At 37.1% G+C, this 144,179-nt stretch overlaps 1 protein-coding gene across 1 annotated transcript; it reads left to right on the top strand.

Annotated features, from left to right (window-relative positions):
- The first annotated feature begins 40,612 nt into the window (after positions 1–40,612).
- On the top strand, positions 40,613–117,627 carry LOC107847306 (mediator of RNA polymerase II transcription subunit 25). The gene is made up of 15 exons (XM_047411975.1): positions 40,613–40,888; positions 43,533–43,563; positions 44,774–44,837; positions 45,571–45,701; positions 52,859–53,065; positions 53,152–53,217; positions 67,984–68,194; positions 68,715–68,782; positions 68,857–69,669; positions 76,278–76,331; positions 76,552–76,580; positions 91,026–91,094; positions 91,215–91,299; positions 116,747–116,833; positions 116,948–117,627. The coding sequence occupies exons 1-15, from the start codon at positions 40,794–40,796 to the stop codon at positions 117,374–117,376; spliced, it is 2,439 nt and encodes an 812-aa protein (XP_047267931.1). The 5' UTR covers positions 40,613–40,793; the 3' UTR covers positions 117,377–117,627.
- The last annotated feature ends 26,552 nt before the right edge of the window (positions 117,628–144,179 follow it).

The raw sequence follows: 144,179 nt of genomic DNA, 5'->3' as shown, positions 1-144,179 counted from the left end.
TAACTCGAACATGATGATTTTTACTTCTTCACATAACGGTCTCTTGGTATTATATTTACCAATAGCTAGCAGCCCATTATGGTAAATCTTGGGTGCCTCTTTTACTTTCCATCTTATATTATCCTGAATACTAGGATTTTTGCTCTTCATTATATCTCCTATCATTGAAGATTGCTCTTCCTCAGGCTGCTCAGAAAAACAAAAGTCTACTTCTTTAGAACTCTCATCTACCACCCTCTCTTCAGACTGGAGGGTTTGTTCCACTATACAAAGACTACCTCATACAGTATCTTTGTTGTTTCGCTCCCTCTTGTTTATTTTAAGCATCATAGAATAGTCTCCAAGTCGATATTGTTTTGGTTACTCTCTTGTTGGTCCTTTTCGGTTGACCTTTTTTAGGCATGGTTATATCTATATCAGTGAACAAATAATCAATTTGTATAAAAGAAAGAAAACGTAAACTTATTGTCTTCTCTACAAGCTCAACTTCAACTTAGCATCCTATGTACCAACTTAGTTTACAAATCAATGTCTTAAGTAAGCTTTGTTGACAAATCATCATCTTCATTATCATTCTTGAAAAGGATTAATCAAAACTTATAAGAATGTAGGTAATGACTCGGTTGATTAGTCGTCACTTAGATAGCGGTTTATAATCATTGTTGTCACCCTTGGGAAGAATCTAAACAGCTTTCTTGACTTAGGTAATGACTTAGTTGACAAGTTTTCACTTTGATGGCGTCTTGTCAACATAGGTGTCACCCTAAAACAGAATCCTCAGCAATTTTTGTGCTCAAGTGACAACTAAGTTGACAAGTCATCACTTAGTTGATAACTTGTCAACATAGTCATCAACTTAAAACAGATCATGAAGCACTTTAACTCATCAATTTTAGTCCTCAGCTCTTATCCATGATATACCATCAATTCAATCATCAACTTGGAAGATTTTTGTATAGGCAATTACCAATTTCCCACTAAATTAGTAAAGTACAATATTTCATAACAAGAATTACTCCATAAATCTAGTGGGAATTTGTCCATGACTAATTTTTGACAATACAATTTTGGTTGGGTTAGAAGACCTAATCAACTTAGTATTGATCAAATTTGTTCATGAATTCTTAATAATCTTTTACACTCAAAGGTGAATCGAATATATCACTCATCATAATAAAAAAAGAAGACTTCGAACATACCTTGAAGATAAACCGATGTGACTTTTACTAACTACAAAATTGATCTTGTTCAAGAGAACGCAACCACTTACTCTATAATTTGAGTGAGTTAAGAGAGTTTACACAAAATAAGAGTTCTACTATCAAAAGGGATTAGCTTTGAAAAGTTCAAAAGAAAACTAATGTTGAAGAAGTTGAAAAGAAAATGGAAGGGAAATCAAAGAGTTTGAGCTGATATGGACTTCTTTTTCTCTTTAATTTTCCATTTTTTTATCAAATAAAACAAAGATTAAAATCTACAAAAATAAAAGAGACAAAGTTTTGAGCGGGAGTTGGAAAGCTAATGGTTATAAGTAATTGGAGCGGGTTAGGGTTTTGGATTGGGCTAAATTAGCTTACCTAGGCCAAAATTTGGCTGATGGGTCATCAGTGGGTTGATATCCCATTACGAAACTCATCAACCTAAGATAGAATGTTTCTTGATCTTACTTGAACTGATGATAAGGAGTGATAACTCATCACTTTGTTGACGGCTTGTCAACCTTGTCGTCACCTTTGTCCAGATTGTATCCTTTGTTTGCTCCAATTGACGACTAAAGTTGATAGGTCATCACTTTATTGATATTCTATCAGCCTTTTCGTCAACTCTATCTAGTGTATACATTTCCCTAAGCTATAGTTGACAACTTAAGTGATAGGTCATCACTTTGTTAATGGCCTATCTGCTTTGTCCTTAACTCCATCTAGATTTAACACTAATCCCAATTCTGTTCCTGCACATCTTAGCAAACACATTACCCATAATGAAATCTTAAAACAAACAAAATAATTACAACACAAAAGTTGGGTTTCCTCCCAATAGTGCCTGATTTAATGTTGCGGCATAACCCGATTATCTTGACTACTCAGAATTCACCAAGATACACTTTGAAAAACAAATTAACTTCACCTATTGGGACAATATAACTCTTGATTCTTTGCCTATTAACTTTAAACAAATTCCCTTCTTTGTTTTCAAGTTCCACTATACCCGATGGAAACACCTAAATTATTTTGAAGGGTACTTCTTCATTCCTTCCTTGTATAGATCATCTCTCTCATATGTATGGAGTCAGAACTCATATACCATATTTAGATTATCTATCCTCAATTCAGTTGCCTCTTTTCAATTCAAATTTAATCTCGTAAGTGCCCATAACTCTTTATGTTCCAGTTCAACTAGCAGATGACAAGTTTTACAAAAAATAGGCTGATATGGCGACATTTCTATTGGCATTTTGAAGGTTGTTTGGTAAGCCCAAAGGGCATCATCAAGTTTTCTTGACCAATAACTTTTGTTTGCATTTAAAGTCTTGGCTAAAATAGACTTGATCTCTCTATTCGATACCTCTACTTTCCTACTAGTTTACGGGTGATAAAGAGTGGCTACCTTGGGTTGTTTCCAAATTTCAAAAGCGCATCTCAAAATATCTTGTTACAAAAATATGACCCCCCTATCACTTATGATAGTTCTTGGAATGCCAAAATAGGAGAAGATATTCTTTCGTAAGAATGCCACTACTTTTTTCCCTTTATTATTTTCCAAAGCCACGGCTTCTACCTACTTGGACACGTAGTCCATAGCAACCAAGATATATTTGTTACCACAATATCTCACAAGCAATCACATAACGTTTGTGCCCCAAACATCAAATAATTCCATATCTATCATCTTAGTCATAGGCATTGCATGATGCCTAGTAATCGAATCCTGTCGTTGGCACTGATCACACTTCTTCAAAAATTTGTAAGCATCCTTATGGACTGAAGGCCAACAATATCCACTTTGTAGAATCTTCCTTGCAATATGATTACCTACATGATGTCCCCTAATTGGGGAAGAATGGGCAAGCCTCTAAAATACCCTACATCTTGATCTTTGGTATACATCTTCTTTTGATGTTATCAGCACATCATCTAAATAGATAAGGTTCTTTCCAGAAATACCTAGTGACATCATGTAGAAACTTCTTCTTCTGATGAAATGATAGGTTTTATAGAATGATGTCACTGACCATAAAGTTAGCAAAGTCTGCATACAATGGCACCAACTCAAAGTAGCAGCTAGAATCTACTCATCCGGGAATGAATCATCAATTTCCAACTTCTTCATATTCGTTTGGTTATTTTCTAACCTGGACATATGATCTGCTACTTAATTTTCACATCTCTTCCGGTCTTTGACCTCAAAGTCAAACTCCTAAAGTAATAGCACCCATCGTATAAGTCTTGGCTTGGCATCTTTCTTTGCCAGTAAATATTTCAATGTTACATGATTAGTGTGAACTACTACCTTATTTCCCAATAGATACACTTGAAATTTCTCAAACGCATACACTACATCCAAGAGTTCTTGTTCTATCACAGTGTAATTCTTTTGTGCAACATTTAAAGCCTTACTGCATCATAAATGGGGTGAAATAGTTTCTCCTTCTTTTGCCCCAGAACAGCTCTGAGTGCAACCCACTTGCATCACTCTTCACTTCAAATGGCTTAGATCAATCTGGAGAAATCATGATAGGTGTAGCAACCTGATACAAGAATAATGGTTGCCTTAGCTTTTGACGGCATCATTCAAAGTCACTATGTGAAGAATCAAGCTTTGGTCGCATGGAGGGCATGGGATCATACTTGGAGGGGATGTTTTTAGCCTACCATTGATCAAACCCAAGGGTGGAATATTTCTTGAAGCCTTGAAGACTTAAGGACTCTCGAGTTTGGACCACCTTTGTTGGTTCACGATTTTGGTTCCCCTTACTAAGGGCATTTTGGTCACTTAGCTTTAAGGGCATTTTGGATAATTCATAATGTCTTCCAACACACCAAGGCCACCCTTGGTCATTAAGGGTAATGTGGTCTTTTTGTACACTTTTGTAATATATTATAAGTAGTGTATTTTAGGTCTTTTCTCTTTAGTTTATGAAAGATGAAATACTGAAACACTTAAAATCCTCTCTCTTGAGAGTAGACCAACTTAGTGTAGTTCTACTATAGGGTTTGGAAAAGCTAACATTGTTCTTTGCTTGGAAACGGTGGATCTTGAGGTGAGTTGATTCCCTTGGCAGTCACTGTAAGAGTGCGGTTTTGATTATTACATTCACTAGGGGTTTTTGAGTTTAATACACTCTTTAGTTCTTAAACTTGTAATAATCTTGGTCTCACTATCTATCCTTTACTTTTGTTGTTGTTACCTTATATAGTGGACTATTTTGGGTCATTTATTAAATTATTGTTGATATTGTTCATCATGAGTTATAGCTGATATGACACAAAATTTGACATGGGATAGTTGGTGACTTTTCTTACCCCTTTACATTTTCTTCAATTTCACCTTAGCTTTTGTTTTGATTACATAATTTCTTAAATATGTCTGGACTTTTTCGGTCGATTTTGGTCAAAGAACCCAAAATTGATTGACCAAATCGGTTACAAATCCCACACACCCATGTCATGTCGACACGAGTGCGGCACCAAAATTGAAGAGTTCGAGTAACTTAGACTTCGGTAAGGTGCCTATTTTTTCTCTCCGCTACTTCATTTTGTTGGGGTGTATCGGGACATGAACTTTGGTGAACTATTCCCTTAAAAGTGCAAATCTCTTAGGTGGTCATTAAAAAACTCTCTCCCATTATCACTCCTAAATATTTGAATCTTCTCATAAAATTGTATCTTAACCATAACAGAAAAAAGCTCCAATATATATTTTAGTTCCCCCTTGTCTTTCAATAGGTACACCCAAATTAGTCTAGTGTGATCATCTATAAAACACACAAACCACCTTTATCCATTTACGATTGCTATCCTAGAAGGTCCCCAAACATCACTATAGATTAACTTAAAGGGTTTTTGTAACACCCCGTATTCAAGTACGTGTATTGGCGTATTCAAGTACGTGTATTGGTCTTATTTATATGGAATTAATTTATTTATTTTATTTATACCAGAATTTGCCCGTCGATGGATCCATGCGAAGGTTATTGAATAAGCTTTCCAACCATATAAAGATTTCCAAAAACGGATAGGTTTCGGATAAAATTGAGGACGTTCGAAACTATAAAACGGTGGCCGGGATATTTGGGAATAGTAAATGTGCAAGAAAATTTTCTGCACACAAACTACTGAGGCCAGCTGAATTTTTGGGTCAACTTCGAATGATCATAATTCCCTTAATATAATGAACTGGGAGAGCTACGACCTATGAAAAGAAAGATCTTTGAGTCTTCTTTCCAATTCAATTGATTTCATCCAAATCCAACGTCTGAGTAAGGAGTTATACTCATTTTACTTCAGCCTATCAAAAAAGAGTTTTAGGGTCAACTTCAAACGACCATAACTCCTTGTACAGGACGAACTGAGTGGCCTACTTTATATGAAATGAAATCCCTTTAAATTATCCTTCCAAATAACAATTTCACCCAAATCCGATAACGAAGCAAAGAGTTATGGTTGATCTACTTTAGCTTATCAAAACAGTCCACCAAAGGACAGATTTGACATTATTTAAATTTTTTAAAGGCATTTTGGTCATTTCCTATTATATTATGGACAGGAATATGTGTATATATACATGTATATGAGTTCAAAAACTCATTTTCATCATCAATCATTGAGAAAGAACAAACCCTAGCAAAATTTGACCTTTAAATTATTTTTTATTCAACCGTAGAAATTCTAAAGTAATCCGATAACTGTGTTTGTCATCTTGAGAGCTTCGAACGGCACCGATTATTTGTGCAAACAGGATTGCATAATCAAGAGGTGAATTCTAAGGTATGAATATTGTTTTCCTTTGTTCTTTTCCATATGTATATGTGTGATAGAGGATTATATGTATTGGTTGTTATTGAAAGGTGATGAAAATAGGGTTATGGACTATTTTGCATGGTTTGGTTATATTGAATTGTGAAAGGTGGATATGGTAATTGAGTTATGGAAGGTGGATATGGTGATATACTATTGAATTGATAATTATTTATATCTATGGCTCAATTTGGTTTAATGGATTGGTTGGAAGGATAAATGAATCCAAACTTGATATTGGAGGGTGTTGTATGAATATGCATGGCATGTGAATGTAATTGGAGAATAAGAGGGTTAAAGTGACACCCTTTATGGTGTAGTTAAGGCTTACTACCTAACCACTAGTTTGGTGAATTCAAATAATTGAATTGTGACGTTTGGTCGCTAATACTAGATTGCTATATATGTTCGTTGTAGATAAGTAATATGAAAAGACGGGAAGTCCATTTGGGACTAGTATTGAAGGTTGACAGTCAGGTATGTAAAGCATACTCTATACCATATCTTTGGCATGAAAGTGAACAATTGTTCTATTAAGAAAGTTTCCAAAGTTATTCAGTAACATGTGATCCATAATGGTTTTGTATGATGTCCTACGTTACCAATGAACTTGTTTCCACCCTACAAGATGTCAATACATTCCAATACTTACTTGTTTTCCAAATCTTACATGTTTATTGCACTAATGAATGTCAGAAGGTATTTGGTTACTCAAACAAGTTCCATGTGCTATTAATGATTCTAAAATGTTTCATTGATATATCAATAAGTTCCTACATCATTGTTATGGCATTGATGACTCCAAAACACTTCATTGATGTGCCAATGAGTTCTTACTTCATTGTTATCACATTGACGGACTATTTATATGTCTCTTATTAATGTATCATTGTTTCAAAGTATCAAAAATACGGTGGCGACCGAAATAACAATCTCAAAGATTAATTAAACTAAGTGATGAAAGTTCTCTCTTATCGGGTGGTATCCCAGGGGAATAAGCCTATTATGGGTCGATCTCTATTTAGGTGTTTATGGGTGGTATCCCAGGGGCATAAGCCTATCATGGGTCGATCCCAGTTGATATGTACTGGAGGCAGCCTAATGGTCACAGTACAATATAGTAATGATAACAAAGATGATAAGAACGAAGGTAAAGTGATTGAATAAATACAATGTACAGGTTGTCACAAGTTCTAGTAAGTGTGGTCCACTCCTATTACGATTTATTCACTTGTTTCTGATTTCTATTGAGCTTCTATATCATATGTGATTATCTACAGCTTTACATACTCAGTACATATTTCGTACTGACGTCCCCCACGGGGGACCTGCATTTCATGCTGCAGGCACAGGTACCTCAGCTCATATACCGCACAAGTAAGAGCCAGGATATCCAGCTGCTTTTGGTGAGCTCCAGTTTGCTTCGAGGCTTTCCGTGTCATATCCAGTCACTTTTGGTATTGTATAGAAGTTAGTTATATGGCAGGGTGTGTCCCGACCTTAGTTAAACTCTGTGTATTATCTAGAGGCTTTGTAGACCTAATGTATAGTCAAGGTGGTGTTTTGTTAATAGACATGATGGCTCCAACGGCCAAGTATTGTATATACATATATATATGTGTGCTCGATCTTATACAGGTTATTATTTCCTTTTATATGCGACATGATGTTGTCCGAATTTCAGGTTGTTATAGAGGTATGAATGGGAAGTATAAGGTTATGTGATGGTTCTCCCGGGCCTCCTCGATTACGGGTGCCAGTCCGCCCCAATAGGATTTGAGGCGTGACAAAAGTGGTATCAGAGCAGTTCGTCCTAGTGAGTCTACAAAGTCGTGTCTACGTAGAGTTTTGTTTATCAGTGTGTCGTGCACCGCATCTATAAACAAGAGGCTATGGAAATTTAGGAATTGTCTCTTTTCTTCATGTATTAGATCATGCGATAGAGCCTATATTGTATATGAAGTCATAATTGACCACTGAATCCGTTTGTTCTCTTATTATAGTAATGATGCCGGTTACCAGAAGCAAGAATACCAGTAAGCAAGTAGATGTGGCTACCGGAGAGGGGACTAGTAAGTCACCCATTATACCAGCTAATCAAAGTGAGGCTCCAGCTGAGCATGCATCAAAAACTTCCTCCACTCTAGAAGAAATAAGAGGGAGGAGAACTATATCCCCAGAGCTACCTATTAATGCTGTTGATCAAGATCTTAGAAATGCAGTGCAACTTTTAACTCGTATAGTTGCTGGGCAAGCTCAAGGGCAAGCGATTCCTACCACGGTCCTAGTGGTACAAATAGGGCGGCTAGCCTTCGAACATAGGATTTTCTTACGATGGATCCTCCCACTTTTACTGGATCAGATCTTAACGAGGACCCATAGGAATTTATTGATCAAATTCAAAGGGCCTTAGATGTTATGCATGTAACGGGTAGAGAGACAGTGGAGTTAGCAGCGTATAGATTTAAAGGGGAGGCTATATATTGGTACGAGGACTGAAAACTATCTAGGGGTATTGATGCACCCTCAGCTCCCGGGAAAGAGTTCAAAGAGGTATTTCTTGATCATTATCTTCCATTCAAGATTCGTCAGGCCCGTCTAGATCAGTTTTTAAATCTTCGTCAGGGGAATATAAGCGTGAGGGAGTACAATCTCCGACTTAATTCCTTGTTGAGATATACTCCTAATGTTGTAGCTACTATGGATGACAGAGTTCATTAATATGTGGATAGGCTAGATCCATATCTGGTTAGAGATTGTACTATTGCTACTTTGAACAAAGATATGGGCATTGCGAGGATCCAAGCTTTTTCACAGAAAATGGAAGATCAGAGGCAAAAGAGAAGAACACAGTAATTAGAAAGAGGATATTCCAAGAGGGCCAGATCTACAGGGCAGTTCATGGCATCCTAAAAAGGGTTCAAACCACAGTTTTCTGCTAGACCACCTAGGCCATTATCCTCTTATTCTACAACTAGCACCCCACCATATTTCCAAGGGTTCACAGGAAATCAATTTGGGCATAGAAGTGAGAGTCAGAGTTCCCAGACAGTGGGGTACCAAGGGTAAGGGAATATAATCCAATCGATACCTCCTTGAGAGCCATGTAATAAATGTGAAAGATACCATTTGGGCGCATGTCGGTTGGGTACCAATGTTTGCTTTTGGTGCAGTATGTCAGGGCATATGATGAGAGAATGCCCACGAAGAGGCATAGGGGATATGGCATGACCTACGGGGTCATTTGTTGCATCATCATTATCGATGCCTTATTCAGGAAGGGGTGCACAACCAATGGGTCATATTAGAGATGATAGAGGAGCCACGAGTTTTAGCGGGGCTCAAAATCGTACGTATGCTCTAGCATATCGACAGAATTTAGAGGCTTCCCCAGTGTGGTTACGGGTACGTTGTCTATCTTTTTATGCGATGTATATGCCTTAATTGATCTCGGTTCTACATTATCTTATGTTACTCCATTGGTTGCTTGAAAGTTCGAAAGAATACCCGAACTGTTAGTTAACCCATTTGAAGTGTCCGCACCGGTTGGGGAATCTATTATAGCTAGAAAGGTTTACCAAAACTACATAGTAACTGTTTGTGGTCGTGATACGATGGCTGATCTTGTAGAGTTAGAAATGGTAGATTTTGATGCTATAATGGGTATGGACTGGTTGGTGTCTTGTTATGCCATAATTGATTGCTGCACAAAAAAGGTATATTTCCATTTTCCAAATGAATCAGTCCTTGAATGGAAAGGTGAAATTGGCACACCAAGAGGTAGATTTATTTCTTATTTTAAGGCAAGAAGAATGATTTCCAAGGGATACATATATCATTTAGTTAGAGTAAGGGATACAGAAGCGGATCCACCAACTCTTTACATTGTTCTGGTGGTAAATGAATTTTCTGATGTATTTCCTGAAGATCTTCTAGGTTTGCCTCTTGAACGAGAAGTAGAGTTTGGTATTGATGTAATACTAGGCACCCAACCAATCTCCATTCCTCTATATAGAATGGCCCAAGCAGAATTACGAGAATTGAAAGAGCAATTGAAAGAATTGCTAGAGAAGGGATTCATAAGGCCTAGTATGTCTCCCTGGGGAGCACCAGTATTATTTGTGCACAAAAAGGATGGCTCACTGAGGATGTGTATTGATACTCGGCAATTGAATAAGGTGACTATTAAGAATAAATATCCTCTCCTAAGAATTGATGATTTATTTGATCAGTTACAGGGCGCCAAGTGCTTTTCTAAGATTGATTTGAGGTCAAGTTACCACCAAGTGAGGGTCAAAGAGAAGGATATACCCAAGACAGCTTTCCGAACACGGTATGGTCATTATGAGTTTCTAGTTATGTCATTTGGGCTAACAAATGCACCCGCAAATTTTATGGATTTGATGAATAGGGTGTTTAAGCCATTCCTGGATGTATTTGTGATAGTTTTTATAGATGATATTCTAGTTTATTCTATATCAGAAGAGGAGCATGTCAATCACTTACGACAGGCATTGCAGACTCTTCGTGATTGTAAGCTTTATCCAAAGTTCTCTAAATGTGAGTTTTGGTTAAAGTCGGTGGCATTTTTGGGTCATATTATATCTAGTGAAGGGATAAAGGTTGATGCTCAAAAGATAGAAGCTGTGAAGAACTGGCCAAGGCCCACAACGCCTACAAAGATTCGTAGTTTTCTCGGGTTGGCCGGTTATTATAGAAGGTTTGTTAAAGGCTTTTCTTCCATTTCAGCACCCTTAACCAAGCTAACCCATAAAGCATCCAAATTCCAATGGAATGATGCCTGTGAGAAGAGTTTTCAAGATTTAAAGAACAAGTTGATTTCTACACCCGTGTTGGTACTTCCAGAAGGCACCGAAGGGTATACAGTGTATTGTGATGCTTCTAGAATTGGTTTAGGATATGTATTGATGCAGCATGGTAAGGTAATAGCATATGCTTCTAGACAATTGCCGCCATATGAGAAAAATTATCCTACACACAATCTTGAGCAGGCAGCAGTTATTTTTGCTTTAAAGATATGGCGCCACTACTTATATGGGGTTCATGTTGATATATATACTGACCATAAGAGCTTGCAATATATTTTTAATCAGAAGGATCTAAATTTAAGGCAGCGGAGATGGCTTGAATTATTAAAGGACGATGATGTTGATATCTTGTACCATCTAGGGAAAGCAAATGTGGTAGCTGATGCGTTAAGTCGTAAGGCTATGATGGCACCTATAGAAAGGCAGGGATGATTAAAGATCTTCACCAGTTAGCTAGTTTGGGAGTTCTCCTTCTTGAAACTCCGGATAAAGAGCTTATCGTACATAATGCTGCGGAATCTTCATTAGTAGCTGAAGTGAAAGAGAAGCAATATGCAGATCCTATTTTATTACAGCTTAAGGAGAACGTTCAGAGTGGTGCGACCAAGGCATTTGACCTTACGCAAGAAGGAGTACTTCAGTGCCAAAACCGATTGTGTGTGCTGGATGTGGACGGTCTAAGAAAGAAGATTATGACAGAGGCACATTGTTCAAGGTATTCCATTCATCCAGGATCAACCAAAATATATCAAGATTTGAAAGATATGTATTGGTGGAATGACATGAAGAAGAGCATTGCAGAATTTGTAGCTGCATGTCTAAATTATCAAAGAGTTAAAGTTGAGCACCAAAACCCCAGAGGTTATATGCAATGCATTGATCTTCCAAGCTGGAAGTGGTACATGATCAACATGGATTTCGTTATTGGTTTTCCTCGTACATCCCGGAAGTTTGATTCTATATGGGTGATTGTTGATAGGCTTACTAAATCCGCACATTTCCTACCAGTTAGGACCACTTACATAGTTGAAGAATATGCGAAGCTATACATTAAAGAGATAGTCCGATTACATGGAGTGCCAATCTTTATTATATCAGATAGTGGAACCCAATTTACCGCAAACTTTTGGAAGTCTTTTCAGAGGTGTTTGGGAACACAAATGAAGTTGAGTACAGGTTTTCACCCTCAAACAGATGGACAAGCAGAACGTACCATCCAAACATTTGAAGATATGCTACGAGCTTATGTAATAGATTTTAAGGGCAACTAGGATGATCATTTACCTCTTATTGAGTTTGCCTACAATAATAGCTATCATTCAAGTATCAAAATGGCACCATATGAAGCTTTATATGAAAGGAAGTGTAGATCACCAATAGGATGGTACGAAGTGGGTGAAACTCTTTTGTTCGGACTGGATCTTGTTTATCAAGCCATAGAGAAGGTTAAATTAATTCAGCAACGACTAAAAATAGCCCAAAGTCGACACAAGTCATATGCGGATAGTAGAAGAAAAGGGCTAGAGTTTTCTATAGGTGATTGGGTATTTTTGAAGGTATCACCAATAAAAGGGGTAATGAGATTTGGCAAGAAAGGTAAGTTGAGTCCACGTTATATAGGCCCGTAAAAGATCACTCGAAGGTTTGGACAAGTTGCATATGAATTAGAGCTACCCCAAGAGCTCTCATCAGTACATCCGGTATTTCATGTGTCAATGCTTCGAAAGTGCATCGGAGATCCATCACATATCGCTTTTACTGAGGATGTGCAAGTTGTGGAAGATCTTACCTATAAGGAAGTTCCTATTGCTATTCTAGATCGCCAAGTTTAGAAGATGAGAAATAAAGAGATAGCATCGGTGAAAGTACGTTGGAGAAATCATCATAGGGAAGAGATTACATGGGAAGCTGAGGAAGCAATGAAATCTAAGTACCCTCATTTGTTCAAAGATGAAGAGGAAACGGAGTTAGAACATTAACAAGTAAGTTTCTTTTTATATATACATAGTATTTATGTGGTGATGTGAATGTTAATGATGGACTTGAACTTGTTTCAATTGAATAACAACGCTAACATTTGAGGACGAATGTCCTAAAGGGGGGAAGGATGTAACACCCTATATTAAAGTACGTGTATTGGCGTATTCAAGCACGTGTATTGGTCTTATTTATATGGAATTAATTATTTTATTTTATTTATACCAGAATTTGCCCGTCGATGGTTCCATGCGAAGGTTATTGAATAAGCTTTCCAACCATATAAAGATTTCCAAAAACGGATAAATTTTGGATATAATCGAGGACGTTCGAAACTATAAAACGGTGGCCGGGATATTTGGGAATAGTAAATGTGCAGGAAAATTTCCTGCACACAAACTACTGAGGCCAGCCGAATTTTTGGGTCAACTTCAAACGACCATAACTCCTTGTACAGGACGAACTGGGTGGCCTACTTTATATGAAATGAAATCCCTTTGAATTATCCTTCCAACGATACCAATTTCACCCAAATTCGATATCGGAGCAAGGATTTATGGTCGATCTACTTTAGCTTATCAAAACAGTTCACCAAAGGATAGATTTGACATTATTTAAATTTTAAAGGCATTTTGGTCATTTCCTATTATATTATAGACGGGAATATGTGTATATATACATGTATATGAGTTCAAAAACTCATTTTCATCATTAATCATTGAGAAAGAACAAACCCTAGCCAAATTTGACCTTTAAATTATTTTTGATTCAACCGTAGAAATTCCAACGTAATCCGATAACTGCGTTTGTCATCTCGAGAGCTTCGAACATCACCTATTATTTGTGCAAACAAGATTGCATAATCAGGAGGTGAATTCTAAGGTATAAATATTGTTTTTCTTTGTTCTTTTCCATTTGTATATGTGTGATATAGGAGTATATGTATTGGTTGTTATTGAAAGGTGATGAAAATAGGGTTATGGACTATTTTGCATAGTTTGATTGTATTAAATTGTGAAAGGTGGATATGGTAATTGATTTATGGAAGGTGGATATGGTAATTGAGTTATGGAAGGTAGATATGGTGATATACTATTGAATTGATGATTATTTATGTCTATGGCTCAATTTGGTTTAATGGATTGGTTGGAAGGATAAATGAATCCAAACTTGATATTGGAGGATGTTGTATGAATATCTATGGTATGTGAATGTAATTGGAGTATAAGAGGTTTAAAGTGACACCCTTTCTGGTGTAATTAAGGCTTACTACTTAACCACTAGTTTGGTGAATTCAAATAATTGAATTGTGACGTTTGGACACTAATACTAGATTGCTATATATGTTCGTTGCAGATAAGTAATCCGAAAAGACGGGAAGTCCATTTGGGACTAGTATTGAAGGTTGACAGTCAGGTATGTAAAGCATACTCTATACCATATCTTTGGCATGAAAGTGAACAATTGTTCTATTAAGAAAGTTTCCAAAGTTATTCAATAACATGTGATCCATAATAGTTTTGTATGATGTCCTACATTACCAATGAACTTGTTTTCACCCTACATGATGTCAAGACATTCCAATACTTACTTGTTTTCCAAATCTTACATGTTTATTAGACTAATGAATGTCAGAAGGTATTCGATTACTCAAACAAGATCCATGTGCTATTAATGACTCCAAAATGTTTCATTGATATACCAATAAGTTCCTACTTCATTGTTATGGTATTGATGACTCCAAAACACTTCATTGATGTGCCAATGAGTTCTTACTTCATTGTTATCGCATTGATGGTCTATTTATATGTCTCTTATTGATGTATCATTGTTTCAAAGTATCAAAAATGCGGTGAAGACCGAAATAACAATCTCAAATATTAATTGAACTAAGTGATGGAAGTTTTCTCTTATCGGGTGGTATCCCAGGGGCATAAGCCTATCATTGGTCGATCCCTATTTATGTGTTTATGGGTGGTATCCCAGGGGCATAAGCCTATCATGGGTCGATCCCAGTTGATATGTACTGGAGGCAGCCTAATGGTCACAGTACAATACAGTAATGATTAGAAAGATGATAAGAACGAAGGTAAAGTGATTGAATCAATACAATGTACAGGTTGTCACAAGTTCTAGTAAGTGTGGTCCATTCCTATTATGATTTATTCACTTGTTTCTGATTTCTATTGAGCTCCTATATCATATGTGATTATCTACAGCTTTACATACTCAGTACATATTTCGTACTGACGTCCCCCACTAGGGACTTGTATTTCATGCTGCTGGCACAGGTACCTCAGCTCATACACCACACAAGTAGGAGCCAGGATATCCAGCTACTTTTGGTGAGCTCCAGTTTGCTTTGGGGCTTTTCATGTCATATCCAGTCACTTTTGGTATTGTATAGAAGTTAGTTATATGGCGGGGTATGTCCCGACCTTAGTTAAACTCTGTGTATTATCTAGAGGCTTTGTAGACCTAATGTATAGTCAAGGCGGTGTTTTGTTAATAGACGTGATGGCTCCAACAGCTAAGTGTTTTATATACATATATATGTGTGGTCGAGCTTATACAGGTGATTATTTCCTTTTCTATGCGACATGATGCTGTCCGAATTTCGGGTTGTCATAGAGGTTTGCATGGGAAGTATAAGGGTATGAGCTGGTTCTCCCGGGCCTCCTCGATTACGGGATTGAAAAGAGGATATAGTTTTATTCATAAACAACTGTGGTAACAAGAGTTTCAAATAATGAAAACTAGGATGACAAGGCAATAGTGCCATAACATGACTTTATTATCAACTAAAACAGAGTTCAAACAAGCTGAACTATAATTTATTGAATTACCGCATCTTTAAGAAAATAGAGACCTTCAGACTCTCTTGCATTGCCAATCATTCTCCCTGAGACCTTGTCCTGAAATGCATATGAAATATCATCAAAGATAGCACGATAATTAAGTTTTTGAGTCAACTTGCAGATGGACAAAAGATTATGTGACAATTTTGGAACATGAAGGACATCAAAAAGAGTCATAAAAGGGTAGTTTGACCATCTCTTTCCCCGCAATTGTTGAGAAGGAACCATAAACAACTTTGACTTTTTTATTTCCTGCTAAAGGATTATAAGTCAAGAAAAAATGGGAGTTCTCTGTCATGTGATCACTACCCCCTGAATCTATTATCCAAGAACTTATACTAGTAGAATCTGTACTCAAAGAAACACGTGGCACATTCCCTGTTTGGGTAAAAGAACAAGTGGGAGTAGAAGGACTAGGTTTACTGGAATGGAGTTAAGATTGGAGAAGTGCAGTAGCTCTAGTTGTTCCTTGGTGAATGGTGGCATTTCTAAAGAGGATTTCAGCCTAGTTATTCGCTGGTACATCGAAAGGCTTGATTGTCATGGTTTTCTACCCTTTTTTGTTCGAGATGGGCAGTTTTCCATGGATCTTCCAGCTAGTCTCACGAGTGTGCCAGTATTTTTTGTAAAAATACACCACGGCTTCCTTTTCTTATTTTTCTCATGTTTCGCAGCAACTAAAGCAGATGACTCTTAATTTTTTGATTCCAGATTGAATTCTTTTTTAGCATAACATTCCTCCTTGTTTCTTCACGCCTAATTTCAGAAAATGTTTCCCTCAAAGTGGGAAGCGAATTTTTTCCAAAAAGTCGAGAACGAAGTTCGTCAAAATCTTGGTTCAACCCTTCTAAAAATAGATATACCCTCTCACTTTCTTCCTTTTTCATTGCTTTTACGCTATCCTTCGAACATTTCTATTCATCATTATAGCACTGATCTAATTCTTGCAACAGGGAAACCATCTCATTATAGAAAAGAGTAACACTTCTCTCTCCCTGCCTCGCTTTCCACAGTTTAATTTTTAATTCAAAAATATGAGAGGCATTTTCTACATCAGAATAGGTTTCTCTAACCGCCTCCCAGACTAGTGGGAAGAAATAAATATGGTTTACCTATGGTAGGTTCCATAGAGTTTAGTAGCCAAGCAATTACCATCGAGTTTTCTGAGCTCCAGGCATTCATTTTTAGGTCTCCTGGTTCAGGCTTTCTCGTTTCTCCAGTCAAGTGCCCAAGTTCTCCTCAACCATCAATTGCCAAATGCCAAATGGACAGATTGTGCCCATTCCAAATAGTTCTTTCCATTCAACTTGTGAGAAGTAAGCCGAAAGGAAATATGAGAAGAATCGTTGCCTTGGTTCATTGTTGTCTCGGTTGAGACTTGTTAACAAAACTCTCGGCTTCTGTTAATGACGCTGGGTGACGTAGCCCAGTAAATGTTGTTTTAGTCATCAACAACACAAGAATAAAGCTGCTCTTATACCATGTAAGATTGGTATCAAAAGTGTACATTTTATTCATCTGAGAGCTACAGATTTATAGTACAGGAAAGCAAACATAACAGAATCAAATCGCGTGATTCTAGCAGATATGACAATCAACATGTGATCTTTTTTATCTAATTACCTAAACTATCTACAACAAATCAGATATGGATTTATCAGATCAATTAAGATCCTACAAAATCAAATCTTAAATATTCACAAATCCACAAATACAAATCACGTTTGGTGAATAATCACCAATTCATGTACATAGCTCACTTAGTTACTCTGAGAGCCCATTTTGAAATAATAATATCTACCTTATAAAAAGAAAAGCCCATCTTGAAATAATACTGCAGGCAACCCTCTCCAGTTGCCTTACAAAAGTTGTCTGTCTTTCTCGCTTCTAGAGGAAACACATCCATCTTGTTTTACACTCTCTTGGGTCTCACGACACTCCCCTTTCCTTTTCCCCTTAATTTTCCTCCGTCAAAGTACTTCTCAGAGCTCCATCAGACGCTACCATGGCATCTCTTTTCTCCATGATTCTATATAATTCACGTGCTTTCCCTATTAGTGCTGACTTTGTGTTTCCAATTCTCCCAAAGATAAATTTTGTATTTAAGCTCTTCATCCAACTCCATGGAGAGTAGGAGCCTGTCAATTCTAGATGTTGCATGATTCTTGTTCCCTCTTTTCAAATAAAAGTTCTTCCGATAAGAGTGAGTGAATCAACCTCACTTCTTTGATGCACTCTGAACTGTATCATGTCTTCAGTATTTGAAGTCGTCGTTACTTTTTTGGGCTAATCCAATAGCTTTTCGTATCTAATAATTTTTGCCCTCCACATCTCCTTTCTTTTCTATAATTTGGGCCCAAATCGTAACAAGCTTGATTTGCACTTAAAGCTATTTAACTCTTTTCTCGACTTAATAGTCCGACCAATTTATTTAAAATATCAGGCTTTTGCTTACCAATGTGGGCATTCACACGTAGCTTTGTTGACGAATAGGAACATAACACAATATAAGGCTCCAACCTCTTGGAGATTTGCCCATAGAAAAGGACTATTGGCGACTGTACGAGCATAAGAGATTTCAAATTTCGTTTTCCCACCTTTAAATCCACTTTTCTTTGAAGTTCAATGTCCCTGTAATAGGTACAAATGCAAGTCCATAGAAGGGGGGAATTCCTTTTAGTGTCCTCATCAGTCCCGACACAACCCTACTTAACCTCAAATGAAACCTTTCAAGACAGGGAAAGTTTGACCTCCATGTTTATTTCCGAGTCAGTACTAAAAGAGACCAAGAGTGACTACTCGATAGAAAAAGGGTTGCCCCTGTGAGTCAGGGAAGTGACTAGCTTTATTTCTTGGGCCAAGGAAGGGAAGCAAAATAAAAATAGCAGGAGATGACAGCGGTTGGGGAGAAGGAAAAGCTATCGAACATCAATCCAATGAAGAGACAAAATGGCTTGGCCAAAGGGTCTGGAGGAGGGAATGACTATACTTTCTTAGTTATATCAACTGGAACCTTGCACCCAAGAAAGTAGCCAAAACAGTTGTGAAGATCAAAGTGGGATTGTAAGCCACTTGACTGCAAGGAGAGGGGTTTAGCGAGAAAATTAGCTCACACCTATCATTGGTGAAAGAAGCCACAAGTTTAGGTAGAAAGAGCAACTAGTGTCGGAGAAATGACTTCTATTGACTCTTTCTTCACATGAAGGAATGAATGGCTTAATGGAATAGAATCCGGGATCCAAGTAGATTAGGTTAAGGCAAATATGAGTTCAATCATCTTCTCATCGGGCCAGGGTTGATAGCCATTCGACTCAAGGAAAGTGCAGTTAGATTGGCATCGATAAATTTTAGGGGTGTCCAAAGACTACACTCAGAGGAATATTACACCCCTAATCCATCTGTGTTCGGACCTTTTGATAGAAACTAGGATAAAGAAGATATGAGAATGAAACTTTACTGGCTAAATAAAGTGCAAGGATCTTAAACACTATATTAATCAATACAAAGGACAAATCTCCAAATACAAAGATAATGATAATACTTTTTTTCTCCTTTCCAGAATTCTATAGATACATCTATTTAAACTAAGACAAAGATAACTTCTAGACAAACATTTACAACTGTAGATAACTACTATAGTTAACTACGGATAACTACTAATAGATAACTGCTTCTATCTTATCTGAAACTAATAAACTAAGATACATTATCTCCACATGCTAAAGGAGCAGTCCTATCAGATGCATCCCCTCCGAAAAGTCGCCTTGTCCACAAGCCGAAAAGAAGGAAATTGCGCATTCTCCTCTTGCATTAACTCCAAATATGCAAAATTTCCAGGTTTGCAGCGATGACCAGGGGCAAACTTGTCTCCACAACGGTAGCATAGGCCCTTTTCTCGGCGAATTTGTTGTTCAGAATTTAGTGGGTGAATGTTTGAAAGCGATGATTGTTGAACAGAGTGTGTAACTGGTTGACGGGGTGATTGAAAATTAAAGGATTGAGCTGCTGGAGAGGAAGTCCCAATTAATAAAGGCCATGATATAGAAAGCCAATCAGTTACCTTACTGGACTAATTTGGTCCATGTTTTCCTTAATATTCTAAAGCCAGATTCATTGTCTTATACACAGATCGAGGCTTGTGAATCCTAACGTCTACACGAAGTTCTTCTTTGAGCCCATTTAAGGAAAACTCCAAGCAAACAGTGTTCTGGCTAGTTTTGCACACGCGATTTCCGTTTTGTAAATTCTTGCATATACTCAAACACAGATCCAATTTGTTGAATACCACATAGGTGTTCATTTGGATTTTGTAACTCAACAGGTCTAATTTTCTTGCATAACTATTTTGTGCTTTTAATACAACCACATCAGCAGCCAAAGAGTCCAAGGTTCCTAATTTTGCTGCTATAATGGTCAATTGTTGTCCAATTTGATCAGGATTCGGCGCATGATGGGTTCGCTATGGCAAGCATTGGTTCGTGTATTAACCATGGCAGGTCTTACTGCTCTAATACCAATAATAGAAACTAGGATAAAAAAGAGACGAGAATGAAACTTTACTGGCTAAATAAAGTGCAAGGATCTTAAACACTATATTAACCAATAAACAAGTCCGTAAGAGCAGTGTTCGGGGACGCGTGATCCGGGAAAAAGCGACAAGGCTCTGTATCACACATTGCGCGAAGTGTGAAGCGTTGCAAGCGCATCATAAAATAAAGCGCAATTTAAAAGAAAAAAGACTAAATAGAGCACCCAAATAGTAAGACAGAATTGAAAAGGCCACAACAATTATATAATCAACAATATAGACAATATATGTAAGCAAAAGTTTAAATCAAACAAGCAAAACAACACATACCACAATAGCAAAACAGTTCAACAAAATAGAAAAACAAAATCAGAAAAAAGAAAAACCAAATCTAAATTAAAAATGTTTCAACATTTGATCTTGTTCTTCTAAAGAACCAAGTCTAAATTAATAATGTTTCAACAGCTAATTCTTATTTTTCTAAGGCTCATTTACTTTATCAAGATTGTCCAAATCTTGTATTCCTTCATTATCATCATCATATTGATCATCATCTTCAACTTCCTCATCTTCTTTAACTCGGCTTGAAGTAGTAACTTCATTTCCCTTTTTATGTAAGCTTGAAGTATTCCTCCTTAAACCATAAAGTCAACACGAAGCAACTCTTTTTTTAAATTTAAAACTGGCCCTAAAATAAAATCAACCTGATGCGCGTTAAAATTGGCCCTAAAATGAAATCAACTTGATGCACTCGCATCGGATTAATTCTTGCATCGGCTCGCATCTCGCATAACCTTGTGATGCGCCCGCTTCTGTAAGGTTGGCTCGCATCAGCCACATGCAGTGAGAGAGGCTCGCATCACTTCGCATCATTGCATTATGCGATGATGTGAGCGTATTCCTGAACACTGCGTAAGAGTGGACAAATCTCAAAATACAAGATAATGATAATACTTTTCTTCTCCCTTCCAGAATTCTACAGATACATCTATTTAAACTAAGACAAAGATAACTTCTAGACAAAAAATTACTGTTGTAGATAACTACTATAGGTAACTACTGATAACTGCTTATAGATAACTGCATCTATCTTATCTACAACAACAACAACAAACCTAGTATATTCCCACATCGTGGGGTCTGGGGAGGGTAGAGTGTACGCAGTCCATACCACTACCTCTAAAGAAGTAGAGAGGCTGCTTCCGATAGACCCGCGGCTCAAGTCAAAGGACAAAATATATAGAAAGAAAAAAAATGCATGGAACATAATAAAATAACATAGGTATGATATCCACCAAAAATATTGAACACTGCCAAACAAGGACACCAAAGCCCTCCTACCTACTGCCTACGACTCATCCACACACCTTAGCCCTCTATCCTAATGTTTTTCCTCCATACCTTCCTATCCTGGATCATGTCCTCAGTCAGCTGCATTATCTAAAACCAATAAACTAAGATACATTATCTCCACATGCTAAAGGAGCAGTCCTATCAGATGCATTATCTCCACATGCTAAAGGAGTAGTCCTATCACCTTTCCTCAGTTATCTCTGAACCATCAACTACTAATCTAGTGTTAGCATTGCTCCATTCCAAAACCATTTTCCCGCCTCAACTCTCTCTACCTCTCGTCTTAATGGGAGCTCGAAAAGAAATTGATTGTGAGCAAGTGATGACATAGTGAGAGCAGCCTTGATTTTCCATCTGTTAAGACCATTTTTGTATAGTCTTGACTGTTGGGGTCCGGACTAAAGGGATCATTGAAGGTTTCAATAAGACACCAGGATAGGATTCTGTGGGGATATCTCAGATCATTTCGGTTTTCTCAGCTACTGTTTCATAGGACTTGTTTTCCTCTTTGAAACGATGGAGAATCGGATTGAATGGGTTACCCATGAACCTGGATTTTTGTTAACAATATCATACTAAGCCACATTGTACGTTGTCTCTGGAATAACAATAGAAGATTTTCTGCCCCCAAGCCATGATTGAATCCTTGCAAAGCACCCATAGATGTTGAAATTATGATAAACCCTGAATCTGTACCCTGTATTTTCCTGCCTCATCTTCTACATGCATCCCCCGTGAGCCTTGACACTGCCTTAATTGCCTTGCATACCCGTCTGAGATTCTGATTCATCTATTTCAATGTTGCTAGTGAATCTGTGACCGTGTTCTATGATTGTGGAACAGCGGCTGTGGGTTTCATTGTCTTCAATTAGTGCGAATAATTTATCACCATATGTGAAGAAGGTTCTCTTTTCTATTGGAATTAAAACTAAAAAGATGTCGGATAAGACGACATCCAAAAAAGTTCTGATTATTTGTAAAATTCCCAAGAGTGAGCTTCGTTCTCTTCCCTTTGCCCACCTTTGTTTAAAGAAACCAACAGCTGCCTCAAGGAGATAAATTTTATCCTCCACATTCCTCACCAACTTCCTCAAAGAACTTCTCAGACCAGAGATGTACTGACAACTCTAGTAGTTGTATCCATATCCAATTTGGTTCAAAACTGGCCAAAAAGCATTCTGCAGCTGGTAACCGCTTAACCAAAGTTCCAGGCTTTTCCATTGTCATTCTCTAACTTTATTCTGACTGCTTCTCCTTTTGAAGGGAGCTTGAAAAGAAACTATGCACCGTTCATCATGTGCACTTGTATCTCGCCTGATACCTTTCATATGCTTTGCACATATCTTCTATTTTCTGAGCTATTTCATCATGGCTATTTCTTAGTGATTTCCTTCAAACTTCCAGACCAGGCAGTTGTCAATTTTGTAGGAGCTCTTCCTTTTGTTCTGTATCGTGATAATCTGGACCATCTTTTTGCTTTTGGTGCTTCCGCATATCATTGTTTTTACTTAATTGGGTCCATTCCATCTCTCAATTAGCTTTTTCTAGATCGCTGAATCTTTACTGCATTGTTTTTCAATTCGATTTCATATTAGAACTCTGATACAATTATGCTGCTTCTCTAGAACCCCTTGCTTTGCAGTATCTGTGATCTTCTCCTCTCTACCCATTCCTGCTGACTTTCTGAATCACTTGTGTCTATTATGCCAAAAGACTTGTTCCCAGCAATTTTTATGAAGACTTGTTTCCGGCACTATAATATGTTTATCTTTCGAGGATGTTGATTCAGTTTGATCCACTCATTTCCCAAGAGCAATTGTCTCAAAACTTAGTTTGATTGGATTGCTTGAGTCCTGCAGGAAAGGTAGAGTGAGGGAAACCTCTCTCGATTTACATGTGGGCAATGATAAGTTAGTATTTTATCTTTTCGTTCCTGATGTTAAGGTGTACTTGAAGTTCCTCTAATCTGCTCTTAAGCTGTTCAGCATCATATGGTGCACACAATAGTATTAGGGTGTGTTGAATCGCAATAAAAAATGAGTTGCTCCTGGTTTGCTTTAATAACTTGCCTACAGAATATGTACTGTGTTTCTTTTGTACTTCTTTAACATATATATGCAACTAAACTGATGCTTCATTCAGATGTTTTCATCACTAAATGGTAACCAAAGTCGACAAAACATAGAAGGGAAAAGACATTGCATACTTATTTCTGCAAGCAACCCTTATCCGTTGCCTACACCAGTTTATCGACCACAGATGCAGAAGCTGCAGCAGAACGAAAATATTGAAGCACAAACAGATAGTCGACTGTCTGATGCTGAAACAGTTGCAAAGGCATTCCCTCAGGTAAGCCTTTTACGTTGTAAAATCCTGGCCTTCCCCTCACATATTCTGCTTCATCCTTCTCTGACAAGTTACTCATTCCCTTGCAGTGTTCCATTTCCCTGTCAGTTATATGCCCAAAAAAGCTTCCAAAACTAAGAGCAACATATGATGCGGTAACAGTGGTCAACTTCATTGATCTCTTTTTTATTTATTATGTTCAAAGCTTGTTTGTATTGTATCGAAACTTTGACTCTTCTTTGTTCCAGACACCTACATTGTTTACCCTCTTCAACTGCTCCTAGTTGCTGATTGATTTCCTACATGTTCTTTCTGACCTCTATAGAAATAATATTATTACTCTCTCTTGAACTGAAAAGTTGCTAATTCTGTACCTCATTTACCATGATAATACGCTGAGATTGGGGCACGTTGCATGATTATAAATTATTTGCTTAGTACATATTATATATTATTGGATGTCACTAATGGAGCAATCATTGGAGCTTTTCTCACTCGCATTTCACTAGTTAAGACTACGTTACTCGGATTTTCCACTTTCTGTGCCGCATCTGTGTCGACACAATATGGGTGTGGGTGTGGAATCTGTACCCGCTTTGGTCAACTGATTTTGGGTAAAGATTTAATGGTTTCTGTAATCAAACCGAAAGTTGAGGTGAAATTGAAGAAAATGAAATACTTTGCATATAGAAATTTCTATGTTACTGCTTTTCCTTTCAGGATTCTCCTATTGATCAATATTTTCTCCTCAAGTTTTCCACATAGTATCACATAATTTAGGTTTGATAACTTTGTTTTTAGGTATTTGAATTATTTTTAACTGAATCCTTGCATCCGTATCCAAGCTTAGATCCTTGTCCCTGAATCTTAAAATTGAGATCATGGCAGATTCGACCTCTAGATCCGCACCCGTATCGAACACCCGCACCCGACTCCGAGCAACTTAGTAGTCTTTTGGCCATGAAATTTTTTTCACTTTTTTCCTAAAAATTATTTCACTTAGTGGAAAAAGTGAATATAGTAGTGTTTGGCCGTAAAAATTATTTCACTTTAGTACAAAATTGTTTTTGGAAAGGTGAAAACAAGTAAAAAGTTAAAACTCCAATTTATATTCATGGCCAGCACACCATCAAGTCCAACTTCAACTCCAACTCTGGAAAATTATTATTTTCATGGCCAAACGGCGCCTTAGAGTTAAAACTTATGAATTTATGATGAAATCACATGACATTATCACTTAGTCTTTAAAAAGAGAAAGGTGTTGCAAGTGGACTTTATAGTTCCATTTTTTTCAAACTCTATGCCTGTTCATTAGAAGTATATCCATGGACAGATTTGGAGGAGGAGCCTTTACCAGTAAAAAGCTCTCAGGCACATATCCCAATAAACCCACCTAAAAGGCCCTTAATTGCCCTTTAGCTTTTTTCTCCGGTAGCCTTGTTCACCGGATTTCTCTCTTTCTTCACCATCTTCACTTCTTTCTTTTAGCCTTTCCTCGACTATAGAAGATCGTATTTATTTAGGTCTGGGGGGAGCATTGAAGCTAAGTCTATTTCTGAGACGTGGTACGAATGGGTGTAAAGATCAACGATGCATATTAGGAGAATAATACTCTCCAAAGAAGCAATAGGATGGCTATGTAGAAGACTTAGGAAGGCTACCACAATATAAGGAGAGGGGGGTGGGGGGAGAACATTTAAGTCTTGCCGTGGCAAAGATCTCTCGACCAACATTTATTGCACTTCTAAGTACAACAAATATGGCAGATTCATTTCCATCATTACTGTTAATGGACTGGCTGGAGCAGTCCTAATTGTACCTGAAGATAAATTTAATAAAGGATGGGAAGAGGTAACGGATCGCATTGAAAGATTCATTAATAGAGGATCAATAGTACTACAAACGAATTCAAGGACTTTAAAGGAAGGGGAATTGATGACCCATTATTACAATGACAAAGAAAAGTATTCAGAAGCTGTCACTAAGAGTAGATGGTCCCAAAAGAGTGCAGGCAGAGATCCAAAGCAGAGCACTAAATGTAATGACACACAAAAGAACGATCTTCCCTATAGATGTCTAGTAGGTAGCGTCCAAGAAAGTGATGAAATTCCAATGCAAAATGATGTAAGAAGTTGGGTTCACCAGAACTGGTAGGGCATCTTCAGCATACAGGTTTTTGGTAAAAAATAGAATTGAGTTCGTATTTGAGTACCAAGATAAGAAAGATGCTGAGCACATCATTCAAGGAGGGTGGATAAGGAAAGAAAGCAGGCTGAAACTCTAATGGTGGATCCCTAAAGTAGGGACTTTCCGCTCCCAGGTCAGATTCAACTGGTTTTGGGTTAGGGCTATTGGTCTACCACTTAATCTTTGGAATTCGAGAGTCACGAAGGAAATCTGAGATATATTTGGCAGTTGGCTGGAAACGGAAGAAGAGACTGACCTGAAAAACCATTTACGATTGGCAAGAATTAGAGTTAAAGGACCTTCTGATGAGATTCTGACAACGATGGAAATTTTCGACGAAACCCTAATCTTCACTTCGCCTATATGGTTTGAGGCACTAGTGAGATATAGGCGTACAACCTTAGATGTGCATGGCAATTAAAACTGCAGTACTAGGCTTGGCACTGATTGTGATTTACAGAGAATTACCTCCGGGAAAGCTGATATCTGTCACCAAGTGTACACAGTACGCAAAAGGAAGTGGTTTATTCACTGGGTCATAATGTAATAACAAAAGAGTATGTGGGTCCACCAAATGACAACATGGAAAGTGCAGAGGTGATAAATTCTTTAGTGGACCAACTGGCAAAGAAATAGGGGTATCTCTAATTAAAACATATGGGCCTAAAAATTCAGAGCCCAAAAGCTTTCAAAAGACTCGGTCCAGGACTAGAATATTTTTTTGACAATTAGTACTAGTGTATTCATCAACATTTAGGGAATACTGGCCACCACCAAAACAATGTACAAGGAACTAAATTTTAGTTTTACAGGGCTCCTAAGAAGTCAATTAACTCATCTACTTCTTCTAAGCAGTGCCATTTCACATCATGAACTAACTTAGTCTCATCTTCAAAGCATTTGCCATTCCTCTTTGTCCGCACTGTCCACCATATGAATGAGGGTATTATCCTCTACTATTTTTTCCAGCTCTTGCTTCCTCTTTTTCTACTCCAGCAGCTCATCAAATCAGCTATGTGCTCAGGCATTGTCCACTCGATCTTTGTAAGATTGAAAAACAAATTCCATAGTTGTGAAGTAAACTTTTAACGCAGAAATAAATGATTATTTGTCTCTCCAGTCTCATTGCTCGAAAAAATTTAGCCACTGCTACGTTTTCGTTCTTTTGCAAAACTTCATGAGTTAGGCATGCCTTCTTTACTACTAGCCAAGTGACGCATTTCACCTTAATAGGAGCCATGTTTTTCCATATATTCTTCCATATCCTTAAGCTATCCTCTTGTATAAAACTGTTCCCCTCTTTTATACGTTTTGTTCACTTAGAATTTACCATCCACCTAGTGTCTCCATCTCAGTATATCAGATGACTAATTATGGCGTCATCTACATATAAGAGATGACAAATTTCTAAATCACCTCCCCCTATTTTGAAGTGGCTCAATCAGTTATTTTGGAGTGCAATTCTCACCATGTTTCTAGAATATATTCAGAGCCTTTATTAGACTTTATTTTCTCATGCAAGTCAAATAGCAATCTTTGTGAAGTTTTACTCCTTGAGGAACACAGAGGAAGCATGATGGAGCCAGGGGAAAGAAAAGACATAAAAGGTGTAAGCATGTAATAATCTGGAGATGTCAACCATCATGAGATGGAGGAAGATAATACGAGGGACAATATACGGGACAATCAAGATCTCCAATCCCAAATGGAGATAATAATAGTAGAACAAAGCAATTCTTCTCAAAATAAGGAGGTGGGAGAGATTGATTTTCAGAATCACTAGCAGTGATATATTCTGAACCTGAACCTCTGTAGATAGACAATAGTGTGTAGGAGGAGAATTTAAACTCAACTACAACTTGGGTCTAAGCAAACATGATAAAGCTTGGTCAACAGTTTGGAGTAAACTTCAAGGAGTGCAAGGAAAAAGCTATTCTTTTGATGACAAAACTAGATCAAGGTGGGGAAAAGTAGAAGGACGGGGGGATAGAAAGTAGTTAAGACAAACATTGTAATACCAAAGGAGGTTAGAAATTCACTCTTTGATGTGAAATTCAAGGATGGGGAGCCAAGGTCTAGTGAGAAGATTTTAGCCCTATCAAATCAATGAAAAATCAAATCTTATCATGGAATGTTAAGGTACGTAATGGGGAAAGTAAAAGAGACATGGTCAGGAAGCTGTTACACCAATGATGTTTATGTTTTGGTATGAACTAAGCTAGATGAATTACTTGATAGTATATTAAGTATAGGATGATAGGTATAAGGGAGAGATTCACAAAAAGCTAAGGGGAGTAGTAGGGGAATTGTAATTTTGTGGGATTAAATAGTATACAGTGGGGAATTAGTGGAGATAGGAAATCAATGCATCTCTGAAAAGTTCACAGGTGTTAACGATAATTTGCAGATTGTAACAAGAGAATTAAGAAAATGTCATGGGAGGAGCTACATGTCATTAAAACAGGATTGATGGTCCTTAGATAGTATGTGGAGATTTTAATATGACAAGATATCCTAATGAGAGATTCAACTTCCACAGGATCAACAAAACCATAACAACTTTTATTGAGGATTTAGAGCTAGTAGATCCCCCGTTATTTGGGGGAGCATTTACATGGAGAAGAGGGAAGAGCATAAAAGTGCATCAAGAATAAATAGATTTTTGCATTGCGTACGGGAAAGGGGGGAGTTTTGCTTATATCAAGCAGAATGTACCACTTAAACTAGTATCTGGTCATAATCAAATAACTCTTGACTTGAAGGGATTTAGAGTGGGAAAAATCCTATTTTGAGAGCTCGTATGTGGCTTTAGAGGGGAAAGGCGGGGATAAGAAGTTGTATAGGTTTGCCAAGGTTAGGGAGCAGAGGGCCCGTGGCCTTAACCAAGTGAAGTGCATCAAGAGAGAGCATGGCAAAGTGTTGGTAGATGATGCCCTCATTAGGAGGAGGTGACAGTCTTATTTCAATGGACTTTTAAACGATGAGGGATCAAATATTTAGAGTTGTGGCTGAAGAGGATCGTGACTATTTTCAAGAATTAGTTCAATTTCATACCAGATCGCTAGACTATTGAGGCCATTCACCTCATAAGGAGATTCTTAGAGCAGTATAGGGAGAGAAACACATGGTGTTCATCGATCTTGAGAAGACGTCCGACAAAGTCTCCTGGAAGGTTCTGCGGAGGTTCTTAGAGGTTAGAGGTGGGCGTACACTAGGTCGATTTGGGATATGTATGATAGAGGGAAGACTCATGTGAGGGTAAAAGGAGGAGATTCAGATAAATTTCTTATTTTAACAAAGTTGCACTAGGGTTCAATCGAAAACAACCTCTCTATCTCTTTAGGGGTAGTGGTATGGACTGCGTACACTCTACCCTCCCCAGACCCCACTTTGTAGTAATATAATGGGTTGTTGTTGTTGTTGTTGCACTAGGGTTCAACTCTTAGTTCATTTTTTATTCGCCTAGCTGATGGATGTATTGACGCGGCGTATTCAAGGAGAGATGCCTTGGTGTATGTTGTTTAATGATGGAGTCGTTATTTATGACACCCGAGGAGAAGTTAATGATAAGTGGGAGGTTTGGAGACAGACCCTAGAGGGTTTAAGTTGAGCAGGATCAAGACAGTGTACTTAGAGTATAAGTTTAGTGATTTGATGCATGAGTCTGACGTGGTAGTGAAGCTGGATTTAGGCCATTTGGAGGAGAGAGAGTTTCAAGTATCTTAGATCTATGATTCAGGGAAATAGAGAGATTGACGAGGATGCCATGCACCGTATTAGTGCTAGGTGGTTGAAATGGAGGCTCGCTTCGAGATTCTTGTGTGATAAGAAGGCGCCTTTTAAGTTTTGAAGGTAAGTTCTATAGAGTGACAGTCCAATCAGCTATGTTATATAGAATAAAGCATTGGCCAGTTAAGAACTTTCACATCAAAAATTTGAAAGTGGCGGAGATGAAGATGTTGAGATGAATGTGTGGACTTACTAAGAGGGGTAGGGTTAGAAATAAGATTATTCGAGAGAGGTGGGAATGACTTTGTTGGAAGACTAGATGCGGAAAGCGAGCTTGAGATGGTTTGGTCATGTGATGAGAAGGTGCATAGATGCCCAGTACAAAGGTGTGAGAGTGGGCTATTAATGATTTCTGGTAGGGTAGAGGTAAGCCGAAGAAATATTAAAGGGAAGTGATTAGGCATGACATAAAGCAGTTATAGCTTTCGGAGTATATGACCCTAAAAAGAAAGGTGTGGGGGACGTGGATTAGGATAATAGGAGTGCTTTTTTACTAGTATGGTTTATAGTTGATTTTGTAGACATAGTGTTATGCATGTGTTGTAGTTTCTTGTTTGCGGTGTTTTGGTGATGTTTGTGATTTCGGATAGATAGTTCATAGTATTATTTTGTGGGTGTTTTTTTTTTTTATTATCTAGTGGTGTGTTACCAATTTTGTTGTTTGTTTTTATGTATTTTTCTTGATATACTGTTATCTGTCCTGAGCTGGAGATCTATCGGAAAAAACCTATACTTCAACTGGGGTTCTATCAGAAATAACCTCTACTTTAGCTGAGGTAGTGGTATGGACTGCATATACTTTACTCTCCCCAGACACCACTTTATCGGAATATACTGGGTATGTTGTTGTTGGTAGTGGAGAGGTTTAAATATAGGGCCAGGGAGTCGTGGTTGTCATTCAGTGTTGAGAACACAACAGGGTATGTACTAGCCAAAAAATTGAAATTGATGAAAGGGAAATTAAAGGAATAGAGTAAAAACATTGTTGAAAGGGAAATTGAAGGAATGGAGTAAAAACAACAAAGGAATCTGCTGGAAATAGAGGAAAGAAGATACTCTTAACCAGAAAGCAAGTTGGGAGAGGATACATGAAGAAAGGTTTCTCACTGATGATGAGATTCTTTAAAAGACAAACTTGGGTATGGAGTTTGAAGAATTAGCAAAGAATGAGGAGATAGAATAGAGACAAAGATTTAGAGTGTAATGGTTAGAGCAAGGGGACCAAAATGCAAAATTTTTCCACTAGATTGCAACCTCTCATAATAGGTTCAATTCAATGGAACAATGAATCACTGTCAAGGATCCAGAATTGATAAAGGATTTTTCCTTAAATTTCCATTTGAAGTTATTCAAAGAAGTAGAAGTGTGGAGGCCTGAATTTATATAAGAAACTATAGGAATGATATCCATTGAAGAACAAATATGGTTGCAAGGATCCTTTATAGAAAAGGAAATACAAGACAACATTAATATGTATGGTAAGGAGAAAGTACCTAGGCCTGATGGTTTTCCTATGATTTTCTTTTAGACCTTTTGGGATGTTTTAAAGGAAGACATCATGAATAAACTGGACCATTTTACTCTAATCAGACATTTGAAAGAAGCTTTAATGCAACTTTCATTGCATTGATTCTAAAAAAATAGGAGCTTTAGAATTGAAATACTTTAGGCCTATTAGTTTGGTGGGATGTGTGTACAACATTATTACCAATCTATTGGCAGAAATGCTTACGAAGGTGGTTAGTAAGCTAATCAACAAAAATCAAATGGCCATCATACAAGGTAGGCAAATTATGGATGCTGAATTGATAGCCAATGAATGCATAGACTCTAGGTTGGAAGGGGAGATGCCTAGATTATTGTGCGACATGGAGATCCATTATCACCTTTTGTGTTTACACTAGCTATGGAGGGTTTTGACAGCCTAATGAGAGTTGCATTACAAAAAAGGTGGATCGGGGGCTTTGAGATTGGTAGCAGTCAGGGGCGGACCAACGTGTTTTTTGGGGGTGCTCCGGCACCCACTAAACTCAACGTAGAATAGGTATTATTATATAAGAAACACTGAAAAATGGTATAATAAACTTGGAGTTTACTTGTATAGAAGTTCATAAATTAACATGAAAGACTGCAACATCCCAAATATGTGCACAGTAAGTATTAAACATATATTGAAGAACTAGAAAATTCTTCATGAACTTTTAATGTTGCTTGTTCTCATGATAAGTTTTTTGGACCAACTAATGTTGGGATTTGATCCCTCAAAATCTAAAAAGTATAAAAGGTGAATAAGGGCTCGCTCGCCTATCATGTGATATGTTCAAAAGATGTATTAATAAGATGATCACATATAAATTTACTGTCAATCTTCAGTTTGACATTCATCAAGTTGCTAGCTCAATATAAATTGAGTTAAGAGCATAATTTTCACATTATGTAATCAAGATAATTTATCTTGATAATGTTGATTTGGCATAGAATATCTTTGATAAATTGATAAACCATTACTAATGAGAACAAAAACTTCATTTGTTGGTTTAAAATATTATATACAAATGTACTTGTATGCATCAAACAAATAAATTATAATTAATTTCTTCTCAAAGTTGGCTCTGAGTTAGGAACCAAACGTTGTCCATCTAATAATTTTGATATGTTGTATACGTTTAATGAATATAACATGATGCACAAAGATGGATTTCTCAAAGAAGATGGAGGACATATGTTAGTTTTCCTAACATAGGGGGAAGATTATAAGCAGCTATGAAATATGATAGAAATTATTATCAGACCCCCATTCAAAAGATAATTCAAATCAAATGCCGAAAGCATATATTAAGCTACAAGTCCTCCTACTTGATGTCCCTAAAGGATAAAGTCTATGCATGCGTGAAACATGGTTGATACGAGCTAAATGGACTTCGTAGCTTTTGATGACATCATTTGAGGTCAATATATGAAGACTCAAATTTTGGTCACATTGAGGGTAAAAGGGCATGCATGGAGGACTCATTTTGAGTATTCAATAAAGAAATTCCATGTTTGGAAGATTGCTTGGGATTTTACTTTTTGAAGTATGAAGAAGGGGCGACCTTAGAGAGTTATAAGAGGCGCCTATGGAGTGTAAATATTCATTAATGGCATTTTAGTAATTTACCCCTTTATGTAATAGTATAAATAGCCATTACTTAGATCATTTTCCCTTAGTTTTGGATAACGATATTTGGACAAGAAACACTCGTGAACTCCATTAGGAGGAAACTTAGTATAGGACTTAGAAAAGTCAAATAGTCTAGGGCTTGGAAAAGCCATTATTGATCTTTGCTTAGAAACGGTAGTTGTAAGGTGAATTTGATTCCCTTAGTAGTGACCATAAGAGATTAGTGTTGTTATTACGGGCCTTAGTGGTCTTATCGTTTGATACACAATTTGGTTCCTATTTCTTGTAACCTCGTATATCAAGTTATCTGTCTTTACTTTACTGCATTTGTTTGTTATCTTTTCTCTCTTAGTCTTCATCTCTTTAGGCTGATTCTTGTATCATTTGGTATCAACTTAAATCTAGACCCTATTAGTGTTAGATTCTTGTTCCCTAACACTAATAGGGTCTAGATCTAAGATTTGAGCTTAATCCAGGTTGTTTTGAGTTATTCACCATTATTAAGCTTGAAGGTTGAAGAAACTTAAATGGTGGATCTCAAAATTTATTAAGATTTATGGATTGATCATGTATGGGTTGTGATTAGGATCTCAACGTGACCACAAAAACCAAAAATCATTCAATTTGGAGGTCATTTGTTTAAGCGTCAACTTGGGTCAAACTTTTGAATGTTCTTGGCGTTTTTCATGTTTTTCATATATTGTTGAAGAAGAACATTCAAAAAGTGTTGTTTGATCCAAAAATGAGGAGACAAAGAGTATGGTCCTTGTTTGTACAAAGAATATTCCAAGCATATTCTAAGTCTTCCAAAGGAAGAAAGAATTCAAAAAGCATCAAAAAGGAATATTCTCAAAGAAGGGGAAAGGACACGTACAAAGGAAAGTACAAGGGAGGGACCATCACAAATTCTAACTTTTGAGCTTCAAAAAGGCTCTAATTCTTGTAATTTTCCCTCCCATAGCCGAAACTACTCCTCCTAGTTGAAGAATTAAATTTCAAATTGGAACAAGTCAACTCTAAAAACATTGACCAAAATTAAGTTGCCACATCATCACTTCCCTAAAATATGCTTAAGCTCAAATTTTAGGTTCTAAGTTTCTTTTCTTTGATTCTTAGTTTCATTTCTTGATCCTAGCACTAATTAGAACTAGTAATCACCTACTTAGATGTAAATTAGTTATTGAATCTATTTTTATTTCGTGTCTTTATTTTTTTGTGTGTTTTTCTCATTTATGATTCGTTGAACTTCTTTTTTTCAAGTTCATAAGTAGATTTTGTTTTGTGTCTTGAGTCGATCAAACAAGAATCTATTTCGGTCATAAAGTAGTGATTGACACCTTATCGACTATCAGAGTATAAACAACTTTTAATATTCATCGATTCAATTGTAAGGATCATAAAGGTGAGTGCATACGAGTATTAGTAAGGTGTTTTACTACTAATCTTGTTTGTTCATTTTGTTGGTACAAGGTAATATAAGGAGAACATGTATCGACAGCCTCGGATTATTATGACTATGCCATAGAAGACTATGATTGTAGTTAGGGATTTTATGTCTACATTGATGATGGAGATTGTGGGGGCTATGAATATAGCCATGATCAAGGGCAAAATTGAGGGTTACAGGTTTGAATGAGAAAATAAGGTGAATGAAGTGCCTAGTGCTTATAGTGAATATGAAGATGATGTAGGGCCTTTTGATGGTTCTTATGATGAAGTTAGGGCATTTGGGAAGTCTTACATTTCCCACTCCGAACCTAGAATTAGTGTAAGGTATAACCCCTTTATTCACAAAGTTTATGAGAGCTATGGTGAAAGTGCACGTATGGAGTATGAAGATTTATATTCTTCACCTTGTAGTATATCTTATCAAGGTTGAGGTAGTGTGAAATGTTATACTAGCTATAGTGTAGGTTTTCCCATGAGAAGAAGAGGGCATACATCTCCAAAGCCGGGTACTCAATACTAAGCCTTACAATGTTGATCCAAGAAGGATTGTTCACTCCATAAAGGTAATCATTTATGGGGTTCCGGGCTGCCTCATTGTTCTAGATGATAGGTGCTATAGAAACTACATCATTCCACCTATGGTTGATTATGTGGGGCTGTTTTAAGAACGTTTACTTGTTCCATATTCCTTGGATGGGTATAAGGTTACCGAGATAGTGAAGGTTGTCTTCACCCTATTTGAATACCATGAGGAGGTGTGGTGCAATATCTTCTTCTTGGAATAAGGTCATATATATTTAGGTACCGATTGGTTTGCACAACATAAAGTTCCAAATATGCAAAATTAGCCTAAAGTTGTAAGAGACCGATGAGGAAACCATCTCATTACGTCCATTCTTCCCAAGCCTTAAAGAGAAGTGATCACTTACTCCAATCCAAATGAAAATGAGAGATAAAAGATTGATAGGAGTAAGGGTGTACAAAGTGGCAATCTGAGAGTAGAAAAATAAGAAGTTGTGAGGAGTGTAGTGAGAGGGTTGCCACCAAACCGAGCTAACTTTATTTGTTCTTCTATCTCTAAGGACATTTGTGTAGGTACCAACATGGCAAGCGGAGGAGAACAAGTGCTAAAGGAGAAAATTCTCTTTGAAGACTTGACTAGGGAAATCATAGATGTTGTCGAAGCTTATGGAGGACTTTCACACCAAGGTAAAGAAGAATGTGCTCAAAAACCTCAAGGTAAAATAGCAAACTTTTACATTTTTGTGCATGTGAATGATGCTTGTATGGCTAGTAGCCCATTGAGTGTGAGTAGTAGCTTACCTATTTGTGAGTCTATTAATTCTTTTCTTTTTGTTGATAATGTACATATTATGAGTATGGATACACTAGTTGATCTTATTGATGACCGAATTGACTCTTTTTGTAAGATCAATTTATGTCCACCTAGTGTTAAAGCCATTATGTTAAATGATAGTACATTGTCTAATGATTCTTTGCCTCTTGATAATGTACATATTATGAGTATGGATACACTAGTTGATCCTATTGATGACCGAATTGACTTTTCTTGTAAGATCAATTTATATCCACCTAGTGCTGAAGCCATTGTGCTAAATAATAGTACATCATCTTGTGGGAATTGTGTCGATCAACTTGTGTGCGGAACTAGTCCACCACTTGAGGTTATGTGTAGTATGATTAAAGAACCTCAAGTGAATGAAGAACTTAAAAGTGTTGGTTAATGAGATAGGAGTGACCCCTTGAGCATGTTTCCTAAAGAAGATCTTATGGATTTCCTTTATCATAGGGATGATTATGTGTTTGAAACTTCTGTGGAACTTGATGGTTGCCTTTTAGAAAGTGAACTTGCATGTTCTTAATCTTCCTTCGAGATAGATCCTTCTCTCTTTAGGTATAATATTTTGTTCGAAGATGGTACAATCGCTCCTAATGAACCTAGTGGTGAGAATAAAATTGAAGGTATAGCTTGTCTTGAAAGCTATAACATATATGCTAACCCACTATGGTGTAACAATATTCCTCCTAGAGATGTAAATCTCTTCTTGGAAGATGAGAGTACTCTTAGGGAAAAGGAGTGTGAGGTCTTGGAAAGAAATAATCAGTTAGGTGATATTAATTTTGACTTGCTTGAATCGTCAAGAAACCCAGTAGGTAATTGTCCTTGAAAATTGATTGTGGTTGTGATCCTTTGTATAATACCCCACCCATGTTTGATGACTATGATGACGAATAGATCGCTTTTTGTGAATACTTAAGTAATAATCCCTTTGATTTTGATGGTGGTATATGTCTACTTGAGGGTTCTTCCATAAAAGGAGAAAGTGTCCATTGCTTGGAAATTACTTCTTCTTCTACTTTGTGTGACCTTATTGTTGAGAGTACTCATGGTGATGATTTTGAAACTAGTAGTGAGTACATATATAGGGACACCTTAGTTGAAGTTGTCTTGAGTGATACCTTTCTCTACTCTCTATTTAATTTGCTTTTGATGATGTGTATGCTATTGTAGAGAGTATGTCTTTTAGATTGGGTGAAGCTTATGGGGAAAAAAAGTGTTGTCTAGACCCATGTCTATGGCCATTCTTTCTATTTGACCCCGATGCCAAATGTGGATATGATGATGTTGGCACACCCAACTTGTTGCTTGGCCTACATGACAAGCAAAGTGTTATTCTTGAAAATCCAAGGGCAAAAGTGTCATTATCTCCTTGGGGTAATGCTTCTAAATGTGTATCCTTGCTTGACACACTTATGCTTAAGTTGTATGATTCCAAACTTATGGATGCCAAGTTGATACCTTACTTGAAAAGAAGAAGTCATATATGCTTAAGTGCCTTAATTCCATCCTTGTGTGTCTTATGTGCTATATCTTTTGGGCCAAATAGCATTTTTATAGATGATAGCACCTTGGATGATGCCTTTACACTTGATTCCTTTCTATACTACCTCTTTGCCTATGATGACATCCATGCTAGTTTTGGATTTGTATTGTGTAGAGATAAGGAACTTGTTTGTTGGTCCACTTGTTTAGATGACAATGCTATGTGGGTTTGGTGGACTTTAAGACCAATAATGGCCCTACGTTTGATGAGGTCACTTGAAGAGGTAATGAAACAATTATGTCTTATGGTTCCTAAGATAAAGGTAGTCTTACCTTTTGGATTTAGTGATACCATTAAAACCTTTATAGTTTTTTTATCTCTTGGTACTTATCATAGCCATTTACTATGTGACATTTTTACTAAGTTTTTCATGACTAAAACAAAGGATTCATGGTTATATTTCAAGTATGTACCCCTTGGAATGATGATGTTATTTGTTGTACTAACCCTAACCCTCATGCCATGAGAATGTTGTGCTTGTTTGTCCTTTCTTTGGTTTTGGAAGGTGTGGTCGAGGTTTAATCTTTTTCATGAAGGGGAGGATGATACGAGCCAAATGGCCTTCATAGCTTTTGATGACATCATTCGATGCCAATACATGAAAACTCGAGCTTTGGTCACATTGAGGGCATGCATGGAGGCCTCATTTTGAGCATTCAATGAAGCAATTCCATGTTTGAAAGATTATTTGGGATTTCATTTTTTGAAGTATGAAGAAGGGGCGGCCTTGGAGAGTTAGAAGAGACGTCGATAGTGTGTAAATATTCATTAATGACATTTTATTAATTTTACCCTTTTATGTAATGGTATAAACAATCATTAGTTAGGTCATTTTCCCTTAGTTTTTTATGATGATATTTTCACAAGAAACACTCTTGAACTCCATTGGGAGGAAATTTAGTGTAGGGCTTGGAAAAGCCAAGTTGTGTAGGGGTTGAAAAAACCATTATTGATCTTTGCTTAAAATGGTGGTTGGAAGGTAGAGTTGATTCCCTTAGCGGTCATCGTAAGAGTTTGATATTGTTATTGCGGGTCTTAGGGGTCTTATCATTTGATACATGATTAGGTTTCTATTTCTTGTAATCTCGTATTTTAAGCTATTTATCTTTACTTTATTGCATTTGTTTGTTATCTTGTTTGTCTTAGTCTTCATCTTTTTAGGCCGATTCTTATCTCAATGGTAGACCAATTGATTCCAAATGAAATAATCTTTGAAAAAGATAAGGAGAAAAAAATCATAATAAGAAGGCAATGTGCTCTTGAAAAGCCTACGACATAACACTTCATGAAACGTTATGAGAGGTTCAGGTACTTGAAAATAATGAAGTGATGAGATCTTAAAATGTTATGTCACACTGTGAACTGATACGAAATAATATATCATCAATATCTTTGATACAATATTGGCGCAATATTGTGTAAGATCATGAGGATCTGAATTCTACGTTTATTTAAGCATGTTGACGTAGAAATAATTATCAGGTGACGTGAAAGGATGCATATTGATAATCATAAAACTTATTTGATTTGCAATCCCAGATACTTGAAGATGTCACTTATGAGATGTTGAATATTGTCACTTGACAAAATTTATATGAAAATTTTTTAAGGATTAAAAATGTTTGAAGCATATAAAATTTCTAGAAAACTTATTTATAATCCTTATGTTGTATATGCTTATAGCTTGAAAATCATTGAAACTCTTGGAGAGTTTTCAAAAACAATAAATTATTTTAATATTTAAAAATTAAAAATTAATTAAATATAAATATATTTATGATAAAACATTTTCTTATTATAACTCCAAATTGTTAATATTAAGGAAACAATAAAAATAGCCATTAATATTAATGTTATAAATGGACAAAATAGTGGGAAGAGTCCAAAACTTATTTGGAGACCTTATTGGTCAAAAAGACACGTATATATTTTTCAAAAATTCAAAACAGTCGACTTATTTTCTAGGAAATATATTTTTTTTAATATATTGATTAAAGTATTGATTCCATATATTTTGGGAATTAATAATTTGAAAGTAATTAATAATAATAATAATAATAATAATAATAATAATAATAATAATAATAACAATAATAATAAATTGAGAAAAAAAGTAAAAAATAATATTATCTATTGCGAAGTCTTTTAATAAAGGACAAAATTAAAATTTCTGGTGGTAAAATATATATATGCTTAGAATAAAATATAAGTTATGTTTACATTATCTATATATATACATATATGTATATATGTATCTATAATCTATAATCTATATCTATAACATATTATAAGTGTGAAGGGCCTTGGAAATGTCATTTGAACTTTTTACTCTTCATTAAAAGTCTTTACTTTAGACAAAATTGTCTTTTCATTATCTTATCTAATATTTAAAAATTAAAAATTAAAAATTAATTAAATATATTTATGGTAAAAATTTTCCTTATCAGAAGTCATCGGAATTAATGACAACTAATATTTTTCCATTAGTTTAAGAATTTCAGATCAACTAAATTTGATTTAATGAAGATTTAAAAAGTCTATAAATGTACATCTATATCTACAATATATTAAATTCATTAACCATTTGAAACTTGTGGTGGTAAATATGTATATGCTTACAATAAAGTATATGTTTAGGACTTTTTATACTTCATTAAAAATCTTCGTAATATATAAAGTCATATAATTTTAAATAATCAAAAGTTATACGTGCGAGACATGTGCGACTAAACTAGTATATATATATATATATATATACATATATATATATATATATATTAAATTATATATTAATTTTAATTTGAATTATTTTACAAATAAAAATTAATAATAATCAACTTTATCTATTGTTAACAGTTTTAAGGGTATTTCAGACATTTTAATTAAAAAATGCTTAAAACTACTTATTTACCAAACACATCAATAATTTTTTTCAGTTTCAATGACATTTTTATCCAAACATATAAAAATTAATAATAATCAACTTTATATATTGTTAATAATTTTAAAGGTATTTTAGACATTTTAATCAAAAAAATGCTTAAAAACACTTATTTACCAAAACATCAATAACTTTTTTTAATTTAAACACTTTTATCTAAACACGTAATTACTTATTTTTAAAATAAGTTCGTCACTTTCAAAAACTCTTTTAATAAACTTTTTAAAAATCATTTTTTTTAAGCATATCCAAACGAGTCTTTTGACCATTTAAGCAAACATCCCACAAGTAGTACGCACAGAAAAGCTTAGTGAGTGGAAAGAAAAGTACACAGCTGTCATCGAAAATTGAAGTTAGATCCGTTAGCAATTCCTTAACAAACTCGTTCGGATTGATAGAATAGAATAGATGGGAAGAAGTTTTTGATAAGAACCAGCAGCAGCAGCAGCACACATGGTGGACAAACTGATCGTCGCCGTTGAAGGCACCGCTGCCTTGGGCCCTTATTGGAAAACTATCCTTTCCGATTACCTTGATAAAATAATTCGGTATTGATACAGTCCACTTATTTATCAACTTAAATTCATTTTTATTTTGTTTTGGCATTTCATGTTTTTCGACCAGAATTCTGCTGTTTGCCCCCATTAATTTTGTTTGATTCAGTTATCTCGCCCATTCGTAAATCGTCCAGTTTACTAGAAACTGCTGAGTGCTTTCCCTAGTTTAGGATGGGAATTGAAACCTCAACCTGTGCAACTGTACAAGTGTTCTCAAATTTGGTTCACAAAAATAAGGTAAGAAGGGATCGAACTCCACTCCTCTTTTAGGGTGAGAACTGAACAGCCGAGGGTGGACTCGTCTATTTAAATCAAAATGTATCTTCAATGAGTCTATTATGAATTACATTTCAGAAAGTGAATATTCGTCGAGTTGAGTCGTAGTAATGTACTTGGATTATGTTCTATTATTGTGATCTGATTTTTTCTTGAAATACAAGATCGTCACACTGATTTGTTTGTTTGTTCAATTTGTAAATATTGACAACGCTTATTAAAAATCCTTCTCACATCATTGATTTCAATGCTAGAGCATCATTGAGAAATTGCCATTCTAGGGTAATACCACTTCTCTATGTGATAATCATGTGCACACAACATTTGAGTTTCTTTGAAAACCGACTAATTTCGGAAACTTTGAAGCCTTGATACCAAAGTTTAACTTTGAAAAAAGAACATAACCCTGCACCCAAGGGTAGCCATCCTAAGTAGTCAATGAAGTGGGTCGACAATCTTAGGTCTCAGTTCAAAATCCCAACAGAGACAAAAAACACTAGGTGATTCTTCCCACCTGTCCTAGCCTTGGTGGACAGAGTTACCTCATATCTGTTGCTAATAGGAGGTGGAAGGTATCCCTGGATTTAGTTGAGGTGCTCGAAAGCTAGCCCGGACACAACAATTATCCAAAAAAAAAAAAAAGAAAAGAAAAAGAACATTACTCTCTGTAGGGAGGTGAGGGTTAAAGAACTCGTATTTATTTGCAACGACTAGAATTCAAACTGTTCACTACACCCACCCCTCCCTTATAAGATCTTTTGTTTACATGGTTCTCTCAAACCCTAAAACTATGTAAATCCCACTTGCCATCTTGTCCACACAATACGATTTCTCCATGAATTCTCTTGCAAGCTTCACGATTCCGTTTCTCTGTCATCTTCCAATTATTAGGGCTCTCAGTTAGTGATTCTACCATTCAAGTTTCAACTGCCTTGATCGTTGTTTAATTTCAGTAATTTGGTTACTTAAACTGGTAGTCTCCCGTTAGTTGAATTGCCTGCTCACTACATTCCATTCTTAGTGAGATATATAAATTTTGGAGAAGTGTTAAATGCAGATTTTAGTTTTAAAACTTAAGATTAACTATTGGGAAATCTTAAATGCATATCTAAATTTGAAAATTTGGGCACAATTCCAATGAAGGATCTACTAAGATGTTTTAAAGATATTGGATGTTTAAATGGGAGTATCATCTTTCCAATATTACCAGGCAAAATCTTCTAGCCATATGGTGTGGATGCAACTCAGCATTTAGGTTGCGAAGGTGAGCTGCGTGCAATAGATCCGTGTGGTCGGACCCTACCCCGGACCCTGCGCATAGCGGTATGCGGGGGCTTAGTGCACCGGGCTGCCCTTTTTAACTATATAACCTTGTCCATGACAAGATATATGCCTCTTGAGGTCATGTATATGTTTCCCTACTGAGCATAGTCAGCGTTAATGAGAAAAACATGGTCAAGGAAAATTGTGGTCATAGAAGGTACATGAATTGGGTTTCTTTTGGTTAATAATTCTTGTCGACTTCTGTGAGAGATATAGACATATTTCTAACCTTCTATCGCTGGTCTAGATGTCTATCAGTTTGCAGTTACGTTTCTTCATTTGAGATGCTTATTAGTTCTTTCTTGCACTGTATTTTTGGAAGGTGAGATCATCCAATTTTAAATTGGTATCAGTTTGGGTTTCTATTCAAATATGCAGTGCTGCAAACATGCAAGCAATAACACATGTGTTGTTGAGCAAATGGCTGAGAATTCATCCTTCTTCATCTACTCTGCTTTTCCTTTGTTCTAGCTTTACTGTGGCTATTTATTTTTTGGCTTCCTGAGCTTTTAGCTGAACTGTTGCATATACCTCTGCCTTGTGGTTCTTTTAAAATTTGATGTTTGCTTAGACTTTGAATCAACACATGCTGGATTTTTTTTCATTTGCCAATGTGTTGTTATAGAATTTGTTAATGCATGTTCCATCCTTTCAATGGGATGAAATTGTCTTAAAACTTTATATAATGATTGTACGCTTTTAACTGGTCATCCATTTCATTCTTCTTTGATATTCTTATTTCAATGTTTTTCCTAGAAGATTTTTTGGTTAAGATCCCTCCGATACCTACTTATGAAACTTTAAAGCGCTAAATCAAGAGCATCACTCCTGCAGCCACCAATCAAAGAAAATTAAACCGCTTTCTGTTTCCCTTAATATTTGGGTTGATAAATTGCAGCTGTATATGTAACCTAATATGTCTCAAAGCTGTTATTAATTTATTGATCTCATGTTTTGTAAGTTGGTCATATTAAACCTTGCAAGTAGTATTCAGGATGAAGTTCGCCGAGTAATAGCCTTTTGGTAATTTGTGCAGGAGCTTTTTTGGAGCTGAGTTAACTTCACAGGTTCACATATTCTAAATGGCTATTTGTATACTGGTTATTCATTTCTAATATTTATGTGCTGACAATTCTATGCGAGTAAAGTTAATATCTTAATATTCATCATGACCAAACCAACATAATTTATAACTCATATAAGCATACCATTTTCCATATACAAGGATAAACCAAAAGGTAAAGAATCTACAAAATCTGATTGTCTACTAAATCCGCCCATTGTTCTATACAACAAGAAACTTTATGGGTGCATCAAAAGAAAATAAGTGATCGGAGGCTATTCCTCACCTGGGAAAAACTCAACTCTCCCCCGTCAAAAGCTATCCGATTTTTCTCTTTCCAATTAACCCGCATCAACGCAAGAGGGACCAAGTTCCATGCCCTACACTGACTCCTTCTTTTCCTGCTATTCCAACAAAGCATCAACTCTTTCACGGTTTTGGCATTACCAAAGAAACTCTGAACCACTGTAGCATGTCCCACCATAATCTCATGGTAAAGACATAATGAATAAGAAGATGATCCACTTCTTCCCCTGTCTCCTTATACATGTAATACCAGTTGACACAACCACCTTCTGCTTTCTAAGATTTTCCGCCATCAACATTTTCCCTCTAGTTGGTGGAAAAGATAAAAATCACACCTTTCTCGGCACCTGCGCTATCCAAATTGCATCACATGGAAGTACACCCTCCTCCCTGGTTAGAAGGTTCTCATAGAAAGATTTAACCGAGAAAACTCCATTACTCCCCAAACCCCACCACAAAGATCAGTGTTTTCCACCGGCCCGACTTTCATGTGAAGGAGGGCCATCCTTTGGAGCTCGGTCGTGTCCCAATCGTGGAAATGCCTTCCAAATCTCGAATTGCAAAAATCTCTCCTCCATGTGTCTCCCTAATTTGTCGGACCTTCAAATCTCCTTGGCGTGACATTTTATACAAAATCTGAAAATCTTCTTTCAGCAAGTTATCTCCACACCGCCTATGTCGCCACAAATAACTCCCCTCCCATTTCCAACCTTGAATGAGATATTTACGTAGAAATCATCCCGTCCCTCCATCATATTCCTCCACAAACCACAACCGGAAGGCGTAGTGACACGTAGATAAGCTGATAAAAAGAAAGCAGTATAATCCATACTATCTGACTTGAAAGCAATTAATTGTACGATCTTCTACTAGATAAGCTAATTTTACCTTCCATTTTGAAATTCCAGAAATCGTCTGCAGCTGATGTGGAGGTCTCCTTGGTCGTGTTTAACACTCATGGTTCTTATAGTGGTGTGTATTTTTCTTGTTCATAAATCCTATCTGATTTAGTTACAATATCAAACATGAGGTTTGTTGAGTCATGCTCTTAAAACCACTTTCTAGCCCTATCTCAAATCTCAACCAGGGGAAACAAAATTTTCAGTACTGATATTATTGCATGTTCAGATGAAATCTGCATGATTCCATGATTTTAGGAATGTTTTCTACTTGATGCTTACAATCTCCTTGATGTAGAGAATTATCTATAATGTAATTCTTGCATGCCAAATCTATCTATTCAGCATAAAGTTTAGTTAAGTTAATTGCACCTCTCTTGATCCATATTTATGAATTGTCATAGTCCCTTTCCAGGAGTCTATCAATGCACATAGGATTGATAAATCCTCTTTGACGACGGGTTACAGTCGATTTCAGTTTCTTATTTAAATTTCCTAACTTCCAAATTGATTTATTTCAGTTATATTCCAGTGAATTTGATGGTCTGTTGTAATTTCAGTGATATTGCCCTCTCTATTCCCCTCCTCCGCTAATAAAGAAAAAAGGATAAATGAAATTGTGGCCTTAACAACAGAAGACTTTGAATGGGATTATTCAATCTTGATCTTGTATTAGAAAAATCTTGTTTTTTTTAAGGCTGTCTTACTTCTCTTCTTTGTCATGACACATATTTTGTCTTTTTTTTTCCGTTTCTGCTTGACATTTTATTTTTTTTTCTTCTTCCATTTTACTATCTCTTATGCAGCTTGCCTGGTTCAGAGGAGTGGCTGGACAAGAGACATGGATACCTTTTTTCAGTGGCTTTCAGCTATACCTTTCTCAGGAGGTGGTTTCAATGATGCTGCAGTTGCAGAAGGACTTGCTGAAGCATTAATGGTGCGTTTTACTGATTCTAAGATGTTCTAAAACAAACTTTGCATCTCTATTGCTGTCAAATTGTGATAATATCACTAATCGAAATGACCTTTATGAATCACATGTTAATGTGTTAGACATAGAATAATACTGTAAGATTGGTACCAAAAGTGTACATTTTATTTATCTGGGAGCTACAAATTTATAGTACAGGAAAGTAAACATAACAGAATCAAATCACGTGATTCTAGCAGATATGACAATCAAGATGTGATCTTTTTGATCTAATTACCTAAATTATCTACAATTGTTAGAATATGAGTAGGAATAGGAATAACATATAGAATCCTATTAGAAAAAGGATTGTAACGTAGTATCCTATTAGAAAAGGATTGGAATGTAATGTCTATAAATAGGGCCTCAATGTAATAATGTAGTTACAACAATTCAATAATATTTTTCTCCAATATTTCTCACATGGTATCAGAGCTTCCATGATCTTGGTAAAGAATCAAAGAATTTCCGTTGCCGGCGGACGGTTATAATCCATATATGCTGCCCGTCTGGCCAATGATTATGTTAGCAAAAGTTGGGTCACTGACTCACTGTGTATCTTTCTAGTGACTATTTCTCATATCTTTGCGTAGCACCATGCATCCGTCCGATGACTACTTTTTCATATTTATTTTTCTTAGCACCGTACTTCTTTTCGATAACTATTTTCTCATATCTGATTTGCGTAGCACCGTGCATCTTTTCGGATTACTGTCTCATATCTGAGTTGCATAGCACCATGCATCTTTCTGGTGACTCCTCAGATTTAATTTACTTAGTTCCGTACGTCTTTCCGGTGACTCCTTAGATCTTTTTCTGTAGGGTCGTACCATCATTCTGACCCTACCCATATAATTTCTCTTTTCCAGTAGTATCGTGCCGTCATTCCGACCCTACTCATATAATTTCTATTTCTCAATAGGGTCGTGCCATCATTCCGACCCTACACATATTTCTCTTTTTCAGTAGGGTAGTGTCATCATTCCGACCCTACCCTTATACTTTTTTTCCTCAGATTGTAGTCACTTTTCATCCATCAAATCTAATAATCCGGCATGTGAGCATGTTTCGGCTAAGTTTCCAGTGACTTTCGTGTTCAAGATCTACTCGTCTCTTGATTTCGAGATGATCCGTGTATTTTATACCAGTTTTCGGCAATTTTCCAGCGACACATCGACTTTACGACAATATTTACTACTTTTCGGATCATTTTTTCAGTTTGTTCCGTTTCAATTGAGGTCTCCCAGATGTCCAAAGCAGTCCTTATTAGTTTTCTTGCAGATATTTCACCAAGTCCCTCACCCATCCTCGTGTTAATTACATCCATAACAAGCTTGGAACATATGTTTCTATGCACCGTGTTAGAATATGAGTAGGAATAGAAATAGCATATAGAATCCTATTAGAAAAAGGATTGTAACGTAGTATCCTATTAGGAAAAGGATTGTAACGTAGTATCCTATTAAGAAAAGGATTGGAATGTAGTGTCTATAAATAGGGGCTCAATGTAATAATGTAGTTACAGCAATTCAATAATATTTTTCTCCAATATTTCTCACAACAACAAAACAAATCAGATATTATTTTATTAGATCAATTAAGATCCTACAAAATCAAATCTTAAATATTCACAAATCAACACCTCCTCAAGTTGGCATGTAAATATCTGTCATGCCTAACTTGCTGACAAGAATTTCAAATTTTGATTTAAACAAGCCTTTTGTGAAAATATATGCAATTTGCTAATTCTGTTGGGACGAAAGGCATGCACACACTTCCTACTTCAATTTCTCTTTTATGAAGGGCCTATCCACTTCGACATGTTTTGTTCTATCATGTTGAATTGGATTGTGAGCAATACTGATGGCCGCTTTATTGTCACAATACAACTTCATTGGTAAACCAAACGTTTTTTTGAGTTCTTCCATCATCTTCTTGAGCCAAATCATTTCACAAATCCCATGGGCCATAGATTGGTTTTCAGATTCAGCACTGCTGCGGGCTACAACATTCTGCGTTTTACTCCTCCATGGCACAAGATTTCCCCAGATAAATGTACAATATCCAGATGTAGACCTCCTATCAGTAGTAGAACCTGCCCAGTCTGCATCTGTAAAACTTTCAATGCCCCTATGTTGACTTTTTCTGAAAAACAATCCTTTCCCCGGAGAACTTTTAAGATATCTTAGGATCCTATAGATCGCTTCTTGGTGCTCTTTCTTTGGAGAGTGCATAAACTGACTGACTAAGCTTACAGAAAAAGCTACATCAGGTCGAGTATGTGACAAGTAGATTAACTTCCCTACTATTCTTTGATATTGACTGTGGTAACTGAATTTCCTTCTTTATTTTTGAATTTTATATTCGGATCAATGGGTGTTTTAGCTGGACGACAACCACTCATTCCCGTCTCTCTTAGAAGATCTAGTACATACTTCCTTTGTGACACCATAATGCCTTCTTTTGATCTCGTTACTTCCATGCCAAGAAAATATTTCAACTGGCCCAGATCTGTAATCTCAAACTCCAAGGCCAACTGTTTCTTTAAATTCTCCATTTCGGACAAGTCATCTCCTATAAGTATAATATCATCAACATACACTATCAGAATAGTTGTCATTCCCTCAAGAGAATGATAATACTTTTTTTCTCCTATCCAGAATTCTATAGATACATCTATTTAAACTAAGACAAAGATAACTTCTAGACAAACATTTACAACTGTAGATAACTACTATAGTTAACTACGGAGAACTACTAATAGATAACTGCTTCTATCTTATCTGAAACTAATAAACTAAGATACATTATCTCCACATGCTAAAGGAGCAGTCCTATCAGATGCATCCCCTCCGAAAAGTCGCCTTGTCCACAAGCCGAAAAGAAGGAAATTGCGCATTCTCCTCTTGCATTAACTCCAAATATGCAAAATTTCCAGGTTTGCAGCGATGACCAGGGGCAAACTTGTCTCCACAACGGTAGCATAGGCCCTTTTCTCGGCGAATTTGTTGTTCAGAATTTAGTGGGTGAATGTTTGAAAGCGATGATTGTTGAACAGAGCGTGTAACTGGTTGACGGGGTGATTGAAAATTAAAGGATTGAGCTGCTGGAGAGGAAGTCCCAATTAATAAAGGCCATGATATAGAAGGCCAATCAGTTACCTTACTGGACTAATTTGGTCCATGTTTTCCTTAATATTCTAAAGCCAGATTCATTGCCTTATACACAGATCGAGGCTTGTGAATCCTAACGTCTACACGAAGTTCTTCTTTGAGCCCATTTAAGGAAAACTCCAAGCAAACAGTGTTCTGGCTAGTTTTGCACACGCGCTTCCCGTTTTGTAAATTCTTGCATATACTCAAACACAGATCCAATTTGTTGAATACCACACAGGTGTTCATTTGGATTTTGAAACTCAACAGGTCTAATTTTCTTGCATAACTATTTTGTGCTTTTAATACAACCACATCAGCAGCCAAAGAGTCCAAGGTTCCTAATTTTGCTGCTATAATGGTCAATTGTTGTCCAATTTGATCAGGATTCGGCGCATGATGGGTTCGCTATGGCAAGCATTGGTTCGTGTATTATCCATGGCAGGTCTTACTGCTCTGATACCAATAATAGAAACTAGGATAAAGAAGAGACGAGAATGAAACTTTACTGGCTAAATAAAGTGCAAGGATCTTAAACACTATATTAACCAATAAACAAGTCCGTAAGAGCAGTGTTCGGGGACGCGTGATGCGGGAAAAAGCGACAAGGCTCTGTATCACACATTGCGCGAAGTGTGAAGCGTTGCAAGCGCATCATAAAATGAAGCGCAATTTAAAAGAAAAAAGACTAAATAGAGCACCCAAATAGTAAGACAGAATTGAAAAGGCCACAACAATTATATAATCAACAATATAGACAATATATGTAAGCAAAAGTTTAAATCAAACAAGCAAAACAACACATACCACAATAGCAAAACAGTTCAACAAAATAGAAAAACAAAATCAGAAAAAAGAAAAACCAAATCTAAATTAAAAATGTTTCAACATTTGATCTTGTTCTTCTAAAGAACCAAGTCTAAATTAATAATGTTTCAACAGCTAATTCTTATTTTTCTAAGGCTCATTTACTTCATCAAGATTGTCCAAATCTTGTATTCCTTCATTATCATCATCATATTGATCATCATCTTCAACTTCCTCATCTTCTTTAACTCGGCTTGAAGTAGTAACTTCATTTCCCTTTTTATGTAAGCTTGAAGTATTCCTCCTTAAACCATAAAGTCAACACGAAGCAACTCTTTTTTTAAATTTAAAACTGGCCCTAAAATAAAATCAACCTGATGCGCGTTAAAATTGGCCCTAAAATGAAATCAACTTGATGCACTCGCATCGGATTAATTCTTGCATCGGCTCGCATCTCGCATAACCTTGTGATGCGCCCGCTTCTGTAAGGTTGGCTCGCATCAGCCACATGCAGTGAGAGGGGCTCGCATCACTTCGCATCATTGCATTATGCGATGATGTGAGCGTATTCCTGAACACTGCGTAAGAGTGGACAAATCTCCAAATACAAGATAATGATAATACTTTTCTTCTCCCTTCCAGAATTCTATAGATACATCTATTTAAACTAAGACAAAGATAACTTCTAGACAAACAATTACTGCTGTAGATAACTACTATAGGTAACTACTGATAACTGCTTATAGATAACTGCGTCTATCTTATCTACAACAACAATAACAAACCTAGTATATTCCCACATTGTGGGGTCTGGGGAGGGTAGAGTGTACGCAGTCCATACCACTACCTCTAAAGAAGTAGAGAAGCTGTTTCCAATAGACCCGCGGCTCAAGTCAAAGGACAGAATATATAGAAAGAAAAAAAATGCATGGAACATAATAAAATAACATAGGTATGATATCCACCAAAATTATTGAACACCGCCAAACAAGGACACCAAAGCCCTCCTACCTACTGCCTACGACTCATCCACACACCTTAGCCCTCTATCCTAATGTTTTTCCTCCATACCTTCCTATCCTGGATCATGTCCTCAGTCAGCTGCATTATCTAAAACCAATAAACTAAGATACATTATCTCCACATGCTAAAGGAGCAGTCCTATCAGATGCATTATCTCCACATGCTAAAGGAGTAGTCCTATCACCTTTCCTCAGTTATCTCTGAACCATCAACTACTAATCTAGTGTTAGCATTGCTCCATTCCAAAACCATTTTCCCGCCTCAACTCTCTCTACCTCTCGTCTTAATGGGAGCTCGAAAAGAAATTGATTGTGAGCAAGTGATGACATGGTGAGAGCAGCCTTGATTTTCCATCTGTTAAGACCATTTTTGTATAGTCTTGACTGTTGGGGTCCGGACTAAAGGGATCATTGAAGGTTTCAATAAGACACCAGGATAGGATTCTGTGGGGATATCTCAGATCATTTCGGTTTTCTCAGCTACTGTTTCATAGGACTTGTTTTCCTCTTTGAAACGATGGAGAATCGGATTGAATGGGTTACCCATGAACCTGGATTTTTGTTAACAATATCATACTAAGCCACATTGTACGTTGTCTCTGGAATAACAATAGAAGATTTTCTGCCCCCAAGCCATGATTGAATCCTTGCAAAGCACCCATAGATGTTGAAATTATGATAAACCCTGAATCTGTACCCTGTATTTTCCTGCCTCATCTTCTACATGCATCCCCCGTGAGCCTTGACACTGCCTTAATTGCCTTGCATACCCGTCTGAGATTCTGATTCATCTATTTCAATGTTGCTAGTGAATCTGTGACCGTGTTCTATGATTGTGGAACAGCGGCTGTGGGTTTCATTGTCTTCAATTAGTGCGAATAATTTATCACCATATGTGAAGAAGGTTCTCTTTTCTATTGGAATTAAAACTAAAAAGATGTCGGATAAGACGACATCCAAAAAAGTTCTGATTATTTGTAAAATTCCCAAGAGTGAGCTTCGTTCTCTTCCCTTTGCCCACCTTTGTTTAAAGAAACCAACAGCTGCCTCAAGGAGATAAATTTTATCCTCCACATTCCTCACCAACTTCCTCAAAGAACTTCTCAGACCAGAGATGTACTGACAACTCTAGTAGTTGTATCCATATCCAATTTGGTTCAAAACTGGCCAAAAAGCATTCTGCAGCTGGTAACCGCTTAACCAAAGTTCCAGGCTTTTCCATTGTCATTCTCTAACTTTATTCTGACTGCTTCTCCTTTTGAAGGGAGCTTGAAAAGAAACTATGCACCGTTCATCATGTGCACTTGTATCTCGCCTGATACCTTTCATATGCTTTGCACATATCTTCTATTTTCTGAGCTATTTCATCATGGCTATTTCTTAGCGATTTCCTTCAAACTTCCAGACCAGGCAGTTGTCAATTTTGTAGGAGCTCTTCCTTTTGTTCTGTATCGTGATAATCTGGACCATCTTTTTGCTTTTGGTGCTTCCGCATATCATTGTTTTTACTTAATTGGGTCCATTCCATCTCTCAATTAGCTTTTTCTAGATCGCTGAATCTTTACTGCATTGTTTTTCAATTCGATTTCATATTAGAACTCTGATACAATTATGCTGCTTCTCTAGAACCCCTTGCTTTGCAGTATCTGTGATCTTCTCCTCTCTACCCATTCCTGCTGACTTTCTGAATCACTTGTGTCTATTATGCCAAAAGACTTGTTCCCAGCAATTTTTATGAAGACTTGTTTCCGGCACTATAATATGTTTATCTTTCGAGGATGTTGATTCAGTTTGATCCACTCATTTCCCAAGAGCAATTGTCTCAAAACTTAGTTTGATTGGATTGCTTGAGTCCTGCAGGAAAGGTAGAGTGAGGGAAACCTCTCTCGATTTACATGTGGGCAATGATAAGTTAGTATTTTATCTTTTCGTTCCTGATGTTAAGGTGTACTTGAAGTTCCTCTAATCTGCTCTTAAGCTGTTCAGCATCATATGGTGCACACAATAGTATTAGGGTGTGTTGAATCGCAATAAAAAATGAGTTGCTCCTGGTTTGCTTTAATAACTTGCCTACAGAATATGTACTGTGTTTCTTTTGTACTTCTTTAACATATATATGCAACTAAACTGATGCTTCATTCAGATGTTTTCATCACTAAATGGTAACCAAAGTCGACAAAACATGGAAGGGAAAAGACATTGCATACTTATTTCTGCAAGCAACCCTTATCCATTGCCTACACCAGTTTATCGACCACAGATGCAGAAGCTGGAGCAGAACGAAAATATTGAAGCACAAACTGATAGTCGACTGTCTGATGCTGAAACAGTTGCAAAGGCATTACCTCAGGTAAGCCTTTTACGTTGTAAAATCCTGGCCTTCCCCTCACATATTCTGCTTCATCCTTCTCTGACAAGTTACTCATTCCCTTGCAGTGTTCCATTTCCCTGTCAGTTATATGCCCAAAAAAGCTTCCAAAACTAAGAGCAATATATGATGCGGTAACTGTGGTCAACTTCATTGATCTCTTTTTTATTTATTATGTTCAAAGCCTGTTTGTATTGTATTGAAACTTTGACTCTTCTTTGTTCCAGAGACCTACACTGTTTACCCTCTTCAACTGCTCCTAGTTGCTGATTGATTTCCTACATGTTCTTTCTGACCTCTATAGAAATAATATTATTACTCTCTCTTGAACTGAAAAGTTGCTAATTCTGTACCTCATTTACCATGATAATACGCTGAGATTGGGGCACGTTGCATGATTATAAATTATTTGCTTACTACATATTATATATTATTGGATGTCACTAATGGAGCAATCATTGGAGCTCTTCTCAATCTTTTGATACATATGTCATGGAGAGCATTTCACTAGTTAAGACTACGTTACTCGGATTTTCCACTTTCAGTGCCACATCTGTGTCGACACAACATGGGTGTGGGTGTGGGATCTGTACCCGCTTTGGTCAACTGATTTTGGGTAAAGATTTAATGGTTTCTGTAATCAAACCGAAAGTTGAGGTGAAATTGAAGAAAATGAAATACCTTGCATATAGAAATTTCTATGTTACTGCTTTTCCTTTTAGGATTCTCCTATTGATCAATATTTTCTCCTCAAGTTTTCCACATAGTATCACATAATTTAGGTTTGATAACTCTGTTTTTAGGTATTTGAATTATTTTTAACTAAATCCTTGCATCCGTATCCAAGCTTAGATCCTTGTCCCTGAATCTGAAAATTGAGATCATGGCAGATTTGACCTCTAGATCCGCACCCGTATCGAACACCCGCACCCGACTCCGAGCAACTTAGTAGTCTTTTGGCCATGAAATTTTTCACTTTTTTTCGAAAAATTATTTCACTTGGTGGAAAAAGTGAATATAGTAGTGTTTGGCCGTAAAAATTATTTCACTTTAGTGAAAATTGTTTTTGGAAAGGTGAAAACAAGTAAAAAGTTAAAACTCCAATTTATATTCATGGCCAGCACACCATCAAGTCCAACTTCAACTCCAACTCATGAAAATTATTATTTTCATGGCCTAACGGCGCCTTAGAGTTAAAACTTATGAATTTATGATGGAATCACATGACATTATCACTTAGTCTTTAAATAGAGAAAGGTGATGCAAGTGGACTTTATAGTTCCATTTTTTTCAAACTCTATGCTTGTTCATTAGAAGTATATCCATGAATAGATTTGGAGGAGGAGCCTTTACCGGTAAAAAGCTCTCAGGCACATATCCCAATAAACCCACCTAAAAGGCCCTTAATTGCCCTTTAGCTTTCTTCTCCGGTAGCCTTGTTCACCGGATTTCTCTCTTTCTTCACCAGCTTCACTTCTTTCTTTTAGCCTTTCCTCGACTATAGAAGATCGTATTTATTTAGGTCTGGGGGGAGCATTGAAGCTAAGTCTATTTCTGAGACGTGGTACGGATGGGTGTAAAGATCAAAGATGCATATTAGGAGAATAATACTCTCCAAAGGAGCAATAGGATGGCTATGTAGAAGACTTAGGGAGGCTACCACAATAAAAGGGGAGGGGGGTGGGGGGGAGAACATTTAAGTCTTGCCGTGGCAAAGATCTCTCGACCAACATTTATTGCACTTCTAAGTAAAATAAATATGGCAGATTCATTTCCGTCATTACTGTTAATGTACTGGCTGGAGCAGTCCTAATTGTACCTGAAGATAAATTCAATGAAGGACGGGAAGAGGTAACGGATCGCATTGAAAGATTCATTAATAGAGGATCAATGGTACTACAAACAATTTCTAGGACTTTAAAGGAAGGGGAACTGATGGCCCATCATTACAATGACAAAGGAAAGTATTCAGAAGCTGTCACTAAGAGTAGATGGTCCCAAAAGGGTGCGGGCAGAGATCCAAAGCAGAGCACTAAATGTAATGACACACAAAAGAACGATCTTCCCCACAGATGTCTAGTAGGTAGCGTCCCAGAAAGTGATGAAATTCCAATGTGAAACGATGTAAGAAGTTGGGTTCACCAGAACTGGTAGGGCATCTTCAGCATACAGGTTTTCGGTATGAACAGAATTGAGTTCTTATTTGAGTACCAAGATAAGAAAGATGCTGAGCACATCATGCAAGGAGGGTGGATAAGGAAAGGAAGCAGGCTGAAACTCAAATGGTGGATACCTAAAGCAGGGACCTTCCGCTCCCAGGTCAGATTCAACTGGTTTTGGGTTAGGGCTATTGTCTACCACTTAATCTTTGGAATTCGAGAGTCACGAAGGAAATCGGAGACAGATTTGGAGGTTGGCTGGAAACAGAAGAAGAGACTGACCTGAAAAACCATTTACGATGGGCAAGAATTAGAGTTGAAGGACCTTCTGATGAGATTCTGACGACGATGGAAATTTCCGACGAAACCCTAATCTTCACTTCGCCTATATGGTTTGAGGCGCCAGTGAGATGCAGGCGTACAACCTTAGATGTGCATGGCAATTGAAACTGCAGTACTAGGCTTGGCACTGATTGTGATTTACTGAGAATTACCTCCGGGAAAGCTGATATGTGTCACCAAGAAGTACAGAGCACGCAAAAGGAAGAGGTTTATTCACTGGGTCATAATTTAACAACAAAAGAGGATGTGAGTCCACCAAATGACAACATGGAAAGTGCAGAGGTGATGAAGTCTTTAGTGGACCACCTGGCAAAGAAATAGGGGCAGCTCTGATTAAAACATATGGGCCTAAAAATTCAGAGTCCAAAAGCTTTCAAAAGACTCGGTCCAGGACTAGAATATTTTTTTGACAATTAGTACTAGTGTATTCATCAACATTTAGGGAATGCTGGCCATCACCAAAACAATGTACAAGGAACTAAATTCTAGTTTTACAGGGCTCCTAAGAAGTTAATTAACTCATCTACTTCTTCTAAGCAGTGCCATTTCACATCGTGAACTGACTTAGTCTCATCTTCAAAGCATCTGCCATTCCTCTTTGTCCGCACTGTCCACCACATACATGAGGGTATTATCCTCCACTATTTTTTCCAGCTCTTGCTTCCTCTTTTTCTAATCCAGCAACTCATCAGATCAGCTATGTGCTCAGGCATTGTTCGCTCGATCTTTGTAAGATTGGAAAACAAATTCCATAGTTGTGAAGTAAACTTTCAACGCAGAAATAAATGATTATTTGTCTCTCCAGTCTCATTGCATAAAAAAATCTAGCCACTGCTACACTTTCCTTCTTTTGCAAAACTTCATGAGTTAGGCATGCCTTCTTTACTACTAGCCAAGTGACGCATTTCGCCTTACTAGGAGCCATGTTTTTCCATATATTCTTCCATATCCTTAAGCTATCCTCTTGTATAAAACTGTTCCCCTCTTTTATACGTTTTGTTCACTGAGAATTTACCATCCAACTAGTGTCTCCATCTCAGTATATCAGATGACAAATTATGGCATCATCTACATATAAGAGATGACAAATTTCTAGATCACCTCCCCCTATCTTGAAGCGGTTCAACCAGTTGTTTTGGAGTGCAATTCTCACCATGTTTCTAGAATATATTCAGAGCCTTTTTTAGACTCTATTTTCTCATGCAAGGCAAATAGCAATCTTTGTGAAGTTTTGCTCCTTGAGGAACACAGAGGAAACACGATGGGGCTAGGGGAAAGAAAAGACATAAAAGGTGTAAGCATGCAATAATCTGGAGATGTCAACTGTCGTGAGATGGAGGAAGATAATATGAGGGACAATATAAGGGACAATCAAGATCTCCAATCCCAAATGGAGATAATAATAGTAGAACAGAGCAATTCTTCTCAAAATAAGGAGGTGGGAGAGATTGATTTCGAGAATCACTAGTAGTGATGTATTCTGAGCCAGAATCTCTGTAGATAGACAATAGTGTGTAGGAGGAGAATTTAAACTCAACTACAACTTGGGTCCAAGAAAACATGATAAAGCTTGGTCAACAGTTTGGAGTAAACTTTAAGGAGTGCAAGGAAAAAGCTATTCTTTTGATGACAAAACTAGATCAGGGTAGGGAAAAGTAGGAGGACGGGGAGATAGAAAGTAGTTAAGACAAACATTGTAATACCAAAGGAGGTTAGAAATTTACTCTTTGATATGAACTTCAAGGATGGGGAGCCTAGGTCTAGTGGGAGGATGTTAGCCCTATCAAATCAATGAAAAATCAAATCTTATCATGGAATGTTAAGGTACGTAATGGGGAAAGTAAAAGAGACATGGTGAGGAAGCTGTTACACCAATGATGTTTATGTTTTGGTAGGAACTAAGCTAGATGAATTACTTGATAGTATATTAAGTATAGGACGATAGGTGGAAGGGAGAGATTCACAAGAAGCTAAGGGGAGTAGTAGGGGAATTGTAATTTTGTGGGATAAAATAGTGTAGAGTGGGGAATTAGTGGAGATAGGAAATCAATGCATCTCTGGGAAGCTCACAGGTGTTAATGATAATATGCAGATTGTAACAAGAGAATTAAGAGAATGTCATGGGAGGAGTTACATGTCATTAAAACAGGATTGATGGTCCTTAGATAGTATGTGGAGATTTTAATATGACAAGATATCCTAATGAGAGATTCAACTTCCACAAGATCAACGAAGCCATTACAGCCTTTATTGAGGAGTTAGAGCTAGTAGATCCCCCGTTATTTGGGGGAGCATTTACATGGAGAAGAGGGAAGTCCATAAAAGTGCATCAAGAATAAATAGATTTTTGCATGGCGTACGAGAGGGGGGAGTTTTGCTCATATCAAGCAGAATGTACCACCTAAACTAGTAACTGATCATAATCAAATAACTCTTGACTTGAAGGGATTTGGAGTGGAAAAAAATCCTATTTCGAGAGCTCGTATGCTGCTTTAGAGGGGAAAGGCGGGGATAAGAAGTTGTATAGGTTTGCCAAGGCTAGGGAGCGGAGAGCCCGTGGCCTTAACCAAGTGAAGTGCATCAAGGGAGAGCATGGCGAAGTGTTGGTGGATGGTGCTCTCATTAGGAGTAGGTGACAGTCTTATTTCAATGGACTTTTGAACGACGAGGGGTCAAATGTTTAGAGTTGTGGCTGAAGAGGATCGTGACTATTTTCGAGAATTAGTTCGATTTCATACCAGATCGCTAGACTACCGAGGCCATTCACCTCATAAGGAGATTCTTGGAGCAGTATAGGGAGAGAAACACATGGTGTTCATCGATCTTGAGAAGACCTCCGACAAAGTCCCCTGGAAGGTTCTGTGGAGGTGCTTGGAGTTTAGAGGTGGGTGTACACTAGGTCGATTTGGGATATGTATGATAGAGGGAAGACTCATGTGAGGGTAAAAGGAGGAGATTCAGAGAACTTTCTTATTTTGACAAGGTTGCACTAGGTTCAATCGGAAACAACCTCACTACCTCTTTAGGGGTAGTGGTATGGACTGCGTACACTTTACCCTCCCCAGACCCCACTTTGTGGGAGTATATTGGGTTGTTGTTGTTGTTGTTGTTGCACTGGGGTTCAACTCTTAGTTCGTTTTTTATTCGCCTAGTTGATGGATGTATTCGCCTTGGTGTATGTTATTTGCTGATGATAGAGTCGTTATTGATGACACCCGAAGAGGAGTTAATGATAAGTGGGAGGTTTGGAGACAGACCCTAGAGGGTTTAAGTTGAGCAGGATCAAGACAGTGTACTTGGAGTGTAAGTTTAGTGATTTGATGCATGAGTCTGACGTGGTAGTGAAGCTGGATTCAGGCCATTTGGAGGAGAGAGTTTCAAGTATCTTAGATCTATGATTTAGGGGAATGAAGAGATTAGCGAGGATGCCATGCACCGTATTAGTGCTGGGTGGTTGAAATGGAGGCTCGCTTTGAGAGTCTTGTGTGATAAGAAGGCGCTTTTAAGTTTTGAAGCTAAGTTCTATAGAGTGACAGTCCAATCAGCTATGTTATATGGAACAGAGCATTGGCCAGTTAAGAACTTTCACATCGAAAATTTGAAGGTGGCGGAGATGAGGATGTTGAGATGAATGTGTGGACTTACTAAGAGGGGTAGGGTTAGAAATGAGATTATTCGAGAGAGGTGGGAGTGACTTCGTTGGAAGACTAGATGCGGAACGTGAGGTTGAGATGGTTCGGGCATGTGATGAGGAGGTGCACAGATGCCCAATACAAAGGTGTGAAAGCGGGCTATTGATGATTTCCGACAGGGTAGAGGTAGGCTGAAGAAATATTGGAGGGAGGTGATTAGGTATGACATAAAGCAGTTACAGCTTGCGGAGTATATGACACTAGAAAGAAAAGTGTGGGGGACGTGGATTAGGATAATAGGAGTGCGTTTTTACTAGTAGGGTTTATAGCTGTGCTTGTAGACATAGTGTTATGCATGTGTTGTAGTTTCTTGTTTGCGGTGTTTTGGTGATGTTTGTGATTTCAGATAGATAGTTCATAGTATTATTCTGTGGGTGTTTTGTTTCTTTTATTATCTAGTGGTGTGTTACCCATTTTGTTGTTTGTTTTTATGTATTTTGCTTGATATACTGGTATTTGTCCTTAGCTGGGGATCTATCGGAAACAACCTCTACTTCAGCTGGGGATCTATCGCAAACAACCTCTACTTCAGCTGTGGTAGTGGTATGGACTGCGTACACTTTACTCTCCCCAGACTCCACTTTGTCGGAATATACTGGGTATGTTGTTGTTGGAGGTGGAGAGGTTCAAAGACAGGGTCAGGGAGTCGTGGTTGTGATTCAATGTTGAGAGCACAACAGGGTATGTACTAGCCGAAAAATTGAAATTGTTGAAAAGAAAATTGAAGGAATGGAGTAAAAACATTGTTGAAAGGGAGATTGAAGGAATGGAGTAAAAACAACAGAGGAATCTGTTTCGAAGATACTCTTAACCAGATAGCAAGTTGGGAGAGGATACATGAAGAAAGGTTTCTCACTGATGATGAGATACTTCAAAAGACAAACTTGGGTATGGAGTTTGAAGAATTAGCAAAGAATGAGGAGATAGCTTGGAGACAAAGATTTAGAGTGTAATGGCTAGAGTAAAGGGACCAAAATGCAAAATTTTTCCATTGGATTGCAACCTCTCATAATAGGTTCAGTTCAATGGAACAATGAATCACTGTCAAGGATCCAGAATTGATAAAGGATTTGTTCCTTAAATTTCCATTTGAAGTTATTCAAGGAAGTAGAAGTGTGGAGGCCTGAATTTATATAAGAAGCTACAGAAATGATATCCATTGAAGAACAAATATGGCTGCAAAGATCCTTTAAAGAAGAGGAAATACAAGACTACATTAATATGTATGCTAAGGAGAAAGCCCCTAGGCTTGATGGCTTTCCTATGATTTTCTTTAGACCTTTTGGGATGTTTTAAAGGAAGACATCATGAATAAATTGGACCATTTTCACTCTAATCAGACCTTTGAAAGAAGCTTTAATGCAACTTTCATTGCGTTGATTCCAAAGAAATGAGAGCTTCAGAATTGAAGTACTTTAGGCCTATTAATTTGGTGGGATTTGTGTACAAGATTATTGCCAATCTATTGGCGGAAAGGCTCACGAAGGTGGTTAGTAAGCTGATCAACACAAATCAAATGACCTTCATAAAAGGTAGGCAAATTATGGATGCTGCATTGATAGCCAATGAATGCATAGACTCTAGGTTGAAAGGGGAGATGCCTGGATTACTTTGCAAGTTGGACATTCAAAAAGCTTATGACCATGCCAACTGGTCATATCTTCTAAACATTTTGAGGCATATGGGTTTTGGAAGTAAGTGACTTAAATGGATGGAATTCTGTATAAAAACTGTCAGGTTCTCCATTTTGATAAATGGAGAGCCAACTGATTTTTTTAACTCAGAAAAAGGGGTTGAGATATGGAGATCCCTTATCACCTTTTGTGTTTACAGTGGCTATGGAGGGTTTTGACAGCCTAATGAGAGTTGCATCACAAAAATGGTGGATCAGGGGCTTTGAGATTGGTAGCAATCAGGGGCGGACCCATGTGTTTTTTTTGGGGTGTTCCGGCACCCACTAAACTCGACGTAGAATAGGTATTATTATATGAGAAACACTGAAAAAATGGTATGAGAAGTAAAAAAGCACCCACAGAACTAAAACGTGTCTGGGTGCTCTGGCTTTAGGCGGATCTTTCATGTCCAGGTGCTTGTGATCGATTCCCTGCAGCTATGCTGCATTTTTGTATAAATTTTTTTGTAACTTTTCAGTTACATTTAATGCACACACACGCAGCTGTAGCCTGTACACCAGTACACACGCACTAGACCCAAGTACTTTTGTACACTAGTACACACGCATCTGAGTTTGACTTTTTTGTATTACTTTTTTTTTTACTTAATTTATTAAACTAAAAGTACTTTTTTAATTACTTAAACAAAAAATCCAAAAAATCTAAAAACCTTTTGGCCTTCTCCACCAAAAATCTTACTCTTTCAAAATTTAAACACCGAATTTTAATGTTGCATTTAAATAGTTATATATTTATATTATGTCATCATTAGCAAATTATGTTACAAAAAAAAAATTAAAACACCCACAACCTTAAAATTCTGGGTTCGCCACTGGTAGTAGTGCAGGGAATTCAGTTGTGATAAATCACTTATTGTATGCAGATAATACCATCATTTTGTGTGATCCAAAAGCAGAAGCAGAACAAGTGGCATTCATCAGACTAATCCTGTTACTTTTTGAAGCAGTTGTAGTTTTGAAGGTTAACTGGGGTACGAGTAGTTTGATACCAGTAAAGGAGGTTCCTCAAATACAGGGATTTGCTAGTATTCTAGGATGCAAAATAGAAGAATTGCCTAGAATTGCCTACAACTTACTTGGAATGCCTTTGGGAAACAAACACAAAGCTTTGGAGATTTGGGATGTGTTAGAATTCAATATGCTATTCCCCCTCAAGCTGGTGCATACAAGTCATATACTCCCCCTCAAGCTGGTGCTACAAGTCATATGCACAAAGCTTGTCACAAATGTAGTTAATATGAGAACTGGTGAGGGACTTGATGAAGATATCTGCAAGTTGATCACTTGACTTCACAAATTTTGTAACAATATCTCTCGAGAGTATCTTTTCTCTGGCAAAGTGACAATCAATCTCTATATGCTTGGTCCTCTCATGGAACACTGGATTAGATGCAATATGAAGGGCTGCCTGATTATCACATACAAGTTCCATCTTATTAGTTTCTTCAAATTTTAATTCTCTCAGCAATTGCTTGATTCAAACCAGCTCGCAAGTTGCTGTAACCATTGCTCGATTCTTTGCTTCGGCACTAGATCGAGCAACCGCACTCTGTTTCTTACTCTTCCAGGATACTAAATTACCTCCTACTAAAACGCAATATCCAGATGTAGAACGTCTATCAAAGGGTGATCCTGCCCAATCAACATCTATATATCCAATGATATGTTCATGGCCTCGATCCTCGAAGAGTAGTCCTTTACCTGGAGATGACTTTATATATCTCACAGTGACTAGACCTGACATCTCTTTTCCTGTGAGTGTTGTAAGTCAGTTTATGACTTCCCCTGTGATAGTCATTGGGATGCAGTTGTTCGGATTTTGCGATTTATAAAGTCATCTTCAGGTAAAGGACTACTCTTCGAGGATCGAGGCCATGAACATATCATTGGATATACAGAGGCTGATTGGGCAGGATCACCTTCTCATAGACGTTCTACATCTGAATATTGTGTTTTAGTAGGAGGTAATTTGGTATCTTGGAAGAGTAAGAAACAGAGTGTGGTTGCTAGTGCCGAAGCAGAGTATCAAGCAATGGCTGCAGCAACTTGCGAGCTGGTTTGGATCAAGCAATTGTTGAGAGAATTAAAATTTGGAGAAACTGATAAGATGGAACTTGTATGTGATAATCAGGCAACCCTTCATATTGCATCTAATTCAGTGTTCTATGAGAGGACCAAGCACATAGAGATTGATTGTCACTTTGTCAGAGAAAAATACTCTCGGGAGATATTGTGACAAAATTTGTGAAGTCAAGTGATCAACTTGCAGATATCTTCACCAAGTCCCTCACCAGTCCTCGTATTAATTACATTTGTGACAAGCTTGGTACATATGACTTGTATGCACCAGCATGAGGGGGAGTGTTAGAATAAGAATAGGAATAGCATATTGAATTCTACTTGGAAAGGGATTGTAATGTAGTGTCCTATTAGGAATAGGATTGAAATGTAGTGTCTATAAATAGGGTCTCAATGTAATAATTTAGCTACAATAATTCAATAATATTTTTCTCCATTATTTCTCACATGGTATCAAAGCAGGTTAGAAATTTCAGACAAGATAACTCAGTCACCGTGCGTCAATTCCGGTAACTGATTTGGGTCAATTTTTATTTTGTGGGTTGTGTGAAAAATACAACAGGATAGATCTTAGAAAAGGCTGAGAGGAAGTTTGCTAGGTGGAAATGACAGTATTTGTCTCTAGGGGGTAGAGTGACGCTAATAAACTGTGTTAGACTCTCTACCTACCAATGTCATGTCTTTGTTTCCAATACCTCCAAAAGTGGAAAAGAAGCTGAACAAAATTAGAAGGGATTTGATGTGGAAAGGAGGCAAAGAAAGGAAGGGGTATTTTCTAGTGAAGTGAGATACAATTATGCTGTGTAAGAATAGGGGGCTCGGGGTTAGCAACTTGAGGATATCAAAAAAACTGTTAATGAAGTGGTTGTGTAGATACATGAAAGAAAAAGGTGCACTTTGGAATGAGGTGATTGTAGGAAAATATAGGGAAATCAATGTAAGGTAATCTTTCTCTAAATGTAGGCAGTGGCAACAAGATCAAATTTTGGAGAGAAAGATGGATAGACCAGACGCCCTTATGTGAGGTCTTTCCATATTTGTTCTCAATGTGCAACGACCCTAATGCTATAATAGATGAATGCTGGACTACTCAGGGACGGAACCTCTCTTTCAGAAGACGTCTGTGAGAAATATAATTGTAGAATATTATTGAATTCTTGTGTCTATATTATTACAACTGGGATCCTATTTATAGACACTATATTCCAATCCTTTTTCATGTAGGACATTACATTACAATTCCTTTTCAAGTAGGATTCTATATGCTATTCCTATTCCTACTCATATTCTAACACTCTCCCTCAAGCTGATGCATACTAGGCATATGTACCAAGCTTGTTATAGATGTAATTAATACGAGGATCAATGAGAGACTTAGTGAAGTTATCTGCAAGAGATCTAGTAAGGACTGCTCTGGATGTCTTGGAGGCCTCAGTTGAAAAGGAAAACAAACTGAAAAAAGTGGTAGGAAAAGTTGTAAGCACCGCCGGAAAGTCGATCTGTTGCTGGAAAATTATTCATCGAAAAATTGGCCGGAACATGCTCACGCGCTGGATTATTAGATTTGACAGCAGAAAAGTCGTCACAATCTGAGGAAAAATTATATGGGTAGGTTAGAATGATGACACAACTCTACTTGAAAAATAGAAATTGTATGGGTAAGGTCGAAATGAAGACACAACCTTATTAAAAAAGAGAAATTCTATGGGTAGGGTCAGAATGACGGCATGACCCTACTGAAAAAGAGAAATTATATTGGTAGGATCGAAATGATGGTACGACCCTACTAAAAAAGAAAAGTTATATGGGTAGGGTCAGAATGATGGCACGACCCTAAGCAAATTAAATCTGAGGGAGTCATTGGAAAGACACGGTGCTATGCAACTCTGATATGAGAAAGTAGTCCAGAAAGATGCATAGTGCTATGCAAATCATATATGAGAAAAAAATCACCGGAAAGATTGCACGGTGCTATGCAAATCAGATATAAGAAAATAGTCATTGAAAAGATGCACAGTGCTAAGCAAATTAGGTATGAGAAAGTAGTCACCGGAAAGAAGCACGGTGCTACGTAAATCATATATGAGGAAGTAGTCACCGAAAAGAAGCATGGTAGTCGAACGTTCGCTAACATGATCATTGGCCATATGGGTGGTATATATGGGTAATAGCCGCCCGTTGGCAGTGGAAGCTATTTGATTCTATACTGATACCATGTGAGAAATATAATAGTAGAATATTATTGAATTGTTGTGTCTACATTATTACAACTGAGATCCTATTTATAGACACTACATTCCAATTCTTTTCCAAGTAGGATTCTATATGTTATTTCTATTCCTACTCATATTCTAACATGTAAAGAATGGATCTCGAGCCTAACTCAACCCCAAAAGCTATAGCTCATGAGGGGAGGGAAGAATTGCCCAAGACGATATAAGGAGACCAAGGACCCTTTAACTCGACGATGTAGGACTCCAACCCCCACCCCCACCCCCACCCCCACCCCCACCCCACCCCGCCCCACCCCCAACCCAATGCCCAGGACTACCAGATCTGAAGCGTGGACAATATCAGATAGGGGCCAACATCGGAAATGATGAATTGGGTGGACTTGATTTTGATACTATATAAAGAATGGATCTTGGGCCTAACTCAATCTCAAAAGCTAGCTCATGAGGGGAGGATTGCCCAAGACCAAATAAGGAGACCAAAGACCCTTTTAACCCACCGACATGGGACTCCAACAACTTCTAAATAATTGGGAGGTGGAGAGGGTGACATCATTGTTGGAAGTGCTGGTACACAACATCACAACTGGTCCAACAGATAGGGCCATTTGGAGACTTACCAAAGATGGTAGCTTCACAGTAAATAATGCTTATAGAAGAGAGATTCAAGGTGGGGGTAGAGGCAATCCATACAACTGGAACAACATCAACATCTGGCAGGCAAGGTCTGATCCCAACCAAAGTGAAGTGCTTCACCTAGTTAGTATTCAGAAAGGCTTGTTTAACTTAGGAAGTACTTCAGAGGAAAGGAATGCAACTGGTCCCCAGATGCTTCCTATGTAACTTAACAGGGGAAACAAACAAGCATTTGTTCTTATACTGCAAGTTCACTACTCACCTATGGGAGTTGTTCTTCAACATAACTAGTTATAGTTGGACAATGCATGAACATCTGTTAGATTTGCTGTGCAGCTGGATCAGGAGAGGGGAAAGCAAGACTCAGAAAAGGTGGTGAAAGCTGATACCTTCATGCATCTGATGGACTGTATGGATGGAAAGAAATGGGAGGTGTTTCAAAGACAAGGCTAATTCCATTCACAAAGTCAAATGGAAATGTTTAGTCACTTCACTATTTTAGTGTAAACAATTGTGTATAGAGGATGTAGATCAAATTACAGAGCTTATAGGAAGCTTGTCGTCTAGTTTTTTTATTATGACTGTAATCTCGTTTTGAAGGTGGCCAGCATCTCCTTTAATGCTAAAGAATACATATTACCTTTCCTAAAAAAAAAGGTATATCCATGAGCTCCACAGTGACATCCTCCAATTTACTTATCTCGTTTTCATTTTATGAGTCCAAATTTGAGAATATGCAGCATCCTATAGCGGTGCAGAAACCTTTAGCATCTCAAGTGCTTAAATATGATCAACCTCTTAAGGCATCATGGATAAAGTATTTATACGTTTTAAATTGCCTTGGAATCTTCTGTGATACTTATCTTTATGCTATTACTTCATGATTCTTAACAGTAGGTTTTGTCTTCCATGGAAGGAAGATGGCCTTATAATCTTCCTCAGGCACCACACAATGCCGGTAGGAAACAACAACAACAACATATCTAGTAAAATCTCACAAGTGAGGTCTGGGGAGAGTAAGGTATACGCAGACCTTACAATTGCCTCGAGGAGTTAGAGAGGCTATTTCTGAAAGACTCTCGGCTCAAATGTAGCAAATCCAGGTACAAAGAAGAGGAAAATAGTGAAGAAAATATGAAACACTAATCGCCACAAAATAAAATAGTGCGGTATCGTAACACAATAACATTAAAAATAATAGATATCTACGGCTAAACCCTAAGCTACCATACTATGGTGCACGACAACACTCCTACCCATCCAACCTTCTATTCTAATGCTTGTCCTCCACATCTCCCTATCTAAGGTCATGTCCTTGTTAACCTGAATATGCGCTATGTCCTGTCTGAACACCTCTTGACCCCTACCCCTCTCCGCACCTACTGTATCCAACCTCTCGCGCCTCCTCACTGGGGTATCTGAACCTCGCCTCATCACATGTCCAAACCATCTCAATATCTCTTTTCTCATTTTGTCCACCATGGAAGTCACTCTCATTTTATCTCGAATAACCTCATTCCTCTATTCTATCACACCTAGTATGTCCACACATCTATCTTAACGTCTTTATCTCCACGACATGCATTTTTTGAATATGGGAGTTTTTGAACGGCCAACACTCCGTCCCGTATAGCAACGTCGGTCTGACCACCACTGTATAAAACATACCTTTAAATTTCGGTGGTATCTTTTTATTACACAAGACTTCGGATGCAAGCCTCCTCTTTATCCATGCGGGACCAATACGATGAGTGACATCATCGTCTATGACGCTACATCTTGGATTATAGAGCCATGATATTTGAAAAGATCGCTCTTGGGGAAAGCCTGCGTGTCCATACACACTTCCACATCTTCCTCATGCAACTCCTCATTGAATTTGCACTCCAGATACTCCGTTTGGTCCTGCTCAACTTAAACCCTTTAGTGAACTATAGTTTAGGTGTGTTTTGATAAATAGTTGTGATAGTTCAGGTAGGAAACTCAAACAATCTGGATAGTTTAGGTGTGTTTTTGATCATCTAACTCTTTTAATTTTGTCCTAAGTGTGAACTTTGTACGGATACAGGGAAAACACAATCCACGAGCAGCTGACCAGCCCATTGATACAGCTAAGAATCCAAACTTTCTTGTTTTAATATCTGAAAATTTCATCGAGGCTCGTGCTGCTTTCAGTCGCTCTGGAATGACCAATTTGACATCAAATCAAAGCGCTGTCAAGATGGATGTGTCTTCTGTTCCACCAGTTTCTGGGCCACAATCAATTTCTATTTCAGCAGGTTTGTGTAATTTTTTTGAACTTATTTTCAAGCTTTATCATATACTATACTGGCTCTGTAGGAGCGTTTGCTCAGCCTAATATTACCTTATTCATTTGCATGCTCTTCCATTTGATAGTGTAATTTTGTGAATAGAAATATAGGAATGCAAACCAAGAGATAAGTTAGTGAGAAAAAGCACACGAGAGAGGGTATATTTGGAACATAAATAACTTTTATTATCTGAAACTAGTTTAGTTACAAAAAATAGAAATAAGGGTATGTGTAATCTCTCAAACCACGAGGGAACTAAATGTTACGAAGGAAAACCTGGAGGGAAGTCTCTGAAATTATCCCTTTAAAAGATAATAAATATCAATAACGGATTATAAAGATCCACTAAACATATTATTAAAAAATACTAAATATCAATAACGAATCTTTAATTTCATGGTGCTTATAGAGCATCCTGGGTTATAGATATTCCTGTGCAGTTATATTGTTGGAGGGTTACTGATTTTCTCTTATATTTACCTCTCAGCAAATGTACCTGCTATGAGTCGATCACCAATTTCTGCTGGAAATATTCCCCCTGCAACTGTAAAAATTGTAAGACTCTTGTACACCTGCTTGCTACACTGACATTATCATAGATTCTATGATATTTTAACATTTGTTTTCAGGAGCCCAACACTGCAACCTCCATGGCTGGACCTGCATTTTCACATATTCCATCTGTTCGTCCTGCGCTTCAACCTGTTCCAAGCTTGCAAACTTCTTCTCCTCTTTCTGTTTCTCAGGAGATGGCATCACATACTGAGAACGTTCAGGAGATGAAACCCATAGTCATGACGCAGTCCTTACGTCCGGTTGCTGCTGCAGCAGTAAATGTCAGAATCTTGAACGATGTCGCTCAGGCACGCCAAGCATTAGCCGGGGGAACTTCTATAGGACTGCAATCTATGGGTGGCACCCCTATGCTTTCAAGTATGATATCTAGTGGAATGGCATCTTCCGTCCCTGCTCAAACTGTATTATCATCTGGACAATCAGGTGTGACAACAATAACTGGGTCTGTTCCACTAACAGGAAGTGGGCAGAATACGCAAAACTCTGCTCCTTCTTCATTCACTTCAACTGCTCCCAGTATGTCTGGGAATTCGAACATTAGCATTTCACAGCCTTTGAGTAATATCCAAGGAGGTGTTAGTATGGCTGGTCAAACCGTTCCTGGAATGAGCCAAGGTAATCTACCAGGCACACAAATGATGCCAAGTGGGACAGTGATGAACCAGAATGTGCTGACTGGGATGGGTGCAACTGGTTTGCCTTCCGGAACTAGCACAATGATGCCTGCTCCAGGGATGTCTCAACAAGGACAACCAGGCATGCAACCTGTTGGTGTGAACAGCACAGCAGCTAACATGCCTCTATCTCAACAGCAAACATCTGCTACATTGCCATCAGCTCAATCAAAATATGTGAAAGTTTGGGAGGTAAGACTGATTAATCAGTAGAAAGGCTGAAGCTGGACAGTGGACTCTGTTCCTATAGAAACTAAGTCGTCCTTTAAAGTTATTCATTTTGTGAACAACAGATAAATTAGGATATATATATATATATATAAGAATGTCATAGGTTATATCGCCTTGATGTTTTCTGCTGGCACTTCTTATTTTGCTTTAAATCAATCAGCCTCTATTTCTAAAATCCTTTGGCATTACAATATCTGCTGAGATTTCTTTATCTGACACTTACAAAAGTGGGATTTTATGTTTTCTTTTTGTTTTTTTCACCACTAAGAGGCCAGTACAAGATTAGTTTATCATGAGGGTGTTTGGCAAACTTTCTGTCAATCGTTTTTCTGTTATGTGGTGTAACAATGTAGTCATTTCAATATAACAATTGATTCTCACAATGCCAAAGATTTTGTGATACCAGTAACAGTTAGGTGTTTATTTCATATATATGGTGTTTATTGAAGCATCAGAAGTACAGGGAAACATAATTAAGAGATGGAGAATGAAGGACCACTTCTCTGAATTTCTCTGCAGTCTTAAATACAATAAGAATGGGAGGTACATAAGCTTTATTGTTTTACAAGGTCAGAACAATCAATCATTATTACACCGGAGAGTACACACAAAAGTGGATGGCGAAACATAGCTCATACGGTGTCAAGTTTCATTAATGTGCCAGAGAAAGTGCAGGAAGCTCAGACAGCCGCGATGCCCAAGTTGACCAAATCCTTTAAAGAGGCTTGCTCCAACAATAGGTGGACAGCAGAAGCTCTGAAGAAGGCACATGTACAAGCAGAAAATGACAGCATAAGAATCATCGGAGGTTTAGAGGCAACGGAAAAGGACCTTCAAAGCAGATGCATAGTCGGCAAGTTTCAGACAACTCAAGAAACACCAGCTCTAAATGATGTGAGAAGATGGGCCTGCAATACTTGGAGGTCAGTCTTTGGGGTGAGTGTTTATGCAATGAACGATGGGCAATTCCTCTTCGAACTCCCTTCAAGAAAAGCCGCAGAGCGTGTCCCATCTGGAGAGTGGATCTGGAAAAAGAGGAGGATGAAACTGGAGTGGTGGAATCCAACCACCGGACGCTGGCCGGAGGAGGTACGGAGGGACTGGGTATGGATAAGGATCCTAGGGTTACCGTTGAGCATGTGGTCGAACAATATGTTCTAACAGATCGGTGACCAGTGTGGAGGATTCATCGAAGCAGAGGAGGAAACATCTCTTAAAAATCATCTCCACTGGGCTCGCATCAAGGTTCGCGGAGATGGGAAGAAAGTACAGAGAGAAATAGAGATGGCCAGCGGCGGCTACATTTACACAATTCCGATATGGGTGGAATCACCGGTCACTGTCAGATGGGAGACAGAAAAGCTAGAGGAGGAAAGCATCGATCCAATGGATAGTGAGAAGTCGGAAACCCTAGACCTGGTGGATAAAGAAGTAGCAAATTTAAAGGTGGGGCACGTGGGCACAACTAAAAGTGGAGAAAATTCAAATTTTAGAACACGTGGAAAGCAGTTGAAGGAGAAGGGGTCACTTGGGGCTGTGGTAGGTTATATTAAAAGAGTTGAGCATATAGGCCAAAATTTAAGCTCAACAGTCTCTCATCAGCAAAGAACTATTGAAAAGGCCCAAAAGCAAGACATTATTGATATAGAGATACAAGCAAACATCTGCAACTCTCAAAAGAATATTTTCTCTGTAGAAATAGCGACACTACAGAAGGAACATATGCTAGGGGAAGAAGCTTGGGGTTAGATAGAGCAGCTAGGGGTCTAATGACTGGACCTTGGATCTTGTGTGGGGATTTCAATACAACCAGGTATCCATCTAAAAAGAAGAACTGCAGAAGAATTAGTAAAGCCATGATGGATTTTTCTGAATTTATTGAAGACATGGAGCTTGTAGACTTAGATCTGAAAGAGGGGAAATACACATGGAAGAAAGGAGATAGACATGAAAGTGCAACAAGGTTGGATAGAGTTCTCATCTCAAATGAAATGGATGAGAGCTTCAGATGCATAAAGCAAATTGTTTTACAAAGAGTCATCTCAGATCACAACCCTATCATGTTGCAATGCGGTGAATGGGAAGCATCTAAATCTTACTTCAAATTTGAGAATTGGTGGCTGCTAACAGAAGGTTTGAAGGAGAGGTTAAAGGATTGGTGGGACTCTTTCAACTTTGAGGGCAGTCCGGACTACATTCTAATGGCAAAATTGAAAGCTTTAAAAATAAAACTAAGGAGTGGAGCAAGACAAGACATGGGAACTTAAGGGCTCAAAAGCAAGAAGTTTTGGCTCATATGGAAGCAATAGAGAAGATTCAGGAATGCAGAGTTTTACAGGAGGAGGAGATCGTATCCAGAATAGCGCTTATAATGGAATTTGAAGATATAGCTAGGAAAGAAGAGATTGCCTGGAGACAGAGATCCAGGGCAACTTTGCTAAGAAAGGGGGATAGAAACACAAGCTTTTTTCACAAAATTGCAAATGTCCACAGGAGATTCAATACCATCGACAAACTAAAGGTTGGAGAAGCAATGATGGAGGACCCAGAAGAGGTGAAAAAAGAGATAAGTGTCATATTATGAAGGACCGTACACATAAACAGAGGAATGGAGGCCACAATTAGAAATGGAGAATTGTCCCAAAGTCAGAACCGAGGACAACTTATTATTGATGGCACCATTCGAACCCTAAGAGATTCTGGAAAGCATTAAAGCATGCGCCGGAGACAAGGCCCCTGGGCCTGACGGATATTCTATGGAGTTTTTCAAACAATGTTGGGAGATAATCAAAGTAGATTTGGTGGCAACAGTACAGAATTTCCATGAGAAAGGGTTTTTTTGAAAAAAGCTTGAATGCTACATTTGTGGCTTTGATTCCTAAGAAAGTTGGGGGCAGAGAAACTAAATGATTATAGACCTATAAGCTTGATTGGTTGTGTGTACAAGATCATTGCAAAACTATTGGCAGAAAGATTAAAGAAGGTGATCTTTGGCATGGTCGACATACAACAAATGGTTCGTCGAAGGGAGGCAGATAATGGATGCAGTATTAATTGCAAACGAGTGTGTTGACTCTAGACAATGTAGCAACAAACCTGGAATTATGTGTAAATTGGACATTTAGAAGGCTTATGCTCACTTAAATTGGAACTTCCTGCTACAACTATTGGTAAAGATGGGTTTTGGTGCGAGGTGGATCAAATGGATAAAACATTGTATTAGTACAGTCAAATTTTCCGTGCTAATTAGCAGTGAACCAAATGGATTTTTCTCGTCTGAGAGAGGTTTGAGACAGGGTGATCCCATGTCTCCATTTCTGTTCATATTAGCAATGGAGGGTATGAGCTATCTATTGAATAAAGCAAAGAAAAAGAGGTGGATCAGAGGCTTCCAATTGGGAGAGGCAAACATGTTTGAAGCAAACACATTTACAGTATGCAGATGACACCTTGGTTTTTCTGTGATGCAGATGAGGCACAGGTTCTGATTTTAAGGGTCATATTCATCATATTTGAAGCACTTTCTGGGTTACATATAAACTGGGGGAAGAGCTTCATCTATCCCATCAAGTAACTGAGATAAGAACTCTTGCAGATAGATTAGGAGGAAGAGTGGGAGAGCTTCCAACTACTTATCTTGGAATGCATTTGGGAGCTAAAAGTAAGTCGACTGGGATTTGGAATGGGGTAGTGGAAAAATGCACAGAAAGACTATCAAACGGGAAGAGTCAATACCTTTCTCGGGGGAACGTTGACACTCATAAATAGTGTACTGGACACTTCGCCTTCTTATTTGATGTCCATCTTTCCATTGCCTCGTAGTGTTAGCAAGAGAATAGATACTTTGAGAAGGAACTTTTGGCAAGGAAATGAAGATAAAATGAAGTACCATCTAGTCAAGTGGGAGGAGTTGCTAGTAAACAAGAAAGAAGGTGGTTTAAGCATTAGGAATATGAAAAAACAGAACCAAAGCTTGATGATGAAATGGTTGTGGAAGTTTGCTACTGAAGAAGGAATGTTGTGGAAAGAAGTTATCATATCAAAATATGGTAAAGAAGATAGTTGGATGACAAAGATTGTCACAACACCTTATGGTTGCTCAATCTGGAGAGCTGTCAGGAATCTATGGCCATTAATGCAAAGTAGGATCAGGGTAAAAATAGGAAATGGGCAGAAAGCTTCCTTTTGGCATGACAAATGGATAGGGTATCAAACCTTGAAGCAAAAACATACAAAACTTTACATCTTGTGTCAGCAACAACAAGCCACTGTTGCCATGATGTGGTCTGGACAAGGATGAAATTTATTCCTAAGGAGACATTTTAATGGCTGGGAAATGGAAAGAATTGCAGATTTCTACAACTCAGAAGCTGGAATCAACAACTTAAATGGAGGAGAAGATAGACTGGAATGGGACAAAGACAAGAGAGGACATTTCTCTGTCAACTCCGCATACAAGGAATTGAATACAACAGGGGCGAAGGAAAGAGATTGGCCGTGGAAGATGATATGGAAACCAAAAATACCCTACAAAATCAACTTTTTTTTTTGGCTCTTGGCCAAAGGGGCATCCCTAACACACAAAAATTTGAGCAAAAAGGGTCATCAATTAGCCTCGAGGTGTGTTCTTTGTGGGGAACAAGCGGAGACAATCAACCATCTTTTTTGCATTTTAAATGGATAGGCCAGTTGTGGAGGATGTTCATTAGCATGAAAGGGATCAGGTGGGTGAAACCTGGAAGCATAGCAGATGTGTTAAGATGCTGGAATATAGATGGCAATGTGAACAGGAAGGAAAAGAGATGGAAGATTGTCCTAGCTTGCATTTGGTTTGGTGGACAGTTTGGACCGAAAGAAACAAGAGGAGCTTTGAGGGGATGCACAACAGTTTACAATCTTTCAAAATGAATTGTTTAGGTATTTTTTATTTTTGGTGTGAGCAAAAACTATTAGCTCAAACAGAAGATATTTTTGATGTTTTAGACTTTTTGTGAGCACAGATGTAAACGACAAGATGTAAGGTGTAATACTTTTGAAGGGCGACAACACCTTTGGTGGTAGTAATATACCTGTGGATTAAGGGGTTTTTCAAAAGGGCTCTCCCATAGGCTCTAGTGGGTTCCCATTTACTGCAATATTTCCTCCATTTCCGTGGAACTATGAAGTATCACATCCAATCTCATCCTTTCATATTTGTTGGGTTCACAATTGTAATTGTCTAAATTGATGTTTTTGGGGTGTTTGATATCCACTTACCTATATTATTTTATTAAACTTTAGTTATATTTAAGAGGGGTATTTGAGTAGTTTCCTTGGAATTCTGTAAATTTGAAAAGAAAAATTTCAAGTTCAAGTGGATCTATAAATGAATATATGCTCTATTATAAAAAGATTTTGTGGAAAATCAGCTATCTCCGATCTTGGTTGTCTTTTAACCCTTAGCACCTTGTGTTTAGTTGCTGGGTTCCTTCATTGTGATTCAGTTCAGATGTTTTATCTTAGAATGATGAACCTAATGTGCCAGATGTTTATTACAGAGAAAATCAAGGAACAATACTGTGAGGTAGGTTGGAATTTAATTTTGTGGCTGGAGTGATGGGTAAGTTTGAGGATGATTTAAATTAGTATATTTCATGCTGGTGCTTCCAAATTACGTTTTTGGGTTACTGACACATAAGTATTTCTATGCAAAATGTAGTCTGATTAAGCTTCCCCATTGATGGGTAAATGTTGCAGAATGCTTACACTTACTCTTGCCATATGGGTACTCTTTTAGAATAGTTTGACAGCCAAAGTGAAGTTCTGAACATGCCATCTTGTGATGCTAAGGGTTAGGCCAAAATTGTAAGCTAAAACTAACCATGTGGGTTTGGCACGTCAGCAAATGCTCTACCAGATAAGCAATGTAGTTTTTGTTTTCGTTGAAGTCAGTGATATGCCTATAGTTAAGAGGGATAATAATTTCAAATTCAGCTGGCTCTTTCACTTTGTTTTTTCCTCTAGTGCTTTCTTTTGCTCTGGTATAGTTATCTCGATGAGGTAGAAGATAGCTGAGGCCTATAATGCTTCATCAGTCTTTCTTGAAAAAAGGGAATTTGCACTATTTTCTAAGGCACCTTACAGTTTGATTTGCTTGGACCATATCATAATATTGCTGAATTACTAACTGTTGCTCTGATGTTTCGGGCTGAAGGGAGAACTTGTTCTGATGCATAAACAAATACTTTTAATTTTGAAGGAAACAATAGTTTTAGACTTCGTGCAGAACCAGCAAAATCATACTTTGAAGTTGTAACAAAACAGTTTTGAACTTATAGTTTTTACCGAGGATATGTCTATACCCTTGAATAGTGATGATATGCATTTTATTTATGATGGTGAGGAATTAGATTGGTATATGCTGATAAACTCGATTTGTTTTACTGCCTGTTATTTTGAAGATATTTTGGTATAAATTTTTAGTCATCCCATCATGTTCATGTTTTCTTTTGGAAACTACCTGCAGGAAGCTACATTTCTGTATGTTGTTGCTGAAGTACTCCTGATATTTTATAATGAAAATGTTGCAGGGCAACTTATCTGGTCAGAGACAGGGCCAACCTGTATTTATTACCAGATTAGAGGTATGCCTATGACTAATCTTATAGGAATTTCTAGTTATTTCAATTTTTTTTTGTTTTATTTTTTGATCTTTTTCTAGTGGTTTATTGTTAAGTTGTAGTGTCTTAAAGTTTTTTTTTTTTTTTGTTGAGAGTATTGTGTAATTATCTCTTCTTGTTGTAAAATGGTTTGCTGGATCTCTACTGATTGTACAAAATCTTTTGATTCAATTTCTTGTGTCAGGGATACAGGAGCGCCTCAGCTTCTGAATCGTAAGTTTTCGTTTTCACAAATTCTTGATATAATGATTTCACAATGCCTCTTTCAATTTGTTAGAATATGAGTAGGAGAAGGAATAGAGTATAGAATTCTACTTGAAAAAGGATTGTAATGTAGTGTCCTACTTGGAAAAAGATCAGAATGTAGTGCCTATAAATAGGATCTCAGTGTAATATTGTAGTTACAACAATTTAATGATATTTTTCTTTTATATTTCTCACATGGTATCAGAGCCTCTACGATCTTGGTGGAGAATCAATGAGCTTTCGCTGCCGGTGGGCGGCTATTACCCATAGATGCCACCGGTCTAGCCAATGATCATGTTAACAAAAGTTGGGTCACCGTGTTTCTTTCCGGTGGCTTTTCATATCTAATTTAGGTTGTACCATACATCTTTCTAATGATATTTTCTCATATCTGAGTTGCACAGTACCATGCGTCTTTTCGGTGACTCCTCAGATTTGATTTGCGTAGTTCCATGCGTCTTTTCAATGATTCATCAGATTTGATTTATGTTGTTCCGTGCGTCTTTTCGATGACTCCTCAGATCTAATTTATGTAGTTTCAGTAGGGTCCGTCATCATTCCGATCCTACCCATATAATTTTCTCGAATTTTGACCATTTCTTAGTAATCAAATCTAAAATCTGGCGGCTTCAGTACTGTTCTGGCGATTTCAGGCTTATTCCAACCAGTTTTTCAGAAATTCCTTTTCTGATAGGTTCGCCCGGTTCGCCCAGTCCTTGTGAGCCTTTCAATTAGTTTTATTTTGGATTATGATCACTGGAATCCTAATCCGGCGACCTTTGTCAGTTTTTTGGCAAGATCTGTCAGAATCCTTTCGATTTTTCCAGTGGTTCAGTACAATTTATGCAAACATGCATCACTTATTTTGGTTTAGTCCTATGATTAAATCCGAACCCCTAAGGAGGAGATCAAAATATCAAATATCACTTTTCTATGAGATGGGCAAAGAGTACAAATCACTGATTGCCCAAGTTCATCATGAGAGACTAAGCACATTGAGATTGATTATCACTTTCTTTGAGAAAAATACTCTTAAGGAGATATTGTTACAAAATTTGTAAAGTCGAGTGATAAACTTGCAGATATCTTGATCAAGTCCCTCACTGGTCCTCGTATTAATTACATCTGTAACAAGTTTGGTACATATGACTTGTATGTACCAGCTTGAGGGGGAGTGTTAGAATATGAGTAGGAGAAGGAATATAATATAGAATCCTACTTGGAAAAGGATTGTAATGTAGTGTCCTACTTAGAAAAGGATTAGAATGTAGTGTATATAGGGCCTCAGTGTAATAATGTAGTTACAACTATTCAGTATTATTTTCTCTTATATTTCTCACACTATTCAAGTCGATTGCAATGGTGTTATCTCTTGTTGGATTGTGAATGACTACATTTTGTCTTTCATAAGTGGTAAGGAGATCTTGTAGTTGAATTTTAAAGTGTAAGTTTAGCTATGCTGCTGTATTTTCCATCTTCTAATTGCAAGATCTTTTATTTTACACCTAGAGAACTCTGTTGTCTTGATCCACTTGACGCCAAGGAATTCCTGATTTAGTTTTAAGAACTTAGTTGTTTCGTGACAGAGTCACCTTTTATAAAATTCTTTTTCTACAACTGAGACATTATTCTATAACTTAATTACCTTTTCAAAATTTTCTCATTTAGGAGATGAGCCAATTTTCAGAAAATACCTTTTCGAATTGGATTTGGTCCTTTTTAGACGAGCTTCTCTCCTCCTTGATGAATGGGAGAGCCTATTTCTCAGCCGGACGTAAGTCTTTTGTAGTAGTCGACATTAGCGAAGATCGGCTCAGATGATTTTTATTTTACAAGTGCAGCAGAAGGTTCATTAGCAAGATCAGAATCTACAAAAGCAACTTGAGGTGGCTATGCGGTGCTTTGAAAGAGGCTTCACAGGGAAACGGGAATCTTTGCTGTAGATGGGATAGGAAGATAGAGGCCTACCTATACAGAACTTATCAGATCTTAACAGTTATGGTGGGGTTTGTTCAAATTGAGGTGTGATTGGGTGACAGGAAATCATTGGTGATCATTTTAGAAACTATTGACATTGGTGTGGTGACATTACAGAAAAAATCCTGATATTTCTATGGGAACCAGAGCAACTGGCGACATAATGGATACTCCAGAATCAGGCAATAACTTATTTTGAGGTAGGAAATCCAGAGCTTTTGCTTTCAATGTAGATAAATTATGCTGTAACAGTTCAAAACAAAATCAAAATCACTCTTGGAGCTGAAGCAACCATTTTCTTACCAAATGCCTTATTGGGAGATTTAATAATCCTTTGGCGGAAGGTTATCTCTGGAATTGTGTTTTCCGGTTACAGGGTTGGAAATGATGGAATCAAAATCTGACTATGGGGGTGTTTGGATTACTTTTTTTTTCAAGTGACTTATAAGCTAAAAGCTAAAAGCCAAAAGTAAGTAGCAACCAACTTTTGGCTTTTGGCATTTTTTTTGTTTGTACTTCTTAAGCCTTAAGTAAAGTGCATAAAAGCACTTTGTGTCTTAATCAAACACCTCCAAAAATTAAAAAGTGCTTAAAAGCCAAAAGCACCTTAAAATAAGCCAATCCAAACACCCCCTGTAGATGGATAAAAGTATTCACAATTCTACTCCATGCTTTGTCAGAAAGCTCCTTTTAAGTTATTGGTTATTTGTGCGGTAGCGGCTTTGTTGACATTGATGAAGATAAGACTCACCTTCACTGGTTTAGAATTTGTATCAATAAATCAATTGCAAGTCTTCAGGGTAAGCTTGCATTGATTGAGGGAGCTGGAGTTATGAAATTGCGGATTGTCATACAAAGTTATGGGTCGTGTCGAGAAGGCAGATTGCAGCGACAAAGTATCTTCATTAATGAAGGGGCTTGTGTATTGAGCCTTCCACACGTCAAATCCCTAGAGAGGCCACATATACAACACGTGTCACTAGCTTTTGATTTGTAAGTCACATGCCAAAGAGATGGGGCCTCAAATCACAAATAATATTTCAGCCATTGTGCCGAATTAAGTGGAGAACTGGCCTTCCACTTCTAAGAAAATTGACCAGGTATATTAATACTACAGGGCCAAAAAGAAGAAAAAAGGAGAAGCAGATCTAGAAGGTCAAATTGATAGTCCAAGACCCATGCCTTCGAAAATCCAAGACTCTTTCTGCACGGATACACATGACCTTCTATCCATTTAGCTCCATGTACTGGAGCTTACACGGATGATGTCTGACTTAGAGGGAAGCGTTTGCAGAAGCATCTGCAATGTTGATTAAGAAGGAGAATTGCCTCATGGATTGAATTTTTCTTCTGTTCCGCCACAAATCATGGATTTAGTACCAACACATGGCTCAAAATTTCATTATTCATCTCAATCCTACAATGGAACTCTCTTCCATGGCATGGTGTCAGTTCTGTTAATCAACAAATTGTTCAAATGCTCTAGAATTTCCACATGAAAATGGACAAAGCTGGTTATGAAGGCTTATGCAAAGCCTTTGATGCACCAAACTTGATGCAATGTGAGGGAAAACTTGATTATCCCACAAAGTTCCATGTGTCTATAGCAACAACGACAACCACCACCAGTGAATTCCCACAAAGTGGGGCTGGGGGAAAGTAAAGTGTACACAGACCATATCACTACCTCAGATGAAGTAGAGAGATTGTTTCCTAAGTTGCTCGAAATCGGTGCGGGTGTCTGACACGGGTGTGGATCCTCATGTTGGATCCTTCATGATAATTTTTAATATTCAGGGATATGAATCTAGATATAGACAATGGTGCGGGCTGCGGGGACTCGACAGAAAAAGAAACTAAAAATCTGTAAATATAGCTATAAAAATATGCATAGATATGAGACATTGTGGAAACTTACAAATAGCTTTACCTACCTCTTAATTTTAAAATAACTAATGCAAAGAGCAAAATCGGAAAAGAATAATTAATGCTCTCTTGATTCTTTAATTTGACAAGTATTTAGAAATAACTATTTTTAGTAGTTATGACAACTAAAAAGAATGGGAGTATTAATATGTTCGGCATTCCTACGCTAAAGATAGTTTCAATAAAAAATGTGTGCCTTCAAAGCATATATATTAATCTTTAATTAATTAGATAATTAAAATATTTATCCTCATTTTTTAAATTCTAATTAATATATGTAATATTTATCTCATTTTATCAAAAAATACACAAAATAGTTAATCTCAATAATAAATAATCAACGTGGCAGTGAGTAAAAGACTAAAGGTCAATTAAATGATAAATTAGTCTTGGAGTCTGGGTCATCTTCTTCATCTTTGCTCCTCTACGTTGCTCTCCTCTCTCTATCTCTCTCTTCTTCCCAAGGATGTTTTTCGTAGGTTTTTCCCAATACAATGCGACATCATGACACACAAAGTCTAGTAGTCCGCCATGACACCACCAATTCTTGGCACATTCCTAAATAGAAATTCTAGAGCTCTTAAATTTCTGAAACCTGCAACAGTCAACCTGAACAAGAAGATCGACCTGGGAAAAAGCTTCAAAGGAGACAAAATACCTTAAAATATTAGTATAAATTACTATATAGCAGTGGAATTGAAGGTATTTTGTTTCCAATCTATTCAAATCTCTACTTTAGTAGCAAAATTTCAATTTTTTCTCCGACTTGTTGGTCAACACACCCGATCTCGTTTGACCAAAACCGACACAGATCCCACATCCTTACCCGTGTCAGTGTCGATGACACTGGTACAGTGCCCAAATTGCAAGTCCAAGTAACTTAGGCTGTTTCCGATTGACACCCGACTCAGGACAAAAAAGGTATAAAGCGACGAAAAAAACAAAAAACAAGATGGAATACACACCAACATAGAATAACAGAAAACGAAACACCCACAACATAGAGCTACAAACTATCTATTTAAAATCACAAACATTACTGGAACACCACGAGCAAGAAACTACAAGACATGCGAAGCACTATGACTACAAGCACTATTACAAACAAAGCATCCCTTACTGGCAAGGATGCGCTCCACCTGCTAACCCTCTACCCTAATCTGCGTTCTCTACACCTTTCTATTTAGGGTCATGTCCTTAGTAAACTGTAAAATCTCCATTTCATGTCTAATCACCTCCATTCAATACTTCTTCGGTCTACCTAGCTACTCCGCCTGAAACCATCCATATCAAACTTCTCATGCCTCCATACTGGGGCATCCATGCACCTCCTCATCACATGCCCGAACCATCTCAACATCACATCTCGCAACTTGTCCTCCACTGAAGCCACTCCCATCTTATCTCGAATAATTTCATTCCTAACCCCGTCTCTCCTTGTAAGATCGCACATCCAACACAATGTCCTCATCTCCTCACACATCCAACGTAACATCCTCATCTCCGCTACCTTCAACTTTTGGATGTGCGAGTTCTTGACTGGCCAACACTCTGCTCCATGTGGTTATAAAAAAAACACTCCATACATCATTATCGGTCAGACTGCCACTCTGTAGAAGTGTCTTAATCCGATCATTTGGTCGTCTGGACCAACTTTGACTACATAAATCCCATGACAACTTGCAATAGATATCCCGAAGGAAGAGGACAAGTTCTCAAATACCACTTTTATGTAAAGTAGACTTCTCGTCAATCATTGTGTGCAACTATCCCGAATGAGAAGCTGCTTCACTAGTAGACTTAGGAATGGAAACAGAGGACAAAGACTACAAAAGAATAATATGGATTAAGGTGATGAAAGACGATAATAACTCAAATAGTATAATGGGGGTTGGTATTACGAATGGATCGTATACCTTTCCAAACCGTAAGAGGTGGACTAGGAGGAGACAAGTTTGCTTAGTGTAGGGTGTGGTGTAGGATGTGAATCGGCCGATGTTGACTCGAACGACATTGATAAGTCAGAAGTAATTGCACTGTGGCTGGGGATGTAGAAAAAACAAAAGTAGACTTCTCAAAAGTTGGTATAGTAAGATCTTAATTATATCAAGATGGCTAGAAGAAGTAAAGTAGGCTGAGACTAAAAAATGTGACATTAGCTGTGACACACGACACCGATAAAGATCAGATTAGTAGCAATGAATATCCTTTTTGACCTCGACAATAATCAAGGAAGACACGTGAGAGTGTGGGGAGCTAAATTATTTTTCGTACGAGCTAAGTTATGAACAAAGAATGTGCTCCCAAACACATGAAAGAAGTGAGTATAAAGGTGATTGAGGAAACAACACTAAATGCGAAGTCTGATTCTTGATGGAAAAGGCATTCAATTAATTAAATAACAAGCCATGAGAACTGCATCACCTAAAAAGCGCAGTGAAGGGACTGAATGAGGAATATATAGAAGAACTGGTAGTGATCTTTCATTAAGAAAACCTGGCGCATCTTGAATAATGACTGATGGATTTAACAAAGTAACAAAATCCTAAGGTTGAACTGTCTCCACTAAGAACCCATATATCAGAACGAACAAAAAAGAAATGCTCTCCCTGACTCTTAAGCACTAAAGATGGCTTGGGTATGTTTTGACAAACTACACACCATCTTTTGAAGCTTTGATAGACTCGGCTGTCCTAAATGTCTGTATATTAAATCTGGAGGATCTGTGACAGGGAATGCTATAGAGGAATTGGAGGAGTTAAGGTAGTGAAGGCCTTGTGATTCATGTCAGAAACTAGTCATATGTTCCATATTGCGGTTGTTCATAACAAAAGAATTATTAAAGAATATTATGACACAATTGAGGCTTGAGTCAAAAAGCTAACAAATGCTAGACTAAAGGACAACCAAGGGCATAAAGAATAGAATTTAGATTGACAGAGGATAGAGGGTAGCTTGTACAACTCCTTTTGCTTTTGTTTTGAACCCATTGATTAAGCAACAATGGGAAGAGATTTTGAATAAATAATTTTCTACAAAAGTGATTTATTACTAGAAATATGGTCAAAAGTGCCAGGTCCATTATCCATGGTCTAAGAGTTAGGCTGTGAGAAACAAGCAAAAGAATTATCAGCAACAAAACGTATTGGTTTTGGAAATCGAGGCTACTTGTGGAGATGTCAATACTTCCTTGCTCGGCACGGAAGGAACTCTTATTCCCCTCTAGATAAAGAAAATCCCTAATTACCTGAAGTGTTAGTCTGTGCAACATGTGCACTTTTGGGTGGTTGACCATGTAGAAAATATCATACTTAACGAGTGTGTCCAAACGCTTTGCAATAACTACAGGTAGAAATCTTCCAAAGCGACCTCCTGGTCGTCGATTCTCCATATATTAGGATGTTCGATTTTATTTGAGATGCGAGAATAGAGGAGTCAATTGGTTGTAATGGAATCACTGTTTGATTGGGTTCCGCAGCAAGGCTAAGTAATTGAGAGGATACTTCATCTACACTGTAGGAATAGTTGGACTAGCCAAGATCTGGTTACATACTGAATCAAGATCATCAGGAAGTCTAGGAAGTGTAAGAACTAGAAAAATTTTCTGTCGTTGTTCCTATTGTTTTTTAACTGTTGCTGTAACTGGCATCAACTTCTCATGATTACCTCTACCTGTCCCAGCTAAATAGACATATCCCACACCTGTTTCTTTAAGTTTGTCATCCGAGATATCACATTATAAAATAAGATATGTCATCAGCGTATAACATTTGAGCCTTCCCCAAACTGAATAACATGCTTGGAATGGAAGAAATAAGAGCGCCGACTTGGAATAATAGATAGCCACCAGTGACTGTTAAATTGAGCCTCAACTTTCTGCAACTGTGCAGGAGCCTTTTCATCTACATCAGTAGCCTTTTTGGTCAAGTGGTCTTGAACACCTTGACCCTTGCACCACAACTCAATCTAGAAAGCCCAATCTAAGTAGTTTGAACTTTCCATTAAGGATTTTGAAGTAATCTTAACACCTGAATTTCCAACTCTTTTATTTTAGAACTAAAAATTCAAATCCTAGAGACGTGATTGGATAGAAGAGAGTCTAAGCCAACAACAACAACAAACCCAGTATATTCCCACATAGTGGGGTTTGGGGAGGGTAGAGTGTACGCAGTCCATACCACTACTTCAAAAGAGGTAGAGAGGCTGTTTCAGATAGACCCCCGGCTCAAGATAAGAGGCAATATACAGAAGCACGCAAGGCATAGAGCAGGATAAAATAACATAGGTACGACATCCACAAAAAAAAAAAAAAAATTACAATGCCAAACCAATGACACCAAAATCCACCTAATTACTTACTACGATTCATCCACACCCTTAGCCCTCTATCCTAATGCTTTTCCTTCATACCTTCCTATCCAGGGTCATGTCCTCAGTCAACTGCAACAGCTCTATGTCACGCCTAATCACTTCTCTCCAGTATTTCTTTGGTCTACCCCTACCCCGCTTGAAACCATCCAAGGCCAACCTCTCACACCTACGAACTGGGGCATCCGTGTCCCTTCTCATCATATGACCAAACCATCTCAACCTCGCTTCCCGCATTTTAAGAGAGTCTAAGCCAATAATCAGAAATTCTAATTGGAAAGGTTGTCGGAACTGATTGATAGTTGCTGTAAAAGTCTGAAATAACGTGGAGGGATTAAGAACCTTACTTAATATCCACAGGGAAAACTCAGTGTAGTAAAGCTCTCGTTATGCGCTGAGACTACCAGAAAACACAGATTTTCTGAAAAAAATGAACTGATCACTCAGAACCCTAATTTGACGATTGAGATTTATATAAAAGTGGCGGGAACTGCAAGAAAAGGCCGGAGGATCCCAGTAGGAAAAGGAAAAACTTCGAAATTTCAATCAGAGACGGTCTCACACAACCGGCAAATGTGTGAGGTGCGTTGCCGAACCATAAGTTTGATTAGCGCGTGAGGGAAAGTACTGATTACACTGCCAAATTTATTTTTTGGGGACTAGCCTGGGTTTCCTCAACCCTGTTGTATTATTAGTTTTCACAGAATACCACTGGAGAGAAAAAGACAAAAGGCAATCCACGTGGAAAGTCATCGGGAATAAGAATAGTGACTGTCCCGATACTGCACAACGAGGATTCCTACCATGTGAGAAGTAAATACACGAGAAAAATATTATTGCTACGGGTTAATTAATTCTCTTATATTGACCCCGATTTATATACAAACTTTACATAATCCACATCCGTATCAATGTGGACTCTTATCTTATTATATTGAGTAACTATTTAGCAGGGTGTAAGGACTGCATATTTCATTACCTAGAATGGTGTCCACACATCCAACGCAACATCGTCAACTCCACCACCTTCAACTTTTGAATATTGGAGTTCTTGACTGACCAACACTCGGCTATGTTGCATGGAGCAGAGTGTTGGCCAGTCAAGAACTCCCATATCCAAAATTTGAAGGTGCTGGAGATGAGGATGTTGCGTTGGATGTTTGGACTTTCTAGGAGAGATAGGGTTATAAATGAGATTATTTGCGAGTAGGTGGGGGTGACTTTGGTGGAAGAAAAGATGGGAGTGCATGGATGCCCTAGTTTGGAGGTTGGAGGTGCGAGCAGTTGCTATGGATGGTTTCAGGCGGGGTAGAGGTAGGCTGAAGAAATATTGGAGGAAGGTGATTAGACATGATATGGAATAGTTACAACTTACGGAGGACATGACCTTAGATAGGAAGGTGCGGCGGACGCGTATAGGGTTGAGGGTTAGTAGGTGGGAGTGCGTCCTTGATAGTAGGTAGGAGTGCTTTGTTTGTAGCCAGACCAGTGGTTGTAAGTGCTATGCATGCGTTGTTAGTTTCCTGTTTGTGGTGCCTTGTAACTACTCTGTGGGTGTCTTGTTTATGTAATTCTCTATTGGTGTGTGATTCCATTTTTGTTTTTGTATTTACTATGTCCTTTTGTTGTTTTCTGTCTATCGGAAACAAACTCTCTACCTCATTAGAGGTAGTGGTATAGACTGCATACACTTGCCCTCCCTTGATCTCATTTTGTGTGGGAATACACTGGGTATGTTGTTATTGGAGTCAGAAGGATGAGTAGTGGGGTGGGGGTGGGGGGAGTTCAAAGATTAACAAGCAGAAAACGGGTGGCTGAATTGCAAAAGCTGTCTTCGAATCTAAATCATGATAAAGCGAAAAATATGTTGAGTGGTAGGAATCACAAAACTCATTCCAGATGAAAGTAAAAATCTATAATTGGAACGTCATGGGGTTGAAGGAGAGTAAGAAAACGAACCATCAAACACTATTGAAGAAATGGAAGGTAGATATAGTATGCTTGCAGGAGACTAAAATTGAAGAGTGGTTACAACAATCAGTAGGATCTCTGTGGAGGAATGAATGGGCTAGCTGGGCAGACTTGCAAGCTAATGGTACAAGTGGCCGGATTATCATTCAACAAGGGCTGTACTCTGTGCTGTTGTGCTAGAAAGTCCTCAAGAACAATTTTGATGGTGTTATGCTGGGGCGTATGGGTATCATTTAAATGCAAAAATAAAGGATGTTTGGCATGAATTGACAGCAATTAGGGGTATCTGGAATGAACATTGGTTGGTTATTTACTTTAATTTGTAGATATGAGCATGAAAACTTCAATTGCCTTAGAAGATTCAGGGCTATGAAATCTATTCTGATATCATTTTGGACCCGTTACTGCTGGATCTTCCCTTTCAAGGAGCTTAATATACATGGTCTAGAGGTAAAGAGCAAATTTAAAGCATCCAGAAATGATAGGTTCTTAATTTCACCTGAATGGAATGAAAGCTTTAAAGCTATCAAGTAGGTGGCTTCTTTGGGTGAAGTTTGATCACAAGTCATTAACGTTGGAGTGAGTTGCCTATTTTCTTAAAAATTACCATTAATGTTGAGTGTAGTGTTTGGGACTCAAGCTCATCCTATTTCAAGTTTGAGAACATGTGGTTAGTGTCTGATAGGTTCATGGATTGTGGTAAAGATTGATGTAGGAGGTAGTCCACATGTCATTTTAACCTTGAAACTGAGGAATTGAACGGAAGACATCTCCTACTGTAATAGGGAGGTATTTGGAAAGCGGGAAACTCAAAGAAGCAAGGCACTTGAAGAGCTAACCATGCTGGAATTGAATTTGCATATATGTTCTGTGTTTTACTTGGTATAGATTTTATTCAAATGCTATAAAAATGGGAAGCAATGGTTAATGAAGAGTGGACTTCCTTCAAATTGGAAGTAAGTAGCAGAGAAATAGAGTTTCTTTCCAGTTGTATTCCTACCGTTGGATAGACAAATGAGATCTAGCCAATCTTGAAGTGTTTGTAAAAAGGCTTGAGCTAGATTACAAACTTTTGGGTTGTGCTGGTAGCATTATGTCACTACCTAAAAACCAATGGCCATCATGACAATTGTCGCGGCGAACCTTGGCAAGTAAGCCTATTAACCGAACTGAGACACAAGGGGAAAATACAACAATAACCCCAAGGCTAGGCTTCTAGAACGAAGCCTTCTAGAAGCCGAACCACATACATATAATAAAAACGGAAAGAAACATAACCAATAAACAATGTAAGAACTACTAATACAATCCATGAATCAAATACATAAGAAATCCAACAGGGACAACTCTGTCTCCGAATACTAGTAAAAACAGTCTAGTATAGAAAGATAGAAGTAAACTCCAGGCGCATGAAATCCAACTGCTACCTTGAATAACTTCAAAGGCGCCTATATCAACCACTGTGAGGTGCATTCGAACCAGGATCTGCACCGAAAGGGTACAGTAGGGGTGGACACGGTCCACTTGTACTCGGTAGGTATCATAGGCCGACCGAACAAAGTAGAAAATAAAACATACAAAAGTACACAATAAGGACACGTCACCTGCAATCAGAAAATATCCCACAACAATAGCCCACACCGCTTGCACTAACAGTTCTATAATACTCACATACATTGCAGCAAACACCAAAAAGGGATACAAGTATACATTATACCTCATATAAGTAGAGCAAAGAAGAACATACATATACGAGAACATCAAGTACAAGTAAACGGAGATAGAACAAATGGATAGGTAACAAGTCAAAATAGAAATACAATCACTACACAAGCATAATATGGTAAATACAATGAAAATGAGGATGATGATGTAATGCACGAGGTTGTCGCACAACCTCCGTGTACACCTACAGAGCTAAAGCTTTCTGACGTAGGACCCATGGGGGGTTTGTCAACGTGTATACAATCCATATCCAATTCATATCCATATCTCCTCCCCGGCACATTCCTTGAGGAGGTTTTTTTTTAAGATATCACATTTTCTGTCAGCAAAAGCAGTGTTTCCAGTATTTCCACAATGGTACTAATATTTCATGAATGACTATGATATGAGGACGAAATGCTCACAACCAACCAAAATGAGTGTTTCCATATCCAATCACTATACCAACCAAGTGAGCCAAGTATCCACTTAATTTTTCCAACCATCCATGAAATCCAACTCGATTCACATGCCAATAGAGTATGGATACATCACAATATACAATTAATACCATGTTATGCTTTCTCATTAGCAACACATAATCAATTTCACATATATAAGGCCAACAATATCATATAAGACCCCACATGGTCACACATTACATATAATGTTCCAAAACCACCAAATACATCAACATATAGGCTCCCACACGGGCACAACACAATAAACTTAGTCATTTTCATGATTATTTCCCACACCCTTAACATGATTTTGAATCAACATTAACTATCCAACCCATTGAAAGAAGTTAAGCCATAACCTACCTTGAATGCCGAAAATAAGTCCGCAAGCCTTCGATCCAAAGCCTTACTCCCTATGAACGGTTCCAGAATACAACAACAACAAACCCAGTGTATTCCCACTTAGTGGGGTCTGGGGGGGTAAGATGTACGCAGTCCATACCTCTACCTCTGATGAAGTAGAAAGGCTGTTTCCGAAAGACCCCCGGCTCAACTAAAAAAATGAAAATATAGAATCTATGCGTCAAAATAAAGTGAACGATACCCATATTGCCTATTTTCAAGTTGGGGTCAAAACGGATCCCCGAAACGAGTTTTCAAAAAAGAAGGGCAAAATCATAATTTTATTTCAAAAACATGTTCCCCATATATTTAGGAGTCTGCAGCTGAAAACCCAAACGAAAACGAGTTAAAAACGAGGTTCAAATCGAAGAAAAATCTATTTCAAGCTTTACTGCGTTAAATCCCCAAAATTCATTTTAAAAATCAAGAATTGAAGTTGTTTTGAAGATGAAATTGATAGAAAAGTAATAATGATAAGATTAGAAACTTACCCAAGTGAAAATGGATTGAAATCGGAGTTTAAATCGAAGAAACACAATTTTGGACCTTCCGGGCCAAAATCCCCAATTTCCACTTTAAACCATGTTAAAACAAGAAATAGATAATAAAATTGGAGTGATGTAGTTGAAATAGGTGTTTAGAAGCTTACCCAAGCTTAGAAATATAAGACATTCCTCAAAAGTGTGACCCTAAGCTACAAGTCTCAAAATGAAAAAAAAAAAAACGGGCAAAACATAGGTTACATATTGGGTTCAAGTCTCTGTGGAACCCTCGGGATTCATCCGGAATCCCATGAACGCAAACGAAATATGCTATCCTATCAAATTCGATGCTCCGGACTCAATGACTAATATCATATTTTTGAAAAAATATTGTTTTTACAAAATTGATCCTCGAAACCCAAAATCACAACTTTCCGAACCGAGGATCGAAATGAGATTTAAAAGCCATAAAACCACACCAATCATGTTACCATCCTGAAATCGACGTTCAGGATCTGTGGCGCAGTCCGTTTTGCCATCCGACGCACAGATCTAACGATGTTGACTGAAGTCAAGTATAAGGCTTCTCAAGCCACCAAAAACCACAATATCACATAAATCACACCAAAATGCATCGGCAAGCGTGCCAATCATCCCCATATCCTAGAAATACCACAACGCAACCCCGGGGAGGGGTAAAATAGTAAATTCACGCAGAAGCACATATTTCACATAATTTATCAAAAATTCAAGTCGTTACACATTAGTTGGACATTTGTGACTGCATTGATGAAAGCTGTACTTTCTCCCGATTGTATTCTGTTGGATTAATGTGTGGAAGGAGTGGAAGGATTCTAACTCAATTATTTTCGTTGTCAGTTATAGAGGCTTTAACCAATGTGAGAGTTCCTAGAGAAAATGTGGTTTCTCTACGTAAAATGACATCCAGGATGCTCTTTTATGTATTTGAAGCAGATGATGTCAACTCTGTATGCTTATATAAAAAGTCGTCTTTTAGTTCCTCTGTTATGTATCTTTGGTTTTCTTTTCACTACCATTTTTCGGTGTTTGTTCAACTGTATTAACACCTAGAATTGATTTTCCCTTTTTGTTTTTGTCAGGCTTGCTGCAAATTGGCCCCCAACAATGCAAATTGTTCGCCTTATTTCCCAGGATCATATGAATAACAAGTAATAATTTAAGATATATTAAATTTTTGCTTGGTGGATCTTTTTCATGTTAGAAACAGATTCTTGTCATACACAGTGCAATTATGCCTTTCTGAAAATTGCATCTTTGTTTTGGATCAGGCAATATGTTGGGAAGGCAGATTTTCTAGTTTTTAGGGCAATGAACCAGCATGGATTCCTTAGCCAGCTGCAAGAAAAGAAGCTTGTATGTGTTCCTACTTTTAAAGATCGAGTTTCTGCAGCTAGAGAATACCGCAGTTTCATTGTAGTTCTTTTGTTGGTTTACTGCATCGGTCTTGCAGCAATGTCAATTGCACACGTGCAAGTCGACAGTATTTATTGTTCTTGATTATGGTGAATGATTTGAGGTTGATACTCTTACTCTGATACACATGTATCTCCACACGTATGCACGTGACAGCGTGTATCTTGAAATGACAATATAATATAGATTAAATAGCCATTTCAAGTAATTTTAAGTCGCTTATTCTTTATCTTAAGCCGGGGGTCTATCGGAAACAACTTCTCTACTTCTTCGGAGGTAGCGGTATGGACTGCGTACATCTTACCCTCCCCAGACCACACTGGGTTTGTTGTTGTTGTTCAAGTAATTTTAAATTTGAATAATTGATTCTGTAGAGAAAACGGACTTGACCTAATTCATCCCAAAACCTAACTCATGAGATAAGGGTTTTCAAGTCCACCATATAAGGAGACAATAATCTCCTCAAGAAATCGAGACACCTTATATCCCCTGTGCACCCAGGTTGAATATTTCAAGTGTGGACAATAAACATTAGGTACAAGACTAAGGTTGGCTTTGTCTCTGATGCCATTAGAAAAATGGAACTTTAGGCCCAAGTCATTACCAACGGTCAACTCTGGAGATGAAGCTTGTCCAAAACCATTGCTGAAGACATAATTAAGCAAATAAAGAATGTGCTCTCTCTACAAGCTTAAGCTTTTAAATGAGATAGACACACACTTCAACATGATATCATATTGGAAAGGTTGAAGAAGATATTATAAACACATTAAGGAGGTCTTTAGTGTATAAGATGAGAACAATAAATTGTTACCAGAATCCGACATGTAGTCGCAGATTGGATCTCTACTCTAGTAGTGCAGACTTAAATTTAGCTTAATAATAATTATATGATACTTATTATTAATAAATTTGAATTTCTCCCTCCCAAGTAAGAGTGGCAACGGACTGGAACTGGTACCGCCGGACCGGTTGAGCCTGAACCGGTGCCGGTACAGCCTTACTGGAGTTTGTCATCGGAATCGGTACTACCGGACATTTTTGCTGGTCCGCACCGGTCCGTTGGTTACCGGTGTGGAACCGGGTCTGACCGGACCGGCATCGGATCTATATCGGAAAAGCGACCAACTTCACGTTTTTTTTCTAAATTTAAATTATATTATATAATTAACTTATATTATATAACTTATATTTTATTAATAGAATATATTAATATAAGATTTTTTTATTAAACTTTTTTTAATTAGTTTAAGTTTAATATATCTTAAAAAGTTTAAAACTTTAACTTAAAACTATATCTTTAAGTTTAAGTTAATAAATATAACATGTTTTAATATATCTTACACGTAAAAAATACTCCCTCCGTTTAAAAAAGAATGACCTACTTTAACTTGGCACAAAGTTTAAGAAAATAAAAAAGACTTTTGAATCTTGTGGCCTTAAATTAAAGTTGTGTCAAATGTATCAAAATGCCCTTTAATCTTGTGGTCCTAAACATGCCAGGTGGAAAGTTGAAATTAAAGTATCGCCAAAAAGGAAAAGGGGTCATTCTTTTTGAAACGGATTAAAAAGGAAAGTAGGTCATTCTTTTTGAAACGGAGGGAGTATATCTTTAAGTTTAATTTAATATAACATTTTTAATAAGTTTAAGAAGTTAAATTATATTTATATAATTTTAAGTTATAATGTTAAAAATTTTCCTAACTTTATAAAGTTAAAAGTATTAAATTTTTTTTCCCCATAACTTCAAAGTTTACAAACTTTGTAATTTCAGCTAAGCTAATTGCATCAAACAAAAGACAAATTTTAAGCAATAATGTGCATGCCATAGTTTTATTAATAAATCTAAAATATTTCAACCTATCCGTTATTGTACCAGCTACAAAGATACCATTTTTAGTCGAGTCAACATATTTATAAGCAATAATTCTTTTTTGCATATTCCAATGGTGGCCAATCCAATGAGCCATGATAGTAACATAATCATTAGCGAGAGCACTACGACCCATATCAGAAGTAATAGATATTGTACCATCAAATTTATCAAATTAGCAACAAAGATAATGACAATGTTCAGCTTGAAATTTAAAAATATCATTTTTAATTGTATTTCGTGAAATACCTTTAAAAGAGGGATTATATACTCGTTGAATATAATGAATAAAACCGAGATGCGAAGGAAAACTAAAAGACAAATCCATAACAACAACCATTTTCGCTAGTTCTCTCTATCTACATCTTCACTATATGTCGATGATGAGCTTGGGCCAGCTGGGTTAAACATGTCTAAACGCGTTTGAACCATATTACCTCCTACAGATTCTTGCGTAAATGGTGTATCATCTTTTTTTCCCTTAGCCTCATTTTCTAGGTGAATAAATTCTTTATTACATTTCCTCAAATGCGTAGTTAGCAGCCTTGTCCCGCCATTCTTTCCCCTGGTCAAACGTTTAAAAACTCAGGCATTTATTGCAAGTAGCAGTACTTCTTAACTTATCATGCTCCATAAATTTGCAAACTAAAGACCTTTTAGGACGTTCGGTGCCTTTGGCCCTAGTATATTCCGGTAAAGGGGGAAGTTCTTCACCGTCTTCAGGTAATTCCGTAACCGGACTAGTAGGGATAGGGATATCACCTAACTCTTGTTCATCTATATCTTCTTCCGGTAAGTCTTCCTCAAAATTATCATAATGTCTACTTAGGTTCTCATGGTCTAATTCAATACCAATACCAACGTCGAAACCATTAAGGTTGTGATAAAGAAGTTTCACTAAATCTAGGCGGTAATGAACTAGTAGTAGACCTTTTTTTTTTTTATTTCTACGAAAAACCTTACCAAAGATTGATTTTTTACCACTACTATTTTTATCGGAATCCATAATTAAATTTAACTAAAATTTAAATATTAAAACAAGCAATATAAATATTATAAATAAAAAAATTAATGCAAGTAAACAAATGTTGATACTAAAAAATAAAAATATAGATATTAAGTAAAATAAAAAAAGATTAAAGTTGGAACGAATATATTGAACGTCTGCGTAAAAGCAGACGTATACCAAAGGTCGGAATTAAAAGATGATAATTGAAGCTTGTCATATCTTCAAAACATCTTCAACTCCAACTAATACAATAATTATAAATATTTAGAGAGAGTATGAGAAATTGAGAATGTTTGTGAGGAATAAAATAGATATAAAAGGGTATTTATAGTGGAAATTTGGTGGGGTAATTAGGGGGGAGGGAGGGGGGAATAACCGTTGTTGGCTAAAACAATTATAATAAAATAAATAAAAATAGGCATTGTTTGCATTTGGCAAAATAGCCATTGGCTACCAATAAAACAATTAAAAAAAAAATTCCAACAGTCAAAACAATGTCCGGTTGTCGCTGGACCGGAACTGGTCAACCGGCACTGGAATTGGAATTACCGAAAATTTCATTGGAGATGCACCGGTATCGTATTTCGGACCATTGGGTACCGGTATACCGGTTGCAACCGGTACCGTTGTGTTACCGGTACTGGAACGTTACCGGAATCGGAACGGAACGGAAAATTCCGGTTCCGTTGTGATAGCATCCAGGCTGTCCCACTTGCATTAAGATTGACGGGCTTCAATATGAATCAAGAAGATGTTTATTATGGAAGAAGAACCTAAGAACGAGTCCAAGAATCATGAAGGAGAGTGGGCAAAGTGCTACACATATTTCATGATTCAAGTCCAAGCCCAAAAGGAAGAAGATAGGGCCCATATGAATTTTGATTGAATCCAGAAACTTTTGCTTTCTTAGTTTAAAGTTTCCTAGATTTATTTATTTTCATAAAAGTAGAATTCGAATCCCATAAAAGTAGGATTCGAATCCCATGCTATTTGGGATAGATTTTTTTCCCTATATATAGGGATGAATTTTGTTATTTTCAATCAGACAATATTATTATTAATTGAGAGTTTCTCTTATTTGTACCTTTGTGTGTGGCTACTTAGGATTTATCTTGCAACCATATAAGAACGATTCTTTAGGAGGTGAGATTAATTTTTAACTTGATATTTTTGGTTTCTATTAAAGTTAATTAAAGAAGGTGATTAGTCTTATACTAATTGTTGTCTTTAATTTTTTCGAAATAGGGTCTAGATCTTCTTTGGATCTAAGTTCTTGAAGTGACTCTATTAGTATCATAATTAGTCTTAATCCACTAATTTTGAATGCTAAGATCAATTAGGGTTCTTAACACTTATCTCGAAATTGGGGATTTATTCTGAAATTTCATCTATCTTTAATTTCTTGTCTTTAATCTTAGAGTTTTTGCTTCCGCATTATTTTCTTGTTTATTAACGTAACCCGATTCTTATCAAGTGGTATCAGAGCAGTTCTATCAAGGTCCCATTCTTGATAATTCTTGGGAGTTTTGTAACCAAAAAAAAAATCTTTACTCTTTTTTTTTCCTTTAGTAGATTTTTTTGTAAAAAAGCTACGTAGTTGCCAAAAAGATTTTTTTTAAAAAAATTACGTGCAAATTTAGTCTGGAAGTTCGTAATTTCTTTTTCTCTCTTGATCTTACTTCTAAAGGAATTTCTACTAGCAGGGTTAATATATAAATTCTAAAGGAATCAGCCAAAGGTTGTAATTTGAGTGATAAAGAGGGAAAGAGAGTGTAAGATCAATAAGCGGAAAAAGGGCCAAAAATTGAGAAATTTTTGTTTCATTTGATATTATTTTTGAGATGTCTCAAACAGGAAAGGATACTGATGTTGAAACTCAAACTAACGACATAGCCAAGGAACTTAGAAGGATCTCCGCTCGACTTGATGCATTAGAGGTTGTTATCCAATATCCACCTAACTAGGTGAATATAACTGATTTGATGGACGATATTTTTCATACAAGGTGTGGAATAAAGGATAATATTTGCTCTATTATTATTGATTTTAAAAATGGTGCTAATGTGATAAGTTCCTACGTGGTGAAGTTGAAACTTACATGCATCAAACACAATGATTTTGGTGAACTTAAGGCGACTAAGCAATGCATGATTTCTTTCTCTATTGGAAGGTACTCTGATAATGTTCTTTGTGATGTAATTCCAATGCAAGATTGTCATATCAAGCTTGGACGTCCATGCCAATTTGATAGGAATACAATTTACGATAGGGGAAAGAATAGAGTTTCTCTTGAGGTAAACAAAAGAAAATATAAACTCGTACAGAATAGAGTTTCTCTTGAGCTAAACAAAAGAAAATATAAACTCGTACCTTTAACTCCATCCCAAGTTTATGAAGATCAGAAACGTGTGAAAGAAGCAATGAAAAATTTTAAGCGAGAAAAGAATGATAAGAGTTGGGGAGTGCATGTTGATATTCCAAGAGATGAAAGAAGAAAGGTTGTGTTGTGTGAAGAGAATGTGATGTCAAGTTAGGTCAAGAGAAAAGAACAGAGAGATGATTGTGAGAGTATTAAAGAGAAGGATAATAATGAGGTCGAGAAAGAAAAACAAGGAAGTTTTAGTGAGGTTATTTTTTATTCTAACTCTAACCTTTCTAATTATTTTAGTTGCTTTGACTCTCTTATAGGTATTCATGAAAAAGTTTGCATTGAAAAACCTTCATTGGATGAACTTAATAATAAGGTGGTTGAACTTAATACTACATGTCCCATTGAGCAAATGTTTGTTCACGAGAAGGATATAGGTAAAAAGAATTATTTTGGACTTGTCCAAGATAAGATTCATGACAAGAAGTTCAACACGGCAGATGTAGATCTAACGCCAATGAGCAAGAAAACACGAGGTGATATTATTACTTTGCTACATAAGACCAAGATAAGACATAATTCTTCAAGTCTCGGTGATTGTAAGGTTAAAAAAATGTTTGCTACTAGTGATGAGGAAATATGTGAATATTTTGATATCCGTGATCAAATACCCTTTTTTGAACCTATTCATGATTCTCTTTGTTGGAGAATTTGAGCAATTACTTAGAATTTGGTGGAGATTCTATTTTGAGACTGAAAGGTTCTTCTAACTTGAAAATTCCTATGTATATGTGGATAAGTTTTATGTGGAAAAATCTTTGAGAAGTGTAATTGATGATGCTTGGCTATATCATAAAAGTATTAAATTTGATACATATTTTATGGAGCTTACGACGTCTTTAACAAGCCCAGTGGAGTACTTTATTGATAGAGCTAAATTGGGGAGGCACATATCATTCCCTACGTCATCTAAGCGTGAATATTGTTGTGCTCATACAAGGAAGAGAATTTTCTGTTGGGATGATGATGTCCACATGCTTTATAAAGGTGTATTTATACATGCAAGGATTAATTGGGTTAAGTGGACACATGGTCACAATCTTGTTTTGTTCCTGCCATTGTTGTTTTCAAGTAATAGATGTTATTTATTATTGTATGTCTTCTTGATTTCGCGAGATTCAAATTCGAGGACGAATTGTTTTCAAGAAAAGGGGAATGATAGCATCCAGACTGGTCCACTTGCATTAAGATTGACGGGCTTCAATGTGAATCAAGAAGATGTTTATTATGGAAGAAGAGTTCAAGAACGAGTCCAAGAATCATGGAGAAGAATGGGCAAAGTGCTACACATATTTCATGGTTCAAGTCCAAGCCCAAAAGAAAGAAGATTTGGCCCATATGAATTTTGATTGAATTCGAAAACTTTTGCTTTCCTAGTTTAAAGTTTCCTAGTTTAAAAGTTTCCTAGTTTAAAGTTTCTTAGATTTATTTATTTCCATAAAAGGAGAATTCGAATCCCATGCTATTTGGGATAGGTTTTTTACTATATATAGGGATAGATTTTGTTATTTTCTATCCGACAATTTTATTATTAATTGAGGGTTTCTTTTATTTACACCTTTGTGTGTGGCTACTTGGGATTTATCTTGCAACCTTATAAGAGCAATTCTTTTGGAGGGAAGATTAATTCTTAACTTGATGTCTTTGGTTTTCATTAAAGTTAATTAAAGAAGGTGATTAGTCTTATACTAATTGTTGTCTTTAATTTCTTCGAAATAGGGGTCTACATCTTCCTGTTATTGTTATTGCTTTATTACTGTTGTTGTTTGCATTCTTATGGAGTTGTGGCTGTAGGCTTTGATGGTAAGATAGGGTCATGTCTGACGAAGTCGTAATGGGTGGAAGGATTCAGGGTATCAAACAACAACTGCTGCCATTTGGAGACGTCTTCTCTCCTATTTGCGATGATTCATTGATCCTATGTGATGCAAATGTTGATCAGTTGAGGCACATAAGATTAATTCTAACAGTTTCTTGGCAGTGTCAGAGTTACATTGGGGTGTGAAACAGGAGTTGTTCCTACTACTTACTTGGGGCTACCACTAGAGGCAAAGAACAATTCATCTAAAATATGGAACAGGGTTATTAAAAGAAGTGAATGGAGATGGCAAAATGGAAAAAAATAAATACCTTTCTTTGGGTGATTTATTGGTGAACAATGTGTTGCTAGATTCCTACATATGTAATCTCTTTGTTTTCTCTTCCAGCTAAAGTGGGAAAGAGACTTGACACATTGAGAAGAACTTTCATTTGGCAAGGAAACAAGTACAAAAGATTTTCATCTGGTCAACTAAAAGGCTCATTTCTAGCAAGAGAGGGTGGAATGGGGATTAGAGACATGAGGAAACACAATACAAATTTAGTAGCAAAATGGCTTTGGAGATATATATGCGAGGAACGCAAGTATAGTCATGAATCTGACTGGTGCACTAAAAAGGTGAATCCTTATTTGGCGTGAGTGATTGGAGAGCTATTAGATTCCAGTGGCCCAAATTTTTCAATAATTATGGCTTCAACATTTTTGGTAATGGCAATAGGATCTCATTCTGGGATAACAATTGGCTTGGAAGTCGCCCTCTGAGTTGTACATCTTGGCTTCCAATCCCAAAATTATAGTTGGGAGATGTTGGGCAGGCAAGGGTAGAATTTTAATTTCAGAAGACTGCTAAATGATTAGAAATTGACAGAGTTGCTGATGCAACTGACTATGCCTCTTTGATATTGAGGGGGACCAACAATCAAACATTTACAGTTAAATCAGTCTATGCCATTCGGGAAACAATCAGGTAGACAACTAGCTTGGAAAAATCTGGAAAATCAAGGCACCTTTTAAAGTAGTATGTCTTCCTTGGTTGGTGGCCACACGGACTTGCTTAACCTAAGAAAACCTTTAAAAAGAGAGATTCAACCAAGTTTCAGATTTTACTTATCTTGTGCAGATTCAGAATCTAATAACCATTTGTTTCTACATTGTTGTGTCACTTCTAAGTTGTGGCAACTCTTCTCAAGTTTAGTTGGAATCCGGTGGACTATGCCAAAATCTATAGTTGATCTACTGAGATATTGGTACAACTAGGGAATAATGTTTGGCAAAAGAAATGGTTGAATCTCATCCCAACTTGTAGATGGTGTATAGCCTGGATGGAAAAGAATGCCCTGTGCAGTGAAGGCAGAAACTTGGTTTTGATAAGGTGAATAATTTTATTAACATTTGGGGGGAACCCCATATACATTTACCTAAAGGAGAGAACCTACACCTAAATATGGTTCTCAACAAAAGAGGTCGAATCCTCTATACAAATTGGGACTCACAAGTACACCAAAAGTAAATTAGGTACAAAACACTACTCTTTAATTTTGCGGAATCAAATTCTAACCCTTCAAAAGCCCTCCTTTTCCTCTCTTTCCAAATGACCCTCATGATTGCTAAGGGGGCAACACTCCATACTCTCAGGCTTTCCTTCCCCTTTTATATGGTTCCAACTCTGCCAAGCCTCCTTCACTGTACCCGGCATGTTCCATTGCAACCTAAACAAATCTAAGGCCTCCCTCCATAACCGCCTAGCCACCTTTCAATGCACAAAAAGATGATCCACACTTCCACCGCCACTTTTACACATGAAACACCAACTGGTATGGACGGTTTTCTTCATTCTTAGAAACATTTCTATTCAGAGGTTAAAAATAAATTGTATTTTTCTGTTTGTTTTTTGGTGCAAGAAATTATGTAAATAATGGAGAGTCCTTACTAGATATTATATAATAATTATGAGATTAGTTAATCACATACCTATTCAGATGGCTTTTTGGTTGTATTAGAAGCTGATATAATGCAACATTTAATCCTGAGAATTATCTTGTTTGTTTCTGGAGCAGTCTCTGGCCTTGAAATAAGTCTCTGGCCTTGAAATAAAATGGAATAAGAGTTCAATCTTCTCTATCAATGTGGATAATCCCATTGAGGATTTTGTTGAAGTTGTGTTGTAACACTGAACTACTTCAGATTGCCTTTGGTTACAAAAAGATGTGACATTTGTGTTTGACAAGGTGTAATATATAATTTTGAGGAAAAATTATCTTAGCTGAACAAGAAATATCTGTAAGATGTATATTGGTTAATAATGTTTTGGATACCGTCTTATTGTCTGTATTACCAACTTCCACAAAGGTACAGAGGCATCTTATAAGTCGACGAGGGATTATTTGGATGGTAATGCTGACAACAGGAAAATTTCATTTGGTAAAAATCGATGGGAATAAAAGAAATCAGTAAAAGAATTCCTCAGTGGTCACATAAATTAATTACCGAATTGGAACAATGATTGGGTTAATATCAAGAGGGTGTACCACTGGATCATCCAATTCGTTTAAGAAAAGCCAAATGTTTAGTGATGTTTTTTTTTGCGAAAAACCAGAATAATGATCCTGATACCACCTGATCAAACAAAAGAAGTGACTTTCATAAGAGCAATAGATAACGAGTAAAAAAGGAGGGCTTGAACGGGGGGACCTTAAAAAATCCATACTAAGAGTCCATTTTTAAGTGGTTGTGGAGGTTGGATGTTAATAGTGATAGAAAGTTGTTAACGACTTCACTTATGACAAAAGGATTTTGGGATATGTTAGGTCTAGTCACTGTGAGATAATTTATCTTTCTAGCCAACCGCCTATACCTTTCAGGATCACTGAGTGGCTCCCCATGTCCCGGCAGAAGTTTAGCATTTGGATCCAAAGGCTTGTCAAATGGGTTTTAAGTCCCATCATTCCTGTCTCCTCAAGAATGTCTGAAACATACTTGCTTTGAGAAATAACCAATACCTGATTTGGAATGATCAACCTCAGTACCTAGAAAATATTTTAGTCTGCCGAGGTCTTTGGTCTAGAAATGCTGAAAGAGATGTTGCTTCAACTTAGTGCTACTATCTTGATCATTTTTGTTGATAACAATATCGTCAGCATAAACCACCAAATAAATACACAAATTTGGTTCAGAATGCCGACAAAACACTGAGTGATCAGCTCCACTACGAATCATGCCAAACTACTCAATTACGGTGCGAAACTTTCCAAACCAGGCTCGAGGGGACTGTTTCAGACTATCAAGTGACCTACACAATCAACATATAAGGCTACTAGACTCTCCCCGAGGAACAAAACCAGTGGTTGCGCTCCATATGGACTTCTTCGTCAAGATCACCGTGTAGAAAATCATTCTTAATGTTCATCTGATACAGAGGCCAATGATGAATAATGATAATAGATAAGAAAAGACGGACATATGGTATTTTAGCCATGGGAGAGAAAGTTTCACTATAATCAAGCCTAAATATTTGTATGTATCCTTTGGCAACAAGGCGAGCCTTAAGTCGATCCACCTGACCATCTGGACCAACTTTAACTGCATAAACCCAACGAAAACCCACAATAGATTTACCTACAGAAAGGGAAACGAGCTCCCAAGTACCACTCGTATGCAAAGCAGACATCTCATCTATCATAGCCTACTTCCATCTTGAATGAGAAAGTGCTTTACCTATAGTCTTAGGGATGGAAACAAAGGACTAAGATTATACAAAAGTGTTAAGTCCTTAGTTTTGATGATTGAAAAATTCATGGTTTGGGACCTGTTTCCTGAAGCCCTTGTTGTGATGACAAAGACCCTCTACGTATTAGGGAACAGGTTGGGCTTACTTGTGGCTGTCATCAACCTGTCACGACCGACACATGGTACAAAAGTTGATGAAAAGTTGTTGCCACCTTTTTGCCACAACCAATGAGATTGCTTTTAGGTTTTCTTGTGTTACAACATATAATGCTCATCTTCCTCAATAAGAAAACCAACACTTTCATATACTCACAATTAAAGATCTTTCTAAAATGGAGCAACTATGTAATCAAAGGCTGGAACTGTAGCAGGAAACTTGTTGCTCATCGAGATGATCTTTACTTCCTTATTATAGTTGAGTCTTCCTAATTTTGTTCTTAAAAGTACGTTGCTTATGATTGTTAGTAGGTGTGGTTGTACTGTCTCTTTTTGATCATCAAGCCATTTGTAAGACTCTTGTGAAAATGATCTACTAAATAAGAGAACAGATGAAATTTCAAAGGAGTAAGGGTAAAAGAGAAGGGAGTAGTATACAGTTTCAGGTAGAAGAAGAACTAATCAATGTTAAAGCTGACGTGACTGCCTCTCTCGATAGAAATTCCTTCCTTGAAGAGGAACATACTAAAGTAAGAACCGAACTTGAAAAAGCTCTCCAGTGGAAGGATCCGACTTATTAGACAGACCTGCAAAGAGCAAAAATGATGTCAAAAGTACTAAATGTGATAGGGATGGCCACTCTAAAGAAGAATATTCTTCTAAGATTTCAACTCTCAACTCTGAAGGATATGAAAAGCTCCACAGTCATCAAAAGGAAGAAAAGATTGCCAAACTGAACAAAGAAAAGCCTAATCTTTCCCTTGTCGTCCTTATGGTAACTCAGACTCAAATGGGTTCCTAAGGCGAACAAATGATTATTGATGAAAAGAAGGCAAGCGGAAGCAACCAACACAAGACAATGACGGTGGGTGCTCAAAGCTCGTGAGTGAAAGACTTGAAGATAACCTCTAGCTGTATGTCCTCAAGGAGACATGTCTCCTTCATAATGGAATCTAGATGAGGTATTGATTAATGCTGATGGCACTGTGACTTAAGCAGAAAAGAAAATGACAGTCAGAAGCACAGAAAGAGTTGTCCTTGGTACTACTTTCGTTAAGAAAAACAGGGAACTGGTTAGGTATCCGAGTCAGATGATGTCTAACGTAGCTATTTCAATCACATATCCTTGCAGATATACACCCATAGTAAGTAAGAACAGATATGAATGGAGTGACACAAATCAAGTCAAGGGATTTCGACATTGTTAGGGAACCAGGTTCAAAATCAAGTTAGTAGCACTTACCATTCTTAAATAATGACGGCTTTTCCCGCCACTCTCAAAAGAAAGTCACGTCTTTTGAATTCAACAATTGCGTTCGTCTATCCGGACACGTGTCCTCAGACTCATCGTAATCTTTAAATCTCTGAAAATCACTAAAGAAAGAAAAGTGCAAGAGCACTTTCATTGGCAGCAAGGGAAGTGAGATTGAAATCATGATTGTAGATTTGAGTGATTATGAGGGTGAGGGTTTTTAACTCCGATTATGAGTACATTTATTGGTGTTAAAGGAAAACCAAAAAGGAAGAGAGGATGCGTTGCTAAGGGTAAAAGAAAAGGGTCTTGTTATGATACTTGTAAGGAACCTGGTTTCAGCTCTAGCGTGTCAAAGATGGCAAAGGAAGAGGAAGAGACTCTTAAGCTTCAGGAAGTTTAGGAAGATGAAAATTTTGATCCCGCAGTACCAGATGTGTGAGAGTTGGTCAGTATGTTGAGATTTCAAAATTGGGACCACTTGCTCCAATTTGATGCATCCTCTCTATACGAGGAGGAGGTGAGGATGTTTTATCAAACCCTGGAAATTTCTGCCAATGGTGTATATCTAACCTTTCTAGTAAATGGTATGAAAATAGGTTTGGATGAAGAAATTCTCTCTGAAATCCTTTGTGTTCAAACTTTAGGGACCAAGTGTATAAAGTCGAGGAAGGGGTCTACTGGGGTTTTAAAATTGTGTGGTGCACTTGATGTATCACACCCTGAAAGCTTTGACGAAAGAGTTATCAAGAGTGACTTTGAGTTGTTGTGTCAACTTTTGACAAGTACACTGCTTCGTAGCCCTGATAAGGAGACCACTCTGACTAGTGCCGATCTGTTTCTAATGGAGATGTTTAAATATAAGAAGGTTAACCTCTCGGCCATTGTTATTACACACCTGAGCACTTTCTCAAATGCAAACGCTGACAGGGATTGGCTGCCCTATGGGTTCTGAATGGATAAGGTGTACGTTTACTTCGATGTTGAGTGTAGGAAAGTGAAAGCTGATTCAGTAAAGAGAATGTATGGCATCTCAGCTCATAGAAAAAATGAACGTTTTCTCAGTAGAGAACCCACGTCTCTGGTGGTTGATTTTTTGAATGAACAAAATCGGTTGAAGAAAGAAGTAGAAACTCTGACTGCTTGCTCTAAGAGATGCAGAAATAAGTGTGTTGAAGGTTGCTTTAGCTGACAAGAAGTGAAGAGGAAAAAATTTCAGGACAGAAAGTGTGTGCAACAAAGTGCTACCCTGCAGGAGAGGGTGGAGGAGTTCGAAACTATAAGTATTTGTCTAAAGCTCCTCCCTCCCTGAAATCATATCCTGTCTAGTTCCCTCTTCTTTCTTCCTAGTTATCTCCTTAGTTCCTTTTACTATTTTGTTTCTGGTGAATGTCTATCACAATTGTTTTTAAATACTTTTGTAGTTATTATTTTTGTAAATGGTTTGTGGTGCTTTTGATGCTTGGATGGATGGCTTCTCTTTTTGTGCTATCACTTCTCCTATTTATGTCTAATTCTCTCTTGATCGTGTTAGTGTGTATGGCTTCTCTCTTCCCGGTTTACTGCTTGTCCTTTTTGATGATGTCAAAAGGGGAAAAAGGTATGTAGATATATGTTGTGCATGTGCAGATATGTGTAGTATGATGTATAGTTATATGTGTAGTATGTTGTGTTGATAAAGATGGGGTTTTCTCATTCAGGGGGAACTTAAATGCTCATTAATAGGGGGAATAAGGTAGAGGATGCTTGCATTCTTATAGGCATTAGTGATAGGAGGAATTGGTTGGGCAAATTGGCTTGGCATGTGACCTTATGGCTTATGTTGTGTTGTTGAGGTGTAGGCTATGCTGTGTTAAAGTTGATTGAAGATGCTGAGTATGCTGATCTGATTGTATGGGTTTGTCATAAAGGGGAAATTGTTAGGTCAGATTGACATGAGACCTGTTCCTGGAGCCCTTGTTGTGATGACAAAGGCCCTCTACATATTAGGGAATACGTTGGACTCACCTGTGGCTGTCACAGTCAACCTATCGCGACTGACACATAGTACAAAAGTTGGTGAAAAGTTGCTGTCACCTTTTTGCCAAACCAATGAGATTGCTTCTAGGTTTTCGTATGTTACAACATATAATGCTCATCTTCCTCAATTAGAACACTTCTATATACTCACAATGAAAGATCTTTCTGAAGTGGAGCAGCGCTGCAATCAAAGGCTAGAACTATAGCAAGGAACTTGTTGCTCATTGAGTTATCTTTACTTCCTGGTTATAGTTGAGTCTTTGTAATTTTGTTCTTAAAAGTCTGCCTACATTGCTTATGATTGTCAGTAGGTGTGTTTGTATCGTCTCTTTGTGATCATCTAGAGTAGGTGATTGTGTCCAAGCTAGAGTTTGCTTGAGGAGTCCAGTTAGAGGTAGCTGGAGGTGGAAGCAGTATCTGCAACTGCGTGGTTATCTTGTAATAGAGTTATTGCTACGAAACAAAGGATTAAGAAGTTAATCCTTGGAGTCCATATTCAAGAGGTTGCTTGAATATAGTGGAACTTGAAATCTTGGAGGCAGGTCGTGGTTTCTCTCCCTTGAGCAAGGAGTTTCCACGTAAAAACCATGTGTCCTTACTTTTTGTACTCCTGCACTACTTGCTGCATTTTCTTCTTTGTTCTTGTTGCGTTTGTGATTCTGGGAACAGTTTCCTGAGTCGAGGAGCAACCCACCCCAAACCCTTCAAAAAGCATAATGGGGTGATGTTAGACGATGGCAACTCAAGAATGTATAATGTGGATTAGCATTACGAGCGAAACATATAACTTTTTGAAGTGCAACTGATTGGCTAAGAGGAGGCAAGTCTGCTTAGGAGTAGTGTTCGGCGCATGGCATGAATCATCTGGGATTAATGTTGGATGGGGATGACGATGATATGTCAGAAAGTTGAGATTCAAACAATGTGATATCAGCGGACATGAGGTAGCGACGAGGACAGGTGAATAATAACGATACCCTTTTTAAACTCGAGAGTAACCAAGGAAGACACACAGGCTAATTTATCTTTTCCAGGGGCTAAGTTATGAACAAAACATGTGCTCCCAAAGGCACGATGGGGGATAGAGTATTGATGTGACTGTGGAGACAATATGGAATGGGGTACCTGATTCTGAATGAAAGACGATGGCATTCTACTAATTAGATAGCAAGATGTAAAGACTGCATCGCCCCAAAAATGCAACGGAACATGGGGTTCAATGAGAAGAGTGCGAACAGTCTCAAGACGATGCCTATTCTTCTTTTCTGCTATACTGTTCTGCTGAGGGGTGCTGAGGGGTGTTATTATCTGGTGAATAATTCCTTAATGAGTCATAAACTCCTGGAACTCAGAGGATAAGTATTCTAAGGTATTATCACTACGAAAAGTACGAATGGAAACACCAAATTGAGTTTGTATTTCAGAAAAAAAAACTTTTGAGTATAGAAAATATCTCAGAACGATCTTTCATTAAGAAAACCCAAGTACATCTTGAAAAATCATCAAAGAAACTAACAAAATAACGAAAACCTATGGGTGAACTGACACTACTAGGAACCCAAACATCAAAATAAACTAATGAGAAAGTAGACTCTGAACGACTCTCAATACCACGTGAAAAAGAAGCACGGATGTGTTTCCCAAGTTGATATAACTCACAATCTATTGTGGATAAACTAGACAAACTAGACATCATCTTTTGTAGCTTGGATAAACTTTGATGTCCTAAACGTTTGTGAATTAGGTCTGAAGGGTCTGTAACGGAGCATGCTGTGAAGGAATTTGAAGAGGTAAGATGGTAAAGGCCTTGTGATTCATGTTCTGTGCTAATCATCTGTCCCGTACTGCGGTTCTGCATTAGAAAAGAATCATAAAAAAAGTTATGCTATAATGAAGGGCACATGTCAAACGACTAACAAATGCAAGATTAAAAGGACAACTAGGGACATAAAAAACAGAGTCTAGAGTGACAGAAGATAGGGGTTTGGCTTGTCCAGCTCCTTTTGGTTTTGTTCGGATCCCATTGGCTAAAGTAATACTCCCTCCGTTTAAAAAAGAATGACCTACTTTCCTTTTTAGTCCGTTTAAAAAAGAATGACCCCTTTTCTTTTTTAGCAACTTTTAAATTTTAACTTTCCACATCACATGTTTAAGACCACAAGATTGAAGGACATTTTGGTACATTTGACATATCTTAAATTTAAGACCAAAAGATTTAAAATTCTTTTTTATTTTCTTAAACTCCGTGCCAAGTCAAACTAGGTTATTCTTTTTGAAACGGAGGGAGTAGCAGGAAGAGATTGTGGATAAACAATATCACAAAGAAGTGATTTGTCACAAAAATATGATCAAAAGCACCTGAGTCCACCTTAGTCCAGACCTATGATCCAAGAATACTAGACTGTGAAACACAAGCAAAAGGATTACCAGCAACACAAGCATTAGATTTCCATGTTTGCTTACTTGCTCGATACCGAAGGAAATCATATTTTGTCTGGGCAATATGATCATTATTGGATGGTCGATTAACCTGTGGAGATGCCTGCTTACTTGCTCGATTCCGAAGGAACTCATTATATTTCTTTACAGCAATGTGGTGGACTATGCAAAATATGACATATATCGTGAGTGTATCCAACCTTATGATAATAACTACACTTTCATCGAGATTTTTCATAACGACCTCCTCCTCCTTGATTCTCCATAGGCTGATATGTTCGTTTTTCTATGGTTTGAGATACAAGAATAGCGGAGTCAACGGTGGGTGATGAAACTACTTTGTGACTGGGAGGCGCGGCAAGACGAAGTAGACGAGAGAATAACTCATCAATTGTATGAACCGTAGGACTAGCTAAAATCTGATCACGTTCTGAATCTTGGTCAGTAGAAAGTCCAGCAAGTGTAAGAACTAAAAACATTTGTCTGTGCTCTTGTTGTTTTTCCACATCCGTAGTGATGGGCATCAATGTTTCAAATTCTTCCATGACTGCTTGATATAAAACTAAGTGTGTATCAAGAGATTCAAGCCAACACAAGAAGCAACAATAAGAACAACAAAGTGCTAGTGAATCGAAAGAGGCCACACACGGCTTCACTAGGCTTCAACACTTGTTTTGACTAGAAAAATGAGTTTACAACAAGAACAACAAATGACAATTTTGCTAGTGAATCGAAAGAGCCCCACACGGCTTCACTAGACTTTTAGATTCAACAACACAATGTTATCAAGATTACAAAAGGTATAAAACTTGACTTACAACAACAACAACAACAAACCCAGTGTATTCCCACCTAGTGGGGTCTGGAGGGGTAAGATGTACGCAGTCCATACCTCTACCTCTGATGAAGTAGAAAGGCTGTTTCCGATAGACCCCCGGCTCAAGGCACGAGATACCACACAAACACATAGTGCAGCACAGAAGCAGATTACATAACATAAATACGGCACCCATAAGTAATATAAAGCAGAGGAAAGCAGGGGAAAGCACACAGATTCGTAATACAACATGGAACACGGGACACGGAATCATGACAAGAATAAAACCCCCACCAAGTAATTCCCTACTCTAGGGACCAGAACTGGCCCTAATCCTCTGCCGTAATTCGCGTCCTCCAGACCTTCCTATCTAGGGTCATGTCCTCGGTGAGCTGTAACTGTTTCATGTCCCGCCTAACCACCTCACCCCAGTACTTCTTCGGCCTACCCCTACCCCGCCTAAAATCATCCAACGCTAGTCTCTCACACCTACGGACCGGGGCATCCATGCTCCTCCTTTTCACGTGTCCGAACCATCTCAATCGTGCTTCCCGCATCTTGCACTCCACTGAAGTCACACCAACCTTCTCCCGGATAGTCTCATTCCGAACTCTATCCCCTCTAGTCAGTCCACACATCCAGCGCAACATCTGCATTTCTGCCACCTTCATTTTTTGGATGTGGGAGTTCTTAACTGGCCAACACTCCGCTCTATACAACAAGGCCGGACGGACTACCACCCTGTAGAATTTGCCTTTAAGCTTGGGCGGCACCTTCTTATCACACAGCACCCTCGACGCGAGTTTCCACTTCATCCATCCCGCCCCAATACGGTGCGAGACATCCTCGTCAATCTCACCGTTACTCTGGATCACGGACCCAAGATACTTGAACTTGTCCCTCTTACATACCTCCTGAGCTTCCAGCTTCACTACTACCTCATTCTCCCGCCTCACGTCATCAAACTTGCATTCCACATACTCTGTCTTGCTTCTGCTCACCCTGAACCCTTTAGACTCAAGAGTTCGCCTCCACACCTCTAATTTGTCATTCACACCCCCTCGGGTCTCATCTATCAGAACTACATCGTCTGCAAAAAGCATACACCACGGCACCTCCCCTTGAATACGCCGCGTCAACACATCCATCACCAACGCAAACAAAAAGGGACTAAGAGTAGATCCCTGATGCAATCCTGTCAGGACAGTGAAATGCTCCGAGTCTCCTCCCGCCGTCCTCACCTGGGTTTTCGCTCCATCATACATATCCTTAATTACTCTGATATATGCCAGCGGTACCCTACTCACCTCCAAGCATCTCCAAAGCACCTCCCTGGGGACTTTGTCGTAAGCCTTCTCCAGGTCGATAAACACCATGTGCAGATCCTTCTTCCTCTCCCTATACTGCTCCACCAACCTCCGTACCAGGTGGATTGCCTCCGTCGTCGAGCGGCCGGGCATAAATCCGAACTGGTTCTCCGAAATAGACACTATCCGTCTCAGCCTCACCTCGACCACTCTCTCCCAGATCTTCATCGAGTGACTCAATAACTTAATCCCTCTATAGTTATCGCAACTCTGAATGTCCCCCTTATTCTTATAGAGAGGGATCATGGTACTCCACCTCCACGCCTCGGGCATCTTTGCCGTCCTGAAAATTTCATTAAACAATCCAGTCAACCACCTTACACCAGCCTCTCCAACGAACTTCCAAAACTCCACCGGTATCTCATCCGGCCCCGTCGCCCTACCCCTTTCGCATCCTGCGGACAGCCTGTCTAACCTCTTCTACCTTAAAACGTCTACAATAGCTAAAATCCCGACACTCCTCTGAATGCTCCAGTTCCCCTAACACAATAGCGCTATCCCCTTCGTCATTCAAGAGCCCATGAAAATACGACTGCCATCTCTTCTTGATGTGGCCGTCCTCCACCAACACTCTACCGTCCTCCCCCTTAATGCACCTCACCTGATCGAGGTCACGACCCTTCCTCTCCCTAGCCTTAGCGAGTCTAAACAACTTTTTCTCCCCTCCTTTCCCATGTAACCCTGCATACAAGCTCTCAAAAGCGGCCGTCTTAGCAGCCGTGACTGCTGACTTCGCCTCCTTCTTCGCTAGCTTGTACTCTTTCCTGTACACCCGCTTCTCCTCTTCGTCCTTACTTTCCACCAACTTAGCATACGCCCCTTTCTTGGTCCCCACTTTCTTCTCCACTTCTCTAAGAACCCTAACAATGAGAAATGACCCTAAGACTAATGAATATGAACACCAAATTCTTACTTGGACCAAGAGGAACTCAAGAACCCCTAGACCCTAGTTTCTTGCCAAGATCCAACACTAGTATCACTCTACTAGTGAGCTTTTTATTTGGGCCTCTCCAAAATGAGAAAGAGAAGTCACCAATATTACAAGTCTTTTGTTTCTTGAATAATAGGAATGAGCTAACTCAAAAATAACCCTAACACTATCTATTTATATTAGTCCACAAAGAGAGATAACAAATGACCATCCTACCCTTGCCAAGAGGTGGCCTTGGAGTGTAAGTTTATTACACTTCAAGGCTCCTCTGCACACTTAAAAACATTTAATCCATTGGAAGACTCAAGTACCAACTCACACACGGCAATTTGCATGAACATAGCTTGGAGTTTTTGTAACTCCCGAGCTTGGCTATGTGTGAATGGTTGTGAACTTGTTGGACAGCTTGGCACACCCGTATCAACTTCCTATAATTTACAGTTTGGTTTTAGATCAAGAGTGCTTTCTGGCGGATTGTTTTATTAACAGAGGCTAAAACTTTCAAGTCGGAAGGGATCCTAATAACTGTTTGGTGAAGTAGCTTGTCTTTGCGGAAAATGCAGATTATAAGGATTGATACACATACATGGCTGCAAGAACACTCATAGTTTTGAGATTCTTTGGCCTTTGGAAATGCTTTGAAAATTAACGTTACATTCGGAGTAGCATGCTTTGGGTGGATTGCTTCCTATGGAGGTTGTTTGGTTAAAGATAATTTATAGAAGAGGGGATTTAACTTATGTGACAGATACTTTTTGTGTGTTGTGAGGGAACTGTTAGTCAGTAGCTGTTGCTCTATAATGAAACACAGTTAATCTGGTCCTTATTTCTATACCTCATTTGTATTTATTGCGCATGCAACAAAGCCTTAAATATTTACTAAAAACTACTGGCAAGGACAGTGTATGGAAAGAAAGCTGAATGAGATTTGGGGATCAATCTCCCTATGCCTTGTATGCACAGAATTGCGGAGAAACAAAAGATGAAAGGAATTGGTTGCCTTCGTATAATTTAGATGCTTGGAGAACTTGTTTTATTGGATTAATTTTCTATTTATTATTATTATATTTCAGTTTATGGACTGCAAATTCAATTTTCGTAGTGGTTGATAGAGTAAAATTTTTTAACATCTGCAATACCTCCTTGGTAGAGCTTTATCAGTATGGAGTCGATTGCTAGCTGGTTAGGAGCTAAGTTGTTGGATAAGTAGTTCCTTGTTTGGTAGCATTCTTTTGCTATGTAAAAAATTCATCACACCTAATACAATGATTGGTTTGCAATTTAGAAATCCACATAAATAATACATGTACAAGTTATGAGAAAATCGACTGACAGGATTAGAGATCAACCTTTCTAACAGATGATTTCGGAACCTTTATCAATGATAAGAAATATGATTATATCTGAATCTGACAACCAGAATACTCAATAGAAATCTGATACTATGATCAAGCATGTCTGACGGCATATCTCTGAATATGATATCAAATAACTGTATGTGAGACCAAGTCTATCTGATGGGATGGTCCATAAATCAATGGAACTATCTGAGTTCCTCACAATGATAGATGACTGTATCTGACAGTCTTGATTTTTGAAGACTGATTCTGAAACTGAGACTGAATCTGAAACTGAAACTGTGGGAAGTAGTCACTTAACCGACATACCCCGACCTACCACAGGTGGGGTCCAACCTGTGCCCCAGTTGGAAGGGTGTCATTATCGCGCCACTAGTAAAGACAACTCTATGTGACCCTCATCTAGCAGGTCCTCAAACGAGAATGGTGGAGCCCTCATCCACCAGGTTAAGCCACCTCATCTACCCTCATCTAGCAGGTATGATGTCTCTCATCCACCCTGAACTAATAGGTGTGATGTCTCAACCTACGCTGGCTACGTAGTTATGGAGCATAAGGATTGCTTCTAAGAATCACACCCTCTACTAGTAGGTGAGATCCCATCCTTGAGCTCGCTCGGTGCTAGTTTCTATTCCCAACTGAAAGACTCAGAACTGAATTCTCAACTGAACACTAGCTGAACTGAATCTTCATATTACTCAAAAGGTCTGACTGAGTTACCCTGAGATCACTTGTTTCCGTATTTGACGGAAAAGATATCGAATCATGGTATCTGACTGACGATACAGAGCTTGAATGGATTACTCGAATCACTTCTGAGATTAGGATTGAATCACTTGAATACTATTAGAATGAGCTGATTACAGGTCTGAGGCTAGATTACTAGCGATATAGAGATTACAGAGATAACTGAGATTACTGAGCTTTATTAAGCTTCGCACTTGTCTGAGGATACATAGTTCTATAGTTCACTGAGTTCTGAGAATCATGGCTCGATTGGAATTATCGAGAAACTGACATGGGCTCTAGACAACAGCTCTATTTTCGGATATAAATATCCCCAAGACTCGACAACATAAAAGTAAGACCTAATCATTCTTCATCACAAATCATTCATGCATCATCACGGTCATCCATTTATCACTACAGTCATTCATCATTACAAACATTCAATCATCATTACAATCATTCGTGTATTATCACAATCATTAAAGAATCACTTCAAGTAGTTGGGCATCATAACATACTTTCCCTCTCAAGATCCTTAGGACATCGCATTAAGCATTTAGGAAACATAGACCTCTATTCATCATCACAACCACCAAAGGGTCACTCCAGGATCATCAACATCGGTTGACTATCATATACTAGCCTAGGGAAGACATGCTATTAGATTATACCCCATTCAACGAGATCTTACATCAAGTACTTCGTACCTATATCGGTCTTGTTATGTATTTGGATATCACTTGATTTGGGGGAAACTTCATACTAACACGTCACTATTTACTTGCTAACCACTTGACATGTATTAAAAGCTTAGCATATATCAAAGAGCACAAAATCTGGGAATTTACAACCGTCATATCTCGACTTGTTCACTAGGGCCTTTCAACAACCATTAGACACGACCGATTTTACACCTACTTGGGGATTTTATGCTATCTTGGCACATTTCACTCACTAAGGCATGCATGGAGTAGCTCACAATTTGGGGTTTCCTATTCAACATACTATAGTGGCCCTTATGCTTCACCTAAGCTCTTTATCAAACCTATGGGGAACGTTCTTCACTTATTCAACCATTTGTACACCCAAAAGTCGTGAACACATCACATGGAAAAACAACTTCAAGAGGGTCTATCACAAACATCACATGAATTTCACATACTAGGGTCAAAGCTCATAAATTTTGTAGGCAAACATAAATCAAAACTCAACAACACATTAAACATCCATTTCAACTCATACAAATCATTAACAACTCATAAACATAAAAATCTTTTAGTTTTAGAAAGGGTTCTTGAGCTTCTTGGATGAAAGGGGCCCAAGAATCAACATCTACATACCTTAACCTTTGAAATTGGATGAACTTTAGTGCTTGAAACTTTATCCACACTTGAAATAAATAAATTCTTGAAGTCCACACTATGAGGAACTTGATTCTTGAAGAAACCTTGAAGATTTATGGATGATTTTTGGAAGATTAGGGTTCTTGATTGAAACCCTAGTTATACTCTCTTGAGAGAGTTGAAAAAGAAAATGATTGAATTAGGGTTTGAATGAGGGTTCCTCATATTTGTAGAGGCTCAAAAAGGGTGGGAAATGACCAAAATACCCTTGCAAAAGCATCCTTTAATTGCTGAAAAAATATACTTGACGCCATCCGTGACAGACCGTCAGGTTCGTGATAGGCCGTCACGAATGGTCGTCACAAAAGGGGTCCAAATTCTTGATTTTCTGCCCAGGGCTGACGATGTCGTCAGAAATGTCGTCAGAATGTGACGACGACGTCAAAAAGGGCATCAGAAACGTGATAGCCCGTCAGAAACGTCGTCACCGTTTTCCAGCTTGATTTCTGGAGTAAAATGGGCATAACTCTTTGCTCTGATATCGGATTTAGGCGAAATTAGGATCGTTGGAAAGCTAATTCAAAGATCTTTCATTTGATATATAGAAAACCACCCATTTCTTAATATACAACGAGTTATGGTCGATTGAAGTTGACCCAAATTTTGACGGTCACTAAAACTTGAATGATAGGAAAGATTTCAACTCGTTCATGAGTTAGGGGACCTCTATGATCTTAATTCATGTTCAAATAGATTCCCACACGATTCAAAGTATTTCATACTTGGGAGGATATTTCTTAAACATTTTGACTCGGATTTTCGCTTTACCAAATACGCTCTAAGGCTCAGACGGGAAGAGGATTTTGTGGGGCATTACACTTCCCCTAGACATTTTACCTCATAAAAGAACATTTCAACATGGTATATGAGCATGCAGAGGTTCTTGAATGAAAGTCTCACCGCCACCCACTATTAATAAGAGTTTTCATGTATTTGACCCATGAAAATGCGTCTTCCTGCATGTGAGGAGGCGGGTTTATGCACGAGATAGTCACATCAACAACTGCGTAAGGAGCCAATATGCCTTTCTCTCGATCAATGCAGGAGAGTTTTCTAGTTGAAAACTAGCAGTTTTGAGGCTTATGAAGTACAATATGATTTATTTGAATAGCTATTTGAGGTAAATGTAATTGTTTTGACTAATTGGTCTTTCAGACTGTGAAATAGGGTAACGTTGTGGTATTAAATCATATAGATGTTGGCATTTGCCTGTGAATTATTTTTAGGTCTGTCATCACCTGTGCTGTTATTATCATTATTTGGAGTAGATGGGTCACAGTTTCCGTTTTAACTATCCCGTGGGTTTAAGAACGAGGCTTATTCCAGTGCATCAATGGTGAAATATTTTTTTGACACATCAGCAGGCAGCTGATGATTAGAGTGTCATGTGGGTATTTTTGTGTTCTCTCCAGAATTTGAAAGTCTACTGCAAATGTTAGTTAAACTCAAGTTACAACACAAGGAAATCTGCTATTTCCCTTTCTGTTTGGTTGTTGGTTGAATTTGTTTTGCTGAACACGTAATAGCCTTTATGAAGATCTAACCAAGTACATCGGTCTTGTTTTTGCATCATAGTTAGAAATGATGATTCAGATGACATTCCTTGGTAATTTCGTATCTTTAAGCAAAACATACAGATTCAGCAGCTTAAAACATCTATTTCTCTGCAACTTCAAATTTAGTAAAGATTTACTATAACTGAATTCATTTTACAATTGAAATCTGCATCAGAACTAAACATGCATCTTTAGGAGAATATTTGGTGAAATGTAATTGTTATTCTCAGGAAGACCTATCTACACAAGTGGCTTGCATGTTATTTTCTGACCCTTCTGTTGACAATAATGCATTGTGCAATCTCACTCCCCAGTTTCCTCTTCTTGATTTATTTATTTACTTTGTTTGGGTGTGTATCTGGAGAGGGGCAGACTATTTTAGTAACACAGTTCTGTAGATCTACCTCAATATTGATATGTATTTGGTTAGTTGTTCCAAAAGCGGCTTTCTCTTTCTATAACTGGTCTGATGAACTAAACTGCTGGTTTTCTAAAAATTTTGTAGTGTGCAGTAATACAACTACCATCACAGACGCTTCTTCTTTCTGTTTCTGATAAAGCCTGTCGTTTGATTGGAATGCTTTTTCCTGGGGTAAGAAATGTTTTGCACTCTAACATCACTTAATTGATGGTAAATTTAATAAGATATTTTTGGAATGATCTCACCGTGCGTAACTTCAACGTAATGCTACTTTTATGTCTTCAGGATATGGTAGTGTTTAAGCCACAGATACCAAGTCAGCAGCAACAACAACAGCCGCCGCCGCCGCAGCAGCTGCAAGCACAGCATCCACAGCTGCAGCAGCAACAGCAACATCTTTCACAGCTTCAACAGCAGCCACTTCAACAGATGCAACAACAGCAACAACAGCCTCTCATGCAACTGCAGCATCAACAACAGATTCCATTGCAACAATCACAGGTTCCTCAAATGCAGCAACAACATATTCATCAATTGCAGCAGCAGCAGCAGCAAATTCCACAAATGCAGCAGCCACAGCAGCAACAACCAATGGTTGGGACAGGGATGAACCAAGCCTACCTGCAAGGTCCTGCAAGATCACAACTAATGACTCAGGGTCAAGTTTCATCACAAGGACTGCCAACCATGTCAGGAGGCAGCTTTATAAATTGAAAAAATCATTGAACTAGCTGTTGTACAAACTGTGAGACGAGATAGTGGATTCCTAAATTGTAACTTAGCATTTGGTGCCTATCTGACATGATATTCCAAGTGCTTAAATTCGTTGTAGGCTCCAGCAGAGAGAAGTACTTGTGCTCCTTCTAGTCAGATTAGAGTGGCTGTAAAGGTATGGGCTTGTGGGCATGAGAGCGTGTTTGATTGCCAACCATTTTTTTATTGAAGCAGTTGTAGTTCAACACGAACATTGAGTTTATTTGTGTTCCAACTTTAGTTATTGACGCCATAGGTTAACCTTTGAGATATAATGATTCACTAGCTTTCACTGTCATTTCTTAATAAAATATGTATCCCTTACATCCTGCTTGCTAGGACTGAGCAACTTTTGTTTTGTTGTATAGGCATGTCTCTTTGGACTTGATCCTACCTATACAAGACCTCTAGCATTCTCTCAATGTTTATCCTGGGAACAAATAGCGAGACTAGCATCGTTTTGTGAAAGCTGACGTGCATCTAAGATTTGACGTATCTGCTAACTACATCTTATAGATAAAAGAATGGAAATTCAAATGCTTAGTCATGCAAATATTAGACCATTGGAAACCCTTCTCTCTCTTTTGAAGCTTCCAATAAAGCCTTTTTAGCTGTGGAAGCAAGTACTGTTCTAATGGAAAGTTCCTACATAAGTGTCGTTGGATCCTTGAAAGAAAGCTTTTCTGAGGAAAAGCTTTTCTGAGGATGTGTAGTTCAAGTTGAGCCAGAGGCTATAAATAGATTGCAAAACTATATAACGAGAGATGGTGGTCTGGTTACTTGGATGCCTTAACATTCCACTCATGCGACTAATATACAACCACAACGAATTAATGCAAAGTGTAACAATTCATGCGTATTTGGTTGTTGAATTTCAAAAGTTTGGTTGTGAAGCTAGGGAAATCTTAAATCGAAATGAGAGTAGAAAGTTAGAACGTAATAAAATGGCGAGTTCAAAATTTAACTATGCTTTTTGGGTAAAAACTAAGGGGATAAAATTATGAGATCACAAGCTTTCAACCAAAACGGGCAGATAACCTGGCATTGGGCTTGGGCCACTACAAGTGATCCTTTGTAATAACGCAAACTTCCGCGAGGATACTAGTGCTTAAGGGAGGCGAGTGAATAGATCCATGCACCATTGTTGATTGATCTTAAAAAGGGGTTTGTAAATGGCACATTGGAATAGGGCCACAAAACGACGAGTTCTGGCTTCAATTGTGCAGGTGCTTTTTGGATTAAAATTTAAGGGAACAAATATTAAGGTCCAAGAGGTTGAATTTGAGCAGCATAATGTCGGGGGTAGTTGGTCCTGGACTATAATGCATAGTTAAGGACAAAAACAATCCAAAGAAGGTTTTATATAATCAATACCAGCTCGTGGCAGTTAAGACTACACTTACATTAAGGATGGTGTTTGAGGGAAGTTTCTTTTTTAAAGAAAAAAAAAATTAATCTTGATTGGAACTTTATGTTTGTGTACACGTGAGATTTTAAGAATTAGCTGCGAATTTTACCATAAGATTATTTGTCAAAATCAAATGAGGCAAATAATCTACACCTATATAAAAGACTAATATTATCATATCATAACAAGTTTGGCACAAGATGTAGAATAGTGACAACTGGACAAGAAAATTCAACTCCTCTTGAGAACAAAACTACAAAATAACACCTCTGATGCGAAAATGAATTTAAGAAATCGAACTAAAAACTAAGCTGCACTAAAGCTATACTAAATAAAACTAAAAGACATTTCCATTGATAAACTTTAAAATCGTTACATCAACATAATATATACTAAGAACTCCAGCTAGCATGGGTCCGAAGAAACTACAACAATAAAAATTAAGGCAAAATGCATAATTAAAGAACAACATTTATGAGGTTTGAATGTAATTAACAATTTTTTTTAGCTTTAGCAGTGTTCTTCCGGATGTGCTAAATGTTCCATGGAGCAGAATTCAAAATATGCTTTAATTGCCTAAATTATATTAAAAAAATAGTCTGTAACAATAGAGTGCAGTTATACTCCTGCCGATTCTCACTTGCATTCAATAAAACATCAACACCAAATAGGAAGGATAGGGTCCCATAAAACTGGCTTATAAACTTCAACAAAGAATGAAGTACAATCACCTCTTTAATTTCAACATCAACTCACAAAGTAACCTTTCAAAATAGAGTAGTACTTCTGCAGTACGGCCATACTCACACAATATGATATAAATTTCCGCCACATCCAAATTATACTTCTATCAAACAATGTAATATTAGGAACTTCTCCAAAATTCACTTCTCGTGAAGCTCCCATTATGATAAAATCTGATGCCATAGTGAAATTGCCCCAACTACATAAAATAGAAAAGACAAATGTTAAAGGGAGAAAACTTTTATTCGACTAAAATCAATAACCCATCATGTTTCATTATAACTACTGAAGTAGTCTTGATTCTCAGATAGGAGCCACCGTTCACTCCACACACATGAAAAAACTCGTGTAATATTTGAAATGCACTATCATTAACATTACAAAACACAGTTGTAACGTCAAATTCTTTATCAACAAATAAAAGTGAAGTAACTCCACCTTTCGGAGTCCCTAAATTTCTTATAACAACATGATCATCACAATATTTGGCAAACATGCAAATGGCCTCTTCCATCAACCAGTGTTCTAAATACTTTGTCCATGAAGAAGATCAATTTTGTTCTCATATTTAGAGCATTCTACAATGTAAAAATCATAATAGCTAGATCTTTTTATGATGGTTTTCACTGTCTAGACCCAACCGTGTCACACCTCGATTCTAAGTATAGGCGAGACCAGCACTTGATGCCTTAGTTCTTTTGAGCAAATCAGCTACATGCATGATTCATAACACATGGGGAAGAATGACATAAATCCAAATCATAAATAACTCATTTTAAACGAAAGAGATTTCCATTCATAAGATTTCAAAGAAATATCCAATAACAATACAATAATTTTCAAGTTTACATTATTGAAAATTCTAGATCCATCTAATCATTTGTCATGACCCAACTTCTCAGGTCATGATGACGCCTACCATAACCCACTAGTAGGCAAGCCAACTCATAAGCCGGAACGGCTAGTAACAGGCTACTCAATATTATAAGGAAAAGAATGCGGAATATATGAAATAAAGATCAATATGTAGAAGAATCCCAAACCTGGTGGTATCAGTACAAGAGCTTCTAATATAAAAATATTACAAAAGTGAAATGTCGAGAAATACAATGATACAACTTATTTCCGAATACAACTTAGAGACTAGTCTAATACATAAGGGATAGAGGGATAAGTAATGCTCCGAATGTCAGGAGCTCACTCTAAGTCTCCGAACCAAGGCTGCTTCGGACGATGCACACATCAACGACGATAACCCATACTATGATCTGTAGGCTGCAGAAGTGTAGTATGGTACTTAGTAGGCTACTACCAACTGAACTCCAAAGATAAAACAGATATATACAGAATATAAACAGAATAGAAATTACACCCAAGAATCTTGAAATTATAAGAAAAGTCGATGAGATAATAAGGAACAACTATCATGTTCATGTCCAAGAGTCTAACATAATAAAACCAAGGAAGTATCAAGGTGAACTATCCTATTCCAGCTACATAAAATATACGTCAATGCTATACTGTATATCTCAGGACAATATACATATAAAGAGTGAAAGAAAAATATATATAGTAATATACAAGGCGAATAAATGACTATACTACATGAACAACGAAGGATCATATAGCGATATATACATATATACATATAAACACGAGCTCATCTCAAAGCATAACCCATATCATCAGATTCTCATTTAGACCTTATTATAATACTTATCAGGATTTAAATACTATCATACTCGGGGTTTCTAATGCACATGGTGCATAATAATGCAATCATAAGATAGGAGAGGCCAAAAACGTACCTTAGATCCTGATATCGGATCAATGACCAATCTATCATAAGCTAGCTATAATTATGATCATAACAATGATAACAACAATATAAATAATGACGTGAATAACTGGCTACTCTGGACAACCAAATACCTAGCCAAGCCTATGCGTACCCCAACTGCCCCAGACTCGGAAGGTTCAATCAGCATACAATAACACAAGGCATATTCATCACCCATATCAATGCAACTGTCCCATACCGACTGATAGGCATAGGTGCATACTAGAGATAGGCGATGCACATGTAGGAATGAATGCAAAGTATACAATCAATATCGCAACTCATCATAACTGTCCTTATCAAGACCATTATCATAGCAGTCAACCTCTGTCCTTGCCAGATCTCAACATATCATCAATATATCCTCCGTCCTTATCGGGTATCAACATCATCACAACAGTAACCTCTTGCTAGGTATCAATATCATCACAATAGTATCCTCCGGCCTTGGTGCGTATCAATATTATCACAATAGTATCCTCTGACCTTACCTGGTACCAATAGCATCCAATAGTATCCTTCGGCCTTGCCGTGTATCAATATCAACACAATTACTATGATCAAATAAGATACACTACAATATTCATAAACATACACATATCACCAGAGAATATCCATCTAGTCAATACTTCCCAACTACTCGTTATTAGTTAACCAACCCTTAATATAATATAATCACTAGTTTACTCGTCATCACATAACCTCTAGTTATTAGCTTAAACATTATCCTTCACATAATCCTTACTCAAGGGATAGCAACTTGCCACATTTATTAATTAACCAACATTTGTCATCTAGTCAGGGTTCATGACTAGACCAAACCACCATTTATTATTATCAACTAATCATCCTATATCCGTTAATAATTACTAGACTACACCTTACTACTAGTCACCTAACCATCTTTTATTAACTGATACCATTCATTAACTAACCATCGTTAGCTACCATGTTTAAACTAAGAAAGATTCATTAACTGATACATTAGATTCCAAGCCATCAAGTTCTATAGTCCGCTAATAGATAACTAATTACCACATAGCTTAACCGTCTAACAAAATGAGCAGTCATAAGATCATATTTAAGCTATAATTACATTATTTATAAGGGTAAATAATCATGAATGTACCAAATCTATGTATGCCATCACCAGTATTCAATTCGTGGAATAATATGCATCATACCACATTTTCCTCCATCTCATACTGAAGAGATCTGTATACAAACATATACATATTCATAAACTGTAATCACATCATTTATAATGATAAACAGTTCTCGACTATTCAATCAATATCATAACACGTCCCTTAGCCCATTAATTTATCCAAAGTAATCGCAACATCATAATCACGGCCTTAGGCAGGAACATATCCATGACTCATATAAAATCATATATATAAGCTGTAGCATATCTCTAATCATCTCATATATATGAGGCATCTCACATATAGAAGGCATAATATCTATAAGCATGTAATCATCTCTCACACACGAGGCATCTCACATCTAAAAGGTATAATATATATGGACGTGTAATTGTCTATAGGATATCTTCTATCAATATCTCATATATCATGACTACGAGGAAATATCACTTCTCTAGGCCAATTTACATATCCAAGAGGAACATCGTCTCTATGGGTCCAACAATCAAGACTAAAGGAAATAGAAACTCTATAGGCCAATCATTAAGTCTAAGAGGAAACAGCATCTCTATAGGACAATCATCAAGTCTAAGAGAAAATAGCATCTCTATAGGCCACATAACGTATCTAGGAGGAATATCATCTCTAAATTCCCAATATCACTTCCACAAGGAGTATCATAACCATAACTCAGAACCCTACAATCCGGGAACATCAATAAAAGTTACCAAGTTATGAAGTAACCTTATTCTAAGGTTTAATAGCCTCATATATGTCTAACATCCACAATTAAGTCCACAAGACCTAACACAAGCTTAGGCCTAAGTGGGCCAAACGATACCATTTCAAATCCACAATTTCCATAATTAGGCATACTATGCCCCAAACTAGGCTAAGGTATCTAGTTCATCTTCTAGATGTTAAGTAAGCCATATTCAAGCCTAAGATAGCAACTTCGACTAGAAATAAGGGTACTCAAGTCATCTCTATCAAACTTACAATTTCAAGACTACCGCACAAGCCCAATAAGGCTAACTATACAAATCATGCTTCAAATGCTAAACCCATATTCCAAACATAGCATTATATCATATCCATGCTATAACTAAGCTAAACTAAAGAGGGATGACAATAGGATACAAAAAGGTTATAAATATGCCATCTTATGGGTCTAAAACCCTTATTTATTTCCCAAACATCAAGAATCAAGGCTAAATCCCACTCATAATCAAGCCTAACATCGATATTCACATGCAACATATACCACACATCATCTATGAAGAAAAGTAGACTGAAGCCTACCTCAAGGCCAAACCGCAAAACCTTACTTCATGCACCACATGCTCATCTTCAATTTCCAATCCTCAAAATGCCATCACATTATCAAAACCATAATCTACTCATCAATATGAGTCTAATGATACCCATATTGCACTATTGTATTTCGAGTCCAAAAATGACACCAAAACCCCAAGTGGGGTCCCATATACGGAAAATGAGTTTTTGAGACCAACCCAATGTTCACACTTGAATAAGGAATCATAACTTTCAAAGAATGGGTGAAAACTAAGCATACTTTGGTCTCAAATCAAGCCCTAAACTAAATTGGGGTTTCAGGTCCAAAATACGAAATTCAAACATGAATTCAAGAAATTCTTACCTTAATCTTGAAGATAATAGCGATACAAGATGATAATTAAGCTCCTAAGTCACCCCCATAACCAATTTTGAGTTATTATACTCATTTTGGGGTTTCTAAGTCTAAATGGTGAAGAAGAAATGTTGCATCTTGGGGACTTTAAATAGACCCTACAGGTGCTCAGATATTCCAATTGCGGTCCTTCGGGCCCATAATCGTATTACTCGCGATCGGACACTCTTGGCCATGATCGTGGTTGCACCAGATGACAGCAAACTCAAAAATAAGTTTTTGGCCCTTGGAACTCATTTGAAATCCAAAGAACATGACCCAATAGTGAATTTTGAGTGTAAACCACATATTAATCCAGTGAAATCATTAAAACTTCCATCGGAGATCATTTAGGCAAAAAGTGGGGCCCACATCTATAATTTTATCATTTTTCATAAAATCCACTCAATTGCCCAAAATAAGTCCTGGAGCCTTGGGACCTAAACCAAGGGTATTCCTAGTCTAAAATTAATGTTTTAGATGCACTGACAGAGTCAGATTTTCAATCCGAGGTTGTTTCTATCAAATGTGGATCCCATACCCATTATTTCTAATTTTTAACTTCCAACCAATTGGTCAAAATGAGGTCGGGTGTATAGGGACCCAAACCGAAGGTCTACCTAGACTAAAATTAATATTCCGAATCTACTGGCACAGTCAAAATTTGCATCCGAGATTGTTTCACTAAAATTTTTTTCCAGTGGCCATTTGGAACAAACAAAGACTTCAAAACAAGGAATTGACTTTAAAAATCCAAACGAACTGCCTGGTAACCAAATCGTCAGTCCCAGAAAGTCATAAATGACTGGGGGCAGCTATGGAGAAGCTTAAACAGTAAAGATAAGCATAATATGGAAAATGACCTGAAGGGTCATTAATATCCACTACTAAAAGAACTTTTGTCCCCAAAAGTCAACAGATAGAAAGAATCTCAAAAGCTTGAAAAGATAAGGTATTGGGCCCGCATGCTCCACGCATAACTTCTTAGATTACCTCTGCAGAAAGAAAACACTTCTAAGCAATTTCACCACAGGTATCCCTTTTTTAATCAACATTCTTATTCTACTTCTAAAATAGCCAAAACTCAACTTCGACCGCTAACTGCCCTCCAACTGAACCAAAAAGGTTGATACGCATAGACTGAACCATAACACACTAATACTATCTCTATATCTGCATATATCTACAAAGGCTCATCTAAGCCAAAAGCAAACCAAGACATGATTCATAAAATCGACTCCAAATCTAAAAATAAACTTCCTTTACATTTTTGCACAAGCTGTCTACTCCAAGCCAGGAGGAAAATCGCTTGAGTCTCGCCCACACAGTCTCATCATGGAGAACTCAAAGAACTGAAGCTGATCCACTGAAAGTCAATAATGCAAACATGAGAATAATAGAGATAAGGCTCTATCTGGGCATATAAATAGAGATAATCACGAAATACAATCCATGCCAATGATGCAACCAGTCCGGATGAGAATCAAACTAAAATCTCGAAATTCATGGTAGAACTACTCATTACTGAATATTCCACTCCAGGATGTCTCATTTACCGAGACTGAATACATACTCAATCCAACTCGAGATTATTACTTCTGCTGAGTAAATCATCCAAAATTCCCAAAAAAAGCTGAAACTCAAGGTCAAAACTAAAATAACCAATACGAGGCCTATGGGCTATCATCTGAACACTAATCAACTATAATCCAGATGAAGTTTAAAAGACCAAATAGGCAACCACTAAGTAGGCTCAACCAACCTATAAATGAAATTCAAACTGAAACATGTCCAAAATAAAGGCTGCACGACAGCTCTACAACACCAAGTTGAAATCTCATTACTAAGGCTTAACCGCTCAATTTCAAATATCTAAATCAAACCTAAAAATGGGTAGGCATTAATGCTCCAAATATATCATACTTCCAAATCGCCATTCTAAGGAGTGAAAATTCAAAACTGTGCCAATAAGGCTATATCAATGTCAACTATCTTAAATCCACTTTAGTATCCATATATGACATATCTGAGATAAATTATACCAAGCCATAGTCGAGACATATCTAAAGAGCAAAATCACCATAGGAATAACCACTAACTGATAACATAAGCAACCAATTCTATATCAGCTGGAGGGAATAAAACATAGCCGCAAAATAGGAGTCATACCAAAGGAAAAATCACTGGCTGAAAATGCATATAACCCACTCCATATCCACTGGAGGGCATGACCTATCCAAACATACTCAAAACTTCTCTAGGCTGAAAACCACACCAGTGAAGGCAAAAACTTTAGCAACTCAGAGAAATGTAACTTAAGCTGGGAAGTAACCAATGCAATACTCTATCTAGGTAAAGAAATAGCCACATGCTCATATCATTAAAGAGAATTACTCCACCAAGCCTCACTAGGCCGAATAAACGCTGAAATGGGGATTTCCAGAATCCACCCTAAAATAACATTATCAAAGAAGAAATACTAATCTCAAAACCAAGGTCAGAGTCATGACCACCACCAAAGAACCAATACCTCAAGCTAAAGGTTTCTAATGTGCTAGTTTAAGAAGAGATCACATGAAATGCCACCTGCTTCTAATTTCCAACTTCACTAGACAAAACCATATCACAATGACAAAGGAGTATCCAATCTCCACACTAATAATAAGAAAATCCATCACGAGAGAATGAACCCAACATACCTATGAGATAAATCCATGACATCTCAATATCAAATATCAAAATCGCTATCGAACAAAGAAATAGCCACAAATAAAGAATGAACCTCAAACTGGTCCATCTCACAAATGAGTTATATCAGAAGGGATAGCCAAAACAAAATCTTTCACAACCCAGGAGGCAAGTTTAAGGATCTCAAACTCAAAAATAGGCAACATAACTAATTGCAAACTCAAAATCCACAAAAACCATGGTAGGTTACTTACCTTCGATACCACAACACATCCTCAAAATCAATCTAATACAGCTAATCAAGAAGGAACATAGTCAACCTCGCCGCGCTAGGGGAAAGAATTATCAAATCGGGCTATATCTACTCAAGACACCAAATAATATCACAAGAAAATGAAAGTCTAACTAGATAACACTAGTCTATACAACTACCCAGCGAGAATCAAATTCATGTAATAATATCTAGTAATATCAACAACGTCACATAGTTGTAGCAATAGGAACAACAATATCAATATCAATATCAATATCAACATATTGAATAGGTGGTACCAAAATGAATATCAATATCATGTACCACTCAATGGCCATAATAGGGCTAATGTGCCAAGATAAATGGGACTCAAACCTAAAACCACACCAATAGAGGAAGAACATTATTATAGATCTACTCCATCCACTACTAAAAGAAATAAACCATGGAGTAGTAACATAATCATGAATTCAATAATAAGGCAATAATGAACGATATAAATTCATCAAGGCATATAATCATCAATGGGTATGAAAACCCTTGCACACATAATAAGATATAAATACGGGAAATAAAAGCACATCAATTGTGGTGACATTTGCAGTCACATTCCTAACACAACCAAACTAAGATCCTAGAATACTTTGAGATACTGGCCCTCATAATCTAGAATGGTTGCCATGGCTTAAAGAACCATACCACACTCTGTAAGTCTGATGGGCTCTTCCCAAATCCTTTTTGGTTGTCACTGAGTACTTCTATATCCATCTCTAACCCTCTAGTTTGATATTCTACTAAAATTATAGAAACATGTGTTAGAGTCTTGTCCGCATCTGTCGATAATATCACATTGTCTTTCATGGATACAATAGAGTCAAAGAATATGTTCAAGATTTATAGAAATGCGGACACATAATAAGGAGTCATGAAGTGAATTTCCTAAAATATCACTGTAGCCTCCCAAAGATAGGTTACGGATGTCTCTGTACCGATACATAAGACACTACTAACACTTAGCTCTTGTACTAATACACTAATGAAACCTAGGCTCTGATACCAATTTTTCACAACCTAACTTCACAGGTTATGATGACGCCTACCATAACCCACCATCAGGACGGAACGGGTAGTAATAAACTACTTAATATTATAAGAAAAAGAATGCAGAATATATAAAATAAAGATCAATATATAGAAGAATCCCAAAACCTGATGGTGTTAGTACAAGAGCTTCTAATATAAAAAAGTACAAAAGTGAAATATCAAGAGAAATATAATGATACAACTTATCTCTGAATACAACTTAGAGACTGGTCTAATACATAAAATCGAGATAAGTAATTCTCTGAATATCAAGAGCTCACTCTAAGTCTCTGAACTAGGGCTTCTCCGCATGATGCACACATCAACAATGATAACCCGTACTATGATCTGCAGGCTGCTGAAGTTTAGTATGAGTACCAAATGAATGGTACTCAGTAGGCTACTACCAACTGAGCTCCAAAGATAAATCAGATACATACAACATAAAAACAGAATAGAACGTACACCCAAAAGTTCAGAAATCATATGACAAGTTAATGAGATAATAAGGAACAACTATCCTATTTATGTCCAAGAGTCTAACATAATAAAACTAAGGAAGTATCAGGGTGAAATATCCTATTCCAGCTACATTCAATATACGTCAATGCTATACCATATATCCCATGTCAATATACGTATAAAGAGTGAAAGAAAAATATATATAGTAATATACAAGGAGAAGAAATGAGTATACAACACGAACAATAAAGGAAGGGATATACAGTAGTATCACAGCATCATATAGATTTATATATATATATATATATAGGTATATATACATATAAACACAAGGTCATCTCAAAGAACAACCTATATCATCATATTATTATTTAAGACCTTATTATAACACTTATCAAGATTTAAATACTATCATACTCGAGGTTTTTAATCCACATGGCTAGACATAAAATAATCGTACATAATAATGCAATCATAAGATAGGAGAGGTCAAAAACATACCTTAAATACCGATACCAGATCAGTAACCAACTATCACAAGCTATCCATAATAATGATCATAACAATGATATCAATAATATCAATAACGACGTGAATAATCATCTACTTTGAACAACAAAATACAGAGCTGAGCCTATGCGTACTCCCACCGCCACAGGTTCGGAAGGTTAAATTAACATACAATAACACAAGAAATATTCTTCACCCATATCTATACAATTGTCCCATACTAGCCGATAAACATAGGTACATATTGATGATAGGCGATGCACATACAGGAATGACTGCAAAGTATATACTCAATATCACAAATCATCATAACTTTTCTTATCATCGTAGTCAACCTTCGGCCTTGCCAGATCTCAACATATCATTAATATATCCTCAGGCCTTTTCGGGTATCAACATCATCATAACATTATTATCTGGCCTTGTCGGGTATAAATATTATCACAATAGTATCCTCTGGCCTTGCCGGGTATCAATATCACCCCAATAGAATCCTTCGTCTTTGATTGGTATCAGTTGTATCACAATAGTATCTTCCAGCCTTGGGTATCAGTATCATCATAATTACCATAACCGAATGAGATACACTAAAATACTTATAAATATGTATATATCACCAGAGAATATCTATTTAGTCAACACTTCCCATTTACTTATTATTAGTTAACCAATACTTATTATAATAGAATCACCAGTTCACTAGTCATCACATAACCTCTAGTTATTAGCCTAATCATTATCCTTCACATAATCCTCACTCATGGGATAACAACTAACCACTATTTATTACTTATCGAACATCTATCATCTAGTCAAGGTTTATTACTAGACCAAAACTACTATTTATCCACCATTCATTATTATCAACTAATCATCCTATATCCGTAATAATTACTAGAAAATACCTTACTACTTTTCACCTAACGATCTTTTATTAACTGACACCATTCATTAACTAACCATCGTTAGCTACCATATTTTAACTAAGCAAGATTTATTAACTAATACATTAGATTCCTAGCCATCAAGTGCTATAGTCCCCTAATAGACAACTAGTTACAAATAGCTTAACCGTCTAACAAGAAGATTAGTCATAAAATAACAATTAAGCTATAATCACATTATTTATGATGGTAAATAATCATAAATGTACCAAATCTATGCATTTCATCACCAGTGTTCAATTAGCAGAATAATAAACATCATACCATATCTTCTTTCATCCCATACCAGAGAGATGTGCATACAAATATATACATATTCCTAAACTGTAATCACATCATTTATAATGGTAATTAATTATCTGCTATTCAATCAATATTATAACACGGACCTTGGCCCATTAATTTATCTAAAATAATCACAATATCATAATCACGGCCTTAGGCCCATACACATATCCGAGACTCATTTCAATAATCATATTTATAAGCCATAGCATATCTCTAATTATCTCACATATAGGAAACATCTCACATATAGGAGACATAATATCAATAAGCATGTAATCATCTCTCACACAAGAGGCATCTCACATCTAAGAGGCATAATATATATAGATATGTAATCTTCTACAAGATATCTTATATCAATAGTTCATACATAATGACTCTGAGGAATATCACTTTTCTAGGCCAATTTACATATCCCATAGGAACATCGTCTCTATAGGTCCATCAATCATGACTAAAGAAAATAACAACTCTATAGGCCAATCATCAAGTCTAAGGGGAAATAGCATCTCTATAGGCCACATAACATATCTAGGAGGAATATCTCTATATGCCTAATATCACTTCCACAAAGAGTATCATAACCATAACTCAAAAGCCACAATTCGAGAACATCAATACAAGTTACCAAGTTATGAAGTAACCTTATCCTAAGGTTTACTAGCCTCATCTTTTTCTAACATCCTCAACTAACTCCACAAGACTTAACATAAGCTTAGGCCTAAATGGGCCAAACGATCCCACTTCTAAGCTATAATTTCCATAATTAGGCATACTATGCCCCAAACTAGGCTAAGGTATCTATTTTATCTTCTAGATATCAAGTAATACATATTCAAGCCTAAGATAGAAACTTCAACTAGAAACAAGGGTACTCGAGTCAATTCTACCCAACTTACGATATCAAGACTACCACACTAGCCCAATAAGGCTAAATATAAAAATCATACTTCAAATTCTAAAATAATATTCCAAACATAGTGTTATATTATATCCGTGCTATAACTAATCTAAACTAAAGAGAAAAGGCAATAGGATACAAAAGGGTTATAAACATGTCATCTTACATGTCCAAAACCCTCATCTATTCCCTAAACATAAAAAATCAAGGCTAAGTTATCCTACTCATAATTAAGCCTTACATTCATATTCATATGCAACATATATCACACATCATCTATGAAGAAAAGTAGACCGAAGCCTACCTCAAGGCCAAACTAGAAAACATTACTTCATGCACCATATGCTCATGTTTACTATAAAATCCTCAAAATGCCATCACACTATCAAAACAATAATCTACTCATCAATACGAGTCTAATGATACCTCTATTACACTATTGTGCTTCAGGTACAAAAAAGACACTAAAATCTCATGTGGGTCCCACATACAAAAAATGAGTTTTCGAGACCAACCTAATGTTCACACATGAATAAGGAATCATAACCCTAAAAGAATGGGTGAAAACTAAGAATACTTTGGGTTAAAATCAATCCCTAAGCTAAATTGGGGTTTTGGGTCCAAATTACGAAATTCAAGCATAAATTCAAGAAATTCTTACCTTAATATTGAAGATAATCAAGATACAAGATGATAATTAAGCTCCCAAGTCACTCCCATGACCAATTTTGCGTTATTACACTCATTTTGGGTTTTCTAGGTCTAAATGGTAAAGGGAAAATGCCCCAAATGCGTCTTGGGGCCTTTATATAGCCCCTAGATCGTGGTTGCAACAGATGACTGCAAACTTAAAAATAAGTTTTTAACCCTCAAAACTCATTCAGAATCCAAAGAACATAATACAATAGTGAATTTTGAGTGTAAACCACATTTTAAATCCATTGCAATCATCAAAACTTTCATCGGAGATCGTTTAGGCAACAAGTAGGTCCCTCACCTATAGTTTTATCACTTTTCATAAATTCACTCAATAGCCCAAAATAAGTCTGGGAGCCTTTGACCTAAACTAAAGGTCTTCTTAGTCTAAATTTGATGTTCTGGATGTGATGGCAAAGTCAGATTTTTTAATCTGAGGTTGTTTTGACCAAATGTAGGTCCCACACCAATTCTTTCTAATTTTCAACTTTTCAACCAATAGGTTGAAATGAGCTCCAGTGTATTGGGACCTGAACAAAGATTTACCTAGACTAAAATCGATATTTCAGATCTGCTGGCGCAGTCAATATTCGTATTCAAGATCATTTCACTAAAGTTTTTGCCAATGGCCATTTGGAACCAATAAGGACTTCAAAATAGGAAATTGACTTTACAAAATTAAATGAACTGCTCGGTAATCAAACCGTCGGTCCCAACAAGTCATAAATGACTTAAGGCATCTATGGAGAAGATCAAACAATAAAGATAAGAATAAATATAGAGAATGACCTGAAAGGTCATTATATTTTTGAAGCCTCTAATATAATATGAATAACTAGTTTAATCAGGACAAGTCCCCTAACATACCTATAATAATAAAAAAGCTGAATTAAATGATATTTCTCAAAAAACATGTGGGGCTCAACAATATTTGATGTATGAAACCTAGCATATTTACTAAATCATCCTGAATACGTGAATTAACATTATTTAAAGGGACAAAGGTCAAATTTACTCCTATACTTTGGAAAATTAGCTAAATATATCCTTCGTCATACTTTGTGGGTCAAATTTACCTTCTTCATACATTGGGGCCAAATTTATCCTCGTTGAGAATCTTTTCACTTGTACTCTAGAAAATTTTCACTTGTACTCTTCCTTTAACAAAAAAAGGCCTCAATCAACGTTTAATGCCCTATTTTTTAAAAATAAAACAAATTTTAATCTAACCATCCCAACTCGACTCACAAAAAAACACAAATAAATATACCCATCCCTCAATCTGTTAGTCAATTTTTTTCAAAGAGATTAGACTACTGGATATTTATCAGTGGATATATTGCTTATAAAAAATGGATCTGCATTAATGCTAACACAAACAATCATGGTATCTCTTCATCATTATGTCTATATACATAGTTTGGATCTACACAAGTTTTTCATCATGTGATTTGATTAGAAAACTTATTCATTGATTCTAAAATCTAATGGACATAGAATCATATACCAAATTTTGAAATTTGAACTTAATTGAAATATGAGTAGAGTTTGTACTAGACATTTTCTCTAGTTCCATGATTTTGAGTTATTTCATTCAATTTTACTTTATATTCATTTATAAACAACCTACTAGTGCTGCACGTTGAAAGAGAAGTATATTTGTTTGTTGATAAAATTCGACCAACAAAACTGAGGGAGTGGTATATTTATTTATGAATTTTTTTTTGGGGGGGGGGGGGTAGGTCGGGTTAGATTAGGATGTGCTTTTTCTTTTTTAAAAAAGAGATATTTAACATTTTTGGACTTTTCCATTTAAGGAAGGGTATAGGTGAAGAGTGCTATAAACTGCAAGTGTAAATTTGGTCCCAAAGTATGACACCGAGCTTAAGTTTAACCCCAAAATAAGACAAAAAGTATATTTAGCTATTTTTTCAAAATAAAAGGGTAAATTTGACCCTTTTCACTTATTTAAATGCAGAGCCACTGGCAAAAGTAATGTAACTATATATGAAATTGTACTATGTAAATTAAGTAAAAAGGATAGCTCAAGAATTGATACTCAAATCATGTGAAAAAATAAGAAAGGATTAAAAAATTATTGAGTTGACCATATCATTTTCATATTTCATCATCATTGAGTTCAATATGGAAGGTTCTTAGTTTAATTGAGAAAATACACCATGTAAGTACGTGGAGTTTGAATCTACTAGACTCATTTTTGTTTGATGAGATTGTCGAATGCAGGACTCTAGTATCAACTTTGTCATGATCTAAATGGTTGTGAATGGGCACCCACACTAACTCTATGATGGGAGAACTATTGAACCCAAAACCCTAATCGAACACTTAGCCATTTTAACTAATTTCTGTTGATAACGCTCAAAATTCATCTCAAAATGTATGCTCTCACTAACAATATAATTTTTACCTAACTCACACTTGGGGTCGATTCCACAGGGAACGAAGTGAATAGGTTTGTTGACATCCAATTTTGACTCATCTTTTTTCTTTAATTATTTTTTCTATGCTTCATAGTCCTAATTTTTTCTAAAATAAATTCATATTTTAATTTAATTTTTTTTGAAAGAAAAAAGAGAGGGTTCATTCTTCCTACCATGTTTTTCTAAATATTTTAATTAAATATAGTTAGTTGTTAATATTAAAATTACATAAAATATTTTAATACTTGCATCCACATTTCTTCTAATTATATTTTTTACAATATATTACACACACATATATTTATTATAAAATTATTAAATTTGAATACATACATTCGATTATTCATATACTTTATATACTTATATATTATAAAAAAAAATTAATTAGGACAAAAAAGCTTCGTTAACATTAACTTGATGGAAAAGAAAGTTTTTAGGACAAATTTGTTTCAAATTTAATTGTATTTGTTCAACCCCAAAAACATTCACCTATTTCAGAAAAAAGAGGCCTAAACCCGGTCTAAGTCACTACTAATTCATCCACCTCATCAATCCATACCAAACAACATTTATCTTTCACAAAGAGGTTAGGCACGTACAACTTCTTTGTCTTTCCTAGAGAAGCATCAATCAATATCTATCCTAAATTTCCCCAAAAAATAAAAATCGAACCCCTCATCTTTCTCTTTCTTCTTCACGTCTCCTCCACTATGACCAAATTGAAAATCCTACCATCCATAACTATCGCCTCTGCCATCTCTCCCAAGATTTTACCCTTTTTTGTTCCCCTTTTAACCCATGACACTCACAAATCAGTAAAACCAGTCACTAAATCAGTACGATCTGCATTCAAGGCTATGGATATAGGGAAAGATTCATTTCTATTTTTGAATTCAAAATTTAAATATTTTTCCTCTATTTTATTACCACGTTTTTGTTAAATTTTGAGTTTCAAATTCGAGCTTTAAAATACGAATTTGCCTATATATATCTAGAGGTTTATTTCATCCTCGACACACAAGTTGAAGAAGTGAAAAATAAAAAAAAGAGAAAATACATCAAATTCCCCCTCAACTTCTCGTCAAAACTTACTTTAGACCCTAAACTAATCGGGCAATTATTTACCCCCTTAACAACTTTCAAGTAAATTAATTTCAACCTCAATCAAAATCTCACTCTTACTACGGAGAGTGCACTACACATGCGCCATGTCATTGCCACATCAGTGTCATGTCATTGCCTTGAAGAAATTATAATTTTTTTTAAAAAATCCCACACACATTATTTTTATATATTAAAAAAATAAAAAATATATATGTACTATTTTTTTATATATAAAAAATATATATTTTTAAAAACGCCTTTCCCCCTCCCCATTTTCTCTTTCTCCTACTCCTTATTCTTCAAAAACGCCTTTCCCCCTCCCCATTTTTTCTTTCTCAGACCATCCCCTAACTCGTCCATCCACCCACATTCTCTCTTTTCAATTTGTTGCGAATCTTCACTTTGATGTACGATTTATTTGATTTCTTCAATTTCCTCATCTTTGATTTTATTGATTTAATCAAATTTTCCAATTGAATCGCCATTTGAGGAGAAGGAACAATAATGGAGGAGAAAAACATACGGTGAGACATCCATTGTTCTACATCTCATCTTCTCAGTCTCATCCCTTCTACTTTTACTGTGATAGACTGCAAATATTCCTGTAGTTAGAAACTAATGTAACATTAGTTGACTTCAATTCTCCAATGTTGTAAAAGAGTTTTATCTGTTCTCTTGTTTGGACAATGGAAACTCACAACCTTATCTTGAAAATAGAAGGGGTTGAAGCTTGACATTGTCAAATTAATGATTTATTTAAATCAATTTCATTCTCTTTTACATCTTTCAGTTTTAAGAAAAAGAAATTGGGGGTGGGGGTGAGGAAGAAGAAGAAATAAGGATGGTGGGGTGTGAGGAAGAAGGGAGGAAAATAATGGTTAAAACTATTAAAGTGGGCCCTACTAAAATTTTTCTATACTCTAAAACATGCTTTTATTTTTTGTTTTGCCACATCAGTCGATAAGGGAGCAAATTAATTCACTTGAAAGTTGTTAAGGGGGTAAATAATTGCCAGATTAGTTTGGGGTCTAAAGTAAGTTTTGGCGATAAGTTGAGGGAGGATTTGATGTATTTGCAAAAATTCAAAAAAAAAAAAAAGTGAAGGTTCAAAAAGTTCAAGTGGAAGATGAGAAAAAGTAGGTGAGCATTCAAAAAAAGACTAGTGAACTCGTAAATTATTAGCTTTTTTTTTTTCAATTTTGATCTGATTTGAGTCTTTGAAATTCGGGATCTTTGCCAAAATCTTGACAAAAAATATCAGTTTTGCTTCCCCATAAAAGGTGTGGATCTGCCTTTTTTTTTAAATTTTATTTTTCATTTTTTTCATCTTATTTTGTTTCTAAAAGTATGTGATTTGGTCTAGTTTTGAATTTTATTGTTGTTGCTTTTCATCACCTTTGCGGATAGAAATAAAATTTTGATTTAAAAATTATTTTGTGTGAATGTACAAGTCTGTAACTATGTGAATACATGATTTTTCTTGAATTGAAGTTGGATTGTGATATTGTCGTTTTGCTATTTTCAAATCAATTTTAGAAATATAATTTTTCGCCCTAAGTTTGCCCGAAGAACTTGATAGAAGCTTGATTAAATTGGTTTCAGAATATAATCTGTTAGTTCTTGAATTCTTGCTCTTGCTTGCATTTTTTTTGGTATTCAATATACTAATTGTTGTTGTTTGAAGGTAGTGTGGGTTAAAAGTACGTTCACAACATGTGTGCTCATTGTCTTTAAATTATTTATTGATGTCTTTTTAGTTGGTTAATACAGTTGCTTATTCTATGTTAATTTTGTGCTTTGCTTGGGGTATATCAACTAGATTTGCATCACTGAAATAGACCCAAAAAATATTCAATTAGTCATAAATAGATGAATTATGCTATAGTCTTCTTCTTCCCTTTTTCTTTTTCCTTACCTTCCAGCTTTATTTTATTTTTAGAATATGATTTTGGTCAACTATTAATGCTATCCTCAATAACGAGTAAAATTCAATCTTAGCAAATATAAATACATTAATATTTTTTTTTATCCAAAAGGTCTGATTGGAGTTTCTTATTTTTAAAAGTTGAAATATTAAGAAGCAACGAATGAATGAATTTTCTACTAAGGGAAAAAATTATTTTAGTCCTTGTGTTATGTCCTTATTATGATTTTCGTCTTATGATATTTTATTTCATATTTAACCTTTAATTAAATAAATTGAATTATTTTAGTTCTTTACTAATGGTTATTAGCAATTTAAATCGACTTACAACTACTGTTAAGGGTAATCATAGTATTACAACAACAAATACTTCTTTACAAATATAAAAGCCCTTAAGGTAACACTTTTACAAATCGTCTATAGCATCCTCCTCTCATTCATAATCAGTCATCCTCCTTCTTTCATTTGGATGGAGATTAATCATTTAATTCATAGATGAATAACTTTTGTGTTTATAGGTTGATGAACACTTCTTCACTTTACTTACCTTTCCTTTTGTTTGAGAAAATAATTTAGCAACTCCTAGGACACATAAAGGAACTCACTACACCTGGTGAAGAGAAGATAATGTATCTTTTCGATTATGAAATTGCGTTACAAGAGCAATTTGCAATCCATGCCGATATGTTAGTACTCAGTCAAGTTTAATTATACTAGATCTTTAATATTGATTGATGAAAAAAGGACTAAAACTTTTGATTATATGACAATTAAGATATTAATAGTTCATCACTTTAAAGAACACACATCTATGTGTGTATATTATGATTTATATTTATATTTTCTTTGATCTACAAAATATAAAGTAATATTAGAACTGAACGCTTAAAATTCAGTATTTACAATTTTTTTTTTAAAAATAATTTACTCCTTGATGTTGAGAGATAAGACAACGCTAAATTTACTGTATCTAAATTTGTGATGATGCACTAGATACAATCAATTTTTGATGAAATATTTTTAAGGCATATTTGTGATCAATTTTAATGATGCACTTGATACAATCAGATGAATTGAATGTTGCAACAACACATAATAGCGATGATATTTTAGATAAAGAATAATTTTCATAAATGTTTTTGTAATGCCCCGCAAAATCCTCTTCCAGTCGGAGCCTTAGAGCTTATTTGGTAAAGTAAAAATCCGAGTCAAAATGTTTCAAAAATATACTCCCAAGTATGAAATACTTTGAATTATGTGGGAATCAATTTGAGCATGAATTAAGATCATAGAGGTCCCCTAACTCATGGACGAGTTGAAAGCTTTCCTATCGTTCAAGTTTTAGTGACCGTAAAAATTTGAGTCAACTATAATCGACCATAATTACTTGTATATATATAATTAGAGGACCTACTATGTATATGATTAGATGTTAATTCTTGGGTCCCTTTCATCCAAGAAGCTCAAGCACCCTTTTTAAAACTCTAAGATTTTTATGTTTATGAGTTGTTAATGATTTATATGAGTTGAAATGGATGTTCAATGTGTTGTTAAGTTTTGATTTATATTTTTCTACAAAATTTATGAGCTTTGACCCTAGTATGTAGAACTCATGTGATAGAACCTCTTGAAGTTGTTTTTCCATGCGATGTGTTTATGACTTTTGGGTGTAGAAATAGTTGAATAAGCAAAGAATGTTCCCCATAGGTTTGATAAAGAGATTAGGAGAAACATAAGGGCCATTATAGTATGTTGAATAGGAAACCCCAAATTGTGAGTTAGTTTATGCATGCTTAGTGTTTGATAAAAATGCCCAAGTGAATGAATTATTCCATGGTAGTAGGAAACTCCCAAATAAGTGTGAACCCGTCCATGCCTAGTGGTTATTGAAAGACCCTAGTGAACAAGTAGTGATGTGATGATTGTAAATTCCCCAATTAAGTGATCTTTGATATATGCTAAGCATTAAATACATGTCAAGTGGTTAGCAAGTAAGTTATGACGTAATAGTTTGAAGTTTCCCCAAGCCATGGGATATCCAAATACATGTCAAGATTGAAAAAGGTATGAAATAGGTGAGGTAAAAACCTTGTTGAATGGAGTACGATCTAGTAGCATGTTTTTCCCTACGTTACTATATGATCATGATTCTGAGATACCTAAAGTGACACCTCGACGACTGTGAAAATGCTTTAATAATTATGATGATGTTTTAATGATTATGAGATGTTTTAATGATTGTGATTAGACATGAATGATTATGATGATGAACGAATTCTTGTGATGATGAATGAATGATTATGCTTTACTTTTATGCTATCGAGTCCTGGAGGTATTTATACCTGATAATAGAGTTGTTGTCTAGAGCCTGTGTCAGTTTCTCGATAATTCCAGTCGAGCCATGATTCTCAGAACTCAGTGAATTATAGAACTTTTTATCCTCAGACAAGTGCAGAACTTAAGAAAGCTCAGTAATCTCAATTATCTTTGTAATCTCTATATCGCTAGTAATCTAGCCTCAGTCCTATAATCAGCTCAGATCTAATAGTATTCAAGTAATGTAATTCTAATCTCAGAAGCTATTCAAGTAATCTATTCAAGATCTGTACTGTCAGTCAGATACCATGATTCAATATCTTTTTTATCCGATATGGAACTAGGTAATCTCAGCGTAGCTTAGTCAAATCTTTATAGAAACATGATCAGTATTAGATTCAGCTCAGTCTAAGTTCAGTTAAGAATCAGATTAGTGTCTTTTAGTTGGAGTAGGATTCAACACCGAGCGAACCCAAGAATGGGAACTCATCTTCTAGTAGAGGTTGTGATTCTTAAAAGTAATCCTTGCTTTCCAAAACTGTGTAGCCAGCACAGGAAGAAGGAGTCACCTGTCAAGCAAGCTTGACGTCCTATTGATTGTCACGGTCAAAGAGCCTGACCTTAGAGAAAAGATAATGTCCTTACCCGTGGCACGGTATTGGCACCCTTCCAACTGGGGGTTGATGTTGGACCCACCTGTGGTAGGCTGGGGCATGTCAGTTAGATGACTACTTCCCACAGTTTCAGATTCAGTCTCTGTTTAAAATTAATCTTCAGAAATTAGGACTGTATGGTACAGTCGTTTATCTCAGTGAGGAACTCAGATAGTTCCAATGATTTATGGACTATCCCATCAGATAGGCTTGGTCTTAGATACAGTTGTTTGATATCCTATTCAGAGATATGCTTCCACTTGATCACAGTATCAGATTTTTATTGAATATTCTTGTCATCAGATTCAGATATAATCATATTTCTTATCATTGATAAAGCTTCCAAAGTAATCTGTTAGAAAGGTTGATCTCTAATTCTATCAGTCAAAAATAGTAAGCTCAGAGTTCAGTCCTTGATATAAGTACATCTAGATCCTCAGTTATCAGTATCAGATGAGTCAGTGATTTAGTATCTTAGTTTTAGTTATGAGTTCAGTATGCAGTAAGGTGGTATCCGAGTTTTAGTAACTAGAGTTACAATGATTGTGTTCATGTTCTGTGCATTCATTTATGTGTTCTCATACGGCATCTTAATGATTATTCCATTTAGATATTGTGCATGCATGAGCCCTTGCATTAGCCTACCTCGTATACGTACTCGGTACATTTCTATACTAATGCATTTGCACTATGGTGTTTTATTTGACACCATAGGTTCAGAGGCACAGGATCTAGAGTATCCTCAGCAGTTCAGTCCCAGTCAACAGTAGTAGCAGTGAGTCCTCTTCTTTTGAGGACGAATCTCAGTTTACTATTATTGCTTCAGACTTTATTTATTTTCAGTTGAGGGAGTTAGTTGGGGATCTATTCCATCAACTCCATAGTTCAAGAAGTTTAGAGGCTTTTCAGATGGATGTATTAGTATTCAATTTTCTATATTATAAGTATTCTTAGATGTGTTGAACCTTATGGGTAGTTTCCATATTTATTTCAAATATTATGCAGTGTACAAGTAAAGATATCAGTAAAGGTTTAACTTGTGGTCCTTTGGGGTCATAAGCACCGTGTGGCGTGTCGGGATGGGATCTCGGGGCGTTATAAACTTGGTATCAGAGCCTAAGATTCAAGAGTATTCTAGGAATTCTGAAAACCCGCATCTAGTAGAGTCTTGTGCATGGCAGTGTAGTGCGCTACATTTATGTACAAGAGGCTACAGGATGTTCTTAGGAGTAGTTTCCTTTCTTTCAGTGATCATTTTGTGCGGGTGAGAATGAGATCAAGTTGGTTCTCAGTCTAATCCACTTGTTTCTTCGAATTACAGAGTATGCCTTCTCGCAGAGATTTTGTCCGTATGGTTGGTGATCAACCCCTATAGCCAGTAGATCTTTAGAAAGAGAGTGTGTCACATGCAGAGTTTTGGGCAGCTTTTTAGGCACTAGCCTAAGCTGTGACTAATGTTCAGGGAACCGTCAGACTGCAGCCCTACCTCAGCAAGATGGGGACTCAGCCGCAGTCAGAATCAAAAGTTTCATGAAAATGAACCTGCCCTAATTCTTTGGGTTAGTAGTAGGTGAGGACCCACAGCTTTATCTAGAGGAGGTGAAGAAGATCACCTAGATTATGCATATTTTTGAGAAGTAGAGTGTTGAGTTAGCATCTTATAGGTTGAGAAAAGTTGCTCATGATTGGGTAGTGATGTGGGAGAAGAGTAGAGGGGGGAATGCAGTTTCTGTGACTTGACTAGAGTTTCAGAGTGCCTTTTTAGATAGGTTTTTCCTGCTAGAGATGAGAGAGGCTAAGGTAGAAGAGTTCATGAACCTAAGGCAAGGTTCCATGACCGTGAAAGAGTATTGTCTTAAGTTTAACCAATTAGTTAAGTACACTTCTAAGTTGATGGTTAACCCTAGAGCGAGTATGAGTAAGTTGCTGACTGGGGTATCAAGTGATGTGTTGAAAGAGTGTAGAGCTTCCATGCTCAATAGGGATATAGATCTTTCTAGGCTAATGATTCATGCATAAAAAATTAAGCCATATAGAATGAAAGAAAGAGAGAGAGAGTGAGTAAGAGAGCCAAAACAAGTAGTCATAGTTTCTCCCAAGAAGGGTTACAGAGTGGTAACCGTTCTCACCATAGTCAGAATTTTTTAGTCCCAATTCTATCCTCAGCTAGTGCACCATGCTCTAAGATCCAGAGTAGTGAGAGTAGGGGTCTTACTTACCCACTGTATGAAGAATGTGGTAAGAATCATAAAGGTGTATATAGAGCCGGTAGTGATGTGTGCTTTAGATATGGCGAGATCAGTTAGAAAGTTTAAGACTATCCTAAGCTAGGTCCCTAAAGTTAGCATAATCGTCATAACAAATTGTATGCACTTCAGGATCTCCTTGATCGGGAAAGATCCCCTGAAATAGACCCAGGTATGTTATGAGCCCTTTTTATCTTTATAGTATGCATTGATAGATCCTTTGCTCCCATTTTGAGCTTATATTTTAGCATGAGTCATGCATGAGTTTCTGATCTTGATCGGTCAATCATGACCCAGTCTATAGGTTCCTCGCACACCGCCCTAGTATTTCAGCGAAGTGTGTTTAAAGGGACATAGAGTCCCAAGGGGGAGGTACCTCATAGTTTTATAATTTTGCATTCCATTAGATTCATCCTGATGTATGTTCATATTTTCTTTATGGAGTTAGCATCAGTTGTCCTTGTATTGTAAGTCGTGCTTTTAAAAGTCAGCTTAGCCAGACATTCATGCATTAGATATGCACATTTAGTAAAAAGAGTTTAGCTTATCATCTTGTGTTCAGTCGTGTATTCATGAGATTATCCCATTCATGAGTCCATGCATCAGATATGCATGTGTATTATGAAAATTCAGCTATAAGTAACACCAGTCGAGTATTCCATGCATTAGATATACATGCCCAGTGTGAGAACTTAGTATGTCAGTCGTTCCAGTTGCGTAGTCCTGATCTGAGATGTTTCCATTTCTTGAGTAAGTTCTATTGATCCATGTTCTCATTCTATCAAGCGACATTCAAGGATGAATATTCTTAAGGGGGAGATAATATAATGCCCCGTAAAATTCTCTTCCAGTCTGAGCCTTAGAGCGCATTTGGTAAAGAAAAAATCTAAGTCAAAATATTTCAGAAATATCCTCCCAAGTATGAAATACTTTGAATCGTGTGGGAATCAATTTGACCATGAATTAAGATCATAGAGGTCCCCTAACTCATGAACGAGTTGAAAGCTTTCCTATCGTTCAAGTTTTAGTGACCGTCAAAATTTGGGTCAACATCAATCGACCATATCTTCTTATATATATCGGATTAGAGGACCTACTATATATCAAATGAAATATCTTTGAATTATCTTTCCAACGATACTAATTTTGTCTAAAATCAATATCGGAGCAAAGAGTTATGCTTATTTTACTCCAGTGTGTCAGCCTGGAAAATTCGTCACGACCTTTTGTGACGACTTGTCACAAGCTTGATGGCCTGTCACAAGCCTGACGGCCTGTCACAAAATGTCGTCACCTTAAGGAAGAAAGTCACAAAATCTACCCTTTTTGTGACGACAATTCATGACGGCCTATCACGGGCCTGACGGCTTGTCATGGATGTCGTCAGCTATTCTTTTTCAGCAATTTTAGAACATTTTTGCAAGG

The sequence above is a fragment of the Capsicum annuum genome, chromosome 4 (genome assembly GCF_002878395.1).
Source record: "Capsicum annuum cultivar UCD-10X-F1 chromosome 4, UCD10Xv1.1, whole genome shotgun sequence".
Classification (NCBI taxonomy): Eukaryota; Viridiplantae; Streptophyta; class Magnoliopsida; order Solanales; family Solanaceae; genus Capsicum; species Capsicum annuum.
Note: the sequence above shows the minus strand (reverse complement) of the source record. Positions and strands in the feature narration are given on the sequence as shown.

Excerpts from the sequence above, each read along its gene's own strand:
- LOC107847306 (XM_047411975.1), top strand. The coding sequence starts at position 40,794 with ATGGTGGACAAACTGATCGTCGCCGTTGAAGGCACCGCTGCCTTGGGC. Across the intron at positions 53,066-53,151 it reads TTGCAAAGGCATTACCTCAG|TGTTCCATTTCCCTGTCAGT; the intron begins GTAAGCCTTTTA and ends ATTCCCTTGCAG. Across the intron at positions 69,670-76,277 it reads AATATGTGAAAGTTTGGGAG|GGCAACTTATCTGGTCAGAG; the intron begins GTAAGACTGATT and ends AAAATGTTGCAG.